This window comes from Mytilus galloprovincialis, chromosome 13 (genome assembly GCF_965363235.1).
Source record: "Mytilus galloprovincialis chromosome 13, xbMytGall1.hap1.1, whole genome shotgun sequence".
NCBI lineage: Eukaryota > Metazoa > Mollusca > Bivalvia > Mytilida > Mytilidae > Mytilus > Mytilus galloprovincialis.
In genome coordinates, this window is record NC_134850.1 from 74,081,682 (window position 1) to 74,225,860 (window position 144,179).

At 32.8% G+C, this 144,179-nt stretch overlaps 1 protein-coding gene across 1 annotated transcript; it reads left to right on the forward strand.

The window, feature by feature from the left end:
• Positions 1–383: 383 nt before the first annotated feature.
• LOC143056201 (uncharacterized) lies at positions 384–37,211 on the forward strand. Its single transcript, XM_076229280.1, has 4 exons — positions 384–431; positions 10,994–11,168; positions 25,404–25,532; positions 37,038–37,211. Exons 2-4 carry the CDS (start codon positions 11,121–11,123, stop codon positions 37,209–37,211), a joined length of 351 nt encoding a protein of 116 aa, XP_076085395.1. The 5' UTR covers positions 384–431; positions 10,994–11,120.
• Positions 37,212–144,179: the final 106,968 nt, after the last annotated feature.

Below are 144,179 nucleotides of genomic sequence, written 5' to 3' on the forward strand. Positions count from 1 at the left end.
CTATCATTTAATTTGAACATATTTTGGCTCCTCCGATTCGAGGGACTTATGTTTCAGCAAGTGCTTTTTAAATACTTTTCTTGTGTTCACAGTTTATAATTCAGTAAAGTTCACTGATGCAGGCGATATTGAAAAAAAGGATCTTTTTACAAAAGGGGCTGTTCAATTCCCTCTGCCTTTTGGCTCGGGGATTTGAACACCACTTTATGTTCGGAAGTCTTTTAATATCAATATTAACTGATCATCAAACTTTTACTAGTACATAAAGGCTTGCCGTATAAGATTTTATAATTTATCATTTGTGACTGTCATATATTATCAAAGAAAACAGCCTTTGTAATTACTTTAACTTTAGTGTTTTATTGTTTATACTTGTAGCCATATGACACTGAGAAGGGAGTGCAATTTACAATCACCATAAACATAACAAAGTAAGTATATTGTTTTCTAGAGGTTAATGGCGTGTAAACTGGGGCAATTAACTCACAACCTTTACATGCAAGTACCTCATAATGAAGATCGCGATCTGTTTAGAAACGGTTAATAAATACCTTCTTCTTTGGTGCCAACCAATGTAGAAAAAACTTTTGAAACGTATTTCAAAATCCGACCTGAATAAAAGAGAACTCGTCTCTAAACCAATGTCCAACGCATAGCAATGTGAGTGTATTGTCCAGGACTGACAAGGCCATATGACACATATTGTCTCGCTTATTTTAATATTCATGCAAGTCGTACAGATTATGTATGTTACTTTGAATAGTGTCTTTCTAATATATTTACGACAGTTTAACAATTTTACCAAATATGCCTGTTTTGTTCATGCATCATTGTTAATACCATAGAATGTGATACGACTGTCAGAGAATTGAGAGGTTAAACGCTATGAAGCAAGGTGCAATCCATTATTTTCTACATTTGAAAATGCCTGTAGCAGTTCAGGAATATGACAGTTATCACATAATATAAGTTCCGTCATAATATTTCTTCCAAAGATAATTTATTATGTAACAAAAGTTCCAATTGGAATTACCGTTATGTGATATTTTGTCTATCAGCATAAGGGAAGGACCGATATCTCAGAATTTGTATCACATAAAAAAAATTCCAATAGGATGTTTTATTTCATAATAAAGTATCTTTTTTGTGTGGTGGGTCCTTGGATACAGAGACCCCCAATATCAAATGTTTTGGATGCTAATTGAAATATGCGAAAAAATGACGCATATCTAAAGTAAACACAGCGAAATGTCTCTAAAATTTTTAGTCTTGAAATAGAACACGCACATAACGTTAAGATGGTAAAGTTCGACCAGCAAAATACGGACTAAAGATAAGTACACAGGATACCAAAATGATAAGATCCATATACAGTTGACTGCTTAGTTAACGTCTGGAACTATTAATTGTAACAAGAACATTCTGAAAAAATACATCAAGACACAGCAAAAATTGTTCATATATATTATAAACAAATAGCGGTGGGTAGGTGTGTTTTTGAAATCCTCAAAATATATATACATGTACGTCTGCTTCCGTCAAATGTAGCTATTGAAAAGATTGCATTCGCAGTCATACTGCGCGTGATCAATCAGATAACTGATAACCCACATTAGACAAAATGTAGTACGGTCAATGACACACATTGCTTACACTAATAACCGAATTTATGCTGAATCATAAATTCTATTATTATTGATACGCAAATATCAGAAACACACTATAAAATTATAAACACATATAACTAGATAAACAGTTAAGATATAGATATATATATATATAGCAAGCAGATAAATAATTAAATGAACGTAGTTACCTTTCATATTGACAGACTACAAAAGATAACTACATAACTAACTACATAGATAACTAAATATTTACAATACATGAAGCATCCAATAAAATAAAATGAATCCTGGGATACAGAGATTCATTATTTTTTGTGTGGTGGGTCCTGGAATACAGAAACCCCAAATATATCAAATGTTTTGGATGCTAATTGAAATATGCGACAAAATGACGCATATCTAAAGTAAACGCAGCGAAATGTGCCAAATTGACCAAGGCAGTCATAAATGACTGACGGGTCAACCGCCATTCAAAGCGGTTAGAGCTGCGTAAAAGCTGTGGGCCAAATACAATAATTATATAAGACATAGAAGAGCTATACATATCTAATAAAAACTGAATTCAAATGAATATCTTACAAGTTCATGATTTACATTCGGGAAAAGTGTGTGGTGAATAGACAAGGAAGGCTATTAAATTGCCTTGAATTGTGTTTAGAAAATGTAATTACCAATATCAGTCAGATGTACACCATCTTGACATATAAATATAGAATTAGGAGATATATCTGGGTATCGTATGTAATGTCCCCTTTGGCGAATGATATAATTTGCTAGAGAGCTGTTTATCTCTGCCTGGATCTATCCATAGCATCAGTATCAGCGGAGTAACGCCAAGTGAGTCTTGGCAAAATTTGTGACCATACCAATGCTATATTTAGTAAAAGTTCTGTAACTTTCTTTAAATAATGTTTTAGTCTATTACGTAACACTCCTGTCTTAAATTCTCCTAAGTCATTTCCTCCTATGTGTATAACTAGATAGTTTGGGGGTTCTCCGTATCTAAGCATCAGCTTGATCCTATTTAGTAGATCATTACGCCTCATTCTACTTTTACCCAACCACATAGCCGAATACCAATGTGATCTAAAGATCAATGTGATGCCAAGGCTAATGCCACCTGATCTTCTTCTAGCTTAAACAAATGCATTGTTTACTAAAGAGGAACCAACAATCCAAATTGTAATTGGTGAACCTGCAATTCTTAAATAGCGTTTAGTCCCACTAAAGTGATAACAAAATTAAAAATAAATCTAGCAGTTATAGACATTGTTGTATTCGAATATATGTACGAAATGCATCAGACTTCCACCTACCCATAACCTGAATTTCAGAATCAGATAAGCCGTTCATGGCAGCGCTTGTAGCAGCATCTATCCTGAATGAATAAGGACTATATTTTCCTTGACTTAAACCCAAAACATTCAGTGACTTTTTAAGGACTCCTGAAAATTGGTATCTAGTGACCCACATCAAAATGAGAAAACAATTGACCAGCGACATTTGGTCTTATTTTTAAGTAATTACGTTAAGCGAAAACGGCACAAACATCACCAGGCCTATCATCAATAACAAATGCAGATCTAGTACAGCACTGGTCATTCTTAGATGAACGTAAGTGGATTTCAATACTAGATAGATTTATTTTAATGTCGTTATATTCAATTGCATGGGATTGGGTTGAGGCGTGTTTATGGTCAGCGGTTAGTTCGCCAACACGTAGGAAACCAAAAAGGGCAAGGAAAACGAAGCTTGGAAGAGTTTAGTTTCAAAATCGTTATGACAAACAGCAGGTAGAACGTTATTAATGTTTGACAATAAATCACGTGTTATGGGTAATCTTGCGTCCTTTGGTCGATTTTGAGAACGCTTCATTCCTTCGAGGAGATTTCTGACAACAAAAGCATTAAAGCAGTCTGTATAATTGTTAATCTTACTGAAAAAACATAACCCAGAGATATATGATTTGAGAGTTGAGGCCGCAGTTCCAGTGAATGATATATAGGCAATAATTAGTTATGTGATGTAATGGAATAGGCCATAGATCTTCAAATTGAAATAAGGTCTTAAATTCTTTAAATGACCGTAAAGCTTGTTGATAAACCTTCGCCATATTCGGTGCAACTGCTGATACAATTAGTCGGTCAAATTCTCCTTGGAGATCAGGTCTATGAACTCCTGAGGGACTACTTTTGGTGTATCCTCCGCCAATGATGCTAACCTTTTGAACTTTTCTAACTGAAAGCGAGAGAGAGCGTCAGCTATGTTATTTTTGGCACCTACAATATGTTTTGCCTTAAACTGAATGTTGTAGTTCATTGAACTCAACACGAATGGTCGAATTATTGACATTACCCGTTTTGATTTTGATGTTCTCTTGTTTAGTATATCAACCAACGCGATGTTGTCTGTACGAAACAAAATCTTACTGTTTTTCAAAAGAGGAGCTCATATACAAAGTGCTAAAAGTATATGAATGAGTTCCAAAAATGTTATGTCTTGTGAAAAGCTCAGTAAATGTGTTCATTAGAACCAAGCAGTCTTCCGAATTTGCAGAACCGCCGAATATGAAATCATCTAAATAATTCTTAAGTGAATGCTTACCAGCAGATAAAACAACCAACCAAAGCAAGAATGCAGAGATTTTTAAAACAAGGCGCAAGCAGTAGAGCAACCAAATGGAAGGGATTTGTCCACATAAAAATTACCATATAAATATATTGCAAGTAAATCGAAATCACCTGGAGAAATAGGCAAAAGACGAAAAGCGGACTTTATGTCCTGGACCCCAAGTCTGGCCCCTTTGCCAAGAGATGACACCATGTCAATTACTTCGTCAAATGATGTGTACTTTACAGATGTTTCATTGGGATCGACAAAGTCATTGACACTACAACCGTTTGGAAAAGACAAGTGCATTATAAGCTGAAAATTCCCATCGGATTTATTAACCAATCCAATTGGTGAAGTGCGCAAAGTTGATATAGGCATACTTTTAAAAGGACCACATATGCTACCTAAAGTAATTTCTTTATTTAGTTTTGCCTGCGTTTTATCTTAAGCATTTCAGCTGATTTGAGATTTTTTTAAATAAAAGGAGTACGAGGACCGGAATATTGAAGACTAAAACCATTCTTGAAACCATCCAATAACAATATAGAAGTTTTTGAGTCTGGGTAATATCATAAGTATTTTTCTAAACAAGCAACTTTAATAGGTGTTCTGCCTAGCTCCCATACAACGTCCATTTGGTCTTTGAGGTTGATAGTTTGGTCTTGGGGAACGAAAATTAGACCTTGGTCTAGTAAATCTTGGACCATTGAATCTAGGTTCAGTCCTAGTTTGACTTGACAAATTGTCATGAAACTGGTTTTACTTATTACAACTTTATATTGGATGACGCAGACCACAACGCAAGCAAGAATGGTTGTAGATACAATAATGCTTGTTACACACACCGTCGAAATTAAAACTGTAACATCTTGATGTAGTAGCTGTTTGGTTTGTGTATAAGGCTTTTTGCGGCTTGGCCTTCCGGTTGGACCGATGCAGACTGCATATACCACATCCAGTATTCCGAATCCAATTTACCCAACGACCAACTTGGTTCTCGAGCTTTTTTCAAACGGTACTGTTCATCATAGTATTTCCAACCGATACCCCCATGACGTTTGGCACCTATTCGGACAAAAGACATGTACTTTACAAGTTCTTGGAATTTATGAGGATGCACAGAACAATATATACTCATAAAAATTAGAAAGGCATCGGACCAAGTTTCGAAGTTTGTAATCTTTGTTTGGGGCGAAACTGGATTTATGACTAGTTGTCCTTGCTCAAAAGTGACGTTTTGTTTGTCATGATCAAGAACTGAGTTATGCATTAAAAGAGCCAAATCGACATACTCGCCCTTATGAATTTTTTGTCGTAAATTCTGATTAACATGTAAGGTAATGTCATCGTCAAAGCTAGGTGAGAAGGAAGACGTTTGCATGCACATAAAATTAACGTCATTACCTTGTCGATTTGTGACAACTGGGTTCATTGCTGCTCCTGAAGTAGAAGGAATATTAGCAACTGTATTTTGCACTATTGTCACAATTGGAGGCGGTGTGTCTTCTTGTCGTGTAGCAGCTTCTAATGATGATGTTTTGGTTGTGGATTTACGCTTCTTCTTTTGCCCTCTAGTGTTCATCTTAACTAAAACTATGAGAATATAATTGAACAAGCAAACCATATTACTTTATACTATAAATAAAAAAAATATTACAAAGCGACCTCAAAAAGTTTATTTACGCCTATAACCAAGTACATTAACCTTTCAATGTCATAAATAACATATTTTGTTTACTTTACACAAATGTCGGTCAGCATACGAAAACAAAAAACCTTATCTAGATTACACGTGCCAGGAGGCTGATTAAATGTACCAAATGATAAGCTACTAAAAATAGATCAGACGAGGTAATAACGCCAGCATACACATGATAATTACCAGAATATTATACATTTGTCAAATCACATCTATTATTATAATAGTAACCTCATATAATAGAGCCTGAATGTAAGAAAGCTCGTAATACCATCGGTATATCAACGATTCTTCGTAATATTAACTAATTAAGTGGTGATATAAACTTGGATAAAAACACGAAGAACAATTTATTAAGTAGATAAATAAATAAAATTAATAACATAACATAAAAAAAAAATACCGTATAAACAAAAATATTCAGATCTATGTCGAGCATGCATAATATTCAATAAGCAAATTGCAAATAAGCTATGACCGCCGGAGTGAATTTGTTTGCAGATCGGAGTCAAAGGGTTGTAATCTCGTTAATGAAATAGATAAAAAATTAAAGATATCTACGTAATTAACATAAAGAATCTAATACAAGAAGCCGATCGCTACCTCCGGATAAGACAAAATATAAAAACATGTAAAATAATCAATTAATTGAAATTCAATTTGCTTTGAAACATTTATACGGGAGACTAATTCTAAATATACAACCTGAGTTCCGAGTTAGAAAAGAAGTAGTGGAAACCTAAACAATCAAAATCCTGAATTTTTTGAAATCCTCAAAATATATATACGTCTGCCTCCGTCAAATGTAGCTATTGAAAAGATTGCATTCGCAGTCATACTGCGCGTGATCAATCAGATAAGTGATAACCCACATTAGACAAAAAGTAGAACGGTCAATGACATACATTGCTTACACTAATAACCGAATTGATGCTTAATCATAAATTCTATTACAAATGTATGTGATATTTAGTCTATCAGCATAAGAAAAGGACCGATATTTCACAATTTGTATCACATTAAAAAAAAATCCAATAGGATGTTTTATTTCATAAAAAAGTATCTTTGGAATAAACAATATGGTAGACTTTTATCATTTTGAACTTATTAAATTGAAAAAAATGGAAACATCTTAAGTAATAATTATTCTGATTGGAAAGGCATTATGTAATATATATTCCGATTGAAAAAATATTACATAATATTACATAATATTTTTTCCGACCCAAAAATATTATTATATTCTATCCATTACTAATGCCGGATTGGTAAATTGGTATTTACAATTATTATAAGAACAGGTATCGTGAATTACTTCAGCATACTAGGAACATGAGTTATACCCATCAACATATAATATAATATCCAAATATCAGTGGAACGAATAAAATACAGATGGAAAACGTATTCCATGACACAATTTCCGCAGAACAACTATTATTATAATATTGTTTCCCTCAGTAACAAATATTGTTAGGAACAAATATACGTTGACAAGTTGTTGAAGTGTTTAATCATTTAATTTTGCCATTTAAATATGAAGTTTCTGTTTTGAATTTTCCTCGGAGTTCAACTGATGTTTTGAATTTTTCGAAAAACTAAGGATTTTCTTATCCAAGGCATAGATTACCTTAGCCGTATTTGGCACAACTTTTTGGAATTTTGGATCCTCAATGCTCTTCAACTTTGTATTTGTGTGGCTTTATTACTATTTTGATACGAGCGTCACTGATGAGTCTTATGTAGAAGAAACGAGCGTCTGGCGTACTAAATTATAATCCTGGTACCTTTGATAACTGTTTACACCACTGGGTCGATGCCTTTGCTGGTGGACGTTTCGTCCCCGAAAGTATCAGCAGCCCAGTAGTCAGCACTTCGGTGTTGACATGAATATCAATTATGTGGTCATTTTTATAAATTTCCTGTTTACAAAGCCTTGAATTTTTCGAAAAACTAAGGATTTTCTTATCCCAGGCATAGATTACCTTAGCCATATTCGGCACAACTTTTTGGAATTTTTTATCCTCAATGCCTTTCAACTTTGTATTTGTTTGGCTTTCTAACTATTTTGATATATGCGTCATTGATGAGTCTTATGTAGACGAAACCCGCGTCTGGCGTCCTAAATTATAATCCTGGTACCTTTAATAACTATTTACACCACTGGGTCGATGCCTTTGCTGGTGGACGTTTCGTCCCCGAGGGTATCACCAGCCCAGTAGTCAGCACTTTGGTGTTGACATGAATATCAATTATATGGTCATTTTTATAAATTTCCTGTTTACAAAACCTTGAAGTTTTGAAAAACTAGGGATTTTCTTATCCCAGGCATAAATTACCTAAGCCATATTTGGCACAACTTTTTGGAATTTTGGATCCTCAATGCTCTTCAACTTTGTATTTGTGTGGCTTTATAACTATTTTGATACGAGCGTCACTGATGAGTCTTATGTAGAAGAAACGAGCGTCTGGCGTACTAAATTATAATCCTGGTACCTTTGATAACTGTTTACACCACTGGGTCGATGCCTTTGCTGGTGGACGTTTCGTCCCCGAAAGTATCACCAGCCCAGTAGTCAGCACTTCGGTGTTGACATGAATATCAATTATGTGGTCATTTTTATAAATTTCCTGTTTACAAAGCCTTGAATTTTTCGAAAAAATTAAGGATTTTCTTATCCCAGGCATAGATTACCTTAGCCATATTCGGCACAACTTTTTGGAATTTTTTATCCTCAATGCTCTTCAACTTTGTATTTGTTTGGCTTTCTAACTATTTTGATATATGCGTCATTGATGAGTCTTATGTAGACGAAACCCGCGTCTGGCGTCCTAAATTATAATCCTGGTACCTTTAATAACTATTTACACCACTGGGTCGATGCCTTTGCTGGTGGACGTTTCGTCCCCGAGGGTATCACCAGCCCAGTAGTCAGCACTTCGGTGTTGACATGAATATCAATTATATGGTCATTTTTATAAATTTCCTGTTTACAAAACCTTGAAGTTTTGAAAAACTAGGGATTTTCTTATCCCAGGCATAAATTACCTAAGCCATATTTGGCACAACTTTTTGGAATTTTGGATCCTCAATGCTCTTCAACTTTGTATTTGTTTGGCTTTATAACTATTTTGATACGAGCGTCACTGATGAGTCTTATGTAGACGAAACGCACATCTGGCGTACTAAATTATAATCCTGGTACCTTTGATAACTATTTACACCACTGGGTCGATGCCTTTGCTGGTGGACGTTTCGTCCCCGAAAGTATCACCAGCCCAGTAGTCAGCACTTCGGTGTTGACATGAATATCAATTATGTGGTCATTTTTATAAATTTCCTGTTTACAAAACCTTGAAGTTTTGAAAAACTAGGGATTTTCTTATCCCAGGCATAAATTACCTAAGCCATATTTGGCACAACTTTTTGGAATTTTGGATCCTCAATGCTCTTCAACTTTGTATTTGTTTGGCTTTATAACTATTTTGATAGGAGCGTCACTGATGAGTCTTATGTAGACGAAACGCACGTCTGGCGTACTAAATTATAATCCTGGTACCTTTGATAACTATTTATACCACTGGGTCGATGCCTTTGCTGGTGGACGTTTCGTCCCCGAGGGTATCACCAGCCCAGTAGTCAGTACTTCGGTGTTGACATGAATATCAATTATATGGTCATTTTTATAAATTTCCTGTTTACAAAACCTTGAATTTTTCGAAAAACTAAGGATTTTCTTATCCCAGGCATAGCTTACCTTAATCATATTTAAGACAACTTTTTGGAATTTTGGATCCTCAATGCTCTTCAACTTTGTATTTGTGTGGCTTTATAACTATTTTGATATGAGCGTCACTGATGAGTCTTATGTAGACGAAACGCGCGTATGGCATATATACTAAATTTAGTCCTGGTATCTATGATGAGTTTATTTATAATCCTGGTACCTTTGATAACTATTCAGTATTTTTGTGATTTTACTGTTAACATCGATAATTTTGAGGCCCTTTATTTAAAAAAAACCCACATGGATTGAAAAAGTGTGATGCTTAATTGTACCTTTACAAGGTCATACTATCTGACCTTGTGTTGATCGCTGTTGTTTTTCTTTGATTGTACTTCATTTTGTTTAGAATGTTTGTAGTTGATGAAGTCTGTTATTATGTCAATTTGTTTGGATTGCCCTTGTTATCTTTTTCTATTTTATTTGAACCTGGCACAGTGTTGAAACAGCACACAAAAAGAACACACTCTACAAAACAACTTAGGAAAAAAAGCAACAAATAATAACCATTCAATAAATGTATTTTTCTGTTTTTAGTGATTAAGATGATAACACATTGTTGACTACTGTATTCATCATTTTCTACATATGAATATGTCGGTTCCAAGTCAGGAATATGACAGTTGTTATCCAATCGTTTGAAGTGTTTGTGCTTTTTATTTTTCTATTTGATAAGGGACTTGTTTTTTTAGTTTAGTATTTTTGAGATTTTCTTTTTACAGGCTCGTGACTTTAGATAGACACACATATCATTTCGAAGGGTTAGGCATGCCAGATGGATTTTATACCTTGTTTACATGCAAACAATTTAAATCTGCGTTTTAAGTTAATAGTTTTTAAGGTTCTGCTATAGTTTTTCACGCTTTACGTCCAATCACAAAAACTTCATCTTTGTACAGACTGAGACAAAATAAAGAATTCATCCAATAGGTTACACAAGGAAGGAATCGATTGGACGAAGGACTATAAATTTAAACTTCCGTTAGGAGGTAGTAAAACATGCAATTTACATAGCAACATGCACTTCCAAGCATATCAAAAATTTGTTGTAAAGAGGTCAGTCTTTCTTCGACGGAAGAAGCAGCGTTTAGTTCAATTCAATCAAGTCAAACAGACATCATAATTTGTAGGTACATGTACGACCATATTTCTATACCAATATCAACCCTTCGTGTTTGACTTCTATTGCATGGAGAGATTTTGCCGGAATTTAATAGAAATTCACTTTTATACTTTTAATTTACAATTTTCTCGATTTTGATCTTCAGGTGGACGACAGATGTCGAGTATCAAACTAGCCCACGTTTATGTAATGCGGAGTCAACATTTGTTTTAGAGAGAAAGAAGTTTGTATCTAATGTTCTTCAACACAAGTATGGATTTGGAAAAAAACGAATGTGGAGATTTGTTAGAGGTTTACCAGTGTTGATGGATAAAAACGATGTAAGTGATTTTTGAAAACGAATGGTATAAACGTCATACCTGAATCCATAGTAAATAACACACAAATACTTTATTTGTTTATCATCCGATATGAAAAATGAATATTGAATCGAAAAGTACTAGTATATGATTTATATATTTTGGAATGAATTCAGTTTACCAATTTCGAGATTGAAAAGAATAACCCAAGGTCCGATGAATTCGCAATTTTTTTTTTTCTATTGAGTTCGATTTTACCAGCATCACATGCCCAACTAAACTAGAAATCCGCTTGTATTATCGCTACACTCTATGAACAAAGTGTAGTAGTCAGTCGAGAACCAGCTTAATGCCCAATGCAAGTCCCTAAAAAGGCATTCAGACGTCAAAGCAATCTCGGACAAGCATTGTGTAAATGTATGTTGTTTGTTGTTATATCATTTGATCAAATATGTGTACTTTCTTTTTTTATCGAGTTGATACCCCTACGTTGATACAGGCAGGTACGTGTAACAATGAGGTTTACATATTTAATTGAAGAAACCGGATCAGGACCAAGATAGTGCCCGTAATCGCTTCCAATCTGAACTTTAGTGTAAAACGGTCATGTTGTTCTTATCAAGTATTATTCTACTGCATCTGCCGTAACAAAAACAATGAAAAACACGTCAAAACTTGTTTAGAATTCGTTCAGATATATTGTGTTCGATCCAATCAGTTTCGACAAACAAGACGTTCTATCGTTCTGTTGAGACAATACGGGTCTTGACGAACAAAATAAATACAGTATAATAGTTTTTTTTTCATATCGGTTTAAACCCGTAGTGTGTCAGTATGATAGTAAAAGCTATGCCCTTTCATGTTGATAATACAAAAAATGTATAATATAACTGATAATATTGAAAAAGTATTTTTTAATAATTAAACATTAACTTATTAGTTAATTATTTAGTTCTAGTGGTTTTTGAAGAGACTAGGGAATCATTATCTCTAAATGTTTTGTTAGTTTCTTTTTTCGAGAAAATACATTTTTTGTCCATTACTTTCTAAGTTATTTCGTCATTTTACGCATTTGTTTACAAATTTAAGAAAGCCGAATATATTACATACACAATAAAATACACCCGATCCGAAGTCATTATATAGGCAGCAGTAGAGGGTAACGTGACACTCATCCTCTGTGGAGTTGCTGTTACAAAACTTACATATATACCTGGAATTAAATTGATGTTACTATATAGGTTCAGCAAAAATAGTTTTCTGATTCATGTACATAAGTGTTTGTGATGGTGCATATTTCATTGAAAAATCTGCATTAACAAAACTCTAAAAATTTTAAGAAGTCAATGAACACTTTTAAAAATCCCAAACTTACATAAAGAACTATTATGGTACAGGATAATAGTCATCTCTAAAGTAATTGGAACTAAGAAATTTTTCTGCATTCTCGAGTTATACAAACGTTATACAAACGTAACAAATAGAGGCAGCAGTAGTATAATGCTGTTCGAAGTTTATAAATCGATTTTGAAAAATAACAAAAATCCGAGATCAAACACAAACTGAGGAAAACACACGAAATATAAGAAGAGAACAACAACACAAAAAAAAGACAACAGTAAAATGCAACACACACAGAAACGAACTACAATATAACAATGGCAATTTTCCTGACTTGGTACAAGACATTCTAAGAAAAATGGTGAGTCAAACCTGGTTTTGTGGCCAGCAAAACATCCCGCTTTTTTTGGCAATGTTAAATATAACATTGAAATGACAACATTACATGACAACACTACATATATTGTATGATGGTATACTACGTAACCCCAAACGTGAGGGATAGTGCTTCATATTCATGTGATGAAGATATAATCTTTCAATCAGTTTAATTGAGGTCTCGAGCTGGCATGTCAGTAATTGCTAGTAGTCCTTTGTTAATTTATGTATTATTGTCATTTTGTTAAGTTTCTTTTATTAACCATTCTGACATCGGACTAGATTGGACTTCTCTTCAACTGAGTTTTACTGTGTGTATTATTGTGTGTTTGACTTTTCCACATTCGCTAGAGATATATGGAAGATATATGGGAGGGTTCAGATCTCTAAAAAAACGACGTATTTTTGTGCCTGTCCCAAGTCAGGAGACTTTGGCTTTTGCTAGTTAAGTCTTTAGATGCATGATTTTTTATGAGTTGTTAGTGGCTTTGAACTAGCTGTCAGATAACTGCGAGTACTCTCAGATCTGTTCCTAGTGTCTTTTTGTTGTTGGGATGTACAAAAATACCCGGCCACGTTCAATTGTATGTTTGTCCATTTGATGAGTTAAGCCTTTTTCAACTGATTTTTATAGTTCGTTCATAGGTTGTACTGGTATACCACTGTCACAGGTATGGGGATGGGTTGGGATCCCGCTTACATGTTTAACCCCGCCACATTATATATGTATGTGGCTGTCCCAAGTCAACAGCCTGTAATTCAGTGGTTGTCGTTTGTTTATGTGTTACATATTTGTTTTTCGTTCATTTTTTAGCTCACCTGTCCCGAAAGGCCAAATGGGCTTTTCTCATCACTTGCCGTCCGGCGACTGACGTGTTTTGTCGTCGTCGTCTGTCGTCGTTAACTTTTACAATAATCTTCTCCTCTGAAACTACTGGGCCAAATTAAACTAAACATGGCCACAATAATCATTGGGGTATCTAGTTTAAAAATTTACCGGTGACCCGGCCAACCAACCAAGATGGCCACTATGGCTAAAAATAGAACATAGAGGTAAAATGTAGATTTTGACTTATAACTCTGAAACCAACGCATTTAGAGCAAATCTGACATAGGTAAACTTATTTATCAAGTCAAGATCTATCTGCCCTTAAATTTTCAGATGAATCGGACAACTGGTTGTTGGGTTTCTGCCCCTGAATAGGTAATTTTAAGGACATTTTGCCGTTTTTGGTTATTATCTTGAATATTATTATAGATACAAATAAACTGTTAACAGCAATAATGTTCAGCAAAGTCAGATCTACAAATATGTCAGCAAGACCAAAATAGTCAGTTTACCCATTCAGAAGTTATTGCCCTTTATAGTCATTTTTTACCAAATATACAAAAATCTTCTTCTCTAAAACTACTTGGCCAAATTCAACTAAACTTAGCCACATTCATCATTAGGGTATCTAGTTTCAAAATTGTGTGCGGTGACCCAGCCAACCAACCAAGATAGCCACCCTGGCTAAAAATAAATTTTGGCTTATAACTCTGAAACCAAAGCATTTAGAGCAAATCTGTGAAGAGGTTAATTTGTTTATAATGTCAATAGCTATCTGCCGTTAAATTTTCAGACGAATTGGACAACTGGTTGTTGGGTTGCTGACCCAATTGGTATTTTTTAAAAATATTTTGCTTTTTTTTTGTAATTATCTTGAATACTATTATAGATAGAGATGAACTGTCAACAGCAACTTGGTCAGTCAACCCCGTAATGATTAATTGCCCTTTAATGGTCTTTATAGTCAATTTTAAACAATTTTCATTAATTTGGTAAATTTTTTATGAAAATGTTTACAAAACATTTTTTCCTTTGTAACTAAAGGGCCAAGTTTATTATAGATAGAGAAAATTGTAATTAGCAATTATGTTTAGTAAAGTAAGATCTACAAACACATCACCATCATTTAAACACAGTTTTGTCATGAATCCATCTGTGTTCTTTGTTTAAAAGAGGGACGAAAGATACCAGAGGGACAGTCAAACTCATATATCGAAAATAAACTGACAACGCCATGGCTAAAAATGAAAAACACAAACAGACAAACAATAGTACACATGACATAACATAGAAAACTAAAGAATAAACAACACGAACCCCACCAAAAACTAGGGGTGATCGGTGCTCCGGAAGGCTAAGCAGATCCTGCTCCACATGTGGCACCCGTCGTGCTGCTTATGTTATAACAATTCCGGTAAATAGTCTAATTCGGTAGGTCTCATTCATGAAAGGGAAGTGGATTGTAGTTACGACGTAAGGAACATATCCGATATCATTTGTGAAACGGTAATTCCATAAAGGTCAACCAAGTTGTGATGGCGTCCGTAAAATTTATGAAGAGAAGATTTCAACTTCACCATTTGGAACTCTTGATTTTATAGCTTCCTTGTTAGCAACAACCCTTTATCTAAGAAATCACGATAGGAAATATGGTATCAATTGGAAGATATATACATCGTATGCAGGTGCTGCTGGAATGTTGCTACTTAGGAATGGAAAGTTCACAATTGGAAAGCTGAAATCATCTCTTATGTCGTAAAGTTTTGTTTTCAATCGACCCTCATTGTCAATTTGTAGATAAAAGTCCAGATATGAGGCCGCCTCAACTGTATCTGTTGTATCCTTTATCTCTAGTTAAATGGGATAGATGCATTCGACATAGTCACCAAATTTTGAATTATTTACTGAAAGAACATCATCTATATAGCGAAAAGAAATGTTAAAAGATATTGCTAACTTCCTATTTTACTTCTTATTTAAGAAGTTCCTGTATGAAGTCAGCCTTATACTAATAGAGAAGCAAGTCGGCATGAAGAGGGGCACAATTCGTTCACATTGGAATGCCAATAGTCTGTTGAAAAACACGTCCTCCGAACGTAACAAATATGTTATCAATCAAGAAATCAAGCATCTTGATAATGTCAGTTTCAGAAATTTTTTTGTTTGAATCAGAGTGATCCTTTACAAAGTAGGATTCATCGCTTCCCAAGACAAGATACTTGTATCTTCGTTTGCCATTCTTGTTTTAAGATGCACATAGACCAAGGTGAGCGATACAGGCTCTTAAAAGCCTCTAGTTTTATATTCAATTTTTTTTCAACTCTTAATTATACAAAACAAATAAATGAGAGAACATACAGGAGAAAGAAACACACAGATACAAGGCTTATAATTAAATACTCCAGACAAGCGTTCTCTCTACGAGAGACTAATCAGTGACGCTTAGACAAAAGAAAGTTCAAATTCCAAAAATACGACTAAGGTTATTTGACTGGGATAAAAACATTCTTAGTATTTAGAATTATTCATACTTTTAGAAACAGTAAATTAATACAAATTAACACGGGAGTGGTGATAAACTACAGAATAAAAACGAAAACGTAAAACAACCGAATTGAGCACATAAAAAACACAGCCGAACGACGTAGTATATGTTAGCCGAAGAGATGCACAAAGTGACGTCAGATTTTTAAATTTCAAAACATTTCCCCAAAATACGATAGAGTCCAACATTAGGTTTGTTATACTAATATAAAATGTATCAATAACAATGAAAATGACAAAACTTATAAATATAAAATTACGGTAGTTATTAGATGATTAATTGTATTATCTAGCTATGTCGGTATTTCTTCTAAATTAAACTGTAAACCGAATACATCGTATACATTTAGTTGACCCAAACTAAAATCTTATAAATAAACTGGGTGATTAATTATGTTTATCGTAGCACACGAATAGAACAGAAAAAATACTAGTTTCAGCTACAAACGATAAGATATTTGAAAAAAACGAACGAGAATAACAAATATAATATCAAAACTAAAAACATGAATTTCGGACAACAAACTACCGTGACACGTCTTATAGCAATGGTAGTTCCCACTCACCAAAAACAGTCACAATCGGGAATAAGTCACGTGTATAATACATGTATGAAGTGCACAATTGTCGACATTTGCTAAGTAGCAAGCATTTAAGAATGCAAAAGCTATAAAATACAATATACCTTGGAAAATTAAACTGTTTTGTAGTTTGCATTTTTACATATCTCTGTCTTAATATTAACAGTATTTGTATATGTGAATAACTCATTAAGCAATTGTTTTCGTCTTTTTAACAAAAAGTCCTTAAACGTGTAAATACTCGTAATGTTTTTGTTGCTTTATAAGGTTTGGAACACATGGTGTTCAGAGAAACGATTGGCTGGAACGCATTATATTCGAGACAAAACGCCTTTACAATAGAAACAATATCAGTATACAGCATTTACGTATATTTAAATTTGGTTAAGAAAAAGACAAAAATATCATTTTAATGTATGCTCACAATGCACCTTCTACTTTTTGTATCCAATTATGGCACGAGAGCACAGTTTTGTGTTAAAAAAAAATGTGCTACTTCCATTTAAACTTCAGTGTGTCCTTTTTAACGTCAAACATCGTTACTATTAACGATACCAATTATGTCTGATGCATTAAGTTCAAACGCTAAAACATTTATTTCAAGCATCAGCATGCATTTTTTTATTATACAAAATAAAATTCATTAGGACTGATGAAGTTATTATTCTATGATAACATTGGTAGTATCTCCAGATTATCTTCCTAAGTGATCCTAAAGGGTTATTGCGGATTTTTTGACAAGTCTTCTGCCGGCAGTATAAATAAAGGCAATAGTAGTATACCGCTGTTCAAAACTCCTAAATCCATGGACAAAAAACTAAATCGGGGTAACAAACTAAAACCGAGGGAAACGCATTAAATATAAGAGGAGAACAACGACATAACACTAAAATGTAACACAAATAGACAAAATCCCACGAGAATAACAAATATAACATATATATATATATAACATCAAAACCAAATACATAAATTTGGGATAGACAAGTACCGTGATACGTCTTATCGCAATGTGAATTTACACTAAAAAATAAGAGAAAACAAACGACACAACGTTATAATGTAATACACACAGAAACGAACTATAATATAACAATGGCCATATTCCTGACTTGGTACAGGGCATGTTTACAGGAAAAAATGGTGGGTTGAACCTGGTAACCCTTGTAAAAGCTGGATGTCAGTTTGGATGTTTGAGATGTTTTAAGTACGCAACCACGTCCGGTCAGAATGGGGACGTTAAATCCGATGTTTTTTTGTTAAAATGAGTGTAACGCTCTCTGCCCGTTCAGAACCCATGCAACAACTCTTTGGGGGTCCATAATAAGCCTGTTTAAAAGCTCGATTTCTGTTTCCATCCATAGAGCATCATCTTTCCGTGACAGTCCATAATTTCCCGTAACATTCAAAACTTCTGCGACCAGATTGACCTCTTTTACCGGTCCTACCTATTGAGTTTTTTTGTTCTAGTCCTGTATATGAAAGAAATAGTTACCACTGAACATCAAGTAATAATCAATATCTGACTGAGAAGGTGTTTTTTTTAACAGAAAGTGGACAGAAATGACACAGACAAAAAGCCATGGACAAAATGTTAAGGACAAAATGTCACGGACAAAAAGTCACTGACGAAATGGTACAGCACAACAAATCACCTTTCTTTGTTTAAGATTATTTTTCACAAGCACGCATTATTCATGAAAACTTAAAGAAAATAGGTCAATTTGGCTCTATCTCTCTCTCTCTCTCTCTCTCTCTCTCTCTCTCTCTCTCTATTTATCTATCTATTTATCTATCTATCTATCTATCACCACACATACGTAACATTTAAAACTGAATCGTAAATCAATGGTATTTATTGCAGTTTTACGTAGAATGTATACAAGTTTACAATGTGTAAAATATATAGCAGTTGCGTATAGCAAACATAAACACATATAAGCCATGCTGAATAGATCAACGTTAACGACTATAACAATAAACTTTTAGTTGGACCCTCTAAATCAATTATAATACAATTTTCACATAATCCTACAAAAAAAAAAAAAAAACACGAGGAAGCTCAGTTTTTACTGTTGAAAAATAAGCAAAGGCGACAGATGGTTTCCTATCTTAAGGTAGAAAATAGTTGATTGATGCATGCCTTTCATAAAATAGAACCAATATATGCTGATAACACTGTTATTTAGATGTAACAAGTGTTCCGAAAGTTTATTGTGCAGTAATAAAAGTATTATTTTCTAAGACGAATTAGTCATATCAGTATATGGGTCATTTTCAAAAAATGTAGATATTTGTGTAAGTAACATAATGCAGTTGATTTCTGGACTAATACTTTTAAAAAATCATGTTTTTTCTTTTCGTAATTCAACAATAAAATGTAAGAAATGATATCTAACCCGAAAATATCGCTTATCTGCAATTCTATGTGATAAAATATGCATTTCAAATTGCTAGGTATGCTTTAAAATGCATGTAAGTGCGCCGCAGTATGATAAAGATACACAAAAATCTTTGCATAATACTGAATATTTTGTTTCTGCTTTGGTGTGTTAGTTTTCTATCCATTGACTTCTTTTGAATTTAGAAACTTTAAAAGATAAAAAGGCAACTATCTACGAAAAAAATATTAAAATAGTTGTGTTAGGTGTGCCGTTTTAATTTGTCACTTGTGTTACTTTGTAAAACAAAATTAAAGTTCGGGTTATCTCTCTTTATGAATTTAAATAAAAAATAGTTTCTCCCGGTAGCAGCGCTTCCTCTTTGGAATTATGGGTAGTTTAGCAGACAACATGATGCAGTTTTAACATCAAACTTGAGTTTAAAGGTATGTACAGTTATAACATAACTTTTATTTTTGTCCACAATGTTATTGCAATAATAAGCAGTTTACATATTAAATTCATATTCTTTTTATGACCAGTGTTTTTGTTTTAGAACACTTACTATGACAGAAGATAAATCATGCTGTCAGGGAGAATATATTTCATAAAAAGTGCAATTTACATGCCCGTATGTCACTTGTGTTACTGTCATTTGTGTTACTATTAAAAAAGTAACACAAATGACAAAATTGGTAACACAAATGACAAATCAATAGTTCTTTCTAAGTTATTAAATGAAAAATTATCAAATTAGCAAGATGATAACGATAAAAATACCATTTACACTCATTTTTATCAGAGTTATAATGAATTCTTTGTCACAAAAGATGTTTATCATACAATAATAGAACAAGTAACACAAGTGACAAATGAAGTAACACAAATGACATAAAACAGTCAGATTTATCATAATAATGTTTTATTTTTTTATTGATAAATATTTCTTCTATATATTTTCAGGAATTTTAGCATGGTACTCACAAATGCAGAAAAACAACGTCGCTATCAACAAAAACGAGACGCAGATCCTTTTAAAAGGGCAGAACACCAGGCAAAGTGCAGATCGAAATATCAACAAGATGTTGCAGTAGGAAAGTTGAAACATATTAATGACATGACGCATAGAGAACAGCGTAGACAAAGAAAAGAATGGAAGAAAAAAAAGATAGCAGAAAGAAAAAGAAAGGCTAACAATCATGCTCAAATTCTTACGCCTCCATCCTCTCCTGTGCCAGGTCTGTTAGTACATGTACCTGATCCAACTCCACAGATCGGTCTTCACAATACACGGAGAAAGAAAAGAAGAATAGCAAAATGCTATAGAGAATATGAAATTAAAAGATCAACTTGAAGCAGCAAGACGACTCAATCAAAAGTAATACGTCCGCCTAAGTAGACAAAGGAAGAATTCACCTTTAATGAAATGTCCTGATACACCAAGAACCAAAACAAACAAATTATTACGGAATTGGAACACAGAAAATAGAAAAATGAAGGGAAGTAGACGAAATAGACGAAAAATGAAAAACAAGGCAAAGAAAACTCTTATGTTTCAACTTTCATTGAGTGATGAACTGAAGACAAAATATGGCCAAGCTAAAAGACAGCAACAGAAGTATCTAGCAGAGTTGACACAGGGTAGACTGCTTAAGAAATATAAGTTAATAGACAAAGCAAGAGAAGAACTTAAAATGAAAGCAGGTACAACTCGTTTTAAGAAAGGGTCCTTGTCATACAGACTCGAACCGAAAATTTTTGTATTCTATGAAAGAGACGACAACAGCAAAATAACACCTGGTATGAAGGACACTGTGACTAAAAATGGTGTGAAAAAAAAAGGAGAATATTAAATGAGACTGTAGAAAAGTTACATGAGAAGTTCCTGATTGAAAATACAAACGTAACTCTAAGCTACACAACATTTAGTCGACTAAGACCATTCTGGGTTCAACCCCCAAACGAATCTGATAGGGACACCTGTGGTTGTAAGAAACATGAGAACATGCAGTTTCTTGTAGACTCACTATTTAAATTACAACATGTCGAGTCGAAATCTCTTTCTGATCTGATAAAAACTTTCAGTTGTGACATAAAAGATTTGGATTGCATGTATGGAAAATGTGAGAAATGCAAAGAAATAAATATCATTACAAACGACCAGGGAGACAATAATGAGGAAACATCCTGGCTGCAATGGAAAACAAAGAAGGAGAAAAGAAATATTAAAGGTGACGAGAAAGAAATCACTTTGACCGTCAAGGAAACAGTCACAGATAGCATTCATGTGTTGATGGATGCCTTTTCTACAGAGATGCAAAGGTTCAAAATACATGCATTCAACATAGCAAATCAGATGAAACATTACAGAAATACCAAAGAAAATTTAAAGCCAAACGAAGCACTTGTTCACATCGATTTTGCTGAAAATTTCCAACGCAAATTAGCAAATGAAATACAAAGCATGCATTTTGGGGCATCGAAAAAGCAATTAACACTTCACACTGGAGTCTTTTACACTGCATTAAGTTCACAAAAATTTTGCGCAGTGTCAGATAGTCTAGATCACAATCCTTGCTCAGTTTGGGCATTTATGGACCCCATTTTGGATAAACTTCTACACGCCAACAAAGATGTTGACACTGTGCACTTTTTTAGCGATGGTCCGGCAACGCAATACAAGCAGAAGGGCAATTTCTTACTTTTTACGCACGAAATGACAGTCAGAAATTTATCTGGAGAATGGAACTTCCATGAAAGTGGACACGGAAAAGGAGTGCCAGACGGTGTAGGTGGAGCTCTGAAAAGACGAGCAAATGACCTGGTGCTTCATGGGAAAGATATAATGAGTGCCAAGTCTTTTGTAAAGAACTTCCAGGATTCTGCCGTATTTGTGTATGAAGTAGGACAGCAAGAAATAGACAATAAGGCAATAATTTTATCAAAGGAAACACTCAAACCCGTTCCAGGAACGTTAAAACTCCATCAAATATCGTACTCTGGGTATGGACATATACTGTACAGAGATGTGAGCTGCACTTGCGTGAAAGGCTCATTTCATGCAGGACACGATATGAAAGTGCATTCTCTGATCAACAGAAAAGCTAAAACAATAGAAAATCGAAAAAAAGGTGAACAACCAGAAACAGAACACCAAGGAGCGTGCAATGATAAAGAAGGACACCGGTCACTACAATCACCAGAAATACAGGTACCTGAAGATAGGACAGTAGCTAAAAGAAAGTATTATTTCGCACGTACATTAACCGAACTTGGACAATGTCAGACATACGAGGAAATACTAGAAAAATGTGAAAATATATATCGAATCATAGATGAGAAGGGTTACAGAATAGACTATAATTACTCGCCAAATATCACAAATACTGGGATCGCAATTGATAAAAGAACACATTCAATTCTGCCATCTGACATACCACATGATGTAACGCTTCATCCTGTCAAAGTCAGTGCAGATGGTAATTGTTTACCATACTCGGGTAGTATACTGGTCTCTGGAAAGGAAGGTATGTGTGAGGAAATTAGAGTCAGAATTATTCTCGAATCCTGTATTTTCAAGGATGCATACTTGAATCAAGGTTTCTTGGAAAGGGGAATTCGGGAAAAGAATAATTCTCTGGCGAAAACCTTTGCGTTTTACTCGGATGAATATGCAAATGAAGTATTGTCAAATGGAGAAATCGAAAGGTTATATGAGAGAGAGGTCCTGAAAATTTGCAAGAATAAATCTTATATGGGTATTTGGCAAGTATTTGCCCTAGCTAGTGTGCTATGTCGTCCCATATATTCGGTTTATCCAAACCTTGGTAACCCTAACGTCAGAAGAGACCTTCACCGCATGATTCAACCTAGAGAAATAAAAAGCAAAGAAACTAGTTTTATAATGTGGACTACAACGAGAAACGACATGAGAAGGAACAATTGGGTACCCAATCATTTCATTGTTTTACTACCAATGGAACAAACTGGAAGAGGTGAACTCAATAGTGGTAACGAATTCAAAGATGTTAATACAAAAGAACACACTGACAATGGCGATAATCCAGGCGGGAGTAGACACAACTATCTCAAAGTCTCAGATCTAAGTCCTCAAGATTTACTTGGACAGTATGTACTAGTGGATTATGACAAAAACCCGTACCCTGGAATCGTAACAGATTGCGATGAAACCGAGGTGTTTGTAAGTTGTATGCACAGAATAGGAAACCTAGAAAATCCATCCTTTTATTGGCCTCTTGCAGTAAGAGACGAATGTTGGTACGACATGGAGAACGTTTTGGGAACAATTCCAGAACCCAAACTTGTTGGACAAAAGTATATCGTTGAGGTCAGTCTTTGGAAACAAGCCCTTGAAATGATCAAAATGTGACTTAACTGATAGACCTCAAATGTGTGTCTAGATCAATATAGGTTTTAGATATGAATGAACAACAAACAATGTCATATTAAATATTTCAGAAACATTGATAGTATTTTCACTGTATCAAATATGTTGTTATTTTGTATGATTGTCACTAGTGTTACTTTTTTCATTTTTGTGTTACCAAATTGTCACTTGCGTTACTGATAGAAAAATGCATGCTAAAGCTGAACCCCTGAATTAAATTAATAATTGGTTCGCTTTTGTACAATGCATTGCCAGTTCATTTCATTCGAGAGAGAACGAATATTTTTATTCAACTTGTTTTCAAATAAATTACCAAAGTTTATTACTTAAAATTTGCTTTTTCTGTGACTGACTTTTAATTTAAAAAAATAATATTCAAAAATCTTTAAAATTAGATAAAATATATATCATTCGAGTAATTTTCAACTAATAATACTTTTAGAACGTTTACAAAGATGGTTTTAGATAATTAAGTATTCTTTTTCAAATCAGTTGTTATGGTAACACAAGTGACACTTGCAGACAGCAAGAGGTACAATTTTTTTAATTTTTGACATTTTGTGCATTCAAAAGTAATGCTCTGTTATTTTTTCATACAGTTGAATAGTTCTGTGTTGAAACAAAATAAAATTTAAAACGATATGAGTAATTTTATTTTTGAAAAACACCATTACGAAATATCTACATTTTTTGAAAATGACCCATATAATATGTATTTTGGAGAACGTTCAAACCAAAACAGACATTTTATATTGGAAAGCTTGTAGTTTGATTTCTATAATACATTTAAAAGCTAGTAAATAAAATTGTTCTCCTATTTCACAACAAAGGTGGGAAGAAAGTTTTAATACAGAAATTAGTGACGAAAAGTGGAACAATATTTATTTACTAGCTTTTATATGTACTATAGAAAGCAAACTAAAGAGCATACAATTTTTGAATGTACAGAAATAAAACAATTTTGGAGAGAATTTTCTAATTGTTGGTATTTAGTTTTTGAAGTAAAAATATTTTTGAACAAGAAAAAAATCATATTTGAATGACATGAACTTTATGGCATGTTTATACTATTAATATTTTACGAATAAGACATGGTAAAAATTTGTAAATGATGTGAATACCGATTATATGATACGTCTAAAAGATACTTTGGAATACATTAAATATATATGATCATATCAAAAATGAGTTTGATTAAATAGCTTTCATAAATCCCCCAATGTTCACTCTGATAACTTAGTTTTAAATTATTGTATTCTTCAGGCAAAGTATTACATTAATTATGTAAAGAACACACAATTAGACAGACTGTTTATATATGTGCAAGCCTTTCTTAAATTTTTAAAAAGACGTCTGGAGATATTAGAATATTTATATCTTTCTGAAGACAAACACGAGTAATTTGTCGACAGATTGGGGGATTTATGAAAGCTATTTAATCAAATTAATTTTTGATATGATCATATATGTTTAATGTATTCCAAAGTAATTTTAGACGTATCATATAATCGGTATTCACATCATTTACAAATTTTTACCATGTCTTATTCGTAAAATATTAATAGTATAAACATGCCATCAAGTTCATGTCATTCACGTATGTATTGTAAAAAATGTATGTATGCACTGTAGTTTGAACACTAAAAAGATCAATAAAAATAATAAAAAAGAAGAAACAGACAGGATCATAGCTATCATCCCTTGTAGTTACATTTTTACAATTATATTCTGTATGTTTAAACTATACACAACAATTACGACTGTATCTTACCACTGTCTTTTTGTATTTTCCAGGGGATCATGACAGGAAGTGGCATCGCGTCTGCCCTAAACTTAGCTGATGAGCCAGGCCAGAAAATAGCGAATGACGGAGAAGATGATAGGATACCTGCCCCAGAAAAAGAAATGGCGGCAAACCCCGAAGTAAGTGTTTTATAGAAACAATAGTGTCCACAGGACGGTTGAGGGGACTGATGCTTTGGTGCCCCCACATTTAACCTTACAGGTAGATGTTTAGGCTGCGGGGCAGCATATTACGGCAGCGGTAGAAGAAACCAGTAGGCAGCAGTGGAGTAACAAGCTTAGCAATACTGATTTTGACCGCCACGCTCTAGCAAAACGGATATAGATGTTGTCTATGAGTACATAAAAGGCAGAGTTTCCACCTCCTCATGTGGTTAGTGATAATGAGTCCAAGATCCATCAGTCCAAAGTTGCTTTGAGGGAGGTAGGGTCTTAACTGATGATGGAATATGATTAACTTGAAGGTGAAGTCCTCAGCGATATAGAGACACATCTCTATATGGGATAGAGTCGGTAAGCTTGGGCGTCATGTGTCCAGTACCTGATCGGTTGTGAAGCTTGGTCAATACCTTTGGCCCGAAAAATTCCGAAAGGTTTTGGTACATGCAAGTATTTATCAGGGATGAGTTTGGGATTCGTTACTTTTTCTTATACATATATGATTTAGTTGAATGACATTGCAAATAACATTATACTCTTTACAGACGACAAGTTTTTTTAGTTATAAACCGATAATAGTTTTGTATAGCATCTGCCTTGTTGACTGATGACTTAGATGTTATTAACCTTTTTAAATTCTAACTGAACTTTTGACCGTACTTTCATCTTGCATCGTCCATTTTATTAAAACTATATTCTTCTTCTCAAGATATTCCCCTTTTTTTCATTCAAAGATATTTTTATTTAGATTTCAGTACTCCCAATTTTTCTGTCCGTGTTTGACGTATTATTTTAGGTTATTCTTTAAATATTTACTCCCGCTATACATAAATTAAAAAATATCATAACAAGGTCAAGAACAACAGTGTGAATGACCCGCATAAGATGGAGAGGCACACCAGTAAAGATTTAATCCCTAGATGGTTGCCAATATAATCACATAAACATTAAATATTTGTTTTAGTGATAAGAAATTGATTTTCTTTCGTAATAAAAGGATCATTAATTTAAACATGTAAATCATTAAATAACAATCTAAATGTAAAATATACTACAACACACAATCAGCTTCAAAAGTTTGAAAAGAAATCAAATATAAAATTCTTTATGTGTTTATTGATATATATTTGACTGTATCTTGTCAGTAGGCAGCACTTTTTGTGCTGACATGAATTATCATTGATATTGTTATATTTATAAATTAACTGTTTACAAAATTTTGAATTTTTTGAAATAATAAGGCGTTTCTACCTCAGGCATAGATTACCTTAGCTGTATTTGGCAACACTTTTGGGAATTTTGGATCTCAATGCTCTTAAACTTCGTACTTTATTTGGCCTTTTTTTTTAACTTCTTTGGATTCGAGCGTCACTGATGAGTCTTTTGTAGACGAAACGCGCGTCTGGCGTACATATTAAATTTAGTCCTGGTATCTATGATGAGTTTATTTGCATGAATTTGTAGGACCCTTTACAATAGATACATTGTATTACAGCTTATCTGTAACAATTCCATCTGCATGCCTCATATATCATGTATTGTGTTACGACGCTAAATAAAAACTGACGAGGAAAGTTGACACCCGGCCACCAAAACTTTATTTTTGTGAAGCAAATGTGGTCGAGTGGTCTAGCGCGTCGGATACAGTGCAGGCGATTTGGTGTCACAATATCTCAGTAGCATGAGTTAGAATCTTGGCGAGGAAAGAACAAACAAATTGCGAAAGCAAATGTATATATCTAACATTGTTCGGTTGATAATTAGACGATTTGTATATAAAGAATGTACACAAACATGTTTCACCATCACTACTGGTGATCTAAAGGATACATCTGGTGTAGTGTTGTTACTGGTTCAGACGTACTTATAGATATAATTATTTGTAAAATTAAATTTACAGATTTAACATTGTTAGGTTGATGTTTATACTAGTTGTATATATATATATATATATATATATATATATATATATATATATAGGGTTAGGGTTATATGTATGTATATATATAGGCGTAAAAAATAATTTTCACATGTGCAGATATATATATTCATAACATAATTAGTAAAATAAGTAAAGTAAACAGTTCCAGTTCAATCGATTTCATCCTTCCATTGGGACTCTTCAGGATAAAATATATAGCGTCGTTATGGGCGAAGTCGTTAAGGAGGTTTGTGACGTTCCGGCATTGTTCGGAATTAAAAGTTCTCGGGATTTAATTTTGATCGGAATGTTGTGATGAAATAACGTTTCATCTCCTTTCGATATGCTTCATTCGGTCTACATTTAAAAATAGGTATTATTTGAAATATTGTTTTACCACAAGTGTCAAGATGGGCACTAATTGGCAAGTTTCTGTATTGCAAGTGTTTTATTTGTTCTTTGTGAACTCGCACCCGTTCACAGAGGCAATTTCCGGTCTGTCCAATATAATTGTCATGACAACCAGCACACGTGACGCAGTAAATAAGGTTTTTTCTATTACAAGTCATGTTGGCGTTCACATGAAATGTTCTGCCATCTTTACATGTTTTTATTTTGACCGTTTCCAAATATTTTATATCTGCAAACACCGCATCTTGAATCTCCGCAAGACTTTATTTGAAAGTCACTAACCTGCGGTTCGAATAGAGCTCTGGTTAAGTGTTTCTTTAAGTTTTTAGGTTGTCTTCGGCTGTAGATCAAGTTTCTTTCCGGTATCAATTTGTTCATAGTTTCACTTTCAGGTAGAATCGGAAGGTTTGATTTTATTGTATTAAAAACGTTCAGTAGATACGGGTCATGTGTACTAACGAACGGTATTTTCTTTAAGTTTTCATCCGTGTCTTTTACTTGCGGGGTTCGTAATTCTTGAAGTGTCAGTAGTTTTTATTTTCGTATTATACTTTCGAATAGACCCTTTGGGTATAACTGTTGTGTCAAATAGCCTTTTAATTCCTTCAAACGTTCTTCTCGAACTGTATTGCCCGATACTATAGCACAAATCCGCCTGGCCATACATTAAGGTATATATTTTGTTTTGTATGGGACGGATGACACGAATGACAATTTAAGTATTGATGGGTGTCTGTGGATTTATAATAAATATCCGTTGTTATTTGTATGCTTGATTTTAAGATGAGGATGTCCAACAATGGTAGTTGAGTATCACTGGTTTCTATCGTGAATTTAATTGACGGGTGTAAGGAGTTGATTAAATCTTTAAATTTGTATAAATCTTCTTCTGATCTACTCCAAAAACAAAATATGTTTTCCAAAACTGAATGATATAATCACTGAAATTTTGGTCGTATTGGACAGATATTCGTTGATACCTCTGTTGATCTAAATAAACCATCACTAAATTGGCGTATCTGTAATTTGTCTGTTTTTTCCCTATCGAAATAAATGTATTTTCTTTTAGCACTATTTTGATAGCCTCTCATATGAAGTTTGTTTCAAATCTACTGTCAATTTCATCCCGTTTTTCTTCGATCAAGTATTTTACGGCTGTAAGACCTAGATCATGGGGAATATTTGTGTATAGACTTGTAACATCAAAGCTTGTTAATGGTGTTTTTTCCCGAACTATGACAGGAATGTGATTTAAAAATTCAATATCATCTTTGATATAACTCGGATTTAACGGACATAGATGTTTGAGGATGAGATCGATCAAATGACTAAGTCTATGAGTTAATGATATCGATTCTGGTCCGGCTATAATTGGTCATAATTTCAGATCGGCGGGACGGAATGTTTTAACGTAAACATTGTTTTGGTCGCGAACAGTATTTTGTATTTGTGCACTTTTATGACTTTTTGGAAATCAATAAAAATTACTTTCCTTCGGATCAAAGTCACACAAGTACGCTATTTCCTTCTCGGTTAGACATCGGTCGTAGTCTTTTATCAGCTTTTAATCTCTTTTTAATTGCTTTATCCGGGTTATTTGGTACTTTTTTGTAGTATTCCTCATCATTTAGCTGTTCCAATATTTGTTCTTGATAAAAGTCGGTATCCATAATGATAATGGCTCCTCCTTTATCTGCTTCTTTCATGATTATGGAGTCGTCATCTTTAAGACTTTTTAACGCATCCTGGTCATTTCGGGTTGAATTCTGTTTACATTTACGTGTCCGGACGGGAAATTTTGTTACTGTCTCAATGAAAGTATCTAAATACTCATATTTGCCGGGTCTTCGGGTGTAAGTTGATTTGTTTCTCACAAGAGATTTATCATAGTCCTTATTCCCGAATTCTTCTTTTAAACGGAGGCGTCTAGAAAAATTATTGAAATAAATAAATAAGCTTTCAATTCCGGAACGTTTGAATATGGAACGGGAGCAAATTTAAAACTTTTTGATAACAAATAAATTTCATTTTGGTTTAATGTTCTTTGTGAGAGGTTTATAATTTTGGGGTCTATTTACGGTTCGGAAGTTTTATTGCAGTTGGAATCGGGTCGGGTGGTTGTAAGTTTTGGCCTCTCTCTAAAAAAGGCTGTCGGGCACCTCTTCCTCGACATCTGCTGTTTCCACCATGTTTGGTGATTACCCAACCTTTATCACTGGATCAGAGTTATCTATTTTTCTACGACCTCTTCTACGTCTTCCTCGGCGCGTCCTCTACCTCTATTATTTACAACTTTCCATTAATAATTATTCTGTTGTAAATGTGCTGGGGACGGATTGTTGATTTGAGTGTTAGGTCTCTTTTACGATTTATTCCTTAATGCGGTGTTGTCAATTTTCCTAGGAGTTGATTTAAAGCAAAGGCAGCATATGTTCCAGAATTGATATTTTGTGAAACATTTGGTTGATTAGGGTGGTATCGATATTAACATTATTCTTGTGTATATCGTGATTTTCTCGTCTTCTAGCTGGTCGTTGTGGTTTCAGTTTAATTATGGACTCATCGCCATAATTCAAACCTTCCGATTCTACATGAAAGTGAAACTATGAAACAATTGATGCCGGAAGGAAACTTGATCTACAGCCGAAGACAACCTAAAAACGAAAAAAAAAAAAACACTTAACCGGAGCTCGATTCTAACCGAAGGTTAGTGACTTTGAAATAAAGTCTTGCGAAGACGCAAGAAGAGGTGGTTGCGGTAAAAATATAAAATATTTGGAAACGTGCAAAATAAAAACATTTAAAGATGGCAGAAAATTTCATGTAAACGCCAATATGACTTGTAAGACAACAAAGAAATGTCAGGTCATTAAAGATTGCATATTTTGGCGTTAATATTGATTTATTGATAGGGTCTTTGCATCGGAACTAAACACATTTATTTAAAAACCAGTTGTTGGCATGACACGGGTTTGTTCTTTTCATATATGTTAAGATGGTATGATACTAAACCCCTCACGAGGAGGATTGTGCCTGATATTCATATGATGAAGACATAATTTATCAATCAGTTTAATTGAAGTCTGGAGCTAGCATGTCAGTTAACTGCTAGCAGTCTGATGTTATTTATGTATTATTGTCATTTTGTTTATTTTCTTTGGTTACATCTTCTGACATCAGACTCTGACTTCTCTTAAACTGAATTTTAATGTGCATATTGTTATGCGTTTACTTTTCTGCATTGTCTAGAGATATAAGGGGAGGGTTGAGATCTCAAAAACATGTTTAACCCCGCCGCAATTTTGCGCCTGTCTGTCCCAAGTCAGGAGCCCTTGGCCTTTGTTGGTCTTGTATTATTTTAACTTTTAGTTTCTTGTGTACAATTTGGAATTTAGTATGGCGTTCAATATCACTGAACTAGTAAATATTTGTTTAGGGGCCAACTGAAGGACGCTTCCGGGTGCGGGAATTTCTCGTTGCATTGAAGACCTGTTAGTGACCATCTGCTGTTGTCTGCTCTATGGTCGGGTTTTGTCTTTTTGGCACATTCCCCATTTTCATTCTCAATTTTAAACCTTATTTTCTGCGTCACGTGTCCTGGTTGTCATGATAATTATATTGGACAGACTGGGAATAGCCATTGTAAATTGGTACGAGTTGATAAAGAACAAATAAAACATTCACAACACAGAAACTCGCCCATCTTGACACTTGTGGTAAAAAACATTTTCAAATACTACCTATTTTTAAATGTAGACGGTATGAAGCCTATCGAAAGGAGATGGGACGTTATTTCATCACAACGTTCCGATTAAAATTAAATCCCGAGAACCACTAATTACGAACAATGCCGGAACGTCACAAACCTCCTTAACGACGTCGCCCATAACGACGCTATATCAGTTATCCTGAAGAGTCCCAACTGGAAGGGTGAAATCGATTGAACTGAAACTGTTAACTTGTTACTTATTTTACTTATTATTTTATGAAAAGCATTAATTCGAATCCCGGCGAGGGAAGAACAAAATATTGGGGAAAGCAAATTTACAGATCTAAGATTGTTGGGTTGATGTAAAAACATATATATATATATATAAATTGAAAAATACATTGTGTATAAAAATAATAATATAACATCTACACACGCTTAAAAAAAAAAAAAAAAAAAAAAAAAAAACACTTGTCTCATGTCTATCTCTAGATAAGCCTTCTGTGACAAGGTAACACTACGACTATTGAAGTTATATTTTTATAAAGCGGATGTGGTCGAGTGGTCTAGAGCGCTGGACATGAGGCTAAGCGATTGGTGCTGTAGTGTATCAAAGGTGCGAGTTCGAATCCCGCTGAGGGACGAACAAAAAATTGTCAGTAGAAAATCTAACTCTAACACTGTTTGGAGTAATTTTCAGACTTATATAAATATTTGTATTAACCATGTATCTCTATCACTCTGAGATCCAGTGGGCATATATATTGTATGGTTTGTCACTTGTTTAGACTTGTTTGTATGATATACTTATTTCTAGTGACTGTATAATGAAATGCATCATGATCCCATATGATATATAAAAATTGTTGCGTTAGATTACTGACAAATGAAAAATACATTGTGTATAAAAATGATAATATAACATCTACACACGCTTAAAAAAAACAACATGTGTCTCATGTCTATCTCTAGATTAGCCTTCCGTGACAAGGTAGCACTACGACTATTGAAGTTATATTTTTATATAGCGGATGTGGTCGAGTGGTCTAGAGCGCTGGACATGAGACTAAGCGATTGGTTCTGTAGTGTATCAAAAGTGTGAGTTCGAATCCCGCTGAGGGACGAACAAAAAATTGTCAGTAGAAAATCTAACTCAAACACTGTTTGGAGTAATTTTCAGAATTATATATATATATATATATCAAACGTCTGAATAATAGTCAACGATTTTTCCCACGTGGGAGCTGGATCGTTACAAGTAACGATACATGTACACAATAAAATAAATTATATAAACGCCTAAAAAGTGTACATAACAACACCAATGATTTAAAAGGAACTGTAAATGTAATTATTTATAAATATTTCGGATAACAGATATCCTTCGTCAGTCAGATTCTGATGTTAAATGAATCATCTTTAAGTCTTCTTAGATTAAACTTTTACTAAATCTTGAAATTTATACAATAAAAAAGGCAAACAGAACATCAGTTAAGACGCTTGCACCATTCTAAAAATGTGTTGAATATGACATAGGTTATATGACTAATTACATCAGAGAGTTCAAATATATGCTTTAAATAAAATTAATAATGTGCGATGTGAACTAGCACAATTTTAAAGCTTTAACGGTGTCGATATTATGATGTTACAAGAAAGATTGCGTCAATAAGAATTCCAAATAAACAGCACTGAACGGTCTAAATTTCTAAATCTTTCAGATTTGACAACTGTAGTGTAGTTACATTAGAGTCTGCGATGTTTAAAACAATGGGCCGTTAAAATATACACATGGAAAAAAGTATTGCAACACCTTGATTTTTTAAAACTTGAAAAATCAGTCTCTTATTTTGGATGGAATATGATAAAATATTTGTAAAATAATATTGTAACGTAGTTAATGATAACATTGGCTTTAAAAGGAACACAAAACGTATGAAAAAAAAGTTTTATCTAACCAAAATTTTTATAACAAAATGAAGTGTTTTTGTACAAAAAAATGCATTTTACAACTTTTACTGTAGTCGAACTTTACAATGTCAGACATTTCAAAATTAGTCTTTCGATAATTGTTCACATCATGGTTGATCGTTATACGCCAAAGAATTAGTACTTTGTCCGCAGCCTCCATTCAAACGGATAACCGCATCTTAACGTCTTCTGATTCCTGCCATAAGTCGACTAATTTGTTGCTAAGCTAGCAGCAACCATTCTTGGCGAATGGTATTGTTTATTTCATGACTTGTTTGAACTGGGGTGTCCTTTCATGCACCTTACGCCCAATAGTGTCCCATATATGCTCGATATGGTTCAAATTCGGGCTACGATTGGGCCAAGGAAAATAAACCGAATTCCATTGGAACAATGGATCTTCCTCCACGACGCTAATTTCCAACTTTGGCGAGCTATGCACTATATTGGATACGGGAATCTGTATGTCTGTTCGTAGGCAAAAGGTCCCCGAAATGGTATTGTCGCACGATAACCAGTAGCGATGAGCCGATCTCGAACAGTTCTTGATAAAAGGCTCCGGTATGGTCATCATTCTCTTTTTAGGATTGCATTGTTTGCAATGGGTTTCCTTCTGATCAATCTTCATTATGCTTGATTTTCCCTAGCAGATGTTATAGGGGTTTGTCTTGACCTCGGAAGGTCTTTAAAATCGTTTCTTGCCTGATTTTTATTCTCAAAACGACTTATAGTGGAAGGTGATGACCAATAATACGTGCAATTATCACAGCGACATACCTGGTTTCCTTATGCTTGATATCTGCTATCTTGCTCCAGTTAAGAGTTGTGGATGACCAATTACAAGGTGTAAACAACATAAATTTTTAAACTTGGTTATTTTAAGTATTGAAAAGAATGAGAATAAAAACATCGGTTTTAGTGTTTACGAGTACAGTAGCTGCATGTGCGGATACAAACTGATAGAGTCGATATTAATTGATTAAACTCAGGTGATATTTAAATAATGTTTAATTAGTTCTATTTCAACAAATTATTTAACAAAAAAATAAAAAGTGTTTTTTTAATTTGAATTTCAATTTGGTGTTGCAATACTTTTTTCCATGTGTATATAATAACAAATTTTGACTAAAGTAGAATAGTTGGACGTGGCTTGGTACTTATACATCCCTCACAAAATTAAGCAATTTAAATTGTTATATTCAACAGATTTATTTTAGAGATGAGTAAGGTAAAGAAATAGAAACGGAGACTGTAATAATAAGTAATATAACCCAGATGTGAAGCACTGCATGGTGTCGAACTACATCTTTTCATTTATCCCATTTGGTGCCAAAGTTGTTAATTTTCTTATCCAAAATCTTTCCTGAGTAAGTCTATCCTCCCTAGACCAAGCAGAGTTGTGGTCAATGATAGTAATGGTCAGTCGATTGAGATCTGCCTTAGTGTGGCCAGGGAATCTCAGATGTCGACTAAGAGAGAGGTCTGGCTTGCATTGGTAGTCGCTACGATGACAGTTCATTCGTTTGTGAAACTGCTGTTCTGACTCGCCTACATACTGTTTACCACATTTACACTGTAGGAGATATACAACATCTGTAGTCTTGCAATTAACATTGCAAAATATGGTGTATTCTGTACCAGTTGAGTGACTGTTAAAAGTCTGGGTATCCAGTATTTGTTTGCAAGTCAGGCATCGTTTGTTTCCACAACCCTTACAAGAGCCCATTGACGAACAGCCTGCTTGAGAGGATAACTCAGCTCTCACCAGCAAGTCTTTAAGGCTTTTGGGCCTGCGGAAAGCCAGTACAGGTGGCTCGGGAAAGATCTTGGATAGTTTAGGATGTTTTTCGATATCTTTCCAACTTTCGCGGATAAGGTGAGACAAGTTGTCAAATTTTGGATGGTAAGTCAACACAAAAGGCACCCTCCTGTTGACCTTTTTGACTTTATATTGTAAAAGTTCATCTCGGCTGATGTTGCTAGCACGAGAAAAACTTTTATCAATATCTTTCCTTTTGTAGCCTCGATGTTTTAGGTGACCGCGAAGTTCTTGTAGTCGTTTTTTTGCAACATCGTTGGTGGAGCAAATCCTTTTTATTCGTATGGCCTGGCTGTAGGGAATGCTCTTACATTTATAGTTCCTTTTTACATCATTGGTGTTGTTATGTACACTTTTTAGGCGTTTATATATATATATATATATATATAAATGTCTATAAAAAAGACCAACCAGCAAATTTACTATGTACCGGATCGTCTAAAATAGACGATACTATGCAGATAAGGAAAAAATTATATCAGTCTAAAGATTTGCACAACGGTACTGATATCAGATGTTATAATACGAAAATGTTGTTATTAAATCGTGTTGACAAATACGTCGGCTCAACAAATGGCCTTCTTCAAGTGTTCACAAGTTTTAACTATAGAAATTCCTTCTATTTAACTAAAACAACTATTTGTTTAGATTTAAAAATTGTTATGTACAATAAACGGCAATACTATGTTTTATATACCCCATCAATCAATATGTTAAACTTTTACACAAAAACGTCAAGCTACAAAGATATAAATATGTAACAGATTTCTGGTAAAGAGACTGCAACAATTGCCGTTCCGATAATTTGTTTATACATTTTTCCATCTAATTGAAATATATTATTTTCAATAAATTAGTTTAATCAGTTGTACAATGTTATATGGGTATATTTCCTAGATATTTTTTTTACTTTGAAGTTTGATTTGTCAAAATGGTTAAAGACTCGTTCAACTGCACTTAAGAAAGCATCTGGAGGAATTTTAGTAAACATTTGAACTATATCATACGTAGCTAACATAATCTAGTTTTTGAATTCATAATGATAGTATTGAAAGATGTATTATCGTTTATATATGTAGATTGATTATGCAATATAGGTATTTTAAAATAGTCTACATACTGACCGATAAGTGAATTCACTGCGCCAAACTGATATGTAATTGGTCTGCAAGGTACAATTGCATTTGATTTAAAAAATCCAGCACTTTCTAATTGTTGGAAAGTCTCTGTTTCAAGACAGAGTATTTTTGGAAACATATAAGTTTTTCCTAAATGTGCATCTTTTAATTTTTGACAATTTGTTAAAAATCTAAATAATATGTTGAGGATAATGCACTGGTCTTATGATGATTTAATGTACTCAATGACCTATGTTTTGAAGTCTGCTATTTAATTGAATCCAATTAACAATAACATTGAGTACGTATATACGCAATTGTCTTGTTACTTTGTTATGTAGTCTTACATGTCTAAAATAACACAATTTGAATTTTTATATGCCTTTTTTAATTTCATTTTTTTTAAATTGCGTAGTGCTTATATTGTTAAGATATATTTCTTTTTACATTTGATTCTATTGTAGAAAATATTGTAAACATGGTACAATTACGCTTTCTCTCCTTTGTATTTTTTCAGCGGATTGAGGCGGGAGGTGACTTACTGCCAGCTCTGAACTTAGCGGAAAAAACTAACCAGACGGTTATGGATGGAGGGGGAGATGATGGGATATTTCCCGCAGAGGGAGAAAGTGCGGATCCACTCGAGGTAAGTTACTTCTTAGAAGCAGTAGTGACCACTGGTGAGGGATAGGTGACTATAGCCAGAATGTCCTAAGGGTTTATCCAATAGGCGGAGGTTTGGGCAAGCAGGGCATACGACAATGGACTCGACGGCAGAATAGACCAATAGGCAGGAGAAAAAGGAATAATGTTTAGGACCGACACCGTCGTGCAAATCGGTGGCAGAAAGTGTCTAGAAGTCAATAAGAGGCAGCGGTTTCATCGCCTTACGTGGTTAGTGGCCAGGAGTTCCAAGTCCCAATGTCTAAGGTCACATTGACGGAGGTTGGTGCTTCACGGGGACAAAGTTATTTTTGAGGTTAGGCCCTCGGTGAGCTGGATACTCCTCATTTTGTGGGACTGGTTGGATGAACCCCTTTTTTTTTATATATTTAATTTATTAAGAAATTGATTTTATAAATTAACCTTAAACGTTTGGAAGACGACAAATTTTATATGTATTTGCAGCTGATGGTCATTTGGTGGCAAATGTTTCCTTGACAATGACTTATATGTTACAAACCGCTTTATATTCTTATTGACTTTTTCTTTGCACTTTTAGTGTGTATCGTCCATCCTTATATACAGATATGTTTTATCTCAAGCGATTTACCTATTTATGAGTACGGGGAGCATCATATAGATCGGAGGACGCCTATCTGTTCTGTCAGCTTTTGACAGGTTATTTTGTATTTTGCCTTTAAGTTGTTTTTCCGGTGTAATGCAATAAAAATACCAATACAAAATCAAGAACAACCGTATAAAGGTCCCTTATCTGAGTGGAAGAGTCCCAGTAACCACATAATTATCAATGTGTTGCCAATATAATAAGAAAATATCATTAAATATTTGTTTTGGTAATCAGAAATTTATTTTCTTTTTAGTAATCGATTAATCATTCAATAAAAACTTGGTATTCATTAAATAATAATACGGATGTAAAGTATTTGAAAAAAAAAGTAAAAGATTGTAAATTAATTATGAGTCTTCCCTGGTATTTATTGCTCCTCATTCTATATAACCTGATAGGACTAATCACTATTTAAGTGTTATAGTGTTTTTGGCAATTAAGCCTTGGGATGGTAATCTTACTTAGATATAATCGAAATTATTCATGTATTTCTTCTTGTATTTGTATTCTAAATTTGCATCATATCATATGACAGATTTTCCATCATCATAGATATAACTGTCAATTTTATGTTATATTCTTTAATGTTGATAGATATAGGACGATGTAGTGTGAGTGCTATTGAGACAACTCTCCACCCTTATAACAATTTAAACAAGTAAACCGTTATAGGTCAATGTACGGCCTTTAACACAGAGCCTTGGGTCACACCGAACAACAAGCTATAAAAGGCCCAAAAATTACTAGTGTAAAACCATTCAAACGGAAAAACCAACGGTCTAATCTATATAAAAAAAACGAGAAATGTAGTAATATACACTTTTATGTTTGCTACACTCGCTAATGATTCCCAGGAGGACATTCTGGCACCTTAAATGTATGCAAACAAAATAATGTTACATTGATGAAATACTATGCAACTATATATATTAGCATAATAAAGTGCAAATATGGTCAGTTTTGGTTGATGCAGTCAAATAATTTTGTTTTACGAGTCTGCCTTAGGTATCAATGTTACTGAAATTTTGTAACGTATCAGTATATTGAAAACAAAATGTTGTAACGTATCAATATATTAAACGAAAAATTACATGCTGGCAATCTCACTTTTTTGCAGTCAAAATTTTGTGGTCGTTGTATTCCAATTTTGTTGTCATGTGTATCATACATTCTATGCTTATTTACTTTTTGCTATATAGAACTACATAAGAAACTGGAAATATGGTCGGTTTTGGTTGATACGGTTAAATGATTTTGATATTCAAGTCATTCTGAGGTATCAACACTACTAAACTTTTGTTACCTATCAATAAATTGAAGAAAAGGACATGTTGACACATTTAATTTATACAGACAAAAATTTTAAGTCATTGTGTTCCAAAATTGCTGCCATTTGTATCAAACATTCTATCCTAACAAAATATTGCTGATTTACTATATAGTACCTGTGGAATTGCCTTGGGTATCAAACGTACTGAAATCTTGTTACATAATTTAACAAAAGGAGGACATTTTGGCACTTTAAGTTTGTGCAGAAAGATATAAAGCGGCAGTCAAAGTTCCATAAATCTTACAACATGCATGGAAAAGGATGCACATTTACTATGTCTACATGTTATAACAATACGTGCTACCTAACTACCTTGGAAGAACAAAAGAAATGTAATTGAAATGCTTTGTTGCTTTAGCAGAAACCTTTCTATTGCAACTTCCATTAGCTAGGGTACTACCAACGGTAGATACTGTAATCCTGTTCTGAGCATTCTTTTCAAAATCATTTTCCAATGAGATTTGTACTTGGACTTAACAGCGGTTTCCCTTTAGGGAATGATTAAAAAACAGAATTTTTATTACTGGGAATTGTGAACCATCGACTAGAGCAACATTGATGATCATTAAAAAGATGTTTAAAGAGTGCATTAAAATCTTTGTTTGTTTGTTCTGTATTTCCTTCTCCTTGGGATATTATGTAGTTTAAACAACATTGTATATATTCGATGAATTTAACTGTTAAAACAGGATGATTTTTCTTTCGAGTAAATCCTGTTTCCTAGAATCTTCTTAATGTGGTTTATATCAGAAATATTTTCAACTCTATCACTGATGTTTGTCCGAACTCGTCCTATTGTTGTTGAATCTTCATCCTTAACTTATGCATCTACTATACAGCCTTTACTCTGTACATCTATTACCATTTCTATCACCATGTCAGCCTCCCTTTCCAGTTACGGTAACATGTGAGCTGTTTTGGGCTTTCATTTCTGGATACTGCTCTACTCTACTGCAAACTCTGCAGTCTTTTGTCCTGCTGGAGTAATGTGTAATGTGTCCAGTCTCCGGACCAACCATGGAACAATGACATATAATATGAGCCATCTAAGATATATTAACTAATACATATCATCATGATTAAAATATAAGATATTTTATTTATTACATATCAATAAGATATTTTATAAATATTTTCAATTTTTTAAATAATCTTTATTTACTTAGATATTTTATAAAAATAAGGAGATTAGTTCTAATTGGCAATAAGACAACTATTCATCAATGTTTTAATTAAGTAAATGTTAGCAGTCATAGGCAGCCATACAGCCTTCAATAATTAAAACAAATCAACGTATTGTATAGTTGGCTATCAAAGATCCAAGCATGAACATCATATATCTGAGTTCTTAAGATATCTCATAGTTTATAAAAGAGGGACGAAAGATACCAAAGGGACAGTCAAACTCATAAATCTAAAACAAACGGACAACGCCATGGCTAAAAATGAAAAAGACAAACAGAAAAACAATAGTACACATGACACAACATAGAAAACTAAAGAATAAACAACACGAACCCCACCAAAAACTAGGGGTGATCTCAGGTGCTCCGGAAGGGTAAGCAGATCCTGCTCCACATGCGGCACCCGTCGTGTTGCTTATGTGATTACAAATCCGGTAAATAGTCTAATTCGGTAGGTCAAATTCATGAAAGGGAAGGGGATTGAAGTTACGACGTGAGGAACATATCCGATATATTATAAGATATCTTATATAGGGCCAACATTAATTGATCAAAGGTTTTAAGGTTCAAGACCCTACCGCCGTTTATGACGTCCACCCGTAACAATTTATTCATCATTAAACAGTTTTTTTTTTAGGAATATGCGAATAAAATAAATGTTTTACACAACTACTATACCTATTTTTGGATAGAGCGAAATGGAAAACACACAATGCATTTATTTTGAATAAAGGCAACAGTAGTGTACCGCTGTTCGAAATTCATAAATCAATTGAGAAAACTAAATCCGGGTTTCAAACTTAAACTGAGGGAAACGACACAACAGAAAAACAACATGAAAATGTAACTCACACAAAAACGAACTTTAATATAACAATGGCTTTTTTAATGACTTGGTACAGTAGTTAACATAACTTATGAAATATCTCATACGAACATAATATGATATATCTTATAAACCAAATAAAATATCTTATAAACCAAATAAGATATCTTATAAACTATATAATGTATCTTATAAACTAAATAACATATCTTATAAACTATATAATATACCATATTAATGTATTCCTTGGCCCTCATATGCATGAATAAATTAATATTATATTAAATATGTCTTTTCACCAGCCCAGTAGCCAGTACTACGGTACCGGCATGAAAATACGGATTGTTTCTGTTATTAAAATTGGCTGCTATAAAATGTTAGAAATTATTATAAGTTAAGGAATGTATCTCCCTCATGCAAAGCTCTGATTCCTTTCACGGATTTGGCTTTACTTTTTTTACCTTTTGGATTATAGCTTTTAATCTTTTATATAAGCTACGGATTTCAAATGTCTTGGCCACGAGCATCACTGAAGATATATGTATTGTCGAAATGCGCATCTGGTGCAGGAAAATTGATACTATTAATGTTATTATATGATTTTTGACTGAGAAATAGTCCATTGACTCTATCTCAAATGATATGATTGTTCGGCATGCAATAGTGTTAAAGCGCTGAAGACCATCATGTGTTTACTTTTTCTTGTTTTATCTGTAATAACATATTTTGTCAAAGACTATTATCATTTTTATAACTGTCTGTGTTATACCTGATTTGCTGTCATACGATCTACCACTTTCTGTTTTTTTTTCCAACCCCCTGGATCTGCCTTTTACTACATTTATATAATATGTACAAAGAGATGATAAAGACTGTATTCAAACAAATGCATATCGTCAATCATAGTCAGAAATGACGTTTGTCATTTTGTCCCGTTTCATATTAGCCATGAGGATAATTGGATCAAATCAATTAGTCAAATGTTAGAAATCTCCATAGCTTGAAGACACATTTCGAATTCTTATAAAGGAAACTGACGATCTCAGTTCTTAAAATAACAATAATTTGTATCTCATGTTTAACAGAGCATGGAAAATTGAAATTTAATAAATTTTTTTTACTTCAGTATAGTTTAATGTGTTAAATTTTTTTATCATATGTAGATACGTTCTCTTCTTCAGCTGCAACTTCTTTTTCCAGTACTTCATTTGTTTATTCCTTGACTTTCTCTTCAACAACATTACCTTGTCCTTACAGTCTCGCACTTACCATTTTATAACGGAAGGCCGGAATTTAAATCTCTGATTGGAAGCAATTAGCTTGTTTTTTTTCAAGTCCGGAGTTGACAAGGACTGTAATCTCATAATAAAACAACATGATATAGATATAGAACAACTTTAATGAACATTTGCATCCTTTTAGAACTTGCAATACTGATGAATCTTTATAAATTATGTTTATAGTGTTTTTAAAGATTATGACAGTATATCAAAACATCAGTACATAATGTATTTTATTTCCAAGGGGCATAACTCTTTAAAAGTGTATTGTCCATTATTATAAAAGTTTTGGAGACATTGGTGTTATTAACCTAGAGTATACTTTGTATAACAATCTAGCTTACACTGTACCCTAGAGAGCGCTAAGGAGGCTATTTTACAAAATTCAATCATCCACTATTTTAGAACTTGCTAATATTAACCTATAGTGTAAGTTTTGTAAAACATCTGGCATGAATTGTCACTGTTATAGCATTCACAAGGCCATTTTCCATAACTTAAATATTTCCTAGGGGTATTACTTAAAAAACATGGTCATCCACCATTTAAAGACATTGTTCGAGATATTACCGATATTAACCTATAATATAAGTTTTATAAAATTTGGAAAGAACTGTACACGTGAAAGTGTTAGCAAGTTGAAATGACCTAAAACATATAATTGCTCGGATAAAGGTAGTATGACATAAACGTTAACCAAGTCATTTGACCCTGAAAATATAGGCCATATTGACGAAATGTTGCCTGAATGATGATGGACTATATCGAATGCATGGGTATTCAAATTTACTTGACTCTAGATACTTTTGTGAGTGTATGTCCATGTACCTGCTACAAGTTAACTGCTGACATCACATACTCTGTCATGACGCTTTCTAGTAGGAACACCGTTGATATGCACACAACTGGTATCAAAACACTACCTGAAAAAATAAGACCGATTTTGTAAAGAGACAAATAGTCAAATGTCAATAAAACAAAAGTATCTATCAAAACTAGATCTCATTACTATTTTACCATTTTTGTATGTTACTATGTTTCATAAGTGACGACAATGAAAAAGTGAAGAAGTGAGTCATAATATATACAATAAGGAATAGAAACTAGTATCTCAATTGTTTGTAAAACAATTGAATTGTCTTTCCTGTAAAAGTGATGTTTTCGTTACGTACTTTGCACGACATTTCGATTGATATACGACAGGCATACCTTTTTAAACTTTTCGCTTTTTACTCTTAATGACCCCATCTGCTTACATTTTTTCGAGATTGGAAATATGACATATGTAATGTAGACGCAATGATCAATCATTTGATATGCGACGACACCATGTTCTATAAAGTTTGATTTTTGCACTAAATAACCCCATCCAACTCATGTTTAGAGGACAGGAATTTGATATTTGAAATGTAAACGATAAGACCTTTCATGTAATATACAACAACCTTATCATTTTTTGGGGACGTTAATTTGATATTTAAAATGTACGTTTGATAGATTTTCATTTGATATGCGACAACCCAACCATCTTAGCAGTTTGATTTTTTGTAGACAATGATTAAAAATTTTAATTTTTTGAGTAGAGCTCATACGTCATTTCTGGAATCATGTCTTTCACCTGAAAAGATCGTCAATATCGCATGCCTTTATGACGTAATTTACCAGATATAAGGCATGCCTCTATCCCTGCCCCATTAAAAATTTCCAGCACTTTCATAATCGTCATTTTGTAGGGTAGTATAAAAAAAATGTTCCCTAAGTACATAATCGTGATTGCCGTATCCTCCTACATTTTATTTTCCCAAATATTTGAAGCAGAATAAAATAAACGTTTGTCACCCCTTTGCTCAACATGTTATGGATATTTCTATGCATACGTTTTTGTCACGTGGTGATGGAAGTCACATGACATATTCGTCTGAAAACCGAATCCCGGAACTGGCCGATTAAGACCTTCAATTTGATATATTAAATGACACTATTCGGCAAAGTGCCAAAAATGATACAATATCAATTATATAAATATAACTCTGAAACTTACACAGCCAATGCAAAACATGAAAATTTCAAACTGATTTTATTTTTTTGAGGTTTTCATTGAAACTTTTAGGTATTTAGTCAAACATATATCCATGTTAAACTCTTCAACTTATGAAAATTTTAGGTGGAAAGCTGTTTTTGATTCAGAGACATGCCTCCGCCCGCCAAATTTCAATTGCATTATCTCGAAAACGACAATAGATATCTCAAATCTCTTAAATGATGTATGATCTGCAGTTGAAGGATAACATTGTAGAATATTTTTTGGACAATTCCGAAGTTCATCAAGGTCACAATGAATTATCAAATATATGATGCAATACAAAACTAAAGAACTAAAAGTCATAGAGACATAAGACTATCACAATTCAACTCAGCATCCCTCGACCTTTTAAATATCAGAAGGTTAAGGTCATGGTTATCTTCAAAGGTCAAGATCAAATTTCATCATGACCTGATATTGACCTCAAATTGAAGGTCTTAAACCACTGATCATTTTTGCAGTTTATAGTAGGTTGATAACTGTTACCATTCAAAAGTTATTCACACAATTCAATTCTTTTAAGATTCATCTCGTCGTAACTTTTGAACATTGTTAAGCTTATTGTATAAAATGTATCTCTGGTCGAGAGGAACATTGTATATGCTGTATGTAAGCAGCAAACTCTTTTCGTAAATATGTATGATTGAAATAGCAGCTTATTTCTATTTTTTTTGCACTCAGTGACCTTTGACCTTGCGTGCAAATTATAGGTCAAATAAGCTAAAGATCATTTATGAAAGTTCCAAGTCTCTACGTCTTCCGGTCCCCGAATTAGAATTTTTCAAATATTATGCATAATCTTTCAAGAGAAAAACCTCCCTATAAAAGCTTATAAAAAAATTGTTTATGTTTATTTACATTGTCATCTGTTCATGTAAATGTTGTCGTTTTCAATTCCATTCTATCTCTAATAATTTAAAAAAAAAATGCAATTAAAAGAATTTGCTTCAAGGGGATATACATCTCAAAGGGGATGATAAAATCATATGCAGTCTCATATGGTAACACATCATGATGAGATCTACCAGTTGTCCGAGTGAAGTCATGATATCTTTAAAAAAACATTGTTTTGGTCGCGAACAGTATTTTGTATTTGTGCACTTTTATGTACTTTTGGAAGTCCATAAAAATTACTTTTTTTCGGATCAAGGTCACACAAGTACGCTATTTCCTTCTCGGTTAGATATCGGTCGTAGTCTTTTATCAGTTTTTTTAATCTCTTTTTAATTGCTTTATCCTGGTTATTTGGTACTTTTTTGTAGTATTCCTCATCATTTAGCTGTTCCAATACTTTTCCTTGATAAAAGTCGGTATCCATAATGATGATGGCTCCTCCTTTATCTGCTTCTTTCATGATTATGGAGTCGTCATCTTTAAGACTTTTTAACGCATCCTGTTCATTTCGGGTGGAAGTCTGTTAACATTTACGTATACGGACGGACAATTTTGTTATTGTCTCAATAAAAGTATCTAAATTCTCATTTTTGCCCGGTCTTGGGGTGTAAGTTGATTTGTTTCTTACAAGAGATTTATCATTGTCCGTATTCCCGAATTCTTCTTTTAAACGGAGGCGTCTAGCAAAATTGTTGAAATAAGCTTTCAATTCCGGAACGTTTGAATATGGAACGGGAGCAAATTTAAAACTCTTTGATAACAAATAAATTTCATTTTGGTTTAATGTTCTTTGTGAGAAGTTTATAATTTTGGGGTCTATTTCCGGTTTGAAAGTTAAGTTGCAGTTGGAATCGGGTCGGGTGGTTGTAAGTTTTGGCCTCTCTCTAAAACAGGCTGTCGCGCACCTCTTCCTCGACGTCTACTGTTTCCACCATGTTTGGTGATGACCCAACCTTTACCACTGGATCAGAGTTATCTATTTTTCTACGACCTCTTCCACGTCTTCCTCGGCGCGTCCTCTACCTCTATTATTTACAACTTTCCATTAATCATTATTCTGTTGTACATGTGCTGGGGACGGATTGTTGCTTTAAGTGTTCTGTCTCTGTTACGATTTATTCCTGAATGCGGTGTTGTCAATTTTCCTAAGAGTTGATTTAAAGCATATCTTCCAAAATTGGTATTTTGTGAAACATTTGGTTGATTAGGGGTGGTATCGATATTTACATTATTCTTGTGTATATCGTGATTTTCTCGTCTTCTAGCTGGTCGTTGTGGTTTCAGTTTTATTAAGGACTCATCGCCATAATTCAAACCATCCAATTCTACATGAAAGTGAAACTATGAAAAAATTGGTACCGGAAGGAAACTTGATCTACAGCCGACGACAACCTAAAAACTGGAACAAAACACTTAACCGGAGCTCGATTCTAACCGAAGGTTAGTGACTTTGAAATAAAGTCTTGCGAAGACTCAAGAAGAGGTGGTTTCGGTCAAAATATAAAATATTTGAAAACGGGCAAAATGAAAACATTTAAAGATGGCAGAAAATTTCATGTAAACGCCAATATGACTTGTAAGACAACAAAGAAATGTCAGGTCATTAAAGATTGCATATTTTGGCGTTAATATTGATTCACTTATAGGGTCTTTGCATCATACTAAACACATTTATTTAAAAACCAGTTGTTGGCATGACACGGGTATGTTCTTTTCATATATGTTATGATGGTATGATACTAAACCCCTCACGAGGAGGATTGTGCCTGATATTCATATGATGAAGACATAATGTTTCAATCAGTTTAATTGAAGTCTTGAGCTGGCATGTCATTTAACTGCTAATATTCTGATGTTATTTATGTATTAATGTCTTTGTTATTTATTTTGTTTATTTTCTTTGATTACATCTACTGACATCAGACTCGGACTTCTCTTAAACTGAATTTAATTGTGCGTATTGTTATGCGTTTACTTTTCTGCATTGACTAGAGGTATAGGGGGAGGGTTGAGATCTCACAAACATGTTTAACCCCGCCGCATTTTTGCGCCTGTCCCAAGTCAGGAGTCCCTGGCCTTTGTTAGTCTTGTATTATTTTAACTTTTAGTTTCTTGTGTACAATTTGGCGTTCATTATCACTGAACTAGTAAATATTTGTTTAGAGGCCAACTGAAGGACGCTTCCGGGTGCGGGAATTTCTCGTTGCTTTGAAGACCTGTTGGTGACCTTCTGTTGTTGTCTGCTCTATGGTCGGGTTGTTGTCTTTTTGGCACATTCCCCATTTCCATTCTCAATTGTAAACCTTATTTACTGTGTCACGTGTCCTGGTTGTCATGAAAATTATATTAGTGCGAGTTGATAAAGAACAAATAAAACACCGACAATACAGAAACTCGCACATCTTGACACTTGTGGTAAAAAAACATTTTCAAATACTACCTATTTTTAAATGTAGACGGGATGAAGCCTATCGAAAGGAGATGGAACGTTATTTCATCACAACGTTGCGATTAAAATTAAATCCCGAGAACTTTTAATTACAAACAATGCCGGAACGTCACAAACCTCATTAACGACGTCGTACATAACGACGCTATATCAATTATCCTGAAGAGTCCCGAAGGAAGGATGAAATCGTTTGAACTTGAACTGTTAACTTGTTACTTATTTTACATATTATTTTATAAAAAGCATTGGTTCGAACCCCGGCGAGGAAGAACAAAAAATTGGCGAAAGCAAGTTTACAGATCTAACATTGTTGGGTTGATGTTTAGACGAGTTTATATATATATATATATATATAAAGTGCCTAGAAAATCAACCTAACGATGTTAGAGTAGATTTGATGCGTAACTTCCTCCACGGCGCCGGGGCTGGAACCTGTATTTTTTATTTCTTACTTCTACGAGAACATCGCCTAGCATTGCGCGGAGACCTTATCCCCTCCTCTAACTCTAGCTTATAAAAATAAGCTTTCGTTTCGGGAGGTGTTACCTTGTCGTAGGAATTAAACAAGGATCTCTGATACAATACACGAAGTATTCTTTTTAGTGTACAGAAATGATCATCTAGTCATCTCTTCAGTATAATTACAGGATGCTAATCTATTTTTAGAAGCATACAATCACTGTAAATTAATATATGTATATCTCTGCCTATGTGTAGTGACAACTGCAAATTATACCTTGTCTATCGGATTTCTTATGAATACGAAATACCAGGCGTTAGAATATGTATAAAGTGCCTAGAAAATCAACCTAACGATGTAAGAGTAGATTTGATTCGTAACTTCTTCCCCGGCACCGGGGCTGCAACCTGTATTTTTCTAACTTCTACGACAACACCACCTAGCATTGCGCAGAGACCTTATCCCCTCCTCTATATATACTTTTTATAAGACTTGTTTATATATATATTTATATGTCTAAGAATATAACTTAAACACGCTAATTTTCTAATAGATTTTAAATAGAAATACGCAATATTTCGCTAAACAAATTAGCTTCATCGGGCGTGTGCATCTATCTAGGTGAAATCGGATGCATGACAACAAATATCTTTGTAACTTGACGGCTACACAAAACTTGTGTAAAAGATTAACATATTGATTGATTGGGTATATAAAACATATTTTTGCCGTTTATCGTACATAACATAATTTAATTTAGTAACTGCATCAGTTTATTTACAAACTAATTTAATTTAGTAACTGCATCAGTTTATTTACAAACTAATTTAATTTAGTAACTGCATCAGTTTATTTACAAACTAATTTAATTTAGTAACTGCATCAGTTTATTTACAAACTAATTTAATTTAGTAACTGCATCAGTTTATTTACAAACTGACCCACACCTAGATAGATGGCATGTTGATTGTTGCTATTTTTAGACATTAAAACATAAAAATTGGGATACACAAGGAAGACAAAAAAGAGAGAGATTTTGGATGCACCAGTTACGAACCCCTGAACCTGATGGACTCAATAAGAGAGACGAAAAAAGATTAAAAAGCAAATCAAAACCATAATTATCTTGAAATCATACAAATTAATTTATAGAAATTCATACAATTAATCGAACATCTATTAATGTGTTAAACTTGTATTCCAACTTCATGTAGTTGTAGCTACAAACTTATTTTATGCAACATCAATCAATATGTTAAACTTTTCCTCAACTCTTGTAGAGATGAAGCTACAAAAATATTTTTTTTTGTCACACGCCTGATGAAGCTAATTTGTTTAGCGAAATATTGCGTATTTCTATTTAAATCTATTAGAAAATAAGCGTGCTTAAGTTATATTCTTAGACATATATATATATATATATATATATATATATATATATAAACAATTCTTAATTGATAACAACGTTCAAACCAATGATTGCGTTGGATAAAAAAACAACAGAATTTTTATACGTGTGCATGTAACAAATTTCTTTGTAAAAACACGTAGAAGGGTCTAAGCACAAACAACAATTTTCAAAAGACCAAACGAGTGAAAAAATATATCTGTTCATTTTTTTTTAAAGATTTCAGTACGATCAATTGTTAAAGCATCAATGATACTATCATTTATTTTGATGTTTTAAAAACACCTATCTAATAATTTCACTTGAAGATTTACAAGACCGCGTAGCATGGTCCTTGATGTTTTTATCTGCTATATTACCTCACCTTTAATAAATCCTTAGAATACCTGCTATGCATGAAATATATTGCAATGCGGATATAGCAAATAGTTTGTTTCTTTTAAATGTATTTCAAGGTCAAGAATGACTTTAACTTTATTTGTTTTTTAGAGAAATCATTTTCAATTTTCATGTTCAATAATTGACGGTGGCTTAACAGCGTTTTATACGTCAATAAGGAGTAATAATATTTTGCCCGACGACGTTTCCCCCCCTGTTGTGTCATTATATATTATGGATTGACATTCCCTATAGTTGCCATGACTGAGTATTGTGTCTTTATGTTGGAATGCAGAATCTATTCGAATAATAATTTTAAATATAAATATGTTACAGATTTCTGGTAAAGAGACTGCAACAATTGCCGTTCCGTTTATTTGTTTATACATTTTTCCATCTAATTGAAATATATTATTTTCAACAAATTAGTTTAATCAGTTGTACAATGGTATATGGGTATATTTCCTAGCTATTTTTTTTACTTTGAAGTTTGATTTGTCAAAATGGTTAAAGACTCGTTCAACTGCACTTAAGAAAGCTTCTGGAGGAATTTTAGTAAACATTTGAACTATATCATACGTAGCTAACATAATCTAGTTTTTGAATTCATAATGATAGTATTGAAAGATGTATTATCGTTTATATATGTAGATTTATTTTGCAATATAGGTATTTTAAAATAGTATACATAATGACCGATAAGTGAATTCACTGCGCCAAACTGATACGTAATTGGTCTGCAAGGTACAATTGCATTTGATTTAGAAAATCCAGCACTTTCTAATTGTTGAAAAGTCTCTGTTTCAAGACAGAGTATTTTTAGAAACAATTTGTTAAAAATCTAAATAATTTGTTGAGGATAATGCACTGGTCTTATAATGATTTAATGTACTCAATGATTTATGTTTCGAAGTCTGCTATTTAATTGAATCCAATTAACAATAACATTGAGTACGTATATACGCAATTGTCTTGTTCCTTTGTTATGTAGTCTTACATGTCTAAAATAACACAATTTAAATTTATATATGCCTTATATATGCTTATATTGTTAAGATATATTTCTTTTTACATTTGATTCTATTGTAGAAAATATGGTAAACATGGTACAATTACGCTTTCTCTCCTTTGTTTTTTTTTTCCAGTGGAATGAGGAGGGATGTGACCTACTGACAGCTCTGAACTTAGCGGAAAAAGCGGACCAGACGGTAACGGATGGAGGGGGAGATGATGAGATATTTCCCGCAGAGGGAGAAAGGGTGGATCCCCTCGAGGTAAGTTACTTCATAGAAGCAGTAGTGCCCACTGGTGAGGGATAGAGGACTATAGCTAGAATGTCCTAAGGTTTTATCCAATAGGCGGAGGTTTGGGCAAGCAGGGCATAAGACAATGGACTCGGCGGCAGAGTAGACCAATAGACAGGAGAAAAAGAAATAAGCCTAGCTAGAATGTTTAGGACCGACATCGTCGTGCAAAACGGTCGCAGGAAGTGTCTAGAAGTCAATAAGAGGCATCGGTTCCATCGCCTCACGTGGTTAGTGGCCAGAAGTTCCAAGTCTCAATGTCTAAGGTCATATTGACGGAGGTTGGTACTTCACGGAGACAAAGTTATCTTTGAGGCTAGGCCTTCGGTGAGCTGGATACACCTCATTTTGTGGGACTGGTTGGATGAACTTTCTTTTTTTTTAAATTTAAATTATTCAAAAATTGATTTTATAAATTAACCTTAACCGTTTTGCAGACGACAAATGTTACATGTAATTGTAGCTGATGATCATTTGGTGGCAAATGCTTCCTTAACAATGACTTATATGTTACAAACCGCTTTATATTCTTATTGACTTTTTCCTTGCACGTTTAGTGTGTATCGTCCATCCTTATATACAGATATGTTTTATCTCAAGCGATTTACCTATTTATGAGTACGGGGAGCATCATATAGATCCGCGGACGCCTATTTGTTCTGTCAGCTATTGACAGGTTATTTTGTATTTTGCCTTTAAGTTGTTTTTCCGGTGTAATGCGATAAAAATACCAATACAAAATCAAGAACAACCGTATAAAGGTCCCTTATCTGAGTGGAAGAGTCCCAGTAACCACATAATATCAATGTGTTGCCAATATAATAAAAATATCATTAAATATTTGTTTTGGTAATCAGAAATTTATTTCCTTTTTAGTAATCGTTTAATCATTCAATAAAAACTTGGTATTCATTAAATAATAATACGGATGTAAAATATTCGAAAAAAAAGTAAAAGGTTGTAAATTAAATATGAGTCTTCCCTGGTATTTATTGCTCCTCATTCTATATAACCTGATAGGACTCATCACTATTTAAGTGTTATAGTGTTTTTGGCAATTAAGCCTTGGGATGGTAATCTTACTTAGATATAATCGAAATTCTTCATGTATTTCTTCTTGTATGTATTTGTATTCTAAATTTGCATCATATAATATGACATATATTTTCTATCATCAGATATATAACTGTCAATTTTATGTTATACTCTTTAATGTTGATAGATATAGGAAGATGTTGGGGGAGTGCCAATGAGACAACTCTCCCTCCAAAAAACAATTAAAAAAAGAAAACCGTTATAGGTCAATGAACGGCCTTTAACACAGAGCCTTGGGTCAAACAAAGCAACAAGCTATAAAGAGCCCCAAAATTACTAAGTGTAAAACCATTCAAACGGAAAAACCAACGGTCTAATCTATATAAAAAAAAACGAGAAATGTAGTAATATACACTTTTATGTTTGCTACACTCGCTAATGATTCCCAGGAGGACATTCTGGCACCTTAAATGTATGCAAACAAAATAATGTTACATTGATGAATTACTATGCAACTATATATATATCAACATAATAAAGTGCAAGTGTGGTCAGTTTTGGTTGATGCAGTCAAATAATTTTGTTTTACGAGTCTGCCTGAGGTATAAAAATTACTGAAATTTTGTAACGTATCAGCATATTGAAAACAAAATCTTGTAACATACAGATGGGTGCAGTCCTAACCTGTACAGCAAGTTAACTTGATAACCAGTCATTTGGACTGGTCAAAGTTAACCTGTGACCGGATTTAGGACTGCTCTGACCAGTTCTAGGACCAAAACCTAGTTAACTTGAAAAGCGGACTTGGTCCTAGGACTGTTTTTATGTCTGCCAAAAAGTTAACTTCGAAACAGGTCCGCTATTGATATAAGTTAACTTCTAACCAGTCCTGCCGTAAAGTTAACATAAGTTATCTTCGAAACCAGTCCTGCCATAAAGTTAACATAAGTTAACTTCGAGACCAGTCCTGCCACAAAGTTAACATAAGTTAACTTTTGCTTTGACAAATCCGATCGAAACCAGACCTGTTCCCAAGTTAACTTTTGACTGGTCTGCTCAACACTAAGTTAACTTGTAACCAGGACCGCTCTACGTCGATTTTAAAAAAAATATTTTTTAATATCTTTGTTTCGTAGTATAAACATCGAAAATAAAGTAAAACTAATACTTCCGTTATATAAACAGGATTTAATACAAATATTTGAAATAAAGTACGCATAAAACGTTGCTTATAACACAAATTTATCTGTGATCTGCCAATCTATAAATTAAAAAACGATCTTGGTTACAATGATAACGGGCACTGAATATATATTCCAATACCTATCAAATTCAACCATATTTGCACTTTGTTTAAATGTATATCTATGAAAAGAAGTATTTTAGAGGAAAGCATCATTTTAACACATGACTAAAAATTTTTGTTCGCATAAATTTAGGGTGACAGCATGTCCTCCTTTTATTCAAAATATTGATGCGTAAAAAAATTTAGTTACATTTTTGATACCTCATGTCCTCCTTTTATTCAAAATTTTGATACGTAACAAAATTTCAGTAGTTTTGACACCTCATACTGACTTGTAAAACAAAATTATATGACTGCATCAACTAAAACTGACCATATGTGCACTTTAATTTGTAAATCTATATACCAGCATAGTAAATCAGCCATATTTGTTATGTCAGTATTCAATGTATATTATAATGGACAGCAATATTGCTATACAATAACAACAATTTTTTGTTTGCATAAATTTAGGGTGCCAGCATATGTGCTCCTTTTATTCAAAATATTCATACGTAACAAATTTTCAGTAGAATTGATACCTCTTGTTGACTTGTGCAACAAAATTATTTGACCGTGTTGACCAAAACTGACCATGTGTGCACTTTTTTTTTATAAATCTATATACCCGCATAGAAAATTAGCCATATTTTTCAAATTTTTGTTCGCATAAATTTAGGGTGCCAGCATGTCCTCCTTTTATTCAAAATTTTGATACGTAACATAATTTCAGTAGATTTGATACCTCATATAGACTTGTACAACAAAATTATTTGACTGCATCAACTAAAACTGACCATATGTGCACTTTAATTTGTAAATCTATATACCAGCATAGTAAATCAGCCATATTTGTTATGTCAGGATTCAATGTATATTACAATGGACAGCAATATTGCTATACATTAACAACAATTTTTTGTTTTCATAAATTTAGGGTGCCAGCATATGTCCACCTTTTATTCAAAATATTGATATGTAACAAAATGTCAGTAGTTTTGATACCTCTTGCTGACTTGTGCAACAAAATTATTTGACCGTGTTGACCAAAACTGACCATGTGTGCATTTTTTTTTATAAATCTATATACCCACATAGTAAATCAGCCATATTTTTTCAAATTTTTGTTTGTATAAATTTAGGGTCCCAGCATGTCCTCCTTTTATTCAAAATTTTGATACGTAACAAAATTTCAGTAGTTTTGACACCTCACATTGACTTGTACAACAAAATTATTTGACTGCATCAACTAAAACTGACCATATGTGCACTTTCATTTGTAAATCTATATACCAGCATAGTAAATCAGCCATATTTGTTATGTCAGGATTCAATATATATTACATATATTACAATGGACAGCAATATTGCTATACAATAACAACAATTTTTTGATGCATCAATTTAGGGTGCCTGCATATTTCCTCCTTTTATTCAAAATATTGATACATAACAAAATTTCAGTAGATTTGATACCTCATATTGACTTGTACAACAAAATTATTTGACCGTGTTGACCAAAACTGACCATGTTTGCACTTTTTTTTATAAATCTATATACCCGCATAGTAAATCAGCCATATTTTTTCAAATTTTTGTTCGCATAAATTTAGGGTGCCAGCATGTCCTCCTTTTATTCAAAATTTTGATACGTAACAAAATTTCAGTAGTTTTGATACCTCATATTGACTTGTACAACAAAATTATTTGACTGCATCAACTAAAACTGACCATATGTGCACTTTAATTTTTAAATCTATATACCAGCATAGTAAATCAGCCATATTTGTTATGTCAGGATTCAATGTATATTACATATATTACAATGGACAGCAATATTGCTATACAATAACAACAATTTTTTGATGCATAAATTTAGGGTGCCAGCATATGTCCTCCTTTTATTCAAAATATTGATATGTAACAAAATTTCAGTAGATTTGATACCTCATACTGACTTGTGCAACAAAATTATTTGACCGTGTTGACCAAAACTGACCATGTGTGCATTTTTTTTTTATAAATCTATATACCCACATAGTAAATCAGCCATATTTTTTCAAATTTTTGTTTGTATAAATTTAGGGTCCCAGCATGTCCTGCTTTTATTCAAAATTTTGATACGTAACAAAATTTCAGTAGTTTTGACACCTCACATTGACTTGTACAACAAAATTATTTGACTGCATCAACTAAAACTGACCATATGTGCACTTTCATTTGTAAATCTATATACCAGCATAGTAAATCAGCCATATTTGTTATGTCAGGATTCAATATATATTACATATATTACAATGGACAGCAATATTGCTATACAATAACAACAATTTTTTGATGCATAAATTTAGGGTGCCTGCATATGTCCTCCTTTTATTCAAAATATTGATACATAACAAAATTTCAGTAGATTTGATACCTCATATTGACTTGTATAACAAAATTATTTGACCGTGTTGACCAAAACTGACCATGTTTGCACTTTTTTTTATAAATCTATATACCCGCATAGTAAATCAGCCATATTTTTTCAAATTTTTGTTCGCATAAATTTAGGGTGCCAGCATGTCCTCCTTTTATTCAAAATTTTGATACGTAACAAAATTTCAGTAGTTTTGACACCTCATATTGACTTGTACAACAAAATTATTTGACTGCATCAACTAAAACTGACCATATGTGCACTTTAATTTGTAAATCTATATACCAGCATAGTAAATCAGCCATATTTGTTATGTCAGGATTCAATGTATATTACATATATTACAATGGACAGCAATATTGCTATACAATAACAACAATTTTTTGATGCATAAATTTAGGGTGCCAGCATATGTCCTCCTTTTATTCAAAATATTGATATGTAACAAAATTTCAGTAGATTTGATACCTCATATTGACTTGTACAACAACATTATTTGACCGTGTTGACCAAAACTGACCATGTGTGCACTTTTTTTTATAAATCTATATACCCGCATAGTAAATCAGCCATATTTTTTCAAATTTTTGTTCGCATAAATTTAGGGTGCCAGCATGTCCTCCTTTTATTCAAAATTTTGATACGTAACACAATTTCAGTAGTTTTGATACCTCATATTGACTTGTACAACAAAATTATTTGACTGCATCAACTAAAACTGACCATATGTGCACTTTAATTTGTAAATCTATATAACAGCATAGTAAAACAGCCATATTTGTTATGTCAGGATTCAATATATATTACAATGGACAGCAATATTGCTATACAATAACAACAATTTTTTGTTTGCATAAATTTAGGGTGCCAGCATATGTCCACCTTTTATTCAAAATATTGATATGTAACAAAATTTCAGTAGTTTTGATACCTCTTTTGCTGACTTGTGCAACAAAATTATTTGACCGTGTTGACCAAAACTGACCATGTTTGCACTTTTTTTTTTATAAATCTATATACCCACATAGTAAATCAGCCATATTTTTTCAAATTTTTGTTTGCATAAATTTAGGGTGCCAGCATGTCCTCCTTTTATTCAAAATTTTGATACGTAACAAAATTTCAGTAGTTTTGATATCTCACATTGACTTGTACATCAAAATTATTTGACTGCATCAACTAACACTGACCATATATGCACTTTCATTTGTAAATCTATATACCAGCATAGTAAATCAGCCATATTTGTTATGTCAGTATTCAATGTATATTACAATGGACAGCAATATTGCTATACAATAACAACAATTTTTTGTTTGCATAAATTTAGGGTGCCAGCATATGTCCTCGTTTTATTCAAATATCGATACGTAACAAAATTTCAATAGTTGTGATACCTCTTGCTGACTTGTGCAACAAAATTATTTGACCGTGTTGACCAAAACTGACCATGTGTGCACTTTTTTTTATAAATCTATATACCCGCATAGTTAATCAGCCATATTTTTTCAAATTTTTGTTCGCATAAATTCAGGGTGCCAGCATGTCCTCCTTTTATTCAAAATTTTGATACGTAACAAAATTTCAGTAGTTTTGATACCTCATATTGACTTGTACAACACAATTATTTGACCGTGTTGACCAAAACTGACCATGTGTGCATTTTAATTTGTAAATCTATGTACCCGCATAGTAAATCAGCCATATTTTTTCAAATTTTTGTTCGCATAAATTTAGGGTGCCAGCATGTCCTCCTTTTATTCAAAATTTTGATACGTAACAAAATTTCAGTAGTTTTGATACCTCATATTGACTTGTACAACAAAATTATTTGACTGCATCAACTAAAACTGACCATATGTGCACTTTAATTTGTAAATCTATATACCAGCATAGTAAATCAGCCATATTTGTTATGTCAGGATTCAATGTATATTACATATATTACAATGGACAGCAATATTGCTATACAATAACAACAATTTTTTGATGCATAAATTTAGGGTGCCAGCATATGTCCTCCTTTTATTCAAAATATTGATACGTGACAAAATTTCAGTAGTTTTGATACCTCTTGCTGACATGTGCAACAAAATTATTTGACCGTGTTGACCAAAACTGACCATGTGAACACTTTTATTCATAAATCTATATACCAGCATACTAAATCAGCAAATTTTTAAATATTTGTTTGCATAAATTTAGGGTGCCTTCATGTCCTCCTTTTATTCAAAATTTTGATACAGAACAAAATTTCAGTAGTTTTGATACCTCATGCTGACTTGTACAACTAAATTATTTGACTGCATCAACTAAAACTGACAATTTGTGCACTTTAATTTCTAAATCTATATACCAGCATAGTTATTCAGCCATATTTTTTATGTCAGGATTCAATGTATAATTCAATGGACAGCAATATTGTAATACAATAACAACAAATTTTTGTTCGCATATATTAAGGGTGACAGCATGTCATCCTTTTATTCAAATTATTAATACGTAACAAAATTACAGTAGTTTTGATATCTCATGCTGACTTGTCCAACAAAATTATTTGACTGCATCAACATAAACTGACCATACATGTATGTTCATTTTAATTTGTAAATCTATATACCCGAATAGTCAATCAGCCATATTTTTTATGTCAGGATTCAATGTATAATACAATGGACAGCAATATTGCAATACAATAACAACAAATTTTTGTTCGCGTAAATTTAGGGTGCCAGCTTGTTCTCCTTTAATTCATAATATTGACACGTAACAAAATTTCAGTAGTTTTAACACCTCATGCTGACCATGCTGACTTGTACAACAAAATTATTTGACCGCATCAACTAAAGCTGACCATATATACACTTTAATTTGTAAAGTAATATACCTGTATAGTAAATCAGCCATATTTTTTGTGTTAGGATTCAATGTACAATACAATGGACAGCACTATTGCAATACAATAACAACAAATTTGACAGCAATATTGCAATACAATAACGACAAATTTGTGTTCGCATACATTTAGGGTGCTAGAATGTCCTCCTTTTATTCAAAATATTGATATGTATCAAAGTTACAGTGTTTTGATACCTCATGCTTACTTGTACAACAAAATATTTTGACCGCTTCCACCAAAACTGACCATATGTGCACTTACATTTGTAAATCTATATACCATATACATGATATATACCCGCATAGTAATTCAGCCATATGTTTTATGTCAGGATTCAATGTATAATACAATGGACAGCTATATTGCAATATAATAACAACATGAACAACAAATTTTTGTTCCCATAAATTTAGGGTGCCAGCATGTCCTCTTTTTATTCAAAATATTTATACGTAACAAAATTTCAGTAGTTTTGATACCTCATGCTGACTTGTACAACAAAATGATTTGACCACATTAACCAAACTGACCATATGTGCACTTTAATTTGTAAATCTATATACCATGTATACCCGCATAGTAAATAAGCCATATTTTTTATGTCAGGATTCAATATATAATACAATGGACAGTAATATTGCAATATAATAACAACACATTTTTTTTCGCATTAATTTTGAATGTCAGCATGTCCTCCTTTTATTCAAAATATTGATACGTAACAAAATTTCAGTAGATTTGATACCTCATGCTGACTTATACATCAACATTATTTGACTGCATCGACCAAAAACTGACCTGCATATGTGCACTTTAATTTAAAAATCTATATATATCCGCATAGTAAATTAGCCATATTTTTTATGTCTGGATTCAATGTATAAAATATGACCGCTGTTGGGATGGCGCCTAATTATGTTTTCTACTGGCACTCATGTGAACATGTTAGTAGGACGGCAAATGTAAGCAATAAGGAAAACAATTCATGCAATTTTTTTCCCGCATACATTGAGAATGTCAGCGTTTCATCTCTGTATTCATAATATTGAACAGTCACTAGGGTGTGTAAAACTATTAGGCCGCACCATCCAAATACATGTACCATGCAACACTGACATATCTGAATTCATTTATGCTTTTTAATAAAAAATGTATTTGAGGTTATCTTCTGGTAATAGTATACTGTTAATCTATTATTTCGGTTGATTGATTTTGTTTGTAGTTAAACGTCAAGTGACAACTATTTCATTCATGTTCACAAATCTCTCGACAAATCTGACGAATTTGACGAGATTGTTGGTAGTTTTACCACATCGTACATATCCGGACACTGTACAACTGTACAATTTTCGTTAGAATATTCTGCGGAAAAAGAATAGTAAATCCAATCCAAACAAGTAGAATAACAATGAAATATCCATGCATGTATAAATGCGTAAAGTAAAAATTAAGAAGGGACAGGTAAAAAACGGGGAACGAAGTAACGTCGACAAAGATGTTGATATCCCATGATATACGAATGTTGTTCCGATGCGTTGGATAACCCTAATTTCTATCCGCCTTCTAATTAAAACAATATGATAGCTCGATCTATGTAATTGACTAATGTTTATAAGAATATATTAAATAAAAAAAAGAAAGAATTGTGTTGTTATGAATAATTTCTAGTAGAGTATAGCGAGTAAAGACATTTTCTATCAGAGGCCTTCTTGGGAAGAACAATGCGAATGTTGTTTATACATATTTTAATAAAGCTCAAGTCTGATATGAAAAGTCGAAAAACGATAACATTTCATAAGCAGACATGTCCCCAGGTCTGGTCAATAGCAGACTTGTCCACAGGTCTGGTCAAAAGCAGACCTGTCCACAGGTCTGGTCAGGAGCAGACCTATCCACAGGTCTGGTCTGGGGCAGACCTGTCCTCAGGACTGGTCAAAAGCAGACTTGTCCACAGGTCTAGTCTGGAACAGACCCGTCGATAGGTCTGCAGCAGTCATAAAAAAGCGGACCGTAGGTCTGGTCCACCGTAGACGAAGTTAACTTGCTGGTCTGCTTAAAAATTCTAAAGTTAACTTGAAAAGCAGTCAACAAGTTAACTCTAAGTTAACTTTTGTCAAGGTTAGGACCGCACCCATCTGTATCAATATATTAAACGAAAAATTAATTTATGTATCAATATATTGAACCAAAAATTACATGCTGGCAATCCCACATTTTTGCAGACAAAATTTTGTGGTCCGTGTATTCCAATTGTGTTGTCATGTGTATCATACATTCTATCCTGGCATAACAAATTTGCTTATTTACTTTTTGGCTATATAGAACTACATAATAAAGTGGAAATGTGGTCGGTTTTGGTTGATACGGTTAAATGATGTTGCTATTCAAGTCATTCTGAGGTATCAACACTACTAAAATTGTGTTACCTATCAATAAATTGAAGAAAAGGACATGTTAACACATTTAATTTATGCAGACAAATTTTTTAAGTCATTGTGTACCAAAATTGCTGTCATTTGTATTAAACATTCTATCCTTAAAAAAAATATTGCTGATTCACTATGACGTTATATAGATGTATAGTACCTGTGGAATTGCCTTGGGTATCAAACTTACTGAAATCTTGTTACAAAATTTAACAAAAGGAGAACGTTTTGGCACTTAAAGTTTGTGCAGAAAGATATAAAGAGTCAGTCAAAGTCCCATAAATCTTACAAAGTGCATCGAAAAGGATGCACATTTACTATGTCTACATGTTATAACAATACGTGCTACCTAACTACCTTTGAAAGGAAAATGGGTGTCCGGAAGGACACGCATACACTAAATACGGACCCCTTTTGAAGCGGGGGTTCTAAAACATTTTTGTAAATATAGTACAACGTACAATAACTAATCATCTGGGACCTGTATTATTCTTGGAAACACTTGCTGCAAACCTGATCTTCAAATTTCCAGAAGAAATGTTATTGAAATGCTTTGTCGCTTTAGCAGAAACCTTTCTATTGCAACTTCTATTAGCTAGGGTACTACTAACGGTAGATACTGTAATCCTGTTCTGAACATTCCTTTCAAAAAAAAATTCCAATGAGATTTGTACTTGGACTTAACAGCGGTTTCCCTTTAGGGAATGATTAAAAAACAGAATTTGGATTACTGGGAATTTTGCACCATCGACTAGAGCAGCATTGATGATCATTAAAAAGAGGTTTCAAAATTGCATTTAGGTCTTTGGTTATTTGTTCTGTATTTCCTTCTCCTTGGGATAATATGTAGTTAAAACAACTTTGTATATATTCGATGAATTTAACTGTTAAATAAAGGCAACAGTAGTATACCGCTGTTCAAAACTCATAAATCCATGGACAAAAAACAAAATCGGGATAACAAACTAAAACCGAGGGAAACGCATTAAATATAAGAGGAGAACAACGACATAACACTAAAATGTAACACATATAGACAAAATCCCACGAGAATAACAAATATAACATATATATATAACATCAAAACCAAATACATGAATTTGGGATAGACAAGTACCGTGACACGTCTTATCGCAATGTGAATTTACACTCAAAAATAAGAGAAAACAAACGACACAACGTTATAATGTAATACACACAGAAACGAACTATAATATAACAATGACCATATTCCTGACTTAAAACAGGATGATTTTTCTTTCGAGTAAATCCTGTTTCCTAGAATCTTCTTAATGTGGTTTATATCAGAAATATTTTAAACTCTATCACTGATGTTTGCCCGACCTCGTCCTATTGTTGTTGAATCTTCATCCTCAACTTATGCGTCTACTGTACAGCCTTTACTCTGTCCATCTACCACCATTTCTATCACCATGTCAGCCTCCCTTTCCAGTTACGGTAACATGTGAGCTGTTTTGGGCTTTCATTTCTGGATACTGCTCTACTCTACTGCAAACTCTGCAGTCTTTTGTCCTGCTGGAGTAATGTGTAATGTGTCCGGTCTCCGGACCAACCATGGAACAATGACATATAATATGAGCCATCTAAGATATATTATATAATACATATCATCATGATTAAAATATAAGATATTTTATTCATTACATATCAATTAGATATTTTATAAAAAGTTTTAATCTTTTAAATAATCTTGATATACTTAGATATTTTATAAAAATAAGGAGATGAGTTCTAATTATCAATAAGACAACTATTCATCAATGTTTTAATTAAGTAAATGTTAGCAGTCATAGGCAACTATACATCCTTCAACAATTAAAACAAAACAACGTATTGTATAATTGGCTATCAAAGATCCAAGCATGAACAAACATATATCTGAGTTCTTAAGATATCTCATAGTTTATAAGACATTTCATATAGGGCAAACATTCATTGATCAAAGGTTTTAAGGTTCAAGACCCTACCTCCGTTTATGACGTCTACCCGTAACAATTTATTCATCAATAAACAGTTTTTTGAGTATTTGCGAATAAAATAAATGTTTAACACAACTACTATACCTATTTTTGGATAGAGCGAAATGGAAAACACACAATGTATTTGTTTTAAATAAAGGCAACAGTAGTATATCGCTGTTCAAAATTCATAAATCGATTGAGAAAACTAAATCCGGGTTACAAACTTAAACTGAGGGAAACACATCAAATATAAGAGGAGAACTACGACACAACAGAAAAACAACATGAAAATGTAACACACACAAAAACGAACTATACTATAACAATGGCTATTTTCATGACTTGGTACAGTAATTAAAATAAATTATGAAATATCTCATACGAACATAATAAGAGATATCTTATAAACCAAATAAAATATTTATAAACCAAATAAGATATCTTATAAACTATATAATGTATCTTATAAACTATATCACATATCTTATAAACTATATAATATACCATATTCATATATTCTTTGGCCATCATATGCATGAATAAATTATTATTATATTGAATGTGTCTTTTCAAAGTGGCATGTTGGTTCGTGTTGTTAACTGGAAACAAATGTTTGACCCGTACTTTTAGAGAGACATGTATTGTCGTAATGTGCATCTGGTGCAGGTACATTTATACCGTTTATGTTATTACTACCACTGGGTCGATGGCTCTGCTGGTGGACTGTAAGTCCCAGAGGGTATCATCAGCCCAGTAGCCAGTACTTCGGTACTGGCATGAAAATACGGATTGTTTTTGTTAGTAAACTTTGCTGTTATAAAATGTTAGACATTATTATAAGTTAAGGAATGTATCTTCCTTGTCTTTCTTGTATCTTTCTTGTATTGTCGAATGCGCAGCTGGTTCAGGAAAATTGATACCGTTAATGTTATTACATGATTTTTGACTGAGAAATAGTCCATTGACTCTACCTCAAATGATATAAGTGTTCGGCATACAATAGTGTTAAAGCGCTGAAGACCATCATATGTTTACTTTTTTTTGTTTTATCTGTAATAAAATATTTTGTCAAAGACTATTTTCATTTTTATAACTGTCTGTGTAATACCTGATGTGCTGTCATACGATTTACCACTTTCTGTTCTTTGCCATCTGCGTCTACAACAACCACAAGTTTACCTTTGTTCTGTAATCTATAAAGTACTCTGATATAAACTACCAGAGGCGGATCCAGAACGTTTCTCAAGGAGGACCACGCTGACTGACCTAAAGGGGGGGGGGGGGAGTCCAAACCAGTCATGGTACAGAAAATCTCTATATAATCAAACACATTTTTTCCCACAAAAGGCGGACAGGTCTCGCAGCCAACCGACCCCCCTTTCCCCCTGGATCGGCTTTTGACTACATTTAATATAATATGTACAAAGAGATCATAAAGACTGTATTAAAACAAGTGAATATCGTCAATCATAGTCAGAAATGACGTTGATCATTTTGTTCAGTTTCATATTAACCATGAGGTCATTTGGATCAAATCAATTAGTCAAATGTTAAAAATCTCGATAGCTTGAAGACACATTTCGAATTATTATAAAGGAAACTGATGGTCTCAGTTCTTAAATTAACAATAATTTGTATCTCATGTTTAACAGAGCATGGAAAATTGAAGTTTAATAAATGCTCAATATAATTTTTTTAATTTTATCCCATTGCTGAACTTCAGTATAGTTTAATGTGTTAAATGTTTATCGTATGTATGTACGTACTCTTCTTCAGCTGCAAATTCTTTTTCCAGTACTTCATTTGTTATTTCCTTGGCTTTCTCTGCAACAACATTACCTTGTCCTCACAGTTTGGCACTAACCATTTTATAACGGAAGGCCGAAATATAAATCTCTGATTGGAAGCAATTAGCTTTTCTTTTTCCAAGTCCGGAGTTGACAAGGACTGTAATCTCATAATAAGACAACATGATATAGATATAGAACAATTTGATGAACATTTGCATACTTTTAGAACTTGCACTACTGATGAATCTTTATAAATTATGTTTATAGTGTTTAAAATTATGCCAGTATATTAAAACATCAGTACATAATGTATTTTATTTCCAAGGGGCATAACTCTTTAAAAGTTTATCGTTCATTATATAAAAGTTTCGGAGACATTGGTGTAGTTAACCTAGAGTATATTTTGTATAATGATCTGGCTTACACTGTACCCTAGCAAGCGCTAAGGAGGCTATTTTACAAAATTCAATCATCCACTATTTTAGAACTTGCTAATATCAACCTATAGTGTAAGTTTTGTAAAACATCTGGCATGAATTGTCACTGTTATAGCACTAACAAGGCCATTTTCCATAACTTAAATATTTCCTAGGGGTATTACTTAAAAAAAAATGGTCATCCACCATTTAAAGACATTGTTCGAGATATTCCCGATATTAACCTATAATATAAGTTTTATAAAATTTGGAAAGAACTCTACACGTGAAAGTGTTAGCAAGTTGATATGACCTAATACATATAATTGCTCGGATAAAGTTAGTATGACATCAGCTTTAACCAAGTCATTTGACCCTGAAAATGTAGGCCATATTGACGAAATGTTGCCTGAATGATGATGGACTATATCAAATGCATGGGTATTCAAATTTACTTGACTATAGATACTTTTGTGCGTGTATGTCCATGTACCTGCTACAAGTTTACTGCTGACATCACATACTCTGTCATGACGCTTTCTAGTAGGAACACCGTTGATATGCACACAACAGGTATCAAAACACTACCTGAAAAAATAAGACCGATTTTTTAAAGAGACAAATAGTCAAATGTCAATAAAACAAAAGTATCTATCAAAACTAGATCTCATTACTATTTTACCATTATTGTATGTTAATATCTTTCATAAGTGACGACATTGAAAATGTGAAGAAGTGAGTCATAATAAATACAATTAGGAATAGAAACTAGTATTGTCTTTCCTTTAAAAGTGATGATTTCGTTATGTACTTTGCACGACATTTCGATTGATATACGACAAGCATACCTTTTGAAACTTTTCGCTTTTTACACTTAATAACCACATCTGCTTACATTTTTTCGAGATTGGAAATATAACATATGTAATGTAGACCTAATGAACAATCATTTGATATGCGACAACACCATGTTCTAAAAAGTTTGATTTTTGCACTAAATAACCCCATCCAACTCTTGTTTAGAGGACAGGAATTTGATATTTGAAATGTAAACGATAAGACCTTTCATGTGATATATAACAACCTTATCTTAAATGAAAATTTATTTTTGCACTCAATGACCTCATGTAACCCATTTTTTGGGAACGTTAGTTTGGTATTTGAAATGTACGCTTTATAGACTTTCATTTGATATGCGACAACCCAACCATCTTAGCAGTTTGATATTTTGCATTAGACCATGATTTAAAATTGTAATTTTTGAGTAGAGCTCATAGGTCATTTCTGGAATCATGTCTTTCACCGGAAAAGAACGTCAATTTCGCCTGCCTTGATGACGTCATTTTTCAGAAAGAAGGCGCGCCTGTATCCCTGCCCATTAAAAAGTTCCAGCACTTTCATAATCGTCATTGTGTAGGGTAGTATAAACAAATAATGTTCCCTAAGTACATAATCGTGATTGCCGTATCCTCCTAGATTTTATTTTCCCAAATATTTTTAGCAGTATAGAATAAACTTTTGTCACCCCTTTGCTTAACATGTTAAGGAAATTTCTATGCATACATTTTTGTCACGTGGTGATGGAAGTTACATGACACAGATTCGTCTGAAAACCGTATCCCGGAACTTGCCTATTAAGACCTTCAATTTGATATATCAAATGACACCATTCGGCAAAGTGCCAAAAATAATACAATATCAATTATATAAATATAACTCTGAAACTTACAAAGTCAATGCAAAACATGAAAATTTCAAACTGATTTTATTTGTTTAAGGTTTTCATTGAAACTTTTAGGTGATTAGCCAACATAATAATACCCATGATAAACTCTTCAACTTATGAAAATTTTAGGTGGCAAGCTGTTTTTGATTCAGAGACATGCCTCCGCCCGCCAAATTTCAAATTGCATTATCTCGAAAACGACAATAGATATCTCAAATCTGTTAAATGATAAATGATCTGCAGTTGAAGGATAACATTGTAGAATATTTTTGGAACGATTCCGAAGTTCATCAAGGTCACAATAAATTATCAAATATATGATGCCATACAAAACTTAAGAACTGAAAGTTGTAGAGGCATAAGACTACCACAATTCAACTCAGAATCCCTTGACCTTTTAAATATCAGAAGGTTAAGGTCATAGTTCACTTCAAAGGTCAAGGTCAAATTTCATTATGACCTGACATTGACCTCAAATTGATGGTTTTAAACTACTGATCTTTTTTAGCAGTTTATGGTAGGTTGATAACTATTACCATTAAAAAGTTATTCACACAATTCTATTCTTTTAAGATTCATCCCGTCGTAACTTTTGAAGATGGTCAGACATTTTTAAGCTTTTTGTATAAAATGTAGATCTGGTCGAGAGGAACATTGTATATGCTGTATGTAAGCAGCAAACTCTGTTCGTAGATATGTATGATTGAAATAGCAGCTTATTTCTATTGTTTTGCACTCAGTGACCTTTGACCTTGCGTGCAAATTATAGATCAAATAAACTAAAGATCATTTATGACAGTTCCTAGTCTCTACGACTTCCGGTCCACGAATTAGAATTTTTCAAAGATTATGTTTAATCTTTCAAGAGAAATAACTCCCTATAAAAGCTTATAACAAAATTGTTTACATTGTCATGTATTCATGTACATGTTGCCATTCTATCTCTAATACCTTTTAAGAAAATGCAATCAAAAGAAGTTGCTTCAAGGGGATATAACTCTCAAAGGAGATGATGAAATCATGTGCAGTCTCATATGGTAACACATCATGATGAGATCTACGAGTTGTCCAAGTGAAGTCATGATATCTTTAAAAACAACGAGGGGGGCATGTTAACAAATATCAATAGAAGGGAGATTTCTTCTAAAGGGGATGATGTAATCCTACAAAAGTTCATATGGTAAAAATGCATGATGAGGTCTATCGATTGTTCAAATTTGGTATTGATAACTTCAATAGAAGTAGAAGAAGGGCGTGTCAAAACAATGCTGGAAGAAAAAGAAAAAAAACACATCAGAAAACCAATAAGGTCTTTCCTGGCCTCCAGAAAGGTCAGATTTGATGAAAGATGTAAATGAACATGATGAAATATGTAGAATATATATATTTATCAACGATAAATTAAACCAACAAAATTGTAACAAAAATAAATGTAGAAAATATAACTCCTCAATAGAAAGTTCTTAATAATCGAATAAATAAAACGACACTCAAATGTTATAACTATTTATCATATGTTTAGTAGTAAATACAGTAGTTTTACATATTTGATAAATAGCCTGCTGTTTAATCCATATCGCGCAACTTTGATGCGCACCCTTTATTGCATACCCTTTATCACACCCCTACTTTTTTTTTTTTAACATAACGTCATTTTTTTTTTGGTTTTTTTTGCTTAAGAAAATTTTTCCTCAAAATAGGTAAATGTATGAATGATGTCATTGTTTGGTATGCGACGTCACGAACGTCAAGTTTTCATATTGTATGTGACGTCACGAACGTCAAGTTTTCATATTTTTTGGCACACTAAATGCAACTATAAATAATACAAAACACATAAATAAATACAATAATAAACAAAATATTTTTAAAACAACAGCACGCAAATTGTAAGGCAACCCAGGTGCTTCGGATAAGTAATTGAGCAGTTCTGTTATGGCTTTTTAAACAAGCCAAAAGTAGAACTGAAGGTAACCCAGTGCTATGGATCAGAAAACAGTTCATATTATATAATACTCTTCTGTTGAAATATATGATAAAGCGTATAATACATGGCAAAATCCGTATCACATGCCGTATCACCCTCTACCAATATCATCCCTCGGGCCTAAAGGCCCTTGGGCTGATATTGATGTCTCGGGATGATACGACATATGATATTGATTTTGCCATGTATTATTCTCTATACATCATTACATATATAACCTATTTGTTAATATGAATGGCAATTCATGCCAATATTTACAGCATAAATAAAAGGAGATGTTGGTTTATTTGATAAAGAGACAGCAAACATCCCCTCCTTCCTAACAGGATACAAAAAAACACAGCTAACAATGAAAGGCACAAAGAAATTTTGACTAAGAGGGCACATACTATACACAGTGATTGAGTTTACATGAAAAATATATAAATACATATAATTCTATAATTTTGTACAATTGTGCTTATATAAGATGGCAATTTTATTAATCATCCTTCCATTGAAAGGATCAAATCATCTATGATAATTAGAATTCATTTCATGTAGTGTAAACGGAAACGTAATGCCATGGTTTTATTTATACCAGAAACATAAAGACTATAGCAATTAATTAAGTTTAAAACTGGTTTCATATCATGACGACATAATCTTTCGATCAGTTTACTTGAGGTCTGGAGCTGGATTGTCAGTAACTGCTAGTAGTCCTACTTAAGTGTATGTTGATTATTGTCGATTTGCGTAGTTTCTTGTGTTACCTACTCACACATCGGACTTGATTTCCCTATAAACTGAATTTTACTGTTCGTATGGTTGTGTGTTTGTTTATTCCATATTAGCTTGATGTATAGGGGAGGGTTTATATCTATAAATAGAACCCTGCGACAATGTTGCTTCAGTCCTACTTTGGGAACCTCTTGCATTTGTTGGTCTTGTGTTTGATTTTGATTTTTCTATGTTTATTATTGTCAACAGTATTGTGTAGTGACCAGTTGCAGCCTGCCTCCTTGTGCAGGATTGAACTTGCTATATTGAAGATCCGTGAATGACCTTGGCTGTTTTTTGTGGGTTTTTTTTTGCTCTCTTGTCGGATAGTTTTTTGGGGAAAGACGGCTTCAAGCCGTCAATTCCCCAATGAGGTTGGCCAGAGTATCATTCCCTCACGTCAATCATTTTGTTTTGATAGTTTGGAAACCCCCTCAAATGTCATACTTAAATTGATTACAAGGAGAACAGATTGACTTTAAATACATTTTTTACACATTTCCCTTCTGTTTCTCGTGAAAGTACAGTATATTGAGCTTTCCCTTACACTAAATACGTTTCTTTCACAGTCCGGAAAAATCAGTATTACGAAATATTCTAAATATATCTAACCTAGTGACGTCATTGTTGGAATGTCACAATACACAGGGATATCCTTTATTCATTATAAAAATCATTCACAGTAATTGTATACTAATTTAAAAGCCGTATTTGTTAAATGTAAACCTAATGATGTTTGTTGTAGTGTAGATGATTCACACACCAACATGCAATGCTTTAATCTGAGGCTATAATCAGATAATTTGTAGGTCAGCTTTCGAGGTAAACAATGTCAATGGGGATACATGAGATTGGGGAGAGAAACGTCAGTTTTCATTGTTTCTGTAAAGTTCTGTTTTTAGAATCTTCCTCCAATTCAGGAGCACCTCAATTGATGAGTACTTATACACTAAAATCAAAGTAAATGTTTCTGAACACTTAAAATGTGACATTGAGTATATGATATGTTCTAGCTGTTCTTTTGTTCATTCTTTGTATTTAAACTATCAAAAGATACCCCCCATGAAATTGAAACAATGGCCGTCTTTTCCCTCAGAGCTCTTCAGCTCTTTGATTTTTGTAATTTGTTTACTTTTCACATAAAGACAGAAAACAATCAAGCCGGATTACACACATGTTCAGTTTCAAGTATGGTCGTAAAGATATTTTCATTATATGACAACTCTAAATAGCAAGACATACAACAAAATATAACTATAATTTTCGTACCAGTTATAAAATGACAATCATTTTTTATCTATATATTCTTTTTGTGTAGGCGATAAGAAATTTACTGTATGTTGTTCTACTCTTATACAGTATTTTAAATATGCAATACTACCTTTCACAGAAGGTTTTTTTCTGAATTTTTACAAATATAAATATAAAATTTTAAAATCAACATTATATGTTGTACTACAGTTTCCCCAATTCCAAAAATAACATCTTTTGCCTCTATATATTTAAGGCTTAACCCACATTTTAATAATAAACCTTAAAGTGCTAAATTTTTGCTGTATATACATTCCCAAAAAATATGCAATAAGCTTTCTTTGGTTTCAGTGCAAAAAGTGCACATTTCTGTTTCTATGAAACCACATTTATTAAGAAAAGAGTTTGTGTATACAATTCTATCTAATAACTTGAATTGAAAATTCTGAAGCTTAGTGTTTTTTGTTGGTTGAAATGCCATCGAAAAAAAATTTCCCCAATCATCAATCTTAACACATAAATCATCAGACCATTTATTTTGTGATCTTGAAGGATTTTCTTTAATTTTTTTTAGAAATAATTGATCAAAATATTTACATGTTTTTTTTTTTTTTTTATCATTTTTGAGTTTTTCTACAATATCATTTTCAATAATATCTAATCCAACATGATCTGAAATGGTTTTCGTCCAGATATCTGGAATTGCACTAACAAGACCATAATATTCAACAAAATTGGTTTTAACTGCATACTGAGTTTTAAGCTGCTCAAATGTCAGTATGTTTTTCCCATCTGAGATTAGATCATTTATAAAAAATATACCATCATTACAATAGTTTTCTAAAAATAAATGGCTTTCCACATCTTTTAATGTTGATATTCACCCAAATGGGTCGACTCAGGATATTCATGGGATTGTTTTCAGTTTTACCTTTTCTGGCTTCAATTTAGCCAGGTTTAGAAAAATGTCCCTCCAAAAAGGATTTAACTTTTTTGCAATTTTTTCCAGACTCTCTTTTGTCAGGTACAATATTTAACCCCTCCATATCTTTCTATATAACTCAATAATAGAATTTTCCAGGGAGAAATATTCAAAGAATCTAGCAATTTATAAAGCCATGACATTTTAAGGGACATACAAAAACTTTCTATATGTGGGAATTTTAAACATCCCTCATCATAATTATTTATAATAACTTTCCTTTTTATTTTGTCTGGTTTTCCATCCCATAAAACATTGGTGAAAATTCCTTGTATTTCTTGTATAACCTGAACTGGTGGATGTGGAAGGACTGTTAGAACCTGTACCAACAGTTGGAGGGCTAACGTTTTGATAACAATGGTTTTGACAATATATGTCAAGTTTCTGTATGACCATAAATTGAGATGGCTTGTCATGTTTTTATTTTTTTCTGTAAAGTTTTCTAAGGTTTTATCCTCATTTAAGAGATTGAAACGAATTCCCAACAGTTTAAACTTTCCTGATGTATTCCAAGATAATTTCTTATTTGGTAACAGTTTTTCATTACTGCCTAATCTTGAGCCAACCCATAGGGCCTCAGTTATATCTACATTTACCCTCAAACCAGCACAGGCAGCAAAACTATCAAAATTGTACAATGCTTGTTTAAGAGATTCCTCATTTTCATCCAGAATTAGAGAGGAGTCATCTGCATATTGACTTAGTAAAATATCAGAGTCGTTTACTGTGACACCAGAAACAATTGGGTTTTATTTTAAAGCTGCACCAACACAAAGGTGAAGAGATAAGGGGATAAAGGATCCCCTTGCCTACCCCGCTAGCCAAATTAAAAAATTCTGATAAATGTCCAGTATTTGTAACTGTACTGGTAATGTCTGTATAAAACATGTTATCCATCTACAAAGAGTGGGACCAAACCCATCAAAATCTAAAGTTTTTTCAATAAAAGACCATTCGACCGTGTCGAAGGCTTTTTCAAAGTCAACCAGTAATAATAATCCTGGAATATCTTCTTCTTCTAGTTTATCTATCAGATCTGCAATAATTCTTACACATTCACCAATGTATCTTCCTTTTAAGAACCCGGTTTGTGTCTGAATTTTGAACAGCGGTATACTACTGTTGCCTTTATTTATAATATTTTGCAGTAGAGGTTTTAATCTCTTTGCTATGCAAGCAGATGCTAATTTATAGTCAACACAAAATAAAGTAATTGGACGCCAATTGTTGATAAAGTTTTCTTTTCCCTCCTTTGGTAGACATACTATTAACCAATGTCGCTGACTTACTGAGAATTTACCTTTTCAAGGCTCTCATTCAGGCAATTGACAAGTGGAAATTTTATGTCATTTCAGAAAAAAATATAGAATTTTACAGTAAAACCATCTATGCCTGGTGACTTTAAATTTTTCATATTTTTAAGGGCAATACTGCATTCCTTTAAGGTAATTTGACCCTCACAGGAATTAATCTCTTCTCTGCTAGGTTTATTTAAGAAGGGGTTATTTTCATTCATGAATGTGGCATTCTCCTCATCTCCTGGGTTAGAACTTCTGTACAAAGTTTCATAAAATAATTTTTGTTTCCTAAGAATAGCATTTGGATCTTGAATAACTTGATTACCCTCCAAAAGTAATTTTGATATAATTTTTTCTGTATAATGTTTTTTTTCAAGATTACAAAAGAAACGTGTATTTTTCTCCCCTTCAACTTGCCATTTTACCTTTGCTTTTATTATAATTCCATTATTTTGTTCTTCTCTTAAAATTGTGAGTTCTGTTTCAACCTTTTTCAATAACAAGTCTAATTTCATCTGAATTATTTAAAGCAAATAGGTTGTTTAATTTTTCTAATTTTCCAAAAAGCATATTCTCCATCTTGTCTTTTTCTGTTTTCTTGAATGAAGAGCAAGAAATGGCGGTGCTCCTTATTAATAGTTTTCCAAAGTAGTTGATTATGAATTTTGTATGCTTCATCAAGCTTTTCAAGATCTTCATGGGGATCACATTCATATTCAGATAAAACCTCTGTAATATCATGCTTGACTTTTTTTAAATAAAATCAATATCCTTCAATAAACGATTGTTAAATTTCCAAGTCCCTTTTCCCCTGATCTGATTAATAAATTTGAGGTCAATCCTCACTGGTGAGTGGTCACATCTATAACAAGTCCCAATATCTGATGTCACAACAAACGGCTCTAAGTCAGAAGAAATCCAAAAATAATCAAGACGTTTTTTTTTTTTTTTGTTAGGGCCCCTCCAAGAATATCTTTTAACTGAAGGATTTTGTATCCTCCAAATATCTAATAAGTCTACATTATTCATCATTTCATGAATCTTAACTTGAGCTCTGGGATTATTTTCAGTCTAATAGTTTAGAGTATCAAGACTATAATTTTGTACTACATTCCAGTCTCCAACAACCATAACTGAAGAATTTTCAAAAAGACAAATTTTGCTTTCCAATAAATGAAAAAATTCAGGATAGTCCTCATTTGGACCATACAATGCTACAAGTGTTAGTCTATAATCTTAAACAGTAATATCTAAAATAATGAAATTACCATTGTTATCTATAATCTCATTATTTATTTTAAATTCAAAGGAATTCTTAAACAAGACTGCTACTCCTCTGCTCCTGTTTGAATAGCTACTAAATTTACCTGTACATCCCCATTGATGAAGCCATTTATTTTCATTTTCTAAACAACAGTGAGTATCAACCAACACTGCAATATCATAACATTTCTTACAGATTGAAAAAATATCTAATCGTTTTACCTTATTTGCTAATCCCCTACAATTATCAGAACCTACAACTATGGATGCCATTAATATACGTACACACATTTTGTCAATACAGTAATATCCACATATATTACACTCTTATATTTGTTGCTGTCTGTCCTAAGTGATTTATATAACTCACATGTTTTGCATACTGTTCACCAAGATTCATATCGTGTGCTGTCCTTAATAATTTTGGTTGTGTGTGGGTACCCCCTGATGAAGCCTTGTAATCTAAATGCATTCTGCCAATATGAGTTATCTGTTCTTTAAAAGTAAGGTCCAAATTAAAGTACCATAGAAAAAATTATTGAAAGACATAAATAAAAAAGATAAATTTAGTTACAATTTTACCCCTTTTGTGGTTCAGGTATTTATATATTAAAAAAAAAAGAAAACAAAAAATGTGCCAGTGTTTTTATAGCCAAAAAGTATTGTTAGGATGTACCAATAAAATAGTAGTTTTCACTTGTCATTAGTTAATTCATCAGTATATTCAGTTGACTGCCTGTCTATTTCACAACAAGATTTTTTTTTAAATCTGATAGTATAGTTCTAAATTTGTATTATTAAAAGTTGGGACTGAAAAGCATGAAAAGCCAAAAATATATATACCTTTACCATCTGAGAGAAAAAAAATCTGTCCAAAACTTAATCATGATCAAGTATACTGAACTGGTAATGGTAATTATATATAATAACAATATTCTAAATATTCAACATCATGGTATAGATCCGTAAATATGTCAACCCCATTAAGGAAAAACAAACAAATATGTCTGCATGTACATGTATTCAAAAGTTGAAACTCCGATATGTGTCATGTTTATATCATACTATTATGATAGTAATAACTATTTAACCAAAACTATTTGTCCTAATTTTCGGTCCCTTCCAACAGAGATATCAATTATACATTGTATCTGGATATTTTGTATATATATTACGTGATATATATGTGGTTTGTTTTGTACATGTTTTTATAGATTCATATTTCCCAGGATTTATGTTTGTACATATCTATATATCAGGTTTGTTATTTTTCTGCAGCCAGGTTTCAGAACCTCGCTTAGGTCTATAACTATTTTGAGAATATATTGACAAATTATTTCAAGATTTGTATGTTCCAAAAAAGGATATGTAAATTGTACATTTGTACATGTTTGACGAATCGTCAAATGACATTTTTCTCTGGTATATTACATAAAATGTTTTATCTTGTTCCCAACCTAAGTGTAAATGTTATCCAATTTATATCAATGGATACAGGAAAACAATATAAGCGTTTTGGATATCTATTTTGAAGGGCAACGGTTTGTAAATTTTTGTTACAGAACAAAAAATTAAACACGGAAGTGTCATTGTGTGATTGAAAATACATGTTCCGGATATGGCCCCTTTGCAATTTTCTGCAATTCTTCGATCTACAAAATAAATTGTTTCAGAAAAAAAATTGGATTATGAGGTTGTAAAAACACAGAAAACATAAAGTATCGAGAAAAGTAATGATAAATCAAGAAATCAAAACAAAAAGGTAAAAAAACATGTACATTTCCAAATAAACTGAGAGACAAAACTTTCTGTTTCTTTTTTGAGTCTTTGGTTTATATTGTCAAAAAATGTCAAACCTGTGCCTTTTCCATCTGTATCTGGCCATTAAAGTACCAAGCACTAGACATACTTTCATGTAGATGCATTCTATTTATTAGACCTTGGTTCTTTTGTGTTATGACATATTCTATTTTAATTTCTTTGCTCTTTTGTAGATCTTTTCGTTTCTTCAGAATAGTTTTCTTACGGGAATATTGCTCATTCCAATTTGCCATACGAATCCCTTCTGTTACCCCTGTTTCTATTTGTTTTATCTCTTCTTTCATCTTTCTGAGTTCTGTATACAGAGCTGCATTTTTTCCAGTAGATTTGCATTATCAAACTCTATGGAGTTCATTTTCCTGCCAACCATCTCAAATTTCTTATCATAACTTTCCTTCGTCTGAACCCTTTCTTTGTATACCTCTTCAAGTATCTCTTTTTTATTTCTGTTTTCCATTTATTTAGTAATTTCCCAATAATATTGGTGAATGTCATCTTTTTTAACTATCTTATACATGGATTTTTTATATGTCTTCTAATTTCCTCTCTATACATACAGAGTGATCTGAGCTATCTGATATGCATGTACGTGGACGTTTACTTGGGTTAGATTTGTCACTTATATCTGTATTGTTCAAATCGAATACTGATTCAGTTGTATCCATTTTATCTGTCGCATTATCATTAGAGTTTTTCAATTTCCCCACCGATGCTTTGGACACAAAACTTATAATTTGGAATTGTGACATCTTCGATAAGGCCAGTGCACCCTAACTGATTTGTAAACAATGTCTATTACCAGGTGTGTACTGTTCAAAAGTCTTTTATTTCACTACCCCCGTCTTCAAAACATAGGAATAACTATAGTTCATCTATACGAAGTACATTTCCTACAGTTTAAACGACAAAAATATGTCTTTAAATGCAAAAACTGGCACAATAATGTGGGACCAATCTACCTACGTCTGTTCATGGCCGCCATTTAACCAAAATTCTGGTCGGATAATTGTCTCTTGGACACATAACCTGTTTCCATTCTCTATTGTTAGACCTATACTATCTTCTTCTTTGCACGTCAGAACCTGCATTCCTTCTTTTAGAAACTTAGAGTAATATATAACTTGATATTTTTGTCAACTCAATTATGGCTATGGACTGTATTTTCACTTCTGTTTGACAGGTTTGGTATGCATCGTGATTGCATTTGGAGGTATGGTGAAGGGGAAATAGATTTTGTCCAGAACAAGATAAAACAATATCATGCTGACATCTATGTGAACATTTTTTTTTACTCACAAATTATATATGATACTACAAATTACATGTCGAGTCAGTTGATATCAATATAAACGTCAGCTTCAAATCTGTTCTTTCCTCTGTGTCCTATACTATAGTGTGTCTAATCTGTACAAATATATGTCTTGTTTTTCAAATTCGTGTTCTTTTCACTAAGAGTCAATATAGGATGAACAAATCATATAAACCGGAGGGAAAATATGATACAAGCCCAAACGAAAAATTATAAAAAGTCTAAATTAAAAACTATGTTCAAACCTATGATATACACTGTATTTGGTGTAGACATCACATTATTCAAACTGTCATGGACGAACAATTGTGTTACCAAAGAAACAACTTTGATATTTGAATTACATCGATATCAGTTAACTTTATGATCATGATCATTGTCAAGGTAGTAAATATGAAAAATGGTATGGCTGCCAATAAGACAACTTCCTTCATAAATTTTACGGACGCCATCCCGAGTTGGTTGACCGTTATGGAATAACCGTGTCACAGATGATATTAGACATGTTCTCTATGTCGAAACTACGATACCCTTCCTTTTTGATGAATGTGAACGACCGAATGAGACTATTTACTGAATTTGTAATAACATAAGCAACACGACGGGTGAAACATGTGGAGTAGGATCTGCTTACCCTTCCAGAGCACCTGAGCTCACCCCCAGTTTTTGGTGGGGTTCTTGTTGCTTAGTTTTTAGTTTTCTATGATGTGTCTTCTGAACTACTATTTGTATGTTTCTCTTTTTGTTTTTAGCCATGGCGTTGTCAGTTTCTTTTTCACTTTTTAATTTTGACTGTCCCTCTGGTATCTTTCGTCCCTTTTTTTAGAGAAAAGTAACTGTGTGTCATTGCACGGTTCTCAACAATGACGAAATTCCACTCAAGAAAGTCAGCTATTTACATGAAAATCCCGAAATCAAAAATGTGAAACATTTCAAACGAGAAAAATAACTGTCTGATTGATGTACAAAAAATAAACGAAAAAAACAAATTTAATGTATATATCGTTGTGCGACAGGAATAAGAGAACAAGGGGACTGAACCAGAAAAAGAGTGGATTAGCGTTTCTCGCGTATTTAGAAATAATTAAACACTTATATATTATTTTCTTTCAGTCAAAATTATACACTTATTGGCTGAATATTAGGACAAGATGGACAATATCAAGTTGATTGTCCCACGAGATACACACTTTTTCAAATGCGAAGCGGATGAAAATAATTTGTGTTGATTGGGACAATAATCTTGCTTAGTTTTCAAGTTAAATTTGGGAATATTCATTAATTTTTAAAGCAATTTTCTAAAAGGGCCACTTGTGTTAATAATTATCATAATAAAGAAACTGGAAGTCCATGCATAATTAAAAATTCATAGACGTATTTTGTCACTGTAATACCAGGTAGATGTATTTTTCGTTTGGAAAAGGTTCTGCAAATAAAATTTATAGGTACCCTATGTAAAACCTTCCACTTAAAGTACAGTAATTTAATTGTGATGTAAACAGACCAAAAGTTTATATAAAATAAATGGTTTATATACTGTACTCATGGGTTTGTCTTATATCCAATATAAATGAATTAGGAACATGACATGCATCTAGATAAAGGAAGATGTGGTTTGAGTGCCAATGAGACAACTCTCCATCCATATAACAATTTAAAAAAGTAAACCAGTATAGGTCAATGTACGGCCTTCAACACGGAGCCTTGGCTCACACCGAACAACAAGCTATAAAGGGCCCCAAAATTACTAGTGTAAAACCATTCAAACGGGAAAACCAACGGTCTAATCTATATAAGAAACGAGAAACACGTCTAAATTACATAAACAAACGACAACTACTGTACATCAGATTCCTGACTTAGGACAGGTGCAAACATTTGCAGCGGGATTAAACGTTTTAATGGTACCATAACATCACAACATAGAAAACACAGGTCTAGTCTGTCTAGTTTGGCTTCAACGACAAATAAAGGCGAAACAAGAAAAATGTAGTCGGATGTGAATGAGCATGACCAAAAGAGATGTGGGATGCTTTAATGATACATAACCGGACAAAAACCAAACATACACATATAAAAATACGACTCACAAATTGAAAGTCCTTTAATACATCTACACACGCTTAAAAAGCACGTGTCTCATGTCTATCTATAGATTAGCCTTACGTGACAAGGTAACACTACGACTATTGAAGATATATTTTTATATAGCGGATGTGGTTGAGTGGTCTAGAGCGCTGGCCATGAGGCTAAGCGATTAGTGATGTAGTGTATCAAAGGAGTGAGTTCGAATCCCGCTGAAGGACGAACCAAAACAAAATTGTCAGTAGAAAATCTAACTCTAACACTGTTTGGTGTAATTTTCAGACTTATATATATATATATATATATATATAAAAGTCTATAAAAAGGACCAACCAGCAAATTTACTATGTATCGGATCGTCTAGAATAGGCGATTCTATGCAGATAAGGAAAAAAATATATATCAGTCTAAAGATTTGCACAACGGTACTAATATAAGATGGTATTATACGAAAATGTTGTTATTAAATCGTGTTGACAAATATTTCGGCTCAACAAATGGCCTTCTTCTGTGTCACAAGTTTTAACAATACTGATACATAATGTATAAGGTGTAAAAATAGATCAGTAATAATACAGGTAAGTTTTGGTCGATAGATTTTAATCCAAAATCCTGAATATCATAATATAAACAAAACACTATAATTCAATATACTTGACTGTGTATATTAACAATAAAAATGAGTGAAAAACAAAACTGTTAGTATTTCTTATTGCTATTGTATTAGCTTGTTTTGATTTGCAAATTTCCTGCTTTTGCTTTGTATTTAAACCAAAATATATTCCTTTAGCATGTTTAGCATGTTGTTATCAAACTTGACAATTCACCGTTTCAGAAGCTAAAGGCCAATTATCAATTGAAAATGATTATTCTTGAAATTTAGATGTACATGTACTAACAAAACTTTAAGCCAATTAATGTACATTAAATTATTCATAAACCAATCAAAATAATTTGGTGTACGTTTTACTCACATTGCGTTAGATTCTGAGATGGCGAATTAATTTCATATTGATTTATCTGATATATATAGGTTCCATAGATAATAGATTTACTTTATGTACACATGTTATGATGTACAAGAACTCTCGCTATATTACCATGACTTACTTACATGTATCCTGGTAAAGAAAATTAATTGGTTCAAAATGACGGCTACATATAATAAAATATGATACATGTACATGATATTTGGAAACACTCAGACACACACATGTATAAAAACAGAAATAATATATATTGTTATTAATCACAATTTTTAATGTTACTACAAAACAATGTTATCATAATCATATAACTTAGACTTAATAATTTAAGTAGCTTTTTAATTAACAGTGATAACTAATTTCCTCATAACTTATATTGAAATTTAAAGCAGGCCTTTCTTTTTCTGTACACATGGATAAATGTAGATAAGATCAGAATTAGCATAAAGTTTACATTGTCATGATTGTCCAATAAGCTATGACTTCATATTTTGAATAGGATACATTGCAATATCTCATTACATTGTTCCTTAAACATAGGTAGTAGGTGTTCATTTGTTTTTACATATATTGTTTGCATTTACATATTCCACTTTTAGGACTAATGTTCAGGAACTATAGTATAGACTTCTTAATGAGATATCATGACATCAAATCGCCTGCACTGTAGCCGTCAAGCTAGACCACACTACCACCTGGTCTTAATAAAAATGGAGCTTTCGGTTGCCGGGTGCTACCTCGCCACGCCAGTTTTAATCTAGCGTCGTACTACAGTACATGGTATATAAGGCATGGAGATGTTATTTTTACAGATCAGCTCAATTATCTATAGTAAAGGATCTTACAAATTAATCTACGATACAGTCACAGAAAATAATTATATTTATAAGTACGACTGAGCCAGTAACAACTCTACAACAGATTTATCCATCGGATCACCAGCAGTGATGGTGATACAATGTTGTGTGCATTATGTATATACAACTCGTCTAAACATCAACCCAACAATATTAGATCTGTAAATTGGCTTTCCCGATTTTTTTGTTTTTCCCTCGCCGGGATTCGAACCCATGCTACTGAGATATTATGACAATAAATCGTCTTCACTGTATCCGTCCCGCTAGACCACACGACCACCTGGGCTTAATAAAAATGAAGCTTTCGGTGGCCGTGTGTTACCTTTCTACGTCAGTTTTAATCTAGCGTCGTACTACAGTACATGACATATCAGGCATATAGATGTTATTTTTACAGATCATATATATATAAACAAGTCTAAATTGAAAACTACGTTCAAACTTATGATTGCGTTGGATAAACACCACAATTTTTATACGTGTGCATGTAAAACAAATTTCTTTGTAGAAAGGTCTAAATACAGCACAACATCAAAAGACCAAAACAGTGAAAAAGTATATTTAAACAAAACGCATTTGACTAACACGTCGAACAAATGATGCTAGTTAACCCTGTCGACTGCCATTGGCATTTACCAAAAAAAAAAAATCATCACAAGATGAACCAAAATGGATCTTAGTATAAATTTAATACTAAACAGCAAACAATAAACTTGTGGCCAAGATATAAAGCCACAAACATAAGGTGTGAATATTTTTTTGTACACCAGATTCAGATTTCGACAATAAATGTCTCTTCAGTGATGTTAGGGATCGAAACGGTATTTGGAAGGCCATATAATTTACCCTCAATTTAAGATAGACTTTTGAATTGTAAGAGTCAATATAGGATGAACAAATCATATACACCGGGGGGATATATGATACAAGCTCAAACGAAAAAATAAAAACAAGTCTAAATTGAAAACTACATTCAAACCTTTGAGTGCGTTGGATAAACACCACAATTTTTATACGCGTGCATGTAAAACAAATTGTGTTGTAGAATGGTCTACATACAGTACAAACAACATTTTCCAAAACACCAAAACAATGAAAAAGTATATTTTAACAAAACGCATTTGACTAACACGTCGAACAACTGATGTTCTTCAACCCTACTGACTGCCATTGGCAATTGCTAAAAAAAATACATCACAAGATGTAACAAAATGGATCTAAATATCAATTTAATACTAAACAGAAAACAATAAACTTGTGGCCTAGATGTAATACCACAAACATAAGGTATCAATTTCAATATTTTTGTGTAGACCACATTCGGATTTCGACAATTAAAGAGGGACTAAAGATACCAAAGGGACAGTCAAACTCATAAATTTAAAATAAACTGACAACGCCATGGCGAACAATGAATAAGACAAACAGACAAACAATAGTACACACGACACAACATAGAAAACTAAAGAATAAACAACACGAACCCCACCAAAAACTAGAGGTGCTCTGGAAGGGTAAGCAGATCCTGCTCCACATGTGGCACCCGTCGTGTTGCCTATGTGATACAAATCCGGTAAATAGTCTTATTCGGTAGGTCACATTCATGAAAGGGAAGGGTATTGTAGTTACGATATCCGATATCATTTGTGAAAAGGTTATACCATAACAGTTAACCAACTCTGGATGGCGTCCGTAAAATTAACGAAGGGATGATTTCAACTTCACCATCTTGGTTTTATAGCTTCCTTGTGAGCTGCAACCCTTTATCAAGAAAATCATGATAGAAAATGCAAGCACGGGAATATCGTATCAATTGGGAGATATATACCCCGTATGCAGGTGCTGCTGGAATGTTGCTACTTAGAAACAGAAAGTTCACAATTGTAAACTGAAATCATCTCTTTTGTCGTACAGTTTTGTTTTCAACCGACCCTCATTATCAATTTCTATATGTAAGTCAAGACATGAAACCGACTTAACTGTATCTGTAGTATCTTTTATCTCTAGTTCGATGGGATAGATGCGTTCCACATAGTCACCAAATTTTGAAATGTTTAGTGAAAGAATATCATCTATAAAGTGGAAAGTATAGCTAAAGGATATTGCTCACTTCTTATCTTTCTTCCTAAGAAGTTCCTGTATGAAGCCAGCCTCATCATAATAAAGAAACAAGTCGTCAAGTAGAGGGGCACAGTTGATTCTCAATACAATGCCGACAGTCTGTTGAAAAACACGTCCTCCGAACGTAACACATATGTTGTCAATCAAGAAATCAAGAATATTGATAATATCAGTTTCAGAGAATTTTTTGTTTGAAACAAAGTGTTCCTTTACAAAGTAGGATTTATCCCTCTCTAAAACAAGATACTGGTATCTACGTTGGCCATTCTTTTTTATGAAGCAAAGCAATACCAACTCTTTCGATTTGTCTTTTAGTTTTGAATGTGGAATACTTGTGTAAAGAGTAGAAAAGTCAAATGTTTTAATACTGTTACTGTACAAGGTCTTTGGAATTTTTAAGTTTCCGCATCTGATTAACGCCACCCCTAGAATAGGCATTTTCACATTACATTTTAACCCAAAGGGTATCACTGAAGAGACATGTATTGTCGAAATGCGCATCTGTTGCAGAAAAATAGGTACCCTGAATGTTATTACTACCACTGGGTCGATGCCTCTGCTGGTGGACTGTTAGTCCCTGATGGTATCACAAGCCATGTAGCCAGTACTTCGGTACTGGCATGAAAATACGGAGTTTTTTTGTGTTATTAAAATTTGCTGTGACAAGATGTTAGACATTATTATAAATTAAGGAATGTATCTCCCTCATGCAAAGCTCTGATTCCTTTCACAGATTTAACCATACTTTTTGGAGCTTTATGTTTATAGCTGTTCATCTTTTATATAAGTTTTGGATTTCAAATATTTTGGCCACGAGCATCACTGAAGAGACATGTATTGTCGAAATGCGCATCTGGAGCAGAAAAATTGGTACCGGGAATGTTTTTACTACCACTGGATCGATGTCTCTGCTGTTAGAATGTTAGTTCCCGATGGTATCACAAGCCCAGTAGCCAGTACTTCGGTACTGGCATGAAAATACGGAGTTTTTTTGTGTTATTAAAATTTGTTGTGACAAGATGTTAGAAATTATTATAAATTAAGGAATGTATCTCCCTAATACAAAGCTCTGATTCCATTCACGGATTTGACTATACTTTTTGGACCTTTACGATTATAGCTCTTCATCTTTTATATAAGTTTTGGATTTCTTATATTTTGCCACGAGCATCACTGAAGATACATGTATTGTCGAAATGTTCATCTGGTGCAGAAAAATTGGTACCGGGAATGTTATTACTACAACTGGGTCGATGCCTCTGCTGGTGGACTGTTAGTCCCCGAGGGTATCATCATCCCAGTAGCCAGTACTTAGGTACTGTCATAAAAATACGGATTTTTTTGTGTTATTAAAATTTGCTGTTACAAAATGTTAGAAATTATTATAAATTAAGGAATGTATCTATCTCATGCAAAGCTCTGATTCCTTTCAAGGATTTAACTATACTTTTTGGACCTTGAGGTTTATAGCTGTTCATCTTTTATATAAGTTTTGGATTTCAAATATTTTGGCCACGAGCATCACTGAAGAGACATGTATTGTCGAAATGCGCATCTGGTGCAGAAAAATTGGAACCGGGAATGTTATTACTACCACTGGGTCGATGCCTCTGCTGGTGGACTGTTAGTCCCCCAGGGTATCATCATCCCAGTAGCCAGTACTTAGGTACTGTCATAAAAATACAGATTTTTTTGTGTTATTAAAATTTGCTGTTACAAAATGTTAGAAATTATTATAAATTAAGGAATGTATCTCTCTCATGCAAAGCTCTGATTCCTTTCAAGGATTTAACTATACTTTTTGGACCTTTAGGTTTATAGCTGTTCATCTTTTATATAAGTTGTGGATTTCAAATATTTTGACCACGAGCATCACTGAAGAGACATGTATTGTCGAAATGCGCATCTGGTGCAGAAAAATTGGAACCGGGAATGTTATTACTACCACTGGGTCGATGCCTCTGCTATTAGAATGTTAGTCCCCCAGGGTAACACCAGCCCAGTTTTGGATTTCAAATATTTGCCACGAGCATCACTGAAGAGACATGTATTGTCGAAATGCGCAACTGTTGCAGAAAAATTAGTACCGGGAATGCTATTTCTTCCACTGGGTCGAAGCCTCTGCTGGTGGACTGTTAGTTCCCGAGGGTATAACCAGCCCAGTATCCAGTAATTAGGTACTGGTATGAAAATACGGATTTTTTGTGTTATTAAAATTTGCTCTTACAAAATGTTAGAAATTATTATAAATTAACGAATTTATCTCCATCATGCAAAGCTTTGATTCCTTTGACGGATTTGACTTTACTTTTTGGACCTTTAGTATTATAGGTCTTCATCTTTTATATCGCAGATAAAGCTCTACACAACATGGTGTTTGTGTGTAAAACTCATTTCATTAACTGCTTGATAAACGAATTAAGTATTGACAATTTACTTGTAAACCCAACATATACCCTCATGACACTTACCAAAAGTCTGTTCTATGTTCCTTTGGTATTTCAACCAAAGATGAAGAACTGGATCTTCCATCACTGTATTGGATACCTAAACTGCAGAGGCGTCCTTACAAACAACGGTATATTGCTGGGTCTTCAAAGTGCCCCACGTCTAAACATCTATATCATCAGCGATCGAAGTCACTGTGATACTGTCTATTCTAAAGGTGGCGTGAATCAGAAATGGATACTTAAAAATCCCACAGATCTTTTAGAGTACATAAAATCTAACTCTCTTTCATCTTGTAACAGTATTAAAACATTTGACTTTTCCACTATATACAAGTATTCCACATTCCAAACTAAAAGACAAATTGAAAGAGTTGGTATTGCTTTGTTTCATTAAAAAGAATGGCCAACGAAGATACAAGCATCTTGTCTTTGGAAGGCATAACTCCTACTTTGTAAATGATCACTTTGATTCAAACAAAAAATTATCAGAAACTGACATTATCACGATGCTTGATTTCTTGATAGAAAACATATGTGTTACGTTCGGAGGACGTGTTTTTTTTAACAGACTATCGACATTCCAATGGAAACGAATTGTGACCCTCCTCTTGCCGACTCGTTTCTTTATTATTATGAGTCTGACTTCAAACAGTTACTTCTTAGGAAGAAAGATAAGAAGTTAGCAATATCCTTTAACTCTACTTTCCGCTTTATAGATGATGTTCTTTAACTAAACAATTTAAAATTTGGTGACTATGTCGAATGCATCTATGCTATTGAACAAGAGATAATGGATACAGCAGATACAGTTCAGTTGGCCTCATATCTTGACTCTTACATCTAGAAATTGACAATGAGGGTCGATTGAAAACAAAACTTTACGATTAAAGAGATGATTTCAGCTTTCCAATTGTGCACTTTCCATTTCTAAGTAGCAACATTCCAGCAGCACCTGCATACGGTGTATATATCTCCCAATTGATACGATATTCCCGTGCTTGCATTTCCTATGAAGATCTTCTTAATAGAGGGTTGTTGCTCACAAGGAAGCTATAAAATCAAGATTTCCAAATGGTGAATTTGAAATCGTCTCTTCGTAAATTTTACAGACGCCATCACGAGTTGGTTGACCGTTATGGAATTACCGTTTCACAACTGATATCGGATATGTTCCTTACGTCGTAACCACACTTCCCTTCCCTTTCATGAATGTGACCTACCGAATTAGACTATTTACCGGATTGTTAAAACATAAGCCACACGACAGGTGCCACATGTGGAGCAGGATCTCCTTACCCTTTCGAAGCACCTGAGATCACCCCTACTTTTTGATGGGGTTCGTGTTGTTTATTCTTTAGTTTTCTATGTTGTGTCATGTGTACTATTGTTTGTCTGTTTGTCCTTTTCATTTTTAGCCATGGCGTTGTCAGTTTATTTTCGATTTATGAGTAGGTTGACTATCCCCCTGACTTTTGTATTTGATTAACTTTTCTTTCGAAAAATCTCATTGTAATTGCATCGGCTGTAACTCGTTTAAATCCTTATTTCTGTAACGAAAAAAGAAAGTATGCTAGATACAATTACTGGAAATGTGAACATATGATTGAAGCTTTACATTTTCGGCAAGATAACATATATGTACGTTTCGACGATAAAGTGTATCCTCAGGTAGAAGTATTCCTATGGGCACTAACTGTGCTCCTTTTAAAGCAGATGTATTTCTATATTGCTATGCATCTCAGTAAATTACCAAATTAGTAAAAACCCATCATTGTCACATTTGGTTGATACATTCAACAATACATACCGTTATCTGGCATACTATGCGCTAAATCATCTGCTTAGCTTAATTAATGTTCTTTTCAGTCTATAAAACACATTATGTTTCTAATAAAAAAAAACAAAGCAGAAGACACATTAATAGTTTTTGAATATGAGTTAGAAAATACTGTAGAATTATATAGTATGACCCATATAGAGATCAGCAGGGTCCGTGTATATTTGCGTCCATTCGTTTTTCATTTTGAAATATCAAAAACAAAAAACAAAAAACGGAAGTATTTTCATTTTTCGTTTTTGATTTCTCGAAAATCAAAAAGGAAAACCAAAAGTGTTTTCATTTTTTGTTTTTGATTTCTAGAAAACCAAAATGAGAAACAAAAGTGTTTTCGTTTTTCGTTTTTAATTTCTCTTAAACAAAAACGGAAAAAGAAAGTGTTTTCATTTTTGTTTTTGATTTCTCTAAAACCAAAATGAAAATCAAAAGTGTTTCCGTTTTTTGTTTTTGATTTTACTAAAGAAGAGTTTTGTATTTAATTTTAATTATATCTCGATTTGTAATGTAAAATGTTTTCCTTTCTTGTTTCACAGTCATTGATAGTAAATATATTGCCAATGTAAACACTGCGGTGTTTTTTTCAACATAATGTAGACAAGATAGACCGCATGACTTCTGAATTGAACTACGGTGATAAAATAATCAAAGACTTTTAAATTACCTCGTTTATATCTTTGATAAAAAATACATTATTATATTCAAATATTAAAAGAATCACAAATTTAGATTGTACAATATAATATAATATAAAGATGGTAAAAAATAAATAGATTGATGACAACATCACACTAACAAGGGAGGTAACTACTAAAAAACTGACAAAAAAACTAGTCCGGTCGTAAAAGTATACATGCACAGCGGTTGTCAGATCAATACTACTTTAAGGGCATACGATACAGTTTTGAACCTGTATTTACAAGTTGATGAAAATTTGCATACAGGCTATTTTTTACCTGATTAAATCAAATATGTCATAAAAAATATACCTTCATGTGCTACTTTTTGAGTAAAATGAGGTCGAAATTTTGTATATTTGCTCAAAATTCAGATTTGTGTCCGTATTTTCTTTTTCGAAAGAACGACGTAACTTTTTTGCTTTAAAAGATAAACACAAATTGTTTTTTGTTAAATGATCGGTAATTTCTGTATTTTATAAGTATCATTGAAAATTATGTAATTTTTATTCCGAAATTACTTTATATTTATCAAATGATCATGAATAGAGGAAAAAACGTCATTTTTTGCTGCATGTTTATCAAAATTAAAATTAATGCGCTTTTTACAGTTTTATAAAGTTTGGGTCACATAATCTCCTTGCAAAATGAAACAAATTGCTGTTTTAAAAAATAGGGGTCCATGCACTCGTTTTCAAATTAAATCAGTTTGAATGATAAAAAACAGTCGAAAATGCATCTTTTCCCGATATGTCATAGTTTGACGTCGCAAAAATAACATTTTACGTTAGCAACGTCATTACCTTCCCTGTAACTGTATCGTATGCCTTAATCGACAAATGCAAAAATCTTTAACAATCTGAACAAGAAGGGTGCGTGAACTTTACTTTTAAGTTTAGAAAGGTTGATCTAAGATGATTAGAATTGATGACCAAGGTCCATCTGCCAGTATTTTACGAACAATTTTGCTTGATCAATAGATTAAAAAACAAATTTTCGCAATTTCACAATTCAAACTGGGATAAGCATTCAATTATTTTGCCTTTCGGAGCCTATTCGGTATAAGTTTTGTTTATTTGTGAAGGCTATATATGGTGACTTTAACTAGAGCTAGGACGTTGATGGGGGATTATGGAATTGAGAATAGTGGAGAAAAAATATAAATAACGGACCAAGAAATAAATAAAATAGCGAGAATATTGGTGATATAAAATATAAAGAGAAGAGGATAATTGGCAAAAAATATAAAGAATAGAGAAATATGGCCTAAAATATCAAAGAATACAGAAATTAAGAACATCGAATCTAGACCATCATACTAGTTGCCTTAATGAACGTTAGTTTGTCTCTGGGAGATCTTTATTGGTTATCATACGATTTCACTTCATTTCTATGTCTATTAATTAAGATGCGAGCTTTCATTATTTGACAACATATTACATATCACATTATAAAAAACTGCCATAGATTTCCGATAATTGTTCTGCATAAAACCACATCGGAGTCCATGCAAATTTTTTTTTTCAAATTGACCTCAGCTACCCATCCTATCCCATCGTTACAGAAAAGTTAATAAACAAATTTCTACGGCAATAATTTTGTCCGCACAATGTGTGAAGGGGGGTTGAATAGCTGATGTCTACATGAGAAAAAAATCAAGGTTGCTGTTCTTCTTTTTTTTTTTTCTTATAAAAGATAGGTCCAAAGTTGGGGTCGGACACCCAACCCCACCCTTACCGAAAATGTATAAAATTTGTCCGCACTAGGTGCAAAGGGAAGGTAGGTAGCTGAGGTCTACAGTAGAAAAAACAAAAATGAAAAATACAGGGTGTTGTTCTGCTCAGTGTTTTTTTCTAAAGTAGGTCTAAAGTTGACGTTACAGTTAATAACAAATATTCTGCGGCAACACTTTTATCTGCACTAGGTGAAAACGTAAGCTAGAGATCTATGGCCCACTTGATCACAATTACAAGTTAATGTATAGCACGGATTAATATTTTTTAAGCTAATAAATAATTTCCTTGCCCACCATACTTTGAATACAAAAAGTAAACCTTTCGTCAAATCATAATTAAGCGAACTCTACCAGTTCAGATGTCGAATGCTTTGTAAAAACAGTTTTGTGTGGCAAAAAAAAAGTTTATGCACGAGTGCAACTTTCTTTTCTTCTAATGCAGAACAATTATTATTTGTCATGCACTATTTGACAGGATGCCGAGAATATTGAAAGCTATTTCACACAATAGTGCAATTTTGTCATCAGTTTACTCTTAAAGGAGGGTAGTTTACCTAACCTAATAATGCAAGCAAGCTAACCGAGGATACTACCTTTGCCTACACACTCAATGCAATCGGCTGTAACGCTTTACATTACAGGTTGCAACACCTTGCCAAATTATTGGGTTCCAATAAACGTTTGGAAAATTCTTGTAATCAGACGGCTTGGGTGACACTGATTAACCCGAACGACGTAGAAGTTCGGGTTAAAGGATCACACGAGCCGCGCAGATTAAATCCAATATACCGATTTGATTGGCCAATAATTGTTTTAACACATGACGCCATCAATTTACGGGAACGTTTTTGAAATATGCAAACGATATTCCGCGATCCACGGCTCCTAGTAAAGTTTTTAGTAGAGTAAAGAAAGTTTATTTAAGTTATTAAGTTGTTTTTTTTGCAATCAGTGACGATTAATACTCCGAGATATTGTACTTTCAAATCGGTCTTTTTGAGTAAAAATTTATTGATTTTTTTTCCTTAATAATATGCTTAGAGGAAGATGAACCGAGGAAGATGTTAGTACATAAATTTAAAATGTTAAATAAACAGACATAACGATTCTCTTTCCAATCTTTAACATGACCCCAAATTTAAATTCGATACCCAAATAGTCCCTTTATAGGAATAAATATGCCAAAAATCGTAATGAATTTCATTGAGTCTAAAACTTATTCAAATCAGATTTCATTTATTTGAATATTCTTAAGTACATGATTTATTTTTGCCAATTACCGAAAATCGTTATTATCTGTTCTGACTTTAAAACACTTATTAAAGAATTACATTGTGTACTATTGTAGCCGACTACACCGTGTGTTTTTTTTTCTCATTGTTGAAGGTTATATGGTTGCCTACATATAATTGCTTACATGAACTTTGGTGGATAGTTGACTCATTTGCAATCATACCATATCTCCTTATTAAACAGTTGAGAGGGGGTGGGGGGGACTTGTATTTCTTTGGAAAGGTTAAATGTTTTCCTCTCCGGTCATCCAGTTTGAATTGGATATTTTGACATTTTGCTGTGCACTTTGATTTGTGTTAAGAGCCCCCTAGAGCTCCTGGTCTGCTGATGGGTAAGCTTTGGATGCCTTTTTGAATATTGCATCCGGTGATTTGGTGATGTGGTCATACCAAGCATTGTTCCATTACTTTATATAGACAGCTTATCAGTCATCCTGATCTATCAAAATAGCTCTCCTGGCCTTTTGTATAGTCAGACGAGAAACAAGATATAAAGTGACTTAGCTTGGTATATACATATATATTTAATACTCATATAAATTCAAGTCAAATCAATATTTTAAAACAACATAAAAATAACAAGCTTTTTTTTTGTTCTGCAGCTGCGTTAACAAAACACCAATTAAGTAATCGATCTTTATGACTATGGCTTAAATATTAAAAGATCATGTTCTTCTTGTCTTAGACTTAATAAGACTTCAAGTTGGAATAGATCTACGAAGACTAAAGAACGGTCATCTAAGGTTTGGCAATTGTACATGCCCACCGATGTCCAGATATTGTTCGAAACATGTTTTAACAAGTTACGATGCTACCGGAGATAGAAAAAAATGTTCTTTTTTCATGGAAAATTAAACTGTTAAAGTATTACTGTATGTGCAGAAGTTTGTTTGTACAAAAATTATTACTATGAGTATGAATGTTAATGTGGCTAATTCAGATATATTAGTATATGTAGGTGTGAGTGTGTCTTTGTCAATGTATAGGTACTTGTACGCTACATTTGTGTTCATTGTTTACAAACTTTGGCAAGTAAAGGTCACGACACGGTACTTATCTGGGTCGAATCAAAAACGTATCAAATAAAGATTGAAAGTACAATTATGAAAAATATTCACACTCCAACTTACCTTTACGCATTAATATTCCAAGCTTTCAAAACCACATCGAAATTAATAATCCAAATCCTCGAAATACTTTTAAAATTATAGTCCAAACAAGAGGAACAGAAAAGTCGTGCAAAGTCACTGACCGCAACTCGTTTCTGATTAGATAATAAAAGAACCCCAACAGTAATTCCGGATGAATGATCAATTTCTGTAAACAAAATTATTGTGTAGATATTTTTTATGAATATATCTGAAAATACTTTTTGTGAAGTAGCAAGAACTATTTGTAACAACTATAATAATATTTCAATGTGTTAATTAAACTAATGTAATTTAGTAGTTAATTTAACTGAATATTATTCCTGGGTATTCAGTGGTTATTTAACAGCGAAACTTGATAAAGTGCTGTACACCAAGTTTAATTGTTAAACAGCAATATGTGCAATAAAGAATCCACTAGAGTGTTAAAAAAAAAAGAAAAGAAACAGGGACCACATTATGCAATCTCCAAAACTCCGTTGAAACGTAAAATAATAATAAGTCAACCAAACTCCGTTTGCGGGTCGAATCTGTAAGGGTTGATTTACTATGAATTAATCAAGGAATTATTTAATTTTTTTCACGTTTGGACTGTTTTCATGGCAACGGTACCCATTTTGAAAGTTCTTACTATGGATGGCACGTTTTCGAATGATGAGTTCTAAAGTCTGAAATTTTCATTTAATTGGACAATTTTTCGGTTTTTCACATTTTTGGCGTTTCCATGGTAACGGCGGCCATCTTGAAAATTCCAAACCTGTTGTGAACATCTTTACATGGGGGTTGTCATAATGATGCAGTTTTATCAATGTGTGTCAAGTCATCTCCGAGAACTAAGCTGGAAAAAAAAGTGGAATGTAAAATTGGAACAATAACAATATATTACCCCTATTACCATAATAATAGGGAAAAAGAAACAGAGGAAACGCAATATGTCACTCGACATTGTCGATCGGGTGAAATAATAAGAAAAAAGGAACGTAAAATAACAATATGTCACCCCAACTCCGTTGAGGGTGCAATTATAAAAACTATAAATAAAAAAAAGAATCGTACAATTCTGAAATTAATAATAGGATCAATGATATGACCATTTTTATAAACTCTATGTACTCGAAGAGAGATTTGTGTTAGTACCGACAGACAAGGCAGCCAATAATGTAGTGGTGTTGTGAAGCATATACTACACGGAAGTTATTCAAAACGAAATTATCAATTCCTCTACATTCAGGTCCGTACGCACCACATTAGTCAATTCGTTAACAAGCATATCACTGCTACTACCCAGTTAAAGCCTCTTCCGAACACTTAAAAGTCACTACCATGTACTGGTTACTGAAATAACACAAAAACCATTTAAATTCCGTTTTATCTCCGCATCGAGTAAGTGTTCTTCTACTAATATATCAGTGCTTCTAACTTCCTCCCTTACCACGCCTCTCCGTGGACCAAAAGAGGACTACTCCATTAGACAATTGGAAACTGCGACACCATATGGTTTCAATGACAAAATTGATGGTATAGGTATTCTATCTAGTCCTTCATGTAGCTCGGTGAATGTGATGAATATTTTCAACTCTCCTCCTCGGCGTAGACGCAGTTTGGGTCATCGTCAATATACATCATCTACTCTGCATGATGTCTCTATTAATAACTTGCGGCCATTTATACAAAAACCGTTAGGTAATTATCACATTTATCAATATGTTTTAACTCTACTTTCCGCTATATAGATGATGTTCTTTCACTTAATAATTCAAAATTTCGTGACTATGTCGAATGCATCTGTCCCATTGAACTAGAGATAAAGGATACAACAGATACAGTTGAGTCGGCCTCATATATTGACTCTTACATCTAGAAATTGACAATGAGGGTCGATTGAAAACAAAACTTTACAACAAAAGAGATGATTTCAGCTTTCCAATTGTGAACTTTCCATTTCTAAGTAGCAACATTCAAGCAGCAGCTGCATACGGTGTATATATCTTCCAATTGATACGATATTCCAGTGCTTGCATTTCCTATCAGGATTTTCTTGATAGAGGGTTGTTGCTCACAAGGAAGATATTAAATCAAGAGTTCCAAATGGTTGTTAAAAATTTAATTATATCAGTGTGTGGTTATGAGTTAGAAATAGGAGGTATACCCGAAAAATACAAAAAAAAGAATTGCATAAGATAATATGGAATTTTATTTGGGATGGGAAAGTGAATCAAGTAGACCGGAAGGTTCGTTGTTTAGATGTTAAAAAGGGGGGCATACGGATGCTAAATTTAGACAGTTGGATAGAAAGTAAATATATCGAATCTTTATATTCGATATAACATAAGACATTAAAACTAGTTAGAATGCAATAGGTAAATTTTGGTTAAAAAAATATGATAACAAATTTGGGGATGAACTTTTTCTGTGTAAATGTTCTGACCTTTCTCTTCTTGAGATAAAAAAACCTACCACATTAATACAAAAGCGCTTTACAATCGTGGTCAAAATTGACAAAGATCACACGGGGTATATTGAACGAAATGGAAGTTAGGAAACAGCGATGATTTGGAAACTCAAATAGTTTATTTCAGGGCAAATCTTTATTTTATTCTTCCTTTTCAAAAAGTCAGATCAAAACTATTGGTGATATATGGGACGATAATACCAAAGATTTTAAATCGTGCAATGAAATATATATACAATTAATAGATAAACGTAATTGTATTTCGAAATATTCACCTGCTTTAAAAAGCAACAAAATCAAAATTTCTGAAAACCTTGAATTTTTAAATCCAGACAATAAAATCATTAAAATCAAAGATTAGACATAAAAATATGTTCAATTAAACATTAACATAACTGAGACCCCTAAAGTGTCAAACAAAATGAAAAAATTTGTAAAGCGAGTATATAAATTGGAAAAAAATTGGCTAAGTTAAATGAATATGAAAAGAAAAGTTTAAGAATTTTAATGGGAATGTATACACAGGATTATATATACAGAAAACAGACTGCAAATAATGCATATGTCAAATGGAAAATGTCAGTTATGTGCTGAAATAAATAACTTGAAACTCTTGAGCATTTATTTCATCAATGTAACAATGTTAAACCATTGATAGAAACGGTTGTTAGATATTTACAACTTTGTAACCTTATAAACGACGAGGTTCTCGTTGAAAATATATATTTTATTTGGAATGTATACAGAAAATTCGAATAATATCATTGTTAATGCAAAAATTGCAATAATAATGCAAAACGAAAATTAAACTATTTATCGAAAAATATAAGAAGATGTACTTAGTTCTACTGCTCTAAACGAAAGGTGTGTTCGATTCCATATATACTACTATTATTGTATCTTGTGTATAAAGTAGTGAACAATATGTTATTATAACAGAAAGAAAATCATTTTTTTTTTGTAATTATTATTTGAATCTATGTCTATGCATATTAGTTACATTAGTAAATTACCACATATATTATGCTTCGTAATACAGTTGTACGCACCACATGTGCTTTTTCCTTTTTATAATCCATATATATATATGTATATTAAAGAATACTTTTTCTGTTCAATCTAATCAAAATTCTGCAATTCAAACTATAACTTATTTTCTCAATCAAACTTTAAAGTATTTCCAGTTTAAATCAACACATGTTTGTTCAGTGAACCGGATATACGATAGTGATTTTATACAGTGATGCTTATCAGGTGTGAAAACAAATTGTATTGGTTATCCAAATATAATTATGTATGTAAAACTATTCTATAAACTCATTTGATATTTTCCCTGGTCAAGCGAGGCTGTTAAAATACAGGTCCCCCCAAGGATGCAACCTGGGCTACTTAGGTATTTATATAGCAGGAAATGATTGAATAAAATATTTGTTATCGTTAAAAACAAAACAAAAAAGAGTTTCAAATGGTGAATAAAATCGAAATCATCTTTTCGTAAATTTTACGGATGCCATCACGAGTTGGTTGACCGTTATAGAAGTACCGTTTCACAACTGATATCGGATATGTTCCTTACGTCGTAACTACAATGTCCTTCCCTTTCATGAATGTGACCTACCGAGTTAGACTATTTACCGAATTGTTAAAACATAAGCAACACGACCGGTGCCACATGTGGAGCAGGGTCTGCTTACCCTTTCGGAGCACCTGTGATCAGCCCTAGTTTTTGATGGGGTTCGTGTTGTTTATTCTTTAGTTTTCTATGTTGTGTCATATGTACTATTGTTTGTCTGTCTGTCCTTTTCATTTTTAGCCATGGCGTTGTCAGTTTGTTTTCGATTTATGAGTAGGTTGACTATCCCTCTGTTACAATTTTATAAAGAAAAAGATTTTTGTATTTGATAAACTGGTCTTTTAACAAATCTCATTGTAATTGTATTTTCTGTAGCTCGTTTAAGTCCTTATTTTTGTGACAAAAAAACGAAAGTATGCTAGATACAATTACTGGAAATGTGAACATATGATTGAAGCTTTACATTTTCTGCTAGATAGCATTGATGTACATTTCGGCGAAAAAATGTATCGTCAGGTAGAAGTATTCCTTTTGACACTAACTTTGCCCCTTTAATAGCAGATGTATTTCTATATTGCTATGAATCTTAGTATTTTACCAAATCAGTAAAAAACCCATCATTGTTACATTTGGTTGATACATTCAACAATACATACCATTATCTGGATGATATTTGTAGAGTTCTCTAAATATTCTTCCGAAATTTACTCAAAATAACTTACTTTAACTAAATTTAACTTAAACAGCTTTTGCCCTTTTCTAGAGTTAGAACTTTAAGACAAAAGAGTGTGTGTACTTATGTCATCAATATCCATAAATTACTTTGAATTTTCACTAAATTCTTTAAAAGACCGTTAGTTTTCTCTTTTGAATTGTTTTACATTGTCATATCGGGGCCTTTTATAGCTGACTATGCGGTATGGGCTTTGCTCATTGTTGAAGGCCGTACGGTAACCTATTGTTGTTAATGTATGTGTCAGTTTGGTCTCTTGTGGACAGTTGTTTCATTGGCAATCATACCTTATCTTCATTTTTATATATCAACTAACACTTTCATAAAGTTTCATCCACTTTTGACTTATAATGAAGGATTTAGATTTTTTTTTCCAAAGTTTTTGCAGTTTCCATGGAAACGATCGCAATCTTGAAGCATTCCATGCTTCGTGCATAACTTCACATGGGGGTTCTCAATACAGTTGAGTTTGATCAACTCCGTTGAGGGTGCCATAATGAGTGAAAAAGAAACGTAGAATAACAACGTGTTTAGGGTGCCATAAAAAAAAACAGTGGAAAAGCAATATGTCACCCATTGTTCGGATGACATAAAAAATAAAAGAAACGAAGAACAATTTGTCACCCCAATTCCGTTTTGGAATTCCTTAATATTTCCGGTATACCGAGGAACATTTCCATAACATTTCATCCAGTTTGCTCGTGTAATGATAATTTTGATTTTTTTTGGATTTCTGAGAGTTGTTTTACCACTTTTACCGTTTCCATGGAAACTAGACTATCTTGCACCATTCTATAGCAAGGTGCGCAATCTCAAATGGGTGTCCTCATTATATTAAAGTTCCATCAACATTGGCCCATTAAATTTCAAGAACTAGCGTTTACAAGAAGTCTCGAAGAAGATTAAAAAAATAAAAATTAAAAAAAAGAGATGTAGAAGAATAATATGTCAATCCAACCCGTTGAGGTTGCCATAACTAGCTTTGATATTGCTAGCAATAACGGATGGCACCCTCGATTTTGCATTGCCAGGCTTTAGGCAACAATTTTGGAAAATGCAATCAAACCATTCATTTACACATACTCACTAAATTATTTTAGAAATTTTTAAAAAGTTGGATCATTTTGAAATTTGTCATTTCGGGGCCTTTTATAAATTACTGTGAGGTATGGGCTTTGCTCTTTGCGATGACCTACACAATGTATAGTTGTTAATGTCTGTGTTATCTTGGTCTTTTGTGGAGAGTTTTCTAAGTGGCAATCATACCACATCTTTCTTTTTTATATATAGGAAAAGGAAAACATTAAATAACAATTTGTCACCTCAACTTCGTTGAAGATGCTATAATAATAATAGGGGAAACAAAACAGAGGAAAAACAATATGACACCCGATACTGTCGATCCGGTGGCATACAAAAGAAACGTAGAATAACAATATATGACCCCATTTCCGTAGAAGGTTCCATAATAAGGGGAAAAAATACGAACAATAACAATTTGTGACTATAACTCCGTTGAGGTTGCCATTAAAAGAATAAAATAGAAAATAATACTCGATCTCCGTTAGATGACATAACTAGATTTGTAATTGCTAGCAATAATAGATGGCACACAATATCCCAAAATGGCAATGGTAACGACAGTAATTTTGAAAATCCTAGCAAAAATGTGCAAAAAATCAAAATGCTCCAAGAATAACCAAATGTCACAGAAATATTGACTTACATACATGCATACAGATGTCCCATTTGACATTAGGTAAAAAAGGTAGACGTTTCCATGAAACAGCAATTGTCATAAATCTTATAAATGCTCCAAACTCAATGAACTTTGCAACAATGTTTATTGGCATGTGAAGATGACCTATTTGACTAGCTGTTTCCATGGTAAAAAAAAATGCCATACTGTGATTGTAAATGTGCACATGTTGCTTAACGATATGGTATAGTTCCATATTAATTGGTTCATAGAATATCAAGATATAAGCTGGACAAATAAGGTCGAAGAAGAACGAAAAAGCAGAAAAAAGAAGCATAGAATTATAAAAAGTTATCCAAACTCCTTTGAGGGTGCCATTGTATAAATTAAAGAAATATCGAACAATAACAATGTGTCACCCGACCTCCGTAACGGTGACATAACCAAATTTGCAATTTCTAGCAATAACAGATGGCACCCTCAACCCACAATTGTCATGATAACCGCAACAATTTAAAACAATTCAAAGTCTAAGTTTCTTTCCATTTCAATTAACATTTTTTGTAAAAATAACATTATGTCTAAGTTTGGAGCATTTTGATTTTTCTTTTACATTTATTTACTTTGGCGATATTGTACATTCCAAAGTCAGGTGCGCAGCTTTTCGTGTTTGTCAGCATTATAGAATAGATTTATCAACATTGGTCCATTCAACTTCAATACCGAGAAATAGCGTGAACAAAATCTGTGGAAGAAGTATAAAAATTAGGACAAAAAAGAAAAGAAGAATAACAAAATGTCACCCTAACTCCGTTGAGAATGCTTTAATAATTAAAGAAAAGAATGGACCACTAACAATATCCCACCTTGCCTCTGTCAGGGTCACAATATTAAGATACAGAGGGAAAAAAAGATGTCACCCATAATTTTCGTTCGGGTGACATAATAAGAAAATAGAAATGTGTAATAACAATACATGTATGACACTCGTCAGGGTGCCAACATCAGAACAGTAAAAACGTAGAAGACCAATATGTCACCATAACTCTAACTAGGATGTCATAATAATATAGTTGATAATAGGAAGAAACAGGGACCACATTATGCATTCTCCAAAACTCCGTCGAAACGTAAAAAATAATAAGTCAACCAATCTCCGTCGAAGGTACCATACTAAAACGAAATGTGAGGAAGAAAAATAAGGGAAAATAAGAAACATGGAAAATCAAAACGTCATCCAAACTCCATTGAGGGTGTCATAATGAAAATACAAAGAAACGTAGAATAACAATATGTCAATCTAGGTCTGTTTACCTAACAACTAGATTTATCATTGCAAGTTATTGCTGATGGCACCCTTCCCAAAGTTTCTTTAAATGGCACTCTGTCTGAAAATGGTAAACAGCCAATGCAAATGAATACATCACAGCATATTTGTCCAGAGATTTTCCGTTTTTTTGCTTTTTGTTTGTTTCATTGTAACAGTAGCCATCTTCAAAATGCAATTATAGATTAAAAAGTCAATTGTTCATGAACAATTGAAAGGTCTTTCTTTTTTTCTTTTATTGATAGCCTTCTAAGTTCAAAATTATATGGTTGCTAAGGACTTTTATGTTCATAACAAATGGCTGTTATGGACAAAAATCATTCCTTAGGATAAAAATATTTCTTCCAGTATTGAAATGTCATATGAACTATTCATAGTCTTTCAAGTTAAAAAAATAAGTGACTGCTAAGGACTTATATGTCGTTATTAGGGACAAAAATGTCATTTCCAGTATTAAGAATTTCATATTTATATTATCCATAGCCTTCTAAGTTCAAAAATATATGGTTGCTAAGGTGTTTTATGTCGTTACTAGGGACCTTGACATCTGACCTTGATCTAATTTTATAGATCTTATTATGCTGAACATTTTTGCTTTTCAAAGTTTTTTTTCTATCTCTTACCTCTTTTGAGTTATAAGCGAAAAATCATTGATTCGGACCCGAAAAACAGTTTTCGTGCCCTAGGTCCATAATAATTGGTCCAATTTTGAATCACACATAACAATGTAGATCTGGACAAGACACACATTTTCTCCGTTATATTTTATCAGCCATCTTTTACGGTTATTGAGTAAATTCGATAACAAGCTAAGGTCAAAATCTAGGTCATGACCTTGATCTTTGACCTTAGGTCAGTTTTCTTAGTCACGTACATTGATGATCATTGGTGAAGATCCTAGGTGGCTACAACTTACGGTTTCTGAGTTTTAGTGGCCAACCGACATCGGTTAATTATCGAAGGGGCATAACCCTACCAATGAGTCGTTGAATCTTTTCGATCTATATGTAAGGAAGAACCAAGGTCTTGTCTTGAACAAATTCCACCCTTTGTTTTTTTTCTACCTATTATGGTTACGGAGTTAGAAAAATAACAAGGTTTTCGGTGTTAGGGGAGATAACCCCTATAAAGGAAATGTTACGGGGTCGTGCCCTCACCACAAGATAGATTTTGGTCAACCGATACTAGATACCTAATATCATTTTAACACGTTGCGTACTTTTTTTGGGAAATGTCGTTAAAGTTTGGCGGAAAGAATAATAATAATAATTAAAAACCAATTCTTCAGAGAACAATTGAAGGTCTTTCCACCTCGATAATAAGAATGAAATTTATAAAACGATGTGAGAAAATGTTACTCCTTGTTGATGTAATGTGGTAAATCAAACTGATATAAAAAAATAAGATTGTTAGGTTTATGCAGAAGACTTAATTGTTTTATAATGAACCATAATTTTCTTTTAGCAAAGGTCAAAATCAAGAACGTGACCTTTGACCTTTACCTCAATTTTGGGTTCATAGGTCAGTGATCTCAAATCAAAAGACCCCAGGTCAATCACTTGTATGGTTGTGGAGAAATACTGATTTCAAATACATAAGGGGGGAGAAAACTCCTATAAGGGTTTACCAAAACACTTCGACTGAAATAGGTTGAAGTTGTGCCTCATTGTAAACAGTAATTTGGCAAACACACCATATCATTAACTGTAACATTTTCTTTTGAATAACGATAACAAGCAAAATTCAAAATTTATAACATAACCTTGACCTTCGACCTTGACCTTAATTTCAAGGTCATAGGTCAGTGAACTTAAATCAGAAGGCCCGAGGTCAATCACTTGTATGGTTGTGGAGAAATAATGATTTCAAATACATAAGGGGAGAAAAATCCTATAAGTGTTAACCAAAACACTTCGACTGAAGTAAGTTGCAGTTGTGCCTTAATGTCAACAGTAATTTGGCAAACACATCATGGCATTAACTGTAACAGTTTCTTTTGAATAAAGATAACAAGCAAAATTCAAAATTTATAACATGACCTTGACCTTTGACCTCAATTTCAAGGTCATATGTCAGTGATCTCAAATCGGAAGACCCGAGGTCAATCACTTGTATGGTTGTGGAGAAATACTGATTTCATATACAAAAGGGGGAAAACTCCTATAAGGGTTAACCAAAACTCTTCGACTTAAATATGTTGAAGTTGCGCCTTTTTGTAAACAGTTATTTGGCAAACACAGCATATCATTTACTGTCACAGTTGCTTTGGAATAACGATAACAAGCAAAATTCAAAATTGATAACATGACCTTGACCTTTGACCTTGACCTCAATTTCCTTTAAATGGACCAAGGACTTCAAATCAAAAGACTGTAGGCCTCTACGACTTATAACATATGAATGTATCCAACAAATCGCCTATCTTAAATTTTCAAAGGGAAACAACTCCCATAAGATGTCTTCCGATCGCTCAAGTAAAAAAAAAACAAATCATTCTTAAGAGTAGACAAACAATTTGGTGAAAACAGTGTGCTAAAATCTTTTACTGTTTCAGAGATATAGCGATAACAAGAAAAAGGGGACGTGGGGAGATAACTCCTATCAGAATAAGTTTTCGGTCAAACAGGGTGAGTTTTGAAACCCCCATTACTGCATCATATTACATCATTGGCCAAAAATCCATTCGATATGTTGTAAGACAAAAAAACATCTCAGACGGCAGAAAAAAAAAAGAAAAAAAATAATCAGAAGAAATAATAATAATAATTAAAAACCAATTGTTCAGAGAACCATTGATGGTCTTTCCACCACTTTCAACATATTTTGATGTGAAAATATTAAAAATTCAGTTGATATGTCAGTTCCTATGACTTTATGATGTCTAAATATGAATTTGGAGCAAAGGTCAAAATCTAGAACGTCCAATTAACCTATGACCTTGACCTCAATTTCAAGGTCATAGACTAAGGATCTCAAACCTTAAGACACTAGTTCCTTAATATGTATGGTTTATGAGTAATATCACTTTACGCATAATTCTAAACATAAGAAGGGTGAAAACTCCCATTTATTTTCTTCGCACCCTTTCAACCAAAATTTATGAGTTACGACATGTCGATACTAACAATTTAGTAAAAATAATTTGTCGATAAGTTATACGGCTTTTGAAAATAAGTGAAAATAAGCCAAAATCAAAATTTATAATATGACCTTGACCTTTGACCTTGACCTTATTTTCATTTTTTTGGACCAAGGACCTCAAATCAAAAGACCCTAGGTCTCTATCACTTATGGTTTACCAGTTTGAAATGCAAATTCTTATATCAAACATTAAAGGGGGGATAACTCTCATATGGAATCTATATACGGCTTCGGTCAAAATAAAACAGAACATCCTGAGGATATAACGAGCAATTTGGAAAAATAAATTTGTCGGTTTCTTATACGGTTGCGAAGCCTTAGAGATAACAAGAAAAACAGTGTTCGGGGAGATAACTCTTTTTTGGGAAAGTATTCGGTTAAGCAGAGTTGGTTTCAAAAGCGTATAAACTGTTCGATATCATATTCCAAAAATCTAAGCGACATCTTGCGAAACAAAAAAACAGCGAAGGAAAAAAATTAGGTGGAAGAAAAAAAAAAAAAAAAAAAAAAATAATAATAATTAAAAACCAATTGTTCAAAGAACAATTGAAGGTCTTTCAACTAATAAAGATCTATTTTGATATGAAAATATTAAAATTCAGTTAAAAATGTCAGTTCCTATGGCTTTATGATGTATAAATATGAATTTAAAGGAAAGGTCAAAATCTAGAACGTCCAATTAACCTTTGACCTTGACCTCAATTTCAAGGTCATAGACTAAACATCTCGAATCAAAAGACACTAGTTCCTTAATATGTATGGTTCATGAGTAATATCACTTTACGCATAATTCTAAATATAAGAGGGGCGAAAACTCCCATTTATTGTCTACGCACCCTTGCAACCAAAATTTATCAGTTACGACATGTCGCAACTAACAATTTAGTAGAAATAATTTGTCGATATCTTATAAGGTTAATGAAAATGAGTGAAAATAAGCCAAAATCAAAATTTAGAATTTGACCTTGACCTTTGACCTTGACCTAATTTTCATTTTTTTGGACCAAGGATCTTAAATCAAAAGACCCTGGGTCTCTATCACTTATGGTTTACCAGTTAGAAATGCATATCACCTATATCATATACAAAAGGGGGGATAACTCTCATATGGAGTCTCCGGATAGCTTCGGTCAAAAATAATCAAATCATCCTGAGGATATAACGAGCAATTTGGTAAAATAAATTTGTCGGTTTCTTATACGGTTGCAAAGCCTTAGAGATAACAAGAAAAACAGTGTTTGGGGAGATAACTCTTATAAGGGAAAGTATTCGGTTAAGCAGAGTTGGTTTCAAAAGCGTATTAACTGTTCGATATCATATACCATATATCTAAGCGACATCTTGCGAAACAAAAAAACAGCGAAGGTAAAAAAAGTTGGCGGAAGAAAAAAAAAATAATAATAATAATAATAATAATAATCAGAACAAAACCTATAGGTCTTTCAACTGAAAGGTTGAAAGACCTAATAATAATCAGAAGAAATCCAATAGGTCTTTCCACGGAAAAGTGGAAAGACCTAATAATAATAATAATAATAATAATAATAATAATAATAATAATAATAATAATAATAATAATAATGTAATAATAATAATAATAATAATAATTTAAACCCAATTGTTCAGAGAACAATTGAAGGTCTTTCCACCAGTAATTATCTATTGTGATATGAAAATATTAAAATTCAGTTGAAAATGTCAGTTCCTATGGCTTTATGATGTATAAATATGCATTTTAAGCAAAGGTCAAAATCTAGAATGTCAAATTTACTGATGCCCTTGACCTAAATTTCAAGGTCATAAACCAAGGACCCCAAATTAAAAAGACCCTAGTTCTGTAATATGTGTAGTTAATGAGTTATATCACTTTACGTTTAATCATTAATATATGAGGGGCAAAAACTCCCATTTTATGTATACGCACCCTTTCAACAAAAATTTATAAGTTACGACATGTCACAACTAACAATTCAGTAAAAATAATTTGTCGATGTCTCAAAAGGTTAATGAAAATGAGTGAAAATTAGCCAAAATCAAAATTTAAAATATGACCTTGACCTTTGACCTTGACCTAATTTTCTTTTTTTTGGCCAATGACCTCAAATCAAAAGACCCTAGGCCTATATCACTTATCATTTACCAGTTTGAAAAGCAAATCAGTTATATCATATACAAAAGGGGGGATAACTCTCATATGGAGTCTCCGAATAGCTTCGACTAAAATTATTCAATTCATCCTGAGGAAGTAACGAGCAATTTGGTAAAATAGATATGTCGGTTTCTTATACGGTTGCGACATATAAGTGATAACACAAAAAAAAGTGCCTTTAAGTATAGTGGTTATCATTTCTGTAAAGTCTTATTTAGATTATTTATAATTTTGATCGTTCTGCACTGTTTTCATGGTAACGGCTTCCATATTGGAAATTTCAAATTTTATTTTCTCATCTGTATCTGCAACTCAATATTTCTATACATTTTCATATAAATAAGAGAACTTTATTATTTTTTTTAATATATTTTCATCAATTTCGATTAACTGAAATATCTTTGTAAAAGTACAATAGAAGAATACATTAGTTGGTTCTTACCTTTTTGTGTATGCTTTAATCTGTATTGTAACATTCTTAAGAAGTATAGAAGTATATGCATATTGTAGCATTTTATATTAGGCATACACCTTTTGTAAACGTTTACAATCATAGGTCCCAACTATAGCAGTTATTGGATCAGGTGGAGGTATGCGTGCTGTTATTGGAATGGGTGGCGCTATGACTGGTCTCCAAAAACATGGCATTTTAGATATAACAATGTTCACAGCTGGTTTATCTGGATCCGCATGGTATGTTAATTTCTTTTTAATATTATAATTTTATTATATAAAATGAATGAATATGAATGAATAAATAGTTTATTAGAGTGCAACCTGATTATATACAATATAATGTACATTGAGTATTGAGATAATGATTCAGCCAGCCAAATAGGCTTATAATGCACTATCATGTTTTAACTTTAAATATTACAGATATAAGAAAATGAGGTCAAAATTATAACATTAAAAAATGTAGACATGTGTATACTTTGATATTTACTATAGAAAGATTAAACAGTAATATAAATCCACGTCTTATATCGGAAAATTCTAAAATAAAGTTTGCTACAAGTTTGGTATTAGCGTTTAAGAGTACTGTAATGGCTTCGTTTGGAGGTTGCTCATCAATGTGAATAGAAGGTAACTCCCGTAACAGTCTTTTTCGTGCATCAGTATAACAGTCACAATAGATGAGGAAATGTGTTTCATCTTCAATCGAACCTGCCTTACACAATTTACATATATGTAAATTAGGTGGAATGTTTCTGTTACGACCTTGTTTAATTTCTAGTGGAAAAGTTCCAGAACGAATCCTTGCAAGTGCTGAACGTTGCACCCTTGATAAATGTCTTTTTACATATGGTTCCGTTGATAATTCGGACTTAAAAGTTTTATACGTTCTCAGTTTTGGCATTGTTTGCCATTCATTACTCCATCTATCTTAAACGTAGTTTATAGAAATATTCTCGCCACTGTAGTCGATCAAATGCGTAAGATTACAAGTATCTAAAACTGTCTTGATATTGTTAAACCAGGTATTTTTGTAGTGTGTAGAAGTTTCAATGTTCTAACAGAACACTTTACGACAAAGTCTATTGTCTGGCATTTTCATGAGGCGACACAATAGGCGTATCGCATCACAGTGCGTATGAATATATACAGGTAGCCAACCCATATACCCTAAAACAGCAGGAATCGAAGCACATTTGCTAATGCCAAGGAATGTTCTTATAGCTCTGTATTGTCTTTCAAGTGAGTCATAGCGCTTGATACCCCAAATTCCAGACGCATAATTCATAACCGGGATAACTGTGTTGTCATATATGGGCGTTTTTCAATGAAAGCGTTCCTTTCAGACCTAAAAAAAAATGGAAAATCAACTAGTCTAAAATTTATTTTCAAGAGTTATTTTGAATACCTCTATTATATACCTGTTTGTAAACAAAAAGTGCAATCTTAAATACTCTTTAAAATGATATTATTTTCATAATTTGTGTACTGTTTCGTAGGGGACAAAACTGCTTCTAAACACACATATTTTTGCAATTTTAAATGTTTCCTATAGACATTCCAGTTTGTTTACTTTATATACTAGAAATATCTCATTTTTTTCTGAATTGGTGAACCATTATTTATCGATAAAGATTAGGCAGTACTTCACATAGGAAGGTACAACTCATGTTACGTAGTGGACATTTTGATGCGTTTCGTAGTTGACAAAACCGTTTCGTAGTGGACAAAATGTTTCGTAGTTGACATCAACCCTATTCTCATAATCAAAATTACATGAAACTAACCTTTGTTATTTGCTTTGCACGAATATAATTGAAAAAAGAGTAACAAAAGACTGCATGGTAGTGGTAGTGTCCACTACGAAACGTTTTTCTACCAAACTTGTTTCGTAGGGGACCGTTTCGTAGGGGACGTATTCACATATTTTATTTTTTTCTCACAACCCCTATATTGCAATAGTAACAAGACTGACTGTATTCATCAAAGTGTTATTGAGCTGTACACTGATATTTTTTTCATAATTTTAAAACCAGTTACTGAAAGAGATTTGACCCGTATCGTAGTGGACATTTACAAAAATACGGTATCACTCTGGTCCATTTGATGTGCTCAATTTTTTTTACCAACAGTTTAATTGCCGTTATAAAAGCATCACTTCTTTTGTAAGACCCTAATGTTTATATCTCTTGCAAACAAAAAATTACATTGATTTTATAAAACTGTTTATAAGCAAGTTTTAATGACTTCGTTTCGTAGTGGACATTGTGTTAGGGACACACCTTCTAAAATAAAAAATCCTATGTTAAAAGCTGTTTATTAAAATATGTTGGCTCTAAACATACTTTTGAATTATTAAAGAACTTATATTAAGTAAAATTAATATTTATTTCTACATTTTTTTACGATATTTTAGAGTATGAATGTTGAACAGGCGGTCTAGGGACATGCCATTTTGGTTGTTTTGGACCATTCAGGAATCAATATCTTATCAATCCCTCTAAAAATAAACTGTTTCTTTGCTTAAAAATGTCTAATTCAATGTACTGACTGCACAAAAAATTACTTGCAAAGATCAAACACATTTTTTTTAAAGTGGCTGGGACAAGAAAGTACGTTTTTATTGAAAAACGCCCATATGTTTGTGGATATTTCGAAGTCCATATTTCCCATATGCAAGAATTTGGATGTTAACGATCCTAATGATCTGCTAGCTGCCGCTGACAGTTCATAATTAACAGACACCTCATAGTCGATGTTTTCGGAGAGTGTTAGGCCTAAATAACGGTACTTTTCTACGTAATCTAATTCCTTTTGTCCGAGTCTGAACAAAACATCTGATCTACTGGAAGATGCCTTACGAACATGCATAGCTTTGGTTCTTTCAATGTTCACATTAAAAAGATGTTTCTTTGTCCAGTCATATGCATGTAGAACGTTGAGTTGAGACTGTAAGCCTTCACTTGAGTCCGAAATGAGATCGATGTCACCCGCGTAAAATAAACAACTAATCATGTCGTTTCAAACCAATATTCCTTGCAAAAGACCTTTGATAAGTGGCACCAGATCGTCAATGAAAAAGGCAAACAATGTAGGTGCGAGGTTGTCTCCCTGGCGTACACCGGAATCTACCGAAAACCTGTCTTTAAACATCATTAGCGAAAGTCTAATAGCACTTTTCAAGTTTAAATAAAGACATGTTATAACTTTGAACATGTTACCGTGAATACCCGCACTTAACAGTTTATTTGATAAGATAGTGTGGTTTACTGAATCGAATGCCTTGCTAAAGTCAACAAAACAAAGAAATGTGTCGAGGTTCTTTAATTTTCGGTATAAATACAGATTAATGCGATCCAAATCAGTACACAAGGCAAGATTACTTTCTTATAAGATATTATGACTGGTAAACCATAACCTGCTAAAGTCAACTTCAAAACCAGTCTTGCACTGATTTAACTTTGACCAGGTCCATTTGAATTATATGTTAACAAAAAAATTGCATTTTTGAAATACTAAGGCTTCTCTACTTCATGAATATGTTACGTAGGACCATAAATATCATTTATAATCGGCAAATACAAGTCTGGGGAAATTGGCAAAATTGCTCATATAAATACCACATCTCATGATCCTGACACTGTACAATCATCGTAAGAATATTTTGTGGAACACAGAATTGTAAATCCAACGCAAATAAGGCGACTTACGATTAAACTGACTTGTTATCAGGTCTGGTCAATAGTTGACTTGTCAACAGGTCTGGTCAGTAGCAGACCTGTCCATAAGTCCGATAAAGAAGAGACTTGTCCTCAATACTGGTCAAAAGCAGTCCTAGAAAAGCAGATCGTAGGTCTGTTCTACCAACGACGAAGTTAATGTGCTTTTCTGTTCAAATTTATCAAGTCACCAAGTCTGCTCCAGGTTAACGTTCGTACAGGTTAGGACCGCATCCATCTATATTTGTATTGTACAGAGTATATACAATCTTACGATATTGCTTTATAAAGTGCAACATAACTTTTTTCATATAGGTACCTGCTGGCTCTGTATGCTGATGATAGCGATGGACTCGATCCAGTAAAAGTAAATAAACATATAGCAGAAAATCTTAGCAGTTTCAAAAGTGTTTGCATGGCATGGAACCTTTTGAAGTTTTTCTTCAAAAGGATAATAGGTGACCATGGAAAGTACTTTTCAGCTACAAATATATTTGGAAAAATGATTGGTCGTTTACTTCTTAGAAAGGTATGTTTATTCTTTCTGTTAGTTCCAATGTCATAAGTAAACTCGGATTAATAGGTATTCGTCAATAAGAAGGCAATGCGATAACAGTGTCAGAAAATGTTCTATGTTTAATAATACACAAATCTAATCAATCTGTAAACATTTAATATTCCACATTGACTCAACGATCACAACGATCTGGTGCTAATATAAAGTTTTCAACGAACACTATTGGTACAAAAAGCACAGTAAATGTTGACTGTTAAACAGTTTGACTGCTTAAATATGCAATCGTTTTTTGTGTTTGAGCTTTTTATTTTCTCATGTGATTAGCGACTTTCAATTCATATTGTTGTTATTCTACTTTTAAAAAGAAAACTTGTTTAAGTCACGACCCTTTATATATTTGATTTCAAACAGGTTAAGATTAGTACACCAATATAAAGAAAGAAACTTCAGTCAGACATATATTATTGAACAAATATAAGACTTAATCCACTTGTGGAAATATAGAACATTTTCATATATAGCTTTTAATAGCAGACCCATTTCCGTTTGCCTTATGCACTAGACATGTAGTAAATCATTCAATAAAAATGATATTTATATATTTACTCATTAGAAGTTTATAGAATAAAAAATGTACATACAATTCTTCAAGAACAGTTTGCACTTTGTATTTCCAAAGCAAAAATAGGCAGTGCTAATTGAAACGTAATAATGACGTATTAGTCCTCTGTTGAATAGTGCTCAAATGTTAACTGAATATATCTTAAACGTATACCTTCTATAATCATAATATGGTTCATACATGGTATAATGTTCTTTAAAATAAAACTGATGCCGATATTCGACAAACCTGATAGATGTACTAATACATACAATATTTTGCATTTCAAAAATTTCTAAATAAGTCATTGGTTATATTTACTTATTTAAAAGAAGCATCAAATTCAACAAAAGAAATATTGAGTGAATAAATAAACGAACTGATTAGACGGACGCAATTTAATGATAACACATTTAATAATTAATGCATTTGTAATACATAAACATACTTGCGAAATTAGGAAAATATGCATCTTTTATATTCTATTATATTCTTTTGCTGATTATGCAGCATACAATCTTCTCACGTTAAGTCTTTCTTTCGGCAAATTTATGTTTCTTTTTTAATTTTGTCAAAAACGTTCATTTAGATATCCGTTCTTCATTGATCATAATTCAATTAAGACGCGCAATTTCCTAAATTTTCCGAACTTGCTATAGTGAGGTCATGGCAATTATTATAACAAAACAAATGATAAATATCTATGAGTTTATCATTTAAGTATTAAGATAAGGTTTATCCAAATATCGTGTTGTGAATTACGATAATCTCTTATAAGGAAAGGCACATTGCTTTATGGGTAGATAATCTGAGGAAATATACTTTATAAGTGGATACTCTGGGTTTTTGTCACTAGGAAAGCTGCCGTGCCACCGAGCTTGTGTAGGATATGTGTAGTAATGTTTATTCACAATGCAGTGATCAGTACTTAAGTTTTGTTTTCAGTCAGCATAACGATAAAACACAAATGAAGTGTACATTTTGAAAACAGCTGAAATATCCATGTGTGTAATGGTCCCAATGGGAATAATAACAATGTATGGGATATATAAAATACGTTAAAAATGTCAAATAAAAAAAATTCTGAAAGAAAGGCAAAATATTCACGAAATTTATTTAATGGACATGTTTCGTTATCGACCCGTACATAATCATTATGCAACGTTATCATTCATTACAAGATGACTGACTGTCTTCTATGCAGATCAAACTATTTAACTTAGTTATCATAATTGATTCTTATTTTAACCGTCTGAAGGGTCAACATACATGGAGTGAACAGACGATGAAAATAGAACAAATGAAACTTCCCATGCCATTGGTAGCAGCTCTGCATGTTCGTGATGAGACCACAATCGAAGAACATCACGGTACCTTCATTTTATTTTTAAAATGCTTTTTATTAATATAATAGAGACTTTGTTTAACTTTCAGACGTAATTGTAGTATACTCACATACTATATCATCTGTCTAGCATTGTTAAATTTGGTCTTAATTTATTTGAAGGATTATTGGTAATGTAAAGTTTATGTTATATGTAGACTAGTAAATATGATAAAACCTCCATTTTACAAAATTTCAACAAAACATCACTCATACTCATGTACATGTAAAATTTCAACTTGTGTAATCTTACTCATATCACCATCATGTTAGTAATTTTTGTTTACAATAGTTGATGATATTGTAATTTTGTATAATGTAAAATAACTAGAATAAGGAGATGTGGTATGAATTTCGATGAGACAACCATCAAACATAGACCAAATGATGTAATTGTTATTACGACCAAAATTAATACTCCATGATGATCAACCTACATTACATATACAAGGCTCATCCATGCATGTAACACAATATAAAAGTACAGACGAGAAACATAACAGCGATGTTAGTTTGATTTACCCACAAAAGCTTCATACAAGCAAATATGATAAACAGCAAACAACACAAAACACTACAGACATTGAACATAAGCCTGTCAGGGTAGTCAAACCTACCATTCTAGCATAGAAAAATATGATAAAAACTGATAGATACAGAAATATAATTGAGAACCAACATACCATACATGTATATCATCACTACCAACATTTAAAATAAGTTACCAGTTGGCAACAAAACTTATTCAATATTATATCAGTGTTAAATTGTGCTAACGCATGCAGAAGAATATAAAGAACGTTTTGTGGGAAAATACTTACTCAAATACAATCTATTAGAACAATCGAGTTATTACAGAAGAGTTTCTATAATGCCTTTGCACTGCACTATTACATGTACTAGTAATAGTAGAATAGAAGGGTATACAAATTGATTAAAATTATATCTGCATGCATGTAAATCTCATAAATATATTGTGAGCCAATCTATTTATATATCATGTTGCGATTATGTACAGGTTATAACATGTACATGTACAAAAAAAGTGTACATTTTATAATTTGTACAATGCAAAAATACAAATATTAACATGTACAAAAGAACTTCATACATGTTATAACATGTACAAAATACTGCTTAAAATTGGTTTTAACTCGTACAAAATTTGCAAATAAAAATATGTTTCTATTAATACAAGAATATAAAATTTTCATAATTTTTATATTATTGTCCATTCATGTTAGTGTAATACGTTTTTGATACCCAAGTTAATGACCAGATTAATAGTTTTTGTAATTAATTAATACTCAAAGACTTTTCAAATACACATGTATAGTCAATAAATATTATTCGGCATTCTTATCTGGTATTCAAACAGAAGAAGACTTAGAAGCAAGCAATATTTGAGGCAAGTTCTGTATCTAATAATAATGATCGTGAAGACCCTTTAACCTAGACAGAACATAATACCGACACTTAATTTAAAACTGACAAAACAATGTAAGAGACGGACATTTTTACGAACACAAACATTGAAACTGATACTGAATTGAATGGTCAAGACAACAATGAACAAACAATTGAGTAAGAAACAGAAACTATGGTAATAGAATGAAGTGATATTAACATGGTAAGTGAGGAAATATCCGTATCAGCATGACATCTACTGGTATACTTCCTTAAAGAGGGCGCTTTCTGGTAGTTATATTCCTGCTGTCAATGCCATTGAGGATTTGTCTGAAATTTCAAATATTGACATCAAGCGTGCAAGAAAGAAGGACCTTTCTGGCAAGCAGGTACAAGCTGATGCCTTGACAATAAACTAAAAAACTGGATTAACTGTTCTTTCCTAAGGTGATTACGTTATCATTCCTATTACGTTCATTGATGTGGGCCCTGCCGATAAGAAAAAAGCATAACAGGCGTGGTGATGAATGTAAATGAACATGGCGGCTATGAAATTTGAACAGAGGATTTTGTTTGACAAATAAAGGGATACTTGACTAGAAATGCAACTTAACATGTGGCTAAAGTCCCAATGAGTGATATACGTGTGGGAGAGATGGTGCATAAGATATCATTAGATGGATGACAAAGTTGTGTGCATGATCAGTGTAAAAAGGCAGTTATGAGTCTGGTAGGTGTAAATGTAAAAGAATGACAGTTTTGTGCCACATGTCTCTGTATTTTAGCAAAAGTTGTTTCTAAAATGTATGAAATGAAATATTTACAAAATGATGAAAAAAAACGCAATATTTCGCTAGAACAGGTATCTTTATCAAGCGTGCATCTGTCCAGGTGAAATCGGATGTAGATGATAAGAAACTTTTGCAGCTCAATGTACATGTCGAACTTGAATTTAGCTGCCTTGAAAATAATACATAATTTAGCTCAAGATTTTCACAAAATTGGTAGTTGAAGCTAGCAACGTTCATTGGCCAATTTTACAGGATAAAAAGATCGATGCTGTGTATTAAATTATTCTTTATCGTTCCTGTATTTTTTCTCGCCTTTTTCATTAAGAACATCAGGTTCTAAAGTGTGGAGTTGGTGGATCCAAAGATTTCTCTTCTCCTTCTTCTCGCCATGGTGTCCCACTCGGTGATGACTTCTATGTTTTGGAAAGTAACATTTTCAAAAGGATGTTTCGTTGACCGAAGATGTCTTGTGAGAGGACAGTCTTTGTTGGTTTTGTACCATGAACGATGGTTGTTGAGCCGAATATTTAATTTGTCCATTGTTTCTCCGACATACTGAATGTCATAAGTGTCACATGTTAAAATATAAATTGAGTTTTACAGTTGGAATTTGAATAAATGGTATAATTTTGTTTAGTAACGGAGCTGAAGAAGAAGAAAGAACTGATTGTATTGGCAGCTTTACAACACAAGCAATTCCTTTCGACCAAATTGTTTGAACAACCGGGAGATGGAGTAGGCTACTTTGCTAATACAAATGTCACTAATTTGTCACGGATGTTTGTAGGTCTTAGGAAGACCATGGCTGATGGTGAGGAAAATACTTTTTTTAGATTTGAATCATTTTCTATAATTTTTCAATGCTTTGAACATTGGATAACGCATTTTAAGTGAGAACAAGAGGTGTTCTGTTAGCTGCTTTAATCTTATCTTTGTACTCTAGAAGTTCTTGGCGACTAGTTCTGTTTGCTCTTTCGAACGGGCTATCAATGATGTTGTTATTGGATCCTCGAACAACTAGATGTTTACGTAGTTGTTTAAGTCTATTGTTTTGCGTATTTTCAGTAGAGCATATTCTCTTGATTCGCAATGCCTGGCTGAATGGGATACCACGGGAGCAGTGTTTAGGATGGCAACTTTTAGGAGAAAGGAATTTATTTGTGTCCGTTTGTTCGGTATGAAGGTCCGTTATAATGGTTCCGTTCTTGATGTAACTCGTAGTATCCAGGAAGTTTATTTTCTCCATAGATGATTCATATGTGAATTTTATTGAATGGTGGAAAGAGTTACAGTGTTCTAGAAATTCATTAAGATGTTCTTATGAATCTGTCCATTTGAAATCAATATCGTCAATGCTTTGGAACCATGATAAGGGCTGGTATGTAGCATTAGCCATAAGGCGTTATTTAAGTTGGCCCATAAATATGTTGGCATATGCCGGGGCCATTTTTGTGCCTATATTAGTACCGTCTATTTGGAGATAGTGTTCTACATTGAAAGATAAGTTGTTATTCTACAGCACTAGTTTCAGAAGTGTAACAAGTCACTCAATAGGAGGATTTGTTTCACTACGATTGTTACATGCCTCTAATATTGTTGGGTTGATGTTTAGACGAGTTGTATATACAGAATGTACACAGCCATGTATTACCATCACTGCTGGTGATCCGATGGAGACATCTGTTGTAGAGTTGTCACTGGTTCTGACGAACATATAAATGTAATAATTTTCGGTGACTGTATTTTACATTAATTTGTAAGATCCTTTACTATAGATAATTTAGCTGATCTGTAAGAATAACATCTTCATGCCTTATATATCATGTACTGTAGTACGACGCTAGATTAAAGACTGACGTGGAAAGGTAACACCCGGCCACCGAAAGTTTCATTTTAATGAAGCCCAGTTGTTCGTGTGGTCTAGCGCAACAATTACGATGCAGGCGATTTGGGTGTCACGATATATCAGTAGCATGGGTTAGAATCCCGGCGAGGGAAGAACAAAACATTAGCGAAAGCAAATTTACAGATCTAACATTGTTGGGTTGAGTTGTATATATATTGGGGGTTACATACAAATATTAGTACTAATAGTATAAATGTAAGTTCTTATTCAAATCCAATGAATAGTACTACTAATTTGACCCAATCAATGACGGCAAATCAGACAAATACCATGACAAACCTATCACGGCCCAGAACATCTTCTTTGAGTGACAGCAATCTGAACAGATCAACATATCATATGAATCATCAACCAGATGAGGCGATGGAACTTAGACGAAGGATACAAGAACTTGAAAGAGAGAAAGAATTTAATACAAGGCAAACAATGACTACTGAGTCCCAACATTCAGCACATAGTATGCAGTCACAATATAGAAATTATGGTAACCATGGTAACAGTGAACAACAACCATATAGATGGAATCAACAAAATTCCACATACTACCCTGACAGTGAGACGGCCTATCCAATGCGAAATCGAACAGAATCATTTGCAAGTCAAGATTCCTATAAGTCAAGACTTTTTTTAATGGTAAAGGAGACTGGAAAACTTTTATGGTACAGTTCCAGATAATTGCAGAAGGTAATAATTGGAGTCCACGACAGCAAACAGAAGAAATCCTTCTAGTCCTTAAAGATGAGGCCCTTACTTTTGCCACAGAGTTAGCTCCAGAAGTTCGTACTTTTTCATGCTGTTTAACTCAGAAATGGAAAGACGTTTTGGAAACAACAATTTTCCGGAGACCTACAGACGTGAATTACAGACCATCAAGAAACAATATAAAGAAAGCATCCATGAGTATGCTGCTAGGATAGAAGGCATGGTTAGAAAGGCTTACCCTGGAATGGACAAACAGCTGTTCAATAATATCAGTATTGAATATATGTTGTCTGGATTACCTGATCAGAGTCTGGCATATGATGTGCTGACCAAGCGACAGAAAACCATGGAAGAAACGATAAACCTGGTGACTTGGCATCTAACATGTAAGAATGGCATGAAAGGCAAAACTCAGATCTATATATATGAGTCTAAAAGATTGTGTAACAATACCGATAAATAGACTCATATATTTTTTCCTGTTTGTGTAGTATTGTCAATTTTGATGATCCAATACCTATTTAGTTTACTGGTTGGTAGATTCTTATAGACTATATATATATATATGTATAAATGTCTAGGAATGTAACTTAAACACGCTAAATTATACATTAAAACGTTTAATTAGATTTTAAATAGAAATACGCAATATTTCGCTAAACAAATTAACTTCATTAGGCGTGTGCATCTCTCAAGGTGTAATCGGATGCATGACAAAAAATATGCAGAACAACAATATATATATATATATATATTTATACAAGTCTAAATAGAAAACAACATTTTCCAAAAGACCAAATAGAAATCAACATTTTCCAAAAGTCCAAAAGATTGAAAAAAATAATTTAAACAAAACGCATTTGACTAACAGGTCGAACAACTGATGTTCTTAAACCATGCTGACTGCCAACATATATATATATGTAGGACTCTAAAGTGCGATGGGGACGCTTAAGTACGATGGTCTCGCTAAAGTGCGATGGTATACGCTAAAGTGCGATGCTTCCATACGCTAAAGTGCGATGGTCCGCAAAAGTATAGACGTCAGAAACGTAGTTGGATTATGACGTTAACAGTCGTTTATACAAACTAAAAATGAACATGCCGAAAGATAGATTAGGAATATTTGATTAACAAATTTTACATCAAATTTCCATGACTTACTAGTAATTGATTTGATTTAACCGTGTTCATTGTCGACTGAATCACAAGGTTTATTTTTTTTTTTCGAGTGCTGGAAAAAAGGACTATATTCGACCATTTTACTATATAAATACAAAACAGTATACGCATACTTATCCTGCTTCTATTTGAAGCAAACGGATACATTCGAATCATTGTTTATGTGGCCGTTTACTTTGTGATCCCCGTTAAAATTCCGTCGATTTTAAAGAAAAGTAACGTCGGTAAAATAGAGATACATGTTTTCATGCGTGAATTATAAATTATTTGCTTAGACATTAGATCGTACTGTACATTGAAGGAAAATAAAACATGTATTTGTACTCGCTACGAAAAAAGGAGAAAGCTTGGCGAACATTGCATTTCTCTCGCATTTAGCCTGATTAAAGCTTATACAAATAAATGTTGCATGTTCCGACAATGAACGAATTTTGTATTTTTAATTTTCAATGACAAATGTAAGATAGGTTGTAACATTAGTGTGAACGGCAATCTACACCAATTATCCAAATATTCAATACGCTCCGAATTGTTAAAAATTCATTTCACATGAAAAATAATATTTTGCAAAACATAAATTACCTTAATAGCAATTATTACATAGTCGGACTTATTAATTTAGAAACAATCACTTCAGCCTACCGGTAAATTGTATCACGTATGTCATATTTTAGCATAATAGCTTTTACAAAAAGACTTTTTAAACCTCGGTGTTAATACTTTGAATTTTACCCTTTTGACCATCGCATTTTAGGGTAATACACCATCATACTTTAGCGAACAAACAACCATCTCACTTTAGCGAGATACACCGTCGTACTTTAGCGTAGACCAAAGCACTTTAGCGTTACCATCGCACTTTAGAGTACCATCTCGCTTAAGAGTCCTGCATATATATATATATATATATATATATATATATATATATAGATAATTTAGCTGATCTCACTAGTAACCCTAATTTAACTTGATCGGACAAAAACGTGTTAACGCTATTTAAATGAGATTGATCGTTATTTGATAAAGATTGACAAAAATTAAAAATTATATTTAATTCATTTCAATTCATATCAATTCATTTTAACGCCAGTCAAATAGATTTCTCTGCAGTCGATCAATTGAAATCAAGTTAGTGGTCAGTTGGGTCAAACTAATAGGCCACGCCCCTGTTAAGCTATTTCAAACATGCATTAATTCGTTTTAAACATGGATGAGACCCGCGGACATTTTACAGGTAAATCACTCAAGCAAAACGACCTCGATGTATATATCGTAAGTAACGTGTGGTCCTTTGCAACTATTTACGAAACTTTATGTATTCCTGTATATTTACCGTTTCTCTTTTTTCTGTTTTACTATATTGTACTCGTAAATCAAATGTAGACACGGAAAACTACATAATTTGTGTACATAATTTAAATCGATGTGTCTTGAAGCAACATATATTCATTCTCTTGCTGTATATTGATATTTGGAAAAGCTTGTAATGAAAAACAAGATATTGTTGACTAATAAAATCGACGAAGATAATGTTGACGTTGAATATGATAAACATGATGTCGGCAAAAAGCTCTACAGAGCTTATGTTTGTATTTAATGTAACCCGACTTGAAATAAAATTTCTTATCTTATCTTATCTAGAAAGGCATGCTCAAAAATTCTAAATGAAGCAGCAGCCCACTGAACTTCTAAAACTGTGTTAAATTGTAATACCGGTCACTGGCCAAATCGGGCGTTAATTGTGGAATAGAAACAAATATCAAACAAAAATATTGTTCTTACGACTCTGTAAAAAGATTATTGTGCTGTCATGCACCCTGACGTACTTGTAATAAATTAACATGTATTCTGTATATATGAGATAAATTTTAGTCTGCGATAAAGATGGGTAAGTTGATTTAAGTTTAACGACCTTGACAGGCTATTTGTCGGCATACTCTTACGTTTTTTAATGTTTTAAAAGAAAACATACATTTACGTTTTGGGCATTTAATATAAGTCTACTTTCCAAATTGAAATGAACATAAACATTGTTAAAAAAACAGAAAATGGAAAAGAAACATTCTGCATTGTTGCTTTCATATAATTTTATTTCCTATATATTTGAGCGGAAATTTCTAAGTTAAAACTGATTGTAGTATAGATAAAATATTTCATCTAGGTGCTCTCGTTACATATTAAAATGAATTTCATTGGTCGGAACGTTTGCAAACTTTCAATCCAGGTGTTCTCATCGAAGTCCTCGTTCATGTTTCAAATCAAAACACAATATGAAGTCCAGTTCGGCAAAAAGAAATCCAATTAAAACTCTACGATGTCCGATTAAACAAACAGAATTCAGAAAAATAACACTTTTACGATTCTTCCAATCACGACAAAAATATCTATCTTTTTCTCCGATGAAATTCATTACTATTTATATCAGAACAAGTCAAAAGTTGCCGGAGCTTGATTTATGATGCATACGAAACTTTAATAAATAATAATCCGGTTTGTATTTTTCAAAATAACTTTTATATCCGATAAAAATCGAAAAATAAATTATCGATTTTTCTATGAGACAAAAATTATCCTTATTGGAGTCAAATTTGTAATAAAGGACAAACCATATCCTCATGCTTTTTTATGCAGCACTAGTAAGCATAGTTTGTCTGTTATCGCTTCAAACCAAGCCATCATAAATACACCAGAGATTACTAAAAAGTTTTTCAGAATTACTAAAAATATGTTATAATCCTTGACCTTCCCGAATCAGTCGATTGTATGAAAGTTTTTTTTTAAAGAAACAGGTCTTTTACTGCAAAAAAAAAGAAGATAAAAGCGATTTTTGTTTGAAGTAACGAATGTCATTCTTGAAAACGTGTTTTAGGTCGTCCTGATGCAAACGTAAAAGTTGAAATAAAAATTACACTCCGAGATTACACTAAAGACATTTCGCTAGCACACACGGGACTAGATTTATTAATCGTTCATTTGCAAGTCAAAAATAATAATTATGCAAAACAAATGATAAAACTTCCCAATTTAAAATTGAGAAAAATCCGACAGGAAACCAAAGTACAAAGGTACGGCATTTATCTAGAAACAATCTCCATCCAACTTCAAAATGTGAGGTAAATCGATTAGCTTACGCTAGCCAAGCAACCAACAGACAAAATAAATCTTGCCTCCCCGATGAAGACTATCTATAGACACGGAATAAAAACTAAGGAAATTATAATAGCATGTTAGATTGGTTACAAACACATTTATGCAAACATGAAGCAGCTGTTTCTTTACTGAACTGGTCAGTGGTAATACAAAACCAGGGTTTCAAAAAGATGAAGAAAAAGAAAAAGACATTTAAACATGTTAAAATTTATTTAAAAGCAAATCATAAATAGTGTTTAACTGAAATTGAAAAAAAAGAATTATAATAGTCTATAATATGTATAAATTTATATCAGAAAGCTAACAGCAAAATGAAAGGAAAATATGTGTTGCTTAAGAACATTGACCTGGGCCGTAACAGCCTCATGTTTGAAATTTTAAAACAAAGTTGAAACAAAGGCTTGTCTTCATATCAAATTGTTTTCACGGCGAATGTCTTGCAAGAAGCAAACTCCCATTACTCCGGTGTCGCCCCTGCATAATTTTGCGTGATCCATGCATGTTTCTGAATTACTTGTCTCTTGTGCATTTACTTTCCTACTAAATGGCTATAGTACAAGTATTAATTTTCATTTGTAAATGTCTGGTTTCGCAATGATGCATGTCCACCAATATCCAGACATTGTGCGAAAAAATATAGTTTAGAAGATATGATTCTATGCTGAATACAGAAAACATATACTAATAGTCGTTTCTTCATGAAGAATTGAACTCTAACATTACAGAATACCAAACTGGCTCTCCTTTTTGAGTACTTCCATCTGGTGTCTTACATTTAAGGGTTTAACTTGTATTAAGTCGTGTCAACTTACTGTCAAGACAGACGCCTTTATAGAAAATAAAGGAATATGGAGTAAAGGTACACGGGACCTTATCGAACACAAAGTCAGAGCTAAACAAAAATACAAATTATCAATGGTCAGCGTTTTATTCCTGTTCATCTTTATAGTCGCTAGAGAGTCTTCAACAATGAAAGAATCACTTGTTTACCAGAAGAACAAAACGACAATAGCAAGAAAAGATCTGAGAGTACTTAAGTTTCTGACAGCTAGTTCAAACTGTTACGTTTGAAGTCTTCCTGTCCGTCATCTCGCAATCGTTATTTTTGAAGACCTTAAGTGAATGAATAATTTGATTTTCTGTCTCAGGACCTGCGCATATATAAAATACTTGCCACTGAACATTGAACCAAGTAAAATCAATACACATCGTTTCATATATAAAAATCAATCTACAGATGATTAATTAGATATAGGAAGATGTGGTGTGAGTGCCAATGAGACAACTCTCCATACAAATATCAATTTAAAAAGTAAACCATTATAGGTTAAAGTACGGCCTTCAACACGGAGCCTTAGCTCACACCGAACAACAAGCTATAAAGGGCCCCAAAATTACTAGTGTAAAACCATTCAAACGGGAAAACCAACGGTCTAATCTATATAAACAAAACGAGAAACGAGAAACACGTATATATTACATAAACAAACGACAACTACTGTACATCAGATGCATTTCTTTGTTGGTTAGACTCCCTTTTTGGGAGTTGAACACTGTGCGGGACAAATTTCTTCTCATGGGTAGATATATTTTTTCCCATGGGAAAATTAGTTTTTTCTTTTATTTGTTTCAGAATTTGTAAAAGTGCTATGAAATATCGAAATGGACTGACAATCACTAGTAACCAATGACTGGAACAATTTAACAGGCATTATAATAAATTAAAAGTATTTCTATCATACTTTTACACTCAATAGTCTTCTTTTTCTTTTTTATTTTATCGTTGAATGATTGATAGAAATTCTACCGTCCAGCGGCTGATTTTACAATTTGAATCTTTCACCTTTGTTTTCGGTCAATATCGTGCATTTCATGTAATAGTGTTCGCTGAACTGTCAAGTATCAGAAACATGTCTTTTGAATTTCAGAATTTAATTTAAGAATTAGAAAATTATAATTCTGTTTTAATCTATATACATGGGGAATGACGAATCGTGTTTTAAATTGTTTTCTAATTATAACCTTATAATTTCGTGAATTTACATCATAATCATTATGAACTTATTCTTTTTCGTCTACGTAGCTCGATATACGTGTTTTTCGCCACTAGAAAGATGTGCACTTACATTTTTTGTTCAAATTTCCTAATCATGCTTATGCAATGTTGTAACTCGTCTACACAAAAATCTTTTATTTCAATTCATTTTTGGCAAACACTTTTGGAAGTCTTTTCTAGATCTTTTATAACCTCTCGGGTAATTATCAAAGAAAATCCAGAGTTTTGCATTTACAAGGACGCGTACGGATGATCTTTGTGATATATTCACTTGTACTTTACCCGTAGGCGGTCTTCGTGTACTGTAATTTATGGTTTAAAGGAATACGAATACTTTATTTCTCATAAAACTTCAATTGCTAGTTATCAAGAACATACATAAACATAACTATAAGGTAAAATAATCACATGCATGTGTAAACGATACAATTAAATAAACTTGGAGGACTGACTTTCACATTTATAACTCTTACATAGTTTTTCTAATATTACAATATTTGATGAGTTTAACTGTTGAACAGCTTTAAAGATATAAGGGTTTGACTAACAGTAGTTCCTTAAACATTTCCTTCTTTTTCTATATTTTAAATGTTTTACAATTCATTATGTAATGGTACTCGTCATCAATGTTGTTTGTGTCACAGAGACGGCATATTCTGTCTTCTCTGTGTAAATCCTGACACCTTCTAGACTCAATCGGCAACTACCACATTTATATCTGCGTAATGTATTATTTTAGAAAGGTAAAAAGGAAAAGTAGTTTTCAAATTGATAAGTCTTTTTGAAAATACGACAACATTATGTTTTATGCGATTCTGCAATAAAAGCAAAGAATTCTTCTTGAAACTGGTCTTTGGGTTTTTGTTTAAGACATTTTGACACCCATTTATCACAAACTGTGCACAAGGACGGATAACTAATATACGTCCTTGCTGTGCATTATAATTCAAAATAGTTGTAATTTGCAATTGTTTTAAATTTGTATTTTTTCCTCACTAGATAGGTGAAAGTATGTATAAAATTTAATGTAAATTGCGAAAATGCATTACGAGCATTAATCTATACTTTTAAGTTAGAATTTAGAGTCTCAACTTTTTTCAAAATCTTTGTTATATTACCCATGTATTATTTAAGTTTATGTCAAAGGCGTTTGATTGGATAATAGTTAAAGGTAGGCGTGGTTTTTGGTAACTTTCCTCCAATCAACTGGCCTTTTCGACAAACCTGTGTGCGCTGATGCGTGTAAACTGGGTATTGTAACGGTACGTGTCTTACATCAGAATCTATCGTGCGTGACCAATGTTTATTGTATAATTTCTTGTCATGTGGTTAAATTATCTGAAAAAGTTCCAAAGGTTACAACTTTTTGAAAGATTTTTTTCGGCAGAAACCAACAGCAATATTTGACGAAGACGAAGACGAAATAAAGGATTAAATTTTAACGTCCAGTGACATATATTACAATGATGTCGAAACAGAACTTGAAATTGACAATAGGTTTTCATAGAACCGCCGCTTTTCCAAAGAATTCACGCTTAGTTGCTATTTCACAACTTCGGGTTCGCATTATAGTTATACATGTACAAATAACTAACAATAAACAAATTCTGAAGATTTCTGCAACTGTTCTAGGACCTTTTAGTTGTAATATAAATCTGTGATTTTTCTATATTCGTACTTTCGACGAAGCAAAGCAAGTTCAATCTAGATCTGGACATTTATGCATTAAACATTTACAATATTCAATAGTTGTACAAATTTTTTGTAGTACATGTAGAAAATCCGTCTTTTCGGATAAAATCTTAATTTACGTACCATTGTAAAATTGAGAATGGAAATGGGGAATGTGTCAAAGAGACAACAACCTGACCAAAGAAAAAAAACAACACTGAGCAGAAGGTCACCAACAGGTCTTCAATGTAGCGAGAAATTCCCGCACCCGGAGGCGTCCTTCAGCTGGCCCCTTAACAAATATATACTATATATATATATATAAGTACGTCTGAGTCAGTTATGAATATAATTATTTTCTGTGACTGTATCTTGATTACATTAATTTGTAGGATCCTTTACTATAGATAATTTAGCTGATCTGTAAACAATAACATCTTCATGCCTTATATATCATGTACTGTAGTACGCCGCTAGATTAAAACTGACGTGGAAAGGTATCACATGCCCACCGAAAGCTCTTTTTTGCGTCTAGCGGGACGGCTGCAGTGTTGGCGATTTGGTGTCACGATATCACAGTAGCATGGGTTCGAATCCCGGCGAGGGAATAACCAAAAATTTTCGAAAGCAAATTTACAGATCTAACATTGTTGGGTTGATGTTTAGACGAGTTCTATATATGTATATATATATATATAGTCCAGTGACAATAAACGCCATACTAATTTCCAAATTGTACACAAGAAACCAAAATTCAAATAATACAAGACTAACAAAGGCCAGAGGCTCCTGACTTGTGACTTGCGCAAAAATGCGGCGGGGTTAAACATGTTTATGAGATCTCAACCCCCCCTATACCTCTAGCCAATGTAGAAAAGTAAATGCATAACAATACGCACATTAATATTCAGTTCAAGAGAAGTCTGAGTCTGATGTCAGAAGATGCATATACGGACCCTGGATTTAAATCAGATATGATCTGGCGGTTTTTCAAAATACATATTTTTAATTGTGACTATCTTTAGTTCCGAATCTTTCTATCATTCTATATAATTAATTTAGTTTAAATGAAAATAAGGAACTTGGAATTAAAACACTGTTGAAGAGAAACTACATATTCGGGTTAAATTCACCTCAGTTTGTTAATTCAAGTTTGACATCTAACATCTTAATCCGTAATCCACATTTACCTGACGACCTTAAATTGTTTATTGTTTTTTATCAATCGAATATCCTCACACAGGAGACTAGAGAGATTACTGATAAGATGTCCAAAATATCATGTACATGTATATTGCGATTAGTGCTATATAGTATGTCAATGACATTGAATGCCGCTGAGTGTAAAATATTTGTCAGCTTAAAAAAATATTTTTGACACTGCTGGTTTTAATTTTCTGACTCAAGTATAAATTTAAGAAAAGTTTATAGTTTCTAAATATTTTTAGATTCAATATTTTATCATTATTATTATTTCAAAGTCTCACCACATACAAACATAAAATGAGAATCACAGAACTAAACAATAATTTAAAAAGATAAATGAGAGCCGTATAAGACACAATATATAAATATAAACAAAATTTTACTCATTTACATTCAAAATTTACAGTGTCCGTATACTTAATGAAATTAAACATCTTTTTCTTTAAGAACAAGTGAAATAAAATGCCGTTTCTTTTCAATATAACTAGAACACACCCGCGAGCATTCAGAGCGGAGTTAAAAGTATGTAAAGTGTTGTTAGAAGTTTTATACCTCCTCCTTCATTTCCAAAATTCCCAATTTTTGGTTTTCTATCAATTTCAATATGAACATACATTTAGTATGTTATGAACATTTAAGTAAGGAGCCTGTAGTTCAGTGGTTGTCGTTTGTTTGTGTGTTACATATTTGTTTTTCGTTCCTTTTTTGTACATAAATAAGGCCGCTAGTTTTCTCGTTTGATTTTTTTTACATCGTCATTTCGGGGCCTTTTAAAGCTGAGTATGCGGTATGGGCTTTGCTCGTTGTTGAAGGCCGTACGGTGACCTATAGTCGTAAATTTCTGTGTCATTTTGGTCGCTTGTGGAGAGTTGTCTCAACATGGCAATCATACCACATCTTTTTTTTTTGTAATCAATGAATTTTGTAAAATATTAATGAATGGAGAATTTCAGAAAAGGTATCAAAAGTTCACATGAATAATTTTAGCGCTTATCTGTATATTACTATATAAATAAAGTGTATTTACTCTCAATTCTTAGTTTAGTAATCGATCCATGGTGGTCAATTGACATAGTATACAGACCCTCTCCATTTAATAAACTCTGAACAGAATTAAAATACACTTTATTCGTACTATTTGTTTGTTCAAAGTAGACAGAAAAACGCAAGCCGGAAGTATAATCTGACTTAAAATTTCGTCCAATGACGGGACAATATCCGGATGCCTTTTTTCTCGTTTTTCTCCCAAAATAACTCAATCTGAATAATCATATGATTGGATGACAAATGCGACTATGCACTGTATATATAGGACACAGAGTCGTGTTGATTAATTTATTGTGGAAAGAAGAGAAGCGACACCAAAAATGAGGTCTTCTCGTTTAATAGTATAGATATTGTTGATGTTTCTGCCACCTATTGCAGCAATAGCCGCATGGCTCGAGGGCTGATATTGACCGAGGGATGATAATACATGCGATATGAAAAATGACATGTTATGATCTTTTTATCATATGCTTCAACAGTAGAGAAAAATAACAGATTCATATATTGATCCTTCTACGTGGTTCCCGAAAAGAAGTTGAAAGAGTAAAAAGTTCACGGACGTTGGACCCAAAATGTGATACATTCAATATGAAATCTTTCTATCATATGCCTCAACTGAGGAAAAAAAATCATTTAAATATTGACGAATCGACAAAAAATAATTCAACAACATACATAATGAGCATTGTTTGGAAAAGTCAACTTTTTTAAAGTAACTTCCTATGTTATTTAGGCTGATATTGAACCTAGGGCTGATAATACATGCGATATGAAAAATGCCATGTAATAATCTGATAAAATTGTTCGCTATTTGATATTTATAAATTAAAATGTTAAGCTTAATGTATCATGATATGTCTATTTGTTATATGTTATTTAGTCTAAGTATATGATAAAGATTTTTACCGTATGATAATAGCATTAAATTAAAATATTTTCCATATTTTTCGAATTGGTGCTTAGCGGGCTGATATGAAAAGTTTATCACATGCTTCGATTGTTATCACATGCCTTTCCGTAACGTTATCACATGGCATTCCGGTGATACTCGGCAAATTCCGGAAAATACACCTCAATGCTACGTTTTCAGTGAAAAACATTATAAAGTAGTGTACAAAACAATTATTTGAATACTGGAAAGTATATTGTGTAAAATAATTTAATTTAATTTTTAAAAAAATATTAAATAAATGCATTTTTTAAACTTTTTCTGAAACATAATTTAGAAAGTTACTTTAAAAAAGTTGACTTTTCCAACAATGTTCATTATGTATATTGTTGAATTATTTTTTTGTCGATTCGTTTATATTAAAATCTGGTTTTTTTTTCCTCTGTTGAGGCATATGATGGAAAGATTTCATATTGAATGTATCAAATTTTGGGTCCGACGTCCGTGAACTCTTTACTCTTTCAACTTCTTTTCGGAAACCACGTAGAAGGATCAATATATGAATCTGATATTTTTCTCTACTGTTGAAGCATATGATAAAAAGATCATAACATGTCATTTTTCATATCGCATGTATTATCAGCCCTCGGTCAATATCAGCCCTCGAGCCATGCGGCTCTTGGGCTGATATTGAACCTAGGGCTGATAATACATGCGATATGAAAAATGCCATGTAATAATCTGATAAAATTGTTCGCTATTTGATATTTATAAATTAAAATGTTAAGCTTAATGTATCATGATATGTCTATATAATGGGCATTTTAAAAGCACAGGAATATAAAAAAAAGAAGATGTGGTATGATTTCCAATTAGACAACAGTCCACAAGAGACCAAAATGACAGAGACATTAACAAATATAGGTCACCGTACGGCCTTCAACAATGAGCAATGCCAAATCCGCATGGTCAGCTATAAAAGGCCCCGATATGATAATGTAAAACAATTCAAACAAGATAACTAACCGCCTTATTTATATAACAACAAAAAAAATGAACGAAAAAAAATATGTAACACATAAACAAACGACAACTACTGAATTGCAGGCTCATGACTTGGGACAGGCACATACATAAATAATGTGGCAGGGTTAAAATTGTTAGCGGGCTCCCTGTCCCCCCCCCCCCTAGTCTCGGTCAGTGGTATAAAAGTACATGTACAACATAAAAACGAACTATAATAATCAGTTTAAATAGGCTTAACTCATCAGATGGACAAAAACATGGAGGGTAGAGTGTAATATTTGTAACTGGTCGTTAAGCAACCATGAATCATTTAATCTATTCTTTATATTTTCATCTCTTTATTCTGTAATTCAAAGTGCTTATCCCATTATCATCTTTATTTCTGTAAACTCTATTTATTTACTTTCATAGCCTCATATATGTACATGTACATGGTATTTGTTACAGGAACAATTTTGACATAAAAAAAATTACAACAAAGTTAGTGTCCATATTTTCAGGACACGATAAATGACTTGAATTTAGCTAGAAGGTTTTTTTTCTAAGAAAATCCAGTTTTTAACACACTTATTCTTAATACTCACACTATCAGCCCACTTGTGAACTTTTGCACTTAACCGATTTGAGCTCATGTTATTTAATCTACACCACAAACGAATAATACTTTTCTACTGTTTATCAAAATTAGGTGGTATTCCTAAGTCTCTAGTAACTGTAGCATTTGGTGCATATTTTTGTACTCCGAGAAAAAAATCTACAAGCCCTATTATGTATAGAGTTAATACAGGAATATATTTTTTTTGACCCCATATACCTGCTCCATATTATATTATAGGACAAACCAATCTTTCATACAATTTTACAAATACAACGAAACAAACACCACCTAAAACAATCGTTTTACAAAAATAAATCAACTTCGAATTACAATGAAGTTTGACTAAAAACCCAAAAAAGTATCATAAAGTCAAAATAATTAACCTATAAAAAAATACACTCAAAAAAGAAAGAAATACAAAGTTTTGTTTTAAATCCTACAAAAACAAACAATTATATAACACGGCAAACAAAAAGGTGGAAGCCGTGTAATTGTTATGTTTCTTTATTTCTGCATGGGTCAGTGATTTTATTACCTTGTTAATTACTGGCACGTGTCGTCGGACAAAACCTTTAATGACAGAAAAAATCAAATTACGACTTAACTACAATTTCTAATGACTAAAAAAATCAGATACATTATCTTAAAAAAAAAACAGCGTCCGATGGTATCTTTTTTACATTCATAGCACCATCCCATCATGGGCTTAGTGCAGCTTCTTCAGCTTAGTGCACCAAGGCGGCCTAGGTGGTGTTTAGACGCTCCCTAATATACCGTCGTATATTACAAAAAATGAGAATGGAAATGGGGAATGTGTAAAAGAGACAAAAACCTGTCTATAGAGCAGACAAAAGAGGAAGGCCTATATTACGGGTCTTCAATGTAGCGAGAAACTCATGCGTATACATGTACATACATGCATTATTGTATGCACATGCTTGGACTTATAGATGCATATATATACTTGTACAAGTCCAAGATTGTGTTATAAAGTATTTCTTATAAAAATACAGGAACATTTTAATGCTAATCCAAACGCACAGGTGTCAATATCTGCAAATCTTCCGGTTGATACAAGTTGTCATTTAAAAAAAGTGAAATTATAGTGTATTTTATGGATGAATAGATAAATTTATTTTAAAGAATTACAATCCCTTAAAAACGAGGCACCATCATATATACTTATAAAACAGCTCAAATTCAAATCACTGAAGAGACATGTATTTTCGAAATGCGCATCTGGTGCAAGAAAATTGGTACCGTTAATTTTATTCTATATTAACCAGTGACCCGTGTACTAATTTTTAGGAAAAGGGATAGAAAAAGTATGAAACAAAAATAACCGGAAACTATATTTTCAAAATGCACTGCATAATTTAAACCGCTTTAAGGTGTTTCATTTTATTTTATGTTTGTGCGTATACGAAAAAATGATAGCAAGTTAAACTTCAATGTTCATAACTTACAAGTATTATATTTCTTGTAAAATTGATAGATGAGCGTTTTTCACAAATACCGAACATAAGAATATAGCGTAAACGTCAATATATGGACAAGCAACCCAACGAGAAAAATATAATTTCAGAGGCATCTACATGTACATGTATAACTAGTTTTGAGTTAGAGAAATCATTCAACATTTTCAATGCCATGCATACGATTTATTTCAGATTTGTGCGTTTTTTCGATTTACGAATAAGTCAATAAGATACAAAAAAGTAATTGAAGCAAAAAAAAGATACATGAAATAACGATTTAACAAAAGTTTACAAATACATACCTAGGTGCTTTTAATAAAACAACATTTATTTTTTATATTATTATAATTTTATGTTTATGTACCCGATATGGAGTTCTTCTGAAATTAAAAATCACTTGAATGGGTATTTCTGGTGTATATACATGTATAACACGTGATACCTACATGTACAATATACGGAAATGACACGGCTGGGTATTGTAAAGTTACTGAAGGTAGATTACTGGCAGGTGTATATCCCCGGGCGAAAAAATTACTGATTTGTGAAAACGGTTAGGTGTAATTTGTCATATTGTAAACGTTTGAATAGCGCTCATCTCTTCTGTTTTATAATATTAATTGCGCCAATAAATGGAACTTGACACATTCCCCATTTCCATTCTCAATTTTATTAATTGTGTCATATTTACCTCGAAACTATTGCCCAAACTATTAACATATTTACACGTACATGTAACATTAGAATACTTACTTCAACTGTTAAATAACTTTATAATTACTAAAATTCGAAATTATATACTTCTCCTTCCGTATGCCATGTTTTTGTGTCAATTCTATCTTTCCATCAGGTCCATTGTGCACTTTTTTGTCAGTCTAAGTGCACTAAGGAGGCCCTTTCAGTTTGCGAATTCTGAACCTACATGTAAATACCAAAAAGGACCTCCTCAGTGCTCTAAGAAGAAACATTTGAAAACAAGTGTATAATATTTGATATTTGCACAATTAAATGATTGTTTTATTGGCGCAAATGAATGTTGCAGTTTTTATGATTAAGTGATACAAAAAAAAAAAAGAATTCGTAATTAACTTGTGGCGCAAATTAATTCTTTTTTAGCCAAACTGGATATCGGCCTTCAAAACATTGTGTATACACAAACAAAGCAATATTTATCTTTTACGCAGTCTAGCCGGAGAATAAAAGTTTTTGCAATTTGTGTAGGATTTTAATTTTAGAATGCAACGAACAAGTAAGAAGATCGTTATGCACGATGAAAGGGAAAAATTTGGTGCGTCGATAAAAATTTCATGAATGCACTTGATAATTGTAAAATTTCAAGTCTTTAAATAACATCCATTTGTAGAACTGATTATTTCGATCCTTCAAATATATGTAGAATAATAATAAAGAAATATATTATTAAGTCTCTTTCATATAAATACTGTAGATTTGTATTTGATCATCGATTGCAAACATAATGTTCAGTGAGAAATATTTCATGTATTCGTACAGAGAACAAATCAACTTCTTTCAGAATACAATTGATTGGTTATTGAAGTGAATGATTTGCGACAGAATAAGTGAAACTTGGCCAGCAGCTTACCTCTAAAATAAAGAAATATAAAAAAAGATAGAGTTAATTCTGTATTTTACTCATACTGCACTTAAGCACTTTTTACAGGCAATACCGAAAATATGAAATACATCGATTTAAATTATGTACACAATGAATAATTTCTGTGTAGTTTTCCGTGTCTACATTTACATACGAGTACAATATAGTAAACTGTATAATTTGTGTATGTATTTGATCCTATGAGCTGTATAATAATTTTCTTACGGAATAAAGAATTATTATAGTTAAAAAGAAAAAAGAGAAACGTTACGGTAAATATACAGGAATACATAAAGTTTTGTAAATAGTTGCAAAGGACCACACGTAATTACATGCCACGAGTTGTCATAGAACTTGGCAATTTTTAAACGCATGTTTATATGCGATAAAGATCTAGTGCATTTGAGCAAATTAAAATCATGTTATATAATTATCTATCTATTTTATTTTCAACAAATTCACAAGTTTTGCATTTTTAAACCGCGTGTGCATATATATTTTAATGTTTTTATTTTAATTCCTTATATATATATATGAACATGTCACGTGTATTATTCGGGCGCCCTATTATTCATTCGGTTGTTTAAATTGTGAAACATGTGACTTTACTAAGACTGTACGCATTTAAAGTTTGAAACAAAAAACTGCAATTGGCGCAAATTGATTCTGCCCAAACGATAGATAAATCGAGGTCGTTTCGCTTAAGTGATTTACCTGTAAAAAGTCCGGGTCTCATCCATGTTTAAAACGAATTAATGCATGTTTGAAATAGCTTAACAGGGGCGTGGCCTATTAGTTTGACGCAACTAACCACTAACTTGATTTCAATTGATCGACTGCAGAGAAATCTATTTGACTGGCGTTAAAATGAATTGATATGAATTGAAATGAATTAAATATAATTTTTAATTTTTGTCAATCTTTATCAAATAACGATCAATCTCATTTAAATAGCGTTAACACGTTTTTGTCCGATCAAGTTAAATTCGGGTTACTAGTGTCTGTAACAATAACATCTTCATGCCTTATATATCATGTACTGCAGTACGCCGCTAGATTAAAACTGACGTGGAAAGGTAACACACGGCCAGCGAAAGTTCTATTTTTTAAGAGTGTGGTCGTGTGGTCTAGCGGGACGGCTGCAGTGCAGGCGATTTGGTGTCACGATATCACAATAGCATGGGTTCGAATCCAGGCAAGGGAAGAACCAAAAATTTGCGAAAGCAAATTTACAGATCTAACATTGTTGGGTTGATGTTTAGACGAGTTGTATATACATTATATACACAGCCATGTATCACCATCATTGATGGGGATCCGATGGATACATCTGTTGTAGGGTTGTCACTGACTCAGACGTACTTATAAATATAATTATTTTCTGTGACTGTATCTTACATTAATTTGTAGGATCCTTTACAATAGATAATTTAGCTGATCTTTAACAATAACATCTTCATGCCTTATATATTATGTACGCAGTACGCCGCTAGATTAAAACTGACGTGGAAAGGTAACACACGGCCAGCGAAAGCTCTATTTTTTAAGAGCCCAGGTGGTCGTGTGGTCTAGCGGAACGGCTGCAGTGCAGGCGATTTGGTGTCACGATATCACAATAGCATGGGTTCGAATCCCGGCGAGGGAAGAACCAAAAATTTGCGAAAGCAAATTTACAGATCTAACATTGTTGGGTTGATGTTTAGACGAGTTGTATATACATTATGTACACAGCCATGTATCAGCATCATTGATGGGGATCCGATGGATACATCTGTTGTAGGGTTGTCACTGACTCAGACGTACTCATAAATATAATTATTTTCTGTGACTGTATCTTACATTAATTTGTAGGATCCTTTACTATAGATAATTTAGCTGATCTGTAACAATAACATCTTCATGCCTTCTATATCATGTACTGCAGTACGCCGCTAGATTAAAACTGACGTGGAAAGGTAACACAAGGCCAGCGAAAGCTCTATTTTTTAAGAGCCCAGGTGGTCGTGTGGTCTAGCGGGACGGCTGCAGTGCAGGCGATTTGGTGTCACGATATCACAATAGCATGGGTTCGAATCCCGGCGAGAGAAGAACCAAAAATTTGCGAAAGCAAATTTACAGATCTAACATTGTTGGGTTGATGTTTAGACGAGTTGTATATACATTATGTACACAGCCATGTATCACCAGCATTGATGAGGGTCCGATGGATACATCTGTTGTAGAGTTGTCACTGACTCAGACGTATATATATATATACATATACGTCTGAGTCAGTACAATTTACAGATCTAACATTGTTGGGTTGATGTTTAGACGAGTTGTGTATATATATATATATATATATATATATTATATAACATCTTCATGCCTTATATATCATGTACTGCAGTACGCCGCTAGATTAAAACTGACGTGCAAAGGTAACACACGGCCAGCGAAAGCTCTATTTTTTAAGATCAAAAACCATTCCCGGAGAACACACTGATGACATTAATATTCGCCGCGAGAATGCTATTCGTAATTTTGAGGTTAAAATCAAACTTTTGAAAAATAAAGCTAACAGATATGAACATAACTACAAAAAAATAGATGAAGAAATGTACGAAACTTTTGTTGCAAAATTTAACGCCGAAATCACCGAAAGTATTAACAATTTATGGAGATCTGATTGTGAAAAAGAAGAAACTAAATCTGTACAAATCTGGGAACGGAAACAGCTATGGCTTGAAGAATACGAAGAACATTTCGGTAATGTAATCGTTACTGAAGAAACCACACAGTTTGATAACGCATATAGAAAGAAAACCTTTCCACGGAAAGAAAGGAAAGTACAAAGAAATTATCCCGGAACTTCACACAATACCAACAATGACCAAACAAACCAAGCAGTAGTATCACATAGTCCGCACACAAATATCCAGCCCCGTAATAAACCAAAGTATCATCAAAATCAAAAGCATTATTCTAAACAAACAACAAATACGAATCAGAATAACTATAATTTGAGATTACAAAGAAATCCTGCACCAGATAGAAGACAACAACATTTTGTAAATGATAATGATACTACATATATAGGGAAAAACGTACAGAATCATTTTTTAGGACAACGCAGGATGAACGACAAAGGGGGGAGGGACACCAGATCTCAGTATACGGAACCAAATTCAATCATCAGTCAAGACGAGTTACGAGGAGACATTCTTGAAAGAAATAGCCTAACAAACACGGAAAAAATTCACCCTAGAATCATAAACTTGTCGCATAGAAAATTACAGTTAAGGGAAATGAAATAAATCTTTTAAAAAGAGGATTAAAATTTACACCAACACCTAATGAGGATAAAACACAACTTGGAGCCGACATTGATGATTTTGGCAGAAGATTAAGGATAAATTATATTTTTTGTGAGGATAATGAAGAAAACGAAGAAGAAGAAAATAAACTACTGGTAAGAAATAAATCAGACTGGATTCCAAAACCAACAAAAGATAAAGATTTAGAAGAAACTATTAAAACATTAAAAACAAATTCACTTACAAGCAATACAAATGTCAAGGACAATCTAACCCGAGAGGAGAAAACAGATTTACAAAATTTAAAATCAGATAAATCAATAATAATAAAAGAAGCGGATAAAGGTAATACAGTTGTAATCATGGACCGTGAGTATTACAGAGATAATATTTTAAATGTGTTACAAGATGAAATGTCTTATGAGGTGACAGATAAAAAATTGGACCGACAAACAAGTACAATGATTAAAAAATTACTAAAGAAACATAAAACGGAATTGTTTGAAGAAGAGATAGATTACATTTCAAATTCTAAATTTTCAGAAAGCTATTTCTATGGTTTACCAAAAATTCACAAAAGTAAGGAAATTTCAAATGCGATATCAGAACAAAACAGTGAATACATCGAACTTTTAACACCAAATGATTTAAAATTTCGACCTATTGTGGGCGGACCCAGCAGCGTTACACAGAATTTAAGCCATTTTATAGACATTGTGCTTAAACCTTTATGTCGTGAAGTTCCAAGTTTTATACGAAACGATTTGGACTTTTTAAATCATCTACCAAAAACTGTCAACCCGAATTCAGAACTTATTACTTTTGATATTGTCAGCCTATACACAAATATCCCTCATGACTTAGGAATTACAGCCGTAAAATATTGGTTAGAAAATACGGAAAACGTCATTGAAAACAGATTAACAAAAGAATTTATCCTTGCATCTTTGAAACTTATACTAGAAAGAAATATTTTTTACTTTAACGGAACATACTATCATCAGAAAAAAGGAACAGCTATGGGCACTAAATGGCGCCTTCATATGCCACTTTGGTACTTGGATATTTGGAACAATTATTATACGAAAAAATTAGTGACAAGTACGGAAATGAATTCGCCATTTACATACGTCAAAACTGGAAACGATTTCTTGACGATTGTTTTATAATTTGGAATTCGGATATATCTGTCTCAGATTTTCATTCTGATTTAAATTCTTTAAATCCATATATTCGTTTCACTATTAACAGAAATGTCAGGGAAATGCCGTTTTTGGATATTTTGGTTATTATAACGGAGGAAAATAAGATTGTTACAGATATCTTCTCTAAAGACACTGATACATATATGTATTTAAATTTTTACTCAAACCATCCAAAACATGTAAAATTAAATATACCTTTTAATCTAGCGTCAAGAATAATCACTATTACAAGTACAGACATATTACGCAACAAAAGACTGGAAGAATTAAAAGTGTATTTAAAGAAGCAACACTACCTGGAACAAGTAATAAATTACGGAATTCAAAAGGCACTAACAAACAAAAGGACCAATTATTACAGAATCACGGCGATCCGAAACTACTGAGGGGTCATCGAACAATTTAAACAAAATTATTCCGTTTGTCACAATTTATAATCCGCGAGATTATGACAAATTTAGTTTCATGCGACAAATTGAAACAAATTTACACAAAAGTGAAAGAATGGACAAAGTCTTACAGAAAAAGAAAATTATCAACAGCAAAAGACAGTCGAAAAGTCTGAAACGATATTTAACATCTTCAAAATTTGACTTTAATGAAACTGTGCCAATTGTAAAAAAATGTACCGATAAACGTTGTATGACTTGTCCAAATTTAATAGAAGGAAGTTCAATTTATTTCAAAAATGGAAAACATTTTACTGTTAAGCAAAATATGTCTTGTAAAAGTTTAAACGTCATCTATTCTATCATATGTTCAAATTGTGAGGAATTCTATGTTGGAGAGACAAAAAATGAACTACGGACTAGAATGACTTTACATAGACAGCAAACCAACCATGAAGATTTAACACTCATCAGGGCAAACGACCATTTCCATCGTTGTTCTAATGGACGATTTAAAATATTTCCATTGTATATGGTCAATCGTCAAAATGATTTTCTCCGGAGGAAGAAAGAAGAATTATTCATAAACATTCTCAACCCGGGATTAAATGATAAATGATATTCTAATTTTAACGTAACATTTTAAAGTTTTAAAATGACATTAGTAGTCTCCCTTGTATTTGTTAACGTCATACTATTGTTGACGTCAATCAATTGTTTTATTTATATACAAGTCACATTATATATATTTATATAGTACTAGTAAAAAAGTGATGCATTGAAACCGTTATTATCTTTTAATAATTTTCTTATATATATATATATATATATATATATCAGTCTAAAGATTTGCACAACGGTACTGATATAAGGTGTTATTAAACGAAAATGTTGTTATAAAATCGTGTTGACAAATATTTCGGCTCAACAAATGGCCTTCTTCTTGTGACACAAGAAGAAGGCCATTTGTTGAGCCGAAATATTTGTCAACACGATTTTATAACAACATTTTCGTTTAATAACACCTTATATCAGTACCGTTGTGCAAATCTTTAGACTGATATAATTTTTTCCTTATCTGCATAGTATCGCCTATTCTAGACGATCCGGTACATAGTAAATTTGCTGGTTGGTCCTTTTTATATATAAGTCTATAAAAAAGACCAACCAGCAAATTTACTATGTACCGGATCGTCTAAAATAGGCAATACTATGCAGATAAGGAAAATATGATATCAGTCTAAAGATTTGCACAACGGTACTGATATAAGATGTTATAATACGAAAATGTTGTTATTAAATCGTGTTGACAAATATTTCGGCTCAACAAATGGCCTTCTTCAAGTGTCACAAGTTTTAACTATATTGATACATAATGTGAACATTATGTTTCAATATAGTTAAAACTTGTGACACTTATATCAGTACCGTTGTGCAAATCTTTAGACTGATATATATATAAACATGCCTAAATTGGAAACTATATATATATATATATATATATAGTTTTCAATTTAGGCTATATATATATATGTATATAAAAACAAGCCTAAATTGAAAACTATATATAAATATGTTAGCGGCAATAAGTGAAATTAGGCATTAAGCTTAAATCCTAGGCAATACGCTAATGCCTAGGCACTAAGTCTATTGCCTAAATCATGTTAGGCATTAGTCTTAAATCCTAGGATTTAAGCTTAAATCCTGAAAAATGTGTGCAGGCATTAAGCTTAGTGCCTAAAATATAAATGCAAGTAAATAATGGAAATTTATTCATTTAAATAAAAATATACTTGTTACATAATAACATTATGAGAACTGGGACATGTTTATCGAAACTGTCCTATTAAGATCGGTCCTATAAGATATTCTTAGGACAGAACTTATGATAAAATAAGAACCAACTTAAGACATGTCTCAGCATGCACATCGAAGCTATTTGAGGATGATCTTAGCTAGGATGTCATAACCGCTGTCCAAAGTATTGTCGTAAAAAAATAACAAATGAAAAAATTAAAATATTGTATCAAATTTAACCAACAACTTTAATTAAAAAACCGATTAATTATTAATTAGAAAATAACTATTAGTTTTGAAATAAAGGTAATAAAATAATATTGATATTTTAATTGTACATTTAAACTCTTTGAAACAAAACTTAAGTGAAAAAGATAACTACGTTTTATATCAGAATTGAACAAACTAATTGTAAATAGTTCAAATCAGATATTTAATCGGTCAAATCATTATATGCTTTGAGGGAGCTGAATTTGAATGGTCACGGTTTCATACGTGAAAGTTCAAAGTCAAATCTCGTAAAAAACAAATGAATTTTACCAATGCAAAACTACAGGGCCCAGTTTTCATCCTAAATATAAAAAAGAAGATGTGGTATCATTGTCAATGAGATAACTCTCCCAAAGAGACCGGAAATAAAATCACTAATAAAATATGTTATTTATATTAAAACGCATCAAATGATAATTTAAAAATATGAAAAATTAATGGAAATTTGTGTTAAAATCAATTTGATATCACAACTTGTAGAACTGTTAACAAAGAAAATTGACTTATCCAATACAAAAATTGGAAAATGGTGTGAGCAAAGAACAGTATCTGAATTTTGTCTAGTTTTGACCAGTTCAAACCAGCTCGACTAGTGAAGTGTACAAATTTTCAAATAAATATTATAATTATTATATAGAATCTTTCCTCTTTTTTAATTGCATACAATCACTTGTAAAAAAATCTTTTTAATATTTTGTAGTACCCCAAAAACATGAAAAAAGATTGAGTTAATTCTGTTTTTTACCTACTAAAATTACATTTAAATACACTTAGTATACTAAATTTGAAGATCTGTCAAATGAATGAATATATAATTAGGAATAGATAATTAGGAAACGAATTTATATCAAGAATAAATCACCAAATATGCATAAATTCCAGAGTTTACTTATTGCCTAAAATATGGTTCGACAATAGGATGAATAATCATCATCAAATTTCAGGAAATAAGCTTAATGCCTGAAAATTTCAGGCAATAACTTAATAAAATTGAGAATGGAAATGGGGAATGTGTCAAAGAGACAACAACCCGACCAAATAAAAAACAACAGCAGAAGGTCACCAACAGGTCTTCAATGTAGCGAGATATTCCCGCACCCGGAGGCGTCCTTCAGCTGGCCCCTAAACAAATATATACTAGTTCAGTGATAATGAACGCCATACTAATTTCCAAATTGTACACAAGAAACTAAAATTAAAATAATACAAGACTAACAAAGGCCAGAGGCTCCTGACTTGGGACAGGCGCAAAAATGCGGCGGGGTTAAACATGTTTGTGAGATCTCAACCCTCCCCTTATACCTCTAACCAATGTAGAAAAGTAAACGCATAACAATACGCACATTAAAATTCAGTTCAAGAGAAGTCCGAGTCTGATGTCAGAAGATGTAACCAAAGAAAATAAACAAAATGACAATAATACATAAATAACAACAGACTACTAGCAGTTAACTGACATGCCAGCTCCAGACTTCAATTAAACTGACTGAAAGATTATGATTTCATCATATGTACATCAGGCACAATCCTTCCCGTTAGGGGTTTAGTATCATACCATCATAACATATATGAGAAGAACATAACCCGTGTCATGCCAACAACTGTTTTTAGAATAAATGTGTTTAGTTCCGACGCAAAGACCTTATCAGTGACTCAATATTAACGCCAAAATCTTTAATGACTTGACAACAGTATCGTAATTATATCCCTTCTTAATAAGTCTATTCAAAGGTTTTTTAAGTTTCTGAGGTGAATACTGACACCTTTGTGCTTTATAAAGAATATTTCCATAAAAAATTGGATGTGAAATACCTGAACGTATAAGAAGTCTGCATGTTGAGCTATATTTACGAATGATGTCTTTATACCGATGATAAAATTTAGTAAATGTTTTAACTAGTTTGTGATATCGAAAACCCTGGTGTAATAATTTTTCAGTAATACATAAATTTCTCTCGTTAAAATCTAAAACATTGTTACATACACGAGCGAATCGTACAAGTTGAGATATGTAAACACCGTAAGATGGTGACAAGGGAACGTCACCATCTAAAAACGGATAATTAACGATAGGAAATGAAAAATCATCCCTTTTATCATAAATTTTAGTATTCAGTTTTCCGTTAGTGATATAGATATCAAGATCGAGGAAAGGGCAGTGGTCATTGTTAGTATTAGCTTTATTTAAAGTAAGTTCAGCAGGATAAATTTCATTAATATACATACTGAAGTCGTCATTATTGAGAGCCAAAATATCATCCAAATATCTCAAAGTATTATTAAATTTGTTTATCAGATGTTGTTTTGATGGGTCTTTGCTTATTTTTGTCATAAATTGTAACTCATAACAATACAAAAAGAGGTCCGCAATAAGTGGTGCACAGTTAGTCCCCATTGGAATTCCGATAATCTGACGATATACGGAATCTCCAAAGCGAACAAAAATGTTATCTAGTAAAAATTCAAGGGCATATATAGTATCAAATCATGTCCAATTAACATAGTTTTTTTGTTTACTGCTACTAAAAAATGACCTAAAAGAGTTTGAACATATATATTCACATTCTGATTGTTTGAATGCCCATTTAATTAGGTGTGTGAATGTTTTCTTAATGAGAATGTGAGGCAATGTGGTATACAGGGTAGAAAAATCAAAACTTTGAATAGATTCAAAATCACCAATATAAGCATGCAATTTATCAAGTACTTCCAACGAGTTCTTGACACTCCAAAAGTAATTTATTCCACTATTTTCGAAGGCCTTATTTGAACAATTTATTATAAGGTTTTTAATTGTACCAAGTGTGCTGGTAAGAAGAATAGACAATTTCGTAGTTGAACAATGGCTTGAAGACGAAATAAATCTATATTTGTAAGGGGTTTTGTGTAGCTTTGGAAGCCAATACATTGTTGGGACTTTCATTTTATTTGGCTCTGCTTGTAAAGCGGTGGCTAAAAGTTTATGTTTGTTACAGATTTCGTTTTCTGAAAATGGAGTCAGTTGGAATGTTGGTGAATTAGTGATTTCCTTTTTCAGAACCTCAATGTAAAATTTACGTCAAACAATAATAATATTATTAGCAGCTTTATCGGCCGGGACAAAAACAAATTCCTTGGCTAATTCTTTTAGTTTATGTTTGATACGAGAAATAGGTTTATTTTGGTTATTGTTAATAGTAAAATGTTCTTTAAAATGTTGAATACGTATATCAACTATCTTCATTACTGAATTAAAAAAAGAGTCCAAAGATTTTTTGTCAGCTTTTTCCCGTTTTATCCATTTTATACAGTAAGTATGGAGTGAGTCGTGGATGATATTACGACACTCATTCCAATTAATAATTGACGGGGGACGATATTTAGGTCCTTTACTGAGGAATGATTTTAACTCTCGGTCTTGAACGATGTTAAGATCTCCTGTTATAACATGGGAAATGGGTCCATAAATATATTCGGAATTACTGCAATTACATGAAGTAGGTGTATTTTCACTGATATTAACAT

What these genes read in the sequence shown, in the direction of transcription:
- LOC143056201 (XM_076229280.1), top strand. Translation starts at nt 11,121, where the DNA reads ATGTGGAGATTTGTTAGAGGTTTACCAGTGTTGATGGATAAAAACGAT. An exon ending in TGTTGATGGATAAAAACGAT is followed by an intron (nt 11,169 to 25,403) that starts GTAAGTGATTTT and finishes TGTATTTTCCAG; the next exon opens with GGGATCATGACAGGAAGTGG. An exon ending in AAATGGCGGCAAACCCCGAA is followed by an intron (nt 25,533 to 37,037) that starts GTAAGTGTTTTA and finishes GTATTTTTTCAG; the next exon opens with CGGATTGAGGCGGGAGGTGA.